The 144,179-nt window shown below is 39.4% G+C and overlaps 1 protein-coding gene across 1 annotated transcript; it reads left to right on the top strand.

Moving 5' to 3' along the window:
* Positions 1-37,720: 37,720 nt before the first annotated feature.
* On the top strand, positions 37,721-134,110 carry IMPG1 (interphotoreceptor matrix proteoglycan 1; the record flags this gene model as incomplete). The annotated part of the gene is made up of 15 exons (XM_083372897.1): positions 37,721-37,829; positions 56,563-56,796; positions 73,215-73,381; positions 73,569-73,597; positions 76,472-76,539; positions 77,439-77,485; positions 81,031-81,183; positions 87,648-87,706; positions 101,804-101,824; positions 105,737-105,969; positions 110,099-110,175; positions 115,521-115,725; positions 125,003-125,517; positions 126,983-127,202; positions 133,881-134,110. 15 exons carry the CDS (start codon positions 37,721-37,723, stop codon positions 134,108-134,110), a joined length of 2,367 nt encoding a protein of 788 aa, XP_083229023.1.
* Between the last annotated feature and the right edge of the window lie 10,069 nt (positions 134,111-144,179).

The following is a 144,179-nucleotide window of genomic DNA, read 5'->3' as shown; positions in this document are numbered from 1 at the left end:
GGAAACATTTATTCATTCATTCATTCATTCATTCATTCATTCATTCATTCATTCATTAGATATAAAAAGGATAGAATTACCTTACTGGCTGAGAAACATACCTCTGTGCAGAATGAATTGTGTCCTTTTTCATTTGCAGATTACGATTTTAACTTGTGGGAAAATATAAGACTCTAAAAGCTATTTGCAGGTTATAAGTTGCCACTATGTAGAAAAAAATTCAGGATGTGCCTGATGTGCTCATAATATTACATGCAAAGGAAGATTTTTCTAATAAAAAAACATGGAAAAAGTCCATCTACTTAAGGCCTCCTAAAATAGAATTCTACTCCCTCATAATAAACTGTGTTCATCTACTCCAGAATTCCAAAGAGATTCCTTTCCAGGATATATTTGAAACCTCAAAATCAAATATTGATCCCAGAGTCACTGGGAGTCAGGTGGCATGTACATTTAATAAACATTTTATGGATAATTAGGTACAACTGTACTATCATTCAGTGGTTAAGGCATCAGGCTAGAAATCAGAGGACGATGAGTTCTAGTCACAAGCCAACTAGGTGACCTTGGGCCACTCACTGTCTCTTAGCCCTAGGAAGAAGGCAATGGCAAACCAGTTCTGGAAAACTTCACAAGAAAACTGTAGGGACTTTTCCAAACACTCTCGAAGAATTGGAAAGTACTGAGCCCAAGAGGGGGGGAATCTACAATTAGGTTCAGAGTCAAAGACTGGTGAAAACTTAATAATTCAAATCCTAACCAAGAATGTAAGAATTATTAAGGTAGAGTTATTCTGATTGGTCCCACAGTTAGATAACTCATCATCATCATTGTAATGATGAAAATTTTAATTAACAGTGACTAAAGGCAGATGGCTTCAAATCTTGCCTCTCTTGTAGCAGTTTTCAGGAGTAGGAAGCCTATTACACACAGGCTCTACATTCATTTCAAAAATACAGGACTGACAAAGTAAAAACTTTGCTTGTCCAGGACCAGATTTTTCCAACATATCTTTGCTGCAGTAAATTCTATTAATACTACAGGATGAAATGCTCCTTACCTGTATATCAGGTAACTCTTTGGAGCATATGGGATGGGGAGAAGGAAAAGGAGAAGGCGAAAGAGAAGGAGGAGAAATAAATTTAATTGCATTAATAAAATGGTTGTTTAGTAAGTATGCAATTAATTGTCTTAGGCAACCAATTTTTTAAATTGCAAAGCAAGGTAAATCACAAAACTAAATTTGTGGAACATATATGTAATTATTTAATTTATACACTTATTCTTTTCTTGGCGTAGCTGAAAGTATTATAATTAATGCTATTTTGAGACAAAAATGGCTATTAATTCCTGATCACTTAGAAGGAAAAAAGACGTTATTTAAGAAGGAGGTGGTAATTGAAATAATTGAACTACATGTTCTAGTTCAATTTGCTTTCTACTTCTTCCTTTTAGCAGTCACGATACAATATAGAAGAAATTTTAAACTTCAGGTAACAGTATCTAATTTCACTCATTCTATGGCAGAGATAAAATGCCGAGAAAGTAGTTGGGTCTCTTAATTTCTTTCGTTCTTTTGACTCAATGCCTTTGTTCACTCTCCATACAAAGCCACAAATGATCCAACCGTATTTTATCCTGGTGTGTTCTGTGAATTGACCATTTGTGATTCAGTTTAGCTGCATATCATATCAACCAAAAAATATGGGTTAAAGCAGGCAAGTATATTGTGTTAATACTGTTATGGTTTGTCTTTGCACTTTTTTTCTAAAATAATTTCTGAGAAGAAGTTGAAAGAAAAAGTTTGTTTGTAAGATGCTTTTTTTCCTCTCTCTAGGGAAGGAAAGTCACCGAGGTAAGTAGATAAGAAGGAAGAGCCTTGGTGGAGCAGTGGGCTAATGCCTCCTTAAGTAACACCATCTGCCTGCAATTAGTGCAGGTTCGCATCCCACCAGGCTCAAGGTTGACTCAGCCTTCCATCCTTCCGACGTAGGTAAAATGAGGACCCAGATTGTTGGGGGCAATAAGCTGACTTTGTAAAAATGCCACGGGGGGCGCGCGAAAGCCCTAATAAGCAGGCATATACGTAGAATGAAGGCTATTGCTAAGCACATTGATTTGTGCTTCTTAGATTGTAAGCCGCCCTGAGTCTTCGGAGAAGGGCAGGATATAAATGGGATTTTTTTAAAAAAAAGTATGAGCAAACAGGAGGCAGCAAATGGAGTTATTTTAAGCATATTTCTGTCTCATGTCCTCTCAATCAAAGGTACCTTTATAAGGTTTTATGGGTGAAATTGGGTATTGTCAGGGGGGGGTCAAATATCCACCACTTCTTAAATCAACCTTCCTCAGTGAGACTCTGTCAGATACATTGTCTTTCAACTCCCAGAGAACACCATGTTTCTTGCATTTTTCTATTTTAAGGATAAAGCTACCCAGAGCCATTCTGGAGTTGGGTGGCTACTAAATCTCACAAAGGAAATAAAAAAAATTGAGCCACTGACCTAACAAATTGTCTTTGGTTCAGCCTTCACAAAAGGTCTCCTACCAAAGCAGATGAAGAGATTTCCAAGCTGCTATCCTTAGCCTTCCAGAAGCTGCCTCAATACAAATCCATAAGGAATTGATTTATGGTGTTCTCCAGTTTGAGTTTGGCAGAAGCCACCCATGTAATCATTTGATTGGTTGGTTGGTTGGTTGGTTGGTTGGTTGGTTGATTATATGCCATCAAGTCAGTATCAACTCTTAGTGACCACATAGACAGATTTTCTCTATGAAGATCTGCCTCTAACCTCTAACCTCTAACTCTTTCAGGTCCTCCAATGGTGCACAAATCCTGTGTCTGTCCACCTTTCTGCTGTTCGTCTTCCATTTTCCCAGCACTAGAGCCTTCTCCAGAAAGCAAATCAGATCTTCATATAATGTGCCCGAAGTAAGATAATTTGTGCCTGGTCATTTGTGCTTTGAGTGAACATTGGGTTGATTTATTCAACTATCCATTTGTTTTTTTTACTTGGTCATCAAAGATAATCGACACAGCTAATTCACCATCTTGAAGGCTTAGTGGGAGGAGACTCACTTAAACCACTGATTGCCCATTCTGGATACAGGCTGCAGTTTAAATCTGGTTCTTCTTTTCCCCAGCTTAATTGCCATGTTATTTTGCCAGAATTCCTACTAAGAATACTTTTGCTCAAGTAATTTGCACAGGATTGAGTTTTCTTGCACAGCACAATTGATGAGGCAACGTTTTTGGGGGGGGAACCTCTTATTTACTTTGATGTGAACCTGTAAAAGAGATATATTTGTAAAGTTGCACATAACTGAGAAGTCCCCTAGAAATACAATTGAACACTGTACAGTTGACATTTTACATTTTTGAGACTTCCCTAACTTTATTTCATAAGTGATCAATACAATTCATAGATGGCAAATCAAACCTTCAGTTTGGGGAGGACTCTTATAAAAGTACTATATATTGTAATCTTTATTTATTTTAATTAGATGGACAAATAGAATTTAAAATATGGGAAATTTATTTATTATTTATTTGCTTGTTAAATTTATTTACATGGCTTGCAGTACTAACCAATTAACCAAAATTATAATAGCAAAGAGTTTTGAAGGATGTACAGTTAAGTTAATTTTCTTCAAATGTGGTTGCCCATATATATTCTATTTGCTTGTTCCCCATGTTATTATTCTGTTTTGTTTTTACCCTTGTTCTTTTTATTTCAGAAAATACATTCAAAATTAAATTTCAGTTAATGAGAAGCATTATCTTGCACTATAATCTACCCCTACTCAATAATTCTCTCCTTCAACTGCTCATAAAAATGAAAGGACCTGCAGTACTATACAACTTTTTTTTTCCTTCACAGCCTTTCCAGTAGTATGGACTGGGGTAGACAATCTATGGCAGACATGTCAAACTCACAATGTCATATGCCATCACGTGAAGTATCGGAACTTTTTCCCCATTGCCGGCAATGGGGTGGGTGTGGTTTCCTCGTGACAGGTCCTGCCCATGGGCCAACAGTTTGACACCCCTGATCTATGGTATTTCAGTTGTTGCTCCCAGCCCCTGTCACATTATCTTGATTGGGTGACCTGCTGGGAATTACAATTCAACAACACCTTGTCTAATCCTATTTTGGGTTAAATAACAAATACATACAGCCATTTCCACCAAAAGAACCAGAGGGTAATTCTGTGAATGAGCAGAAATGTGTTGAGAACTGGGTATGAGCATGTATAAAATCATATGTATCACAGACATAGGAACTTATAGAGATTTTTAAAAAGAAAAAAAATTAACTTTTAAGGTAATCTTTGGATGTCTCTCTGTCCTTCTCTGTGAACTATATACTTATATTCCCCTAAATATTTGCAATACATAAACATGATATGAATGTATCTCTAAATAAAGTTGCACTTATGCACCTTAGGAGTGTAAGTTTATTATAATATAATGTAAAAAGTTATACAGTATTTCTCTATAGGATGGAACGAGTAAGTACCACAAATAAACCATTATTTACTTTTGTACTTGATGTAAAAAGCTAGAGTTATGGTCTTTTCTCCATTTTTTTCTTACAAAGCAAGGGGTTTTAATGTGTGTGTGTATTTTAAAGGAAAACATTTGCTGGTTGTCAGTGCCTCTAAGTGGGAAAGAAATACCTTCAGCCATCTGGCAAATCCATGTGTTCCTTTAATTGAAGGAGACAAGAGAGAATTCAGGACCTTGGAGAGCTGCTACAGGAATGTTTTGTAATTATTACTAAACTGAGGAAGGAAATTTAAATACCCTGCCTGGGGCCTAACAAGTTAGTTCACTCAGAAATGAATGAATGATCTAAAACAGTGGGCGGGCTCCTTGTTTAAACAGTCCTTAAAAAAACCTTGCCTGTTGATCAGATAGACTAACTATTATAGCACACAATATGCTTAATTTAAATGTAATTTTCTAAATTAACGCCTATGTATTGCCACCCAATAGGTTCTTTAGGTTTCAGACTAAAGTGAAATGCTTAAAGGGATTTTATTGAATAAATGTGAAAAGAGTTATAGAGAAATATTTATTCATTTACTTATTCATTTATTTATTTAACAAATTTATATAGCTGCTCAATTTACACAACAGGTGACTCCAGGAATCTTATTAAATTTTAAAAATCCATCATATAATTAAAAACCCATTAAAGAACTTCACCACCATAATTCCCATGGCTGCAACAAAGCAATCAAATCAGCCACTTATTGGCTCCATTTACATTTGTGGTGTCCAGGCTTGCTGACAAAAACACGTTTTAGTGCTTTTTAGAAAAGCAACAGGGAGGATGTTATCTTGGGAGGAATGTTCCATTAAGATTGGACCACTACTGAGAAGTCCCTTTTTTGTGGACCCACCAGGTCTACATCCCTAATCAATAGGACCCATAACATGCTCTGCCTTCCTGCCCTTCTAGGTAGATGTAATAGAATGTACCAGGTTACACCAATCCATGTTCCTTCAGGTTGCCAGAAATCACAAGAATGGCAATAAATGAACTCCCTGAGGCTAGCAGGTAGTTGTATAACACCCACACAGGAGGGTTAATGACAAGGTTCAAAGTGTCTGGTACGTTTGCCACACCTTTCTATACTTTTTTAATAGGACAGGGAGTATAAAACATAACACCTGGAAAGGCTTGGTAGCACCTCTTATCAACTTCACCCAGTTGACCCTCTGCCCAAGATTTCTTAAATAAGGTATTACCTCTAACAGAGAATTTCAGAGGATGATTTGATACAAAATCTTGTCAATAATTTGGGAATTTAAACAGTTGACTTTTTGCCAAGGACATTTTTATAGAAAATCTAATTTGTATTATGTCCCCAGCTGCATTCTGAGTACAGTCATCTAAATGTAGAGTTTAATTAATTTATTAAGAATTAAGGCCAACTGTTGCCCTAATTACAGACCAACAATTGTGTCCTTAATGGAAGTGAAACTTTCACACCACAAGACAGAAACAAATGTGACATCTGGTGGCACCTTGAAACATGTACATTTTGGTCATTCTCCATGCCAAAGAAAACATTTTTAATCATGCTGATTAAATTAAAATTGGCAGATAGGGACAACTACACAAAAATGAATAAAGTTGAACGTGGCAGTGAAAGAATTAAAGGCATGATCGCTAGTGGGGGGGGGAAACCAGTGATGCCCCCTTCTCTTAGTATCCTAAGCATGGGCTTATTTGCTTTATGATGATCCTAGACTCAGCACAGTTGTTATCTGGTGCTCAGTTAGACTCATATATCACTTTCTGGTCCTCTAATAAAGAGTTTACCACAAATTTCTTAGGAAAATACACCAAGTCTGCTGTTGTGTTCTTAAGCACAGATCTTCACCACTAGGCTAGCATCAGTAGAACTGAGAGTATCAACTGGTCGTACATTTTCTTCTATTGGGCCAAACTATACTTTGTTCTTGTAAGTCTGACATCTTAAATTCTTAGTGACAACTTTAAATATTGGACCTCTTTGAATTTTTATTAAACCAACTTTGCACACTTAGGTACAAACATGTAGTAGTAATGTTGAGACAGTAAATTAAAGATATTGATACCCAGTTAGATCTGGCATTTCCCCCCCCCCAGCACTCCCCAACTTATTCATTCTTTTTAAATCTGCTAGATCAGACATGTCAAACACAAGGCCCGGGGCCCAGATCCGGCCCGCGAAGTGGTTTAATGTGGCCCGCGAAGCCATCCTGGAAACTGAGGGAACGGCCCCCACTGCCTTGGCCCTGGCCCAGAGACCCTCCTTCTGCCAGAGACCCTCAGATCTGTCCCACTCCTGCCCAGGCCCCCATAGGCACCCTTGATGCGAACAATGTAGAGCTGGCCACACCCACCCAGTAGGCCATACACAGTCTAGCCACGCCCACCCAGTAGGCCACACCCACCCTGGCCATACCCACCCAGCCCCTTGAGGGCAACCGCAATGCTGATGCGGCCCTCAATGAAATTGAGTTTGACACCCCTGTGCTAGATACCCAAGTCATATTACAATATTACAAGAGGAGGGTGTTCTTCATGGCTGGATTTGATGTCCTTCCTCCTCCCAAAGTATTAGAAGGGAGAAACAAAGATATCCAGTATGGGCTAAAGTTTTGCCCATACAATGATGAACTTTTGCCCATGTCACAAATCTGTTAAATATTTGTACATTTTATCATATATCCTTTTTTCATGCTGGCACATAAGCCCACATTTAAACAAATTTCCTGGTCATTTTCATTCAGTTTATTTAAAATTCTTATTCCCTGATATTCATGATTCTGTTACTCTAAACACAGCTATTTTTTCTAGATCATATGCAAAATGCACAGCCAGCTGATTGATATGGAGTTATGTACTGGTCTTTGATCATAATTAAGATACTTGATGATTATGAAGTGGTTTTCCCCACTTCTTAGCAAATGTTAGATTGCGTTGCTCATATTGTCTTCATTATCTTAATTGTATCAAGCAGCAATACAGATAAAGGGTTCAAAGGTGAGAATGATTTATTGTACAGTACAATGATACAATGCACAAAGCTTGCTAAATAACTTGTTTATAAGCATGCGATGGGAAGGAATTTAGAGTGCAATATTTTCTCTGTTACATACAAGTTATCTAAGCTAGCTAAGTAAACTTTTCTACACAAGTAAGTCTTAATTGCAAATGTCCACACTCCTATTTCCTCATGAATTTTGTGTAAGGCCACCAAAATATAGCAATATAGCAAGTTTGGCAAGTTTGTGGGTCAGCGAATCAACCAACAGTCTTTCCTTTCCTTTCCTTTCCTTTCCTTTCCTTTCCTTTCCTTTCCTTTCCTTTCCTTTCCTTTCCTTTCCTTTCCTTTCCTTTCCTTTCCTTTCCTTTCCTTTCCTTTCCTTTCCTTTTTTAATTTATTTTCATGCTGACTTCCCAACTCACCCATGTTATTGCAGTCAAAGTCTTTGCACTTCCTTTAAACAGTACGTTTTAAAGCTAAAGTTCCACATTCACATTCCTGTTAGTAATTTCCACTGAATTCAGTGGAATTTACTTTTGAATAACAAGTATAAAATTTCACTAGGATGCTAAATATTGGTGAATCAGTCATAAAAATGTACAGATAACATGATAGATTGTTAATATATGTTCAAATTTATTTTTATTGTGACAAAAGAAACAATTTACTATATTTGCCACAACTAGAAATTTCCCATATAGATAAAATGGCCAATGAGAAGTGGAATATAAAACCAGAGATTAGAACTGAATGTATTACTACATAAGTGCTCATAAATACAGACTCCAATTCTGCATAACATGCACATACAGAGATATGCATGCACATTCAAACTCACACAATAATAAACTTTCTAGGTCACCCAAATGAAGTCCTACTCACTAATTTACTTGTGATAAACAATCTGCTGTTATCTATTATACAACAAAATTTTATATAGTAGTATGTACAGTAGACTTTGGAAACCGATAAGGGGACCTCATCTAAACTGGTAATCCATATTTTTTCTCTTTTCAGATGCAGTATATAATCTCCTATTGCTTTTATCTTTTCTCTGTTGAATTATGTATTATATTACTGTCCAAATGTTCAGTTGTTGTAGTCTAATTTATACTGCTGGCCTTTAGCAGTAATAAATAATTTATTCATTAATTCATCCAACCTGCCTATGGTGAATTTACAGTTGACAGTGAAGAAGTGATGGTAATATAGTACACAGTTTTTGTTTTTCAGGATCAAAAATAAAAATAGATAACATGATAGAAAAGTAAAGAAGAGATTAAGGAAGGAAGTGATAAACTTAGAGAAGATCTTCAAGGATAAGAACATTTCAATGTCAATATTGAAAGGATTGGAATTCTCACTCTGTGAAGTGGCATTGTGAAACATCATTGTACTTTGAGAAGTGTAGTGATATCTTTTGACTTCTCCTTCATTATACGAAGATTCTATAAGTTTAGAGTTCATTCTGAGTTAGGATCATGTTTGAGCTGCTTATTTTTCACTCTTGTTTGATAAATAAACAAAAGGGAAGAATCTTCACAATGCTGTAGAAAAATCTCAACATTATTTAGGTTGCAACTGGCTTGTCTGCTTATTTCCCAGATAATCAGATGCACCATCTAGTCAAGGTCAGGTCTTGCAATCTCATTACCATGAAAACAAGGGATTTTGATAATACCCTGCTATTGCCCTTTGCACTATGAGCTTTGACACAGGCTTAGTGCTGAGTGTTGATTAACCTGGCTGTTTTGGGATCTCTCTGCTGTTTTCCCACTGGATATTTGTTATCATCTTGCTTGTTATGTTATCCTTTTGCTTCTCTGTTTAAATCTGTCTTCTAAAGTTAATGATAAAGCTTAAATTCCCCTTACTTACTGGTGAGGTATTGTCTCTGGATCCTCAGAGAACCAATTGTCTGACACTTGGCCATTGCCTGTGTCAGAGCGTGCACAGTCTTATTGCGTGAGGAGTAAACACAGTAAACAGTGGTCTATATTAAATGGTGGTTTATCTTACACTATCTACAATATCATACACCAGGAACAATATACATACACATGCTAATACAGCAGGATCCAACACACCACAGTTACAGTAGGCTCTTAAAGGGACACAGACCCTGCTGAGTCATTCCCATCATTACATCATACATCTTACATTACATAAGTTGGTTAGCAGTTAAATCATGACCTCGACAGCCTGGCAATATACTACAGACATTTTTGTATTTACAAACAGGTTACATTCTGAGAGGATGTTCCTAAGTCCATTTGCTTTATAAATCCAAACAAGCATAAAAACCACTTGCAGTTCAGTTCTTATTTTACATAAGTGGCAGCATCATGATATAACCTTATGGCAATAGCATAGAATCATCCTCCAGAGATGAAACAACACATTTTTCCATCTTCCAGAAGAAACAACCCAGTGAACCTTGGGTGGTGGCCTTTCTTTTTTTCCTCATAGATGATGCTGCAGCAGTGAATTGCATCATGGACACCTGCAGACACCTCGGTGAAGTGCTCAATGTTAGGATCTTGCATCTTGAACAATGGCCACCCTTTCTTGATCAAGCTGAACTGCTCTTCCATCAGCTTGGTCTAAAACCTCTTCAGTAGTTCACTCACTTCCTCTTCCTCTTGTTTTCACTGGCTTTCCACCTCTGTGAGGTCTTCACTGTGCATATAGCAAGCAACTCATCAAAGTCCTCCTCTTCCAGCTTGAGCTGAAGCTCCTTGCTGAGAGCAACCAAGATGCTGATAATGCCCTGTGACTCTCTTTCCATTGCCTCAAACACTCAAAAGTCAAGAAAAAGCTGAGGACACAGATGTTTCCACACTCTGTCCATCTATGTAGGAGTAATCTCATGCTAGGTTGCATCAATGTTCTTGATAGTAGATCTTGTAGGACTTCCATAACTGGCACAAGGTCACCTGAGAGTCTACTGTGGTTGCCTGAACTGCCTGCCTAAACATACAGTGAAGATAGCATTTTGTCCAAGGTTGCTATCCTCTTGTCTACAGGCTGCAGGAGGGAGGTGGTGTTCTGAGGTGGTTATAGTTTCACGTTTGGAGATGGAAATTGCCCGGCTATGGTGGATAAATCAGGGTATTATCCAAAATGAGGAGAATCTCAAAGGCAATGTTCTTCTCGCTGCAATACCTGGGAAGAAATGGTTACAAATGGTAAAAGAACCAGTCTTCAAAGATGAGATGACCTGAATTTATTAGTCTTCTGCACAACAGGAAGCAAGTTCTTTGAGATGTTCTTGAGAACTTGAAGGTTCTTGGAATGGTAGAATAGCAGCAGTTTTAGGCTCAGGTCACAAGAGGCATTCACACCTAGCAACATAGTTAGCTTATCCTTCACAGCTTTGAAGTCTGGCATTGCCTTTTCCTTGCCAATGTAGGTTTTGTCCAGCATTTCCTTGTAATAAAGCATTTGTTTCATCCACATTAAATATTTACTGGGGCAAATAATCGTCCTCCCTTGGCTGCATTCTCATCTGCACTCACCATCTTGCTACAGACTTTCACTTTATACTAATTTATATGAGCCTTAAAATGGAAGAACCACCCGTGAATATGTCTCCAGTAGCACTTTCACCAGCCTTCTATTGTAAATCATGAAATAAGCTGTTCGCCTTCCCCTGGATTAGCATTAGGCTAAGCAGCATCCACATGCCACGCAGCTTCTCTGTTTTCCATTACTTTTCTTCTTCTCTTGCTTATTATTGTTGGCTACATAGGTAATAAACTTTTCATATGTTCCATGACCCCCTCTTTGTACTTAATTATGAAGGATCATCTCTCTCCCATTACATCCCCCCAGCCCACCAGGATGGGAATGCATGTTATAGGTTCCATCAATTCAGGTTTGTCATCTGGTGAGACTATGAAAAAGGCCTTTTTGGTGCTGGCCCACCATGTAGCTTTTCAAAATGGTCCTAAAATGGAGGTTTGCCTGCAGGCCTGAGGATCACAAATGATGGAACTAATAGAGATAGAAAATTAATTTGCTTGATTAGCGAAAGAGCAACAACTACATTTATCAGCGATGGGACTTATGGACTTACTGAAAAAGGAAAAAAACTGGTGTTTTATGGATTTGATGACTAGAAAAAGTAGATTATGGAAAGAAGGAAACTATGTCATAACCCTAACAAAAGAGTGGTTAAAATATAAATATATTTATACTGTAACTGCAGTTAAGAGCGGAAGCCATTTTTAATTACTTTTCTATTTCTGTGTCTTATTTGTTTTTCTTATTACTTTCCCCTATTCTTCTTCTCTTCACTTCAAAATTTGTATTGTTTTTATTTGGTTGAACACCTCTTTAATAAAAATTATTTTAAAAATAAATAGCACACCTGAGGCTCCTTTTTTATTACCGGCGATGTCAATTTTCCCATTTGCATTACATCTATAATCCTAAATTACTGCAATCTGTGAAAGATAAAAGTGGATAGAAGTTTAGAAAAATATCTCATACATGAAACAAATGCTTCACCTCAGATTTATTTCACAATAGCAAATGAGATGTCGTATGGTACAGCATTGCTTTTTTCTGTCTGCATACCTTTTAAATGATTTTTTTCTCCTATTGCATATTAAATTCACACAAATGTTTGCTATTCCTGAAACTCATATCCAGCTCCTAGCTTTAGTGAAAATCTGCAAATCACCTAACTGATACATGCGTTAAACATATGCTGTATCTGCCATACAAAGGTCTAACTTTCAAGAAAACCAATTAAAAAATGTGAGGATAAAGAATTGGGCATTCTGAATGTTGAAGATTACACCTAATATTGAATATGTAAACATCGTCTAAAATGATACTCCTCAAATATATTTAAAAGGCACTAAAAATGATAAACATCTTCTTATTCAGCCACATATATTTGATCTTGAAAAGCATTACATGTTTGAGAGGGTGCTTGTAACAATATCCAGACAGATAATAAAATGATAGCAAACAAGAATCAAAATACAGATTACAACCTTTTGTAAATTTACCCAGAAATCAGCCCAGCTGGGGAATTCTGGGAGTTGAAGAAGTTGAAGTTAAAGTTGAAGGTTTAAAGTTGCAAGGTTGGACACCCCTACTCTAAAACGTCCAAGCTGCTTTGTTTCAACTGCACCTAAGTGGAAAAGCAGAGATGGGCATTTCAGGCTACTTCAGAAGGCAGCCTGACTTGGCCCTTGGTTGGACCAATTCCAGGGACAGTGTTTCCTTGATTCCTTTTATCTTGTCTGTCTAAATTCCTTAATGAGGGCCCGGATCTTTTGTGGCTTTTCACAGGATATGAATTGCCTGATGGAGCCTTGACACTTGGTCAACCTTAATTGCTTCTGCTTCCACTGCCTTTTGAAACCTCAACAAAAACCTGAAATCTGATTAATGGCTTCATAAGGAAGCGTGATAGTAAGATGGACTTGATTTACAGCTCCTCTTTTCATTTTCTATGGGATTTCTCAGTGAGTTGTGAAAATGTCCTACATCCTTCTTCCTGTGACAGAGGATGAGGATCTTTTTTTACAACTTAATATTATTTATTTATGAATCAAATTTAAACACCATCTCACCAAAAGCCACTCTACAATCCTACAGTGGGGGACTGTACGGAAAGCCTAATCTTTACCTGTGTGATACACCACTGGCATAGATAAATATCCTTCCTGTTCAGCAGTCATAGAAAAGTTTTCCTTCTGTCCAAATGGGAGTTTTTAAACCTGGGGTTGTAGTACAGAATCCTGACTGGGAAGAAAAGGATTAGGCTCAATTTCATTCCGCTCTAAATTACTCCTGCCATAAAGACTTGAACTCTAAATTTTATTACTTAGCCTTTATGAAAAAAAGATTCCTCCAGGCCTTTAATTCATAACTGTTTTAGCCTTGGTTTTAACTTTGGTTTCTGTATTTTGTAGCTTCTATACTCTACATTTTGTAGTCTGTGTTGGCCAACTTAAATATTCCACATAAATATAAAAGTGGCATGTAAATCAAAGTAAGAAAACTGCTGAATCCAGAGAATGGAGAATTCAACCATTTCTGTCTTAAACCCTCAATTTTATGAAGGACCACATTTTAACATGGATTTATTTCATCCAATTCAGATTCTAGGCAAGCACATGTAAATACGTAAATATATAAAACTGGCATCAGATGTATATGTATCTTATATCAGGAAAGCTCCAGGATGTTATAGTCAAATGCTATTGAGGAGCACCAGGGGGGTTTGTCTTTAGCTGTATGTACCATCTCACCTTTCAAATTTTCCTTCCATTTTTCTTATCCCCACATTATTTTTTCTTCGTGAACTGTGATGATCTCCACTTTTAAAGATGCTCCTTTGCCTTTATGAAAATAAATTCTTTGTGGCTCTGAGGAAGGTCTTGTCTTATGAGATAATGCTGTTTCTAATCTGGTGGTAAAAAAGCAATTAGAAGATGACACCGCCAAGAGCCTCATTTGCTTTCGCGGACTAGCCTTCACTAAAATAAATCCTCTGAAAATTCCCAAAGTTGACTGGCCAATTAGGTCTGACGCATGGTATATGTTTCTTATTCCACCTGAATACTACTGTGATTTGTTTCTACTTTGCTGGTAAATGAATTGTGGATTGCTGGCTAGGAGATCAGAATGTTTAATGAAGCATCACTGCTATACAGGTTGTCCTCAACTTACAACAGTTCATTTAGTGACCATTTGAACTTACAACAGCACTGTAAAAAGTGACATGACCATTTTTCACACTTGTGACCATTGCAGCATCCACACAGATCAAAATTTGGACACTTGGCAACTTGCTCATGTTTATGACGGTTGCTGTGTCCCGGGGTCATGTGATCTCCTTCCGACAAGCAAAGTCAATGGGGAAGAGAGATTCACTGAGCAATTGTGTTAGTAGCTTAACTCCAGTGATTCTCTTAATAAGTGTTGGCAGGAAAGGTCATAAAGTGGGGCAGAATTTATTTAACAACTGTCTTGTTTAACAATGAAAATTTTGGGCTCCATTTTGGTTGTAAGTTGAGGACTACCTGTATTCCCTTTTCATTCTCTAGAGCTCTCCAAAGTACCTCATACACATTCTCTGTGTGAAAGAACTGGTGTTCCGTTAGACTGGCTCCTCCGGTAAACATTTAATCTATCATCCCTGGTTCAGCTGACAAAGCGAGGAGAACCTGAGGCTTAGAGGTTAATACAGCTGCCCAACATACAATCTGCCCAGGTTCGAATCTCAGAAGGGTATGGCTAGCTGATGAGAGCTAAATAGCTCAAAATAGCTATACTAGTCTCCCTTTAATTCTTTGTCAGTAAAATTTAAGACAGAAATAGTTTGTCGCAATAGTGAAGGCTCCTAGGTTGGGGCTGGAAAGGCAAAACAGCAATAGTAAATTGCTTTGTCCCATATTTGGGTAGACCGGGTGTTCCATTAGACCGGCTCCTCCAGTAAATATTTTATATATGGTTGCCCATCTTGCACATTATATATGGTTGCCCTTCTTGATTGTGGGCAACTTACACCATTGATGCAACTGGCACTTAGCAAAACGCTATAGCAGTGGCCTGTGAAACACAGCAAAACACCACTCTTTGAAACAGACTGCACATAAATAGGTGTGTGCTTGCATGGCTGAGACATGTTACGCTTTATTCGCATATTATACTCAAGCAGATCAGAAAGGATGGTCTCTCTCCTTTGAATAGAGTTTTCTGCAAAAACTTAACATGGTTTTTCTCTTTAACCTCCCCTCCCCAAACAAAAAATATCCAAATCTTTAATTCCTTCCCATCCCAGTGATATTTCTATTCATTGGCCACACCATTAAGTGGGCTTAATGGTGCTAAAAGCACTTTAATAAGTTACATATAGTAGACTCAAAAAAAATCTGCTTTCTTAAGGTTTTAAATGTGAAGGTATCTTTACACTTAAAGGTGAAGGTATTTGGAGGGAAAAAAATAGATGAAGACAAAGCTTGCTCAAAATCTCAGTGGATTTTTGCTACCGACTCTGCAGCCATGATTTCTGAAGTACTCTGGACTGATGGGACCCATCTAATGTTAGTGACACAAACAGAACCCAATGGGTTCCTTATTGGAAGAGGCGTCAGCAGATGTTTTAAGATATGCTAGGACTTCCGGATGGCAAGGCGTCGCCGGAGGCAGCCATTCTTAGGCTGTCAGCCCCGCAGCTCCGTAGAGCCGCTGAAAACAGCGCCGATCAGCTGTTTCGGTGGCTCGGAAGCCCCCTCCTCGGGAGAAGAGGAGGGGGCGAGCACCTAGGTAGGGGTAGAGCTCTCCAGGGCTGCCAGAACTTAAAGTTTTGGCAGATGAAGGATTGAGCCCCCCCCCCGAAGCCTGGGCATGCTCCGGACTGCGAGGCGCTTGTGCTCCGGGCTTTTTGGAGCAGAACAGGGCATCCGCAACCATCCCTGCTAGCAAGAAAGAACTTTGGAGAATGAGGATGCAGGCAGAGTGATACAGGAGATTCAGGTGAAAGTGGTCTTTTGATCTTTAACTCAATGGACTTTGCTGAGCTTATAAGTGGAAGTGCGTAGCAGACAATAGTGGGTGAAAATGGCGGCTACATCTCCTAAAGTTCCTGCTCTGGTGCAGCAGTCTTCGTTGCAAGCCTTATTGCCCCCTGGACCCGTATTTGCATCAGCCCTTACAGTTAAAGATTTGCAGAATGTGATGCAAGAGATTATGGAAAAGCAATTACAACAATTTGCTGAGATAATGGATAAAAAGCTGGAGGAGAAGTTAACAGAAAAACTAGCTGAGGTTATGGATGAAAAGATTACAGAGAAACTAACAGAAATAAGAGCAGACATCTTATCTGCATTTCAAGGCATGGCTATATGTATTGAGAATTTGGATGAAAGAGTGGAAGATCTCAGTCAAAATAATACTAGATTGGAAGTAAAAATGACAGAAACCAAAAATGTGGTGGAGAAAGCTGATTGTGATTTGACCTTGGTACAGTATCATCAGATGGAGTTTGCCGTGAGAATCAGAGGCTTAAAAGAAGATTCTAAAGAAAATTTGAAGAAAATAGTTTCTGAGGCTCTGGAAGGGGTGCTGGGGCGACCAGCAGATGAAATAATGGAAGATATAGATAAAATTTTCCATGTTAATTCGTGGATTGCAAGACAAAGGAAATTACCCAGAGATGTGGTGGTTTATTTTACAAAGAGAGTGATTAGAAATGAGGTTATTCAAGCCTCCTACAATACTGAATTTGTAATTACTGAGCAAGAAGTCTTGATTTTAAAAGAGATCCCTCCAAGAATTTTAAGTAGAAGGAAGGAATTTGCTTTTTTGGCACAAGAACTAAGACGACGTGATATCAAGTTTAGATGGGAGATACCAGTGGGTATGGTGGTGACCTATGAAGGTATGAGGCATCGTCTTACTATGGTGATTCAGGCACTTGATTTTTATAGTAATGTTTTAAAAGCAGCCCCCATACCACTTTTGGAATCTATAAAGAAGAAAGGTGAGAGAGAGTCTCAACGACACAGAGAGAATCTACAAGGTGCTGAAGGAACAATGCAGACAGATGAGAAAGTTACAGGAGTGGATCAAATTTCAGTGTCACTGGAGGAGGCCAGAAATTGGAGGAGGCGTGCTGCTTCTAGACGAATGAGATGAGCCTGAAGATTTAGTTGTAGAACTGAAGGAGATAATATTGCAATAAGGATCATAAAAGGTGGTTTTAGAAGAGTAAACGGGAATTGAAATTGTTAAAAGGGGATATATTTTTCACCCTCAAATGTAGAGTTATATAAAATAATTATGTTTTGTAATATTTTATGTTGTTTTAATTTTAAGATAATCATGAAAACTTAATTGGGAAGAATTGTAGTAGCGCTTACTGAAATTTTGAAGGTTATGATTTGCTATTTGGTTGGTATGTATATCTATTGTGTGATAAGAAGGTGGATAATGTGTTTAAGGTATATATTTTATGACATGCTCTGTTGCGAGTTTGGGAAAAAGTATAGATGAAAGTTAACTTGTAAGCTACTTTTATAGGTAATAATGAAAATATAAAAATGATGTGATTACATATAAAAAAAATTAAGTTTGGAAAGTAATGTATAGTACTTGAAGCTGTATAATACATTAAGAGAAGGAAAGATTGTATAAACTTGGTTTTAGTATGGAAAATTAAAGACCAGGTGGAAAGAAGAATAGAAAATTGGTTTTTTAATGATTGATGTAAATTTGTTTTGTCTGTAATTGTTTTTATTGGGTATTTTTATTGACATTATTGTTGTGGATATCAAGCGGATGTTGAATTTAACTACGGCAGTAAGACTTTTAGTAGGGCAATATTGGAAGAAGGAAGAACTGCCGATTATAGAAGAATGGACTGTAAAAGTTCCCAACTTGGAGGATATGGCAAAGACTTTAGTGTATTTGAAAGACTATTTGCAACAGAGAGATACTGTGGAGTAAATATGGGACTAAAAAGTATTATCCAGCATTTGAATAATTATTGATGTGATATTTATACTGTTTGGAGTTAATTTATATGAGTTAAAGTGCGATAGTTTTAATAGTTTATGATTGTTTGCATAAGGTAGATTATGATTGTTTGTATTCTTATACCCTGTACTTAGCTCTGGGAAGTCGGGGGGGGGAGGGGGAAGGGAGGGAGGGGTTGGGGAGGGTTGGGGAGTGGGAAGGGGGTGGGGTAGAGGGGAGGGGGTTGGGAGGGGTTTTGTTTTGTTTTGTTAAAGATAAAATGTACTGTAAAACTTTTCAATTAAAAAAAAAGATATGGTGAAGAAGATTGAATTATGTACATTGAACTTGCTTCTGGACTCAGTATATAATCATATTTGCCTAAAGACGTTGGAGCCAATAAATGAATAACAGAATAACAGAGTTGGAAGAGACTTTGGACTCTTTTAATCCATGAATTTAGAGGCTTAGTGAAGTTTTAGCCAGCCAAGATTGAGTTTAATGGATCTTTCCTAAGAAGGCTGATGTACAGTTGCCATTTTATACTGTGTATCTTTTTACACTTGGAAGGCCTGAAAAGTTAGGTTTTCTTGTTACGCAGCCATCTTCTAGGAATGCTTGCATGCAATTTTCATTATACTTTCAAATGAGGGGTTGTGTTTTCTTAACTCCTTTTTTCTGCCTCTAAAATTGTAGTTGTTTGTTTCGTATGAGATCTTCTGTTCAAACCAGTCTTGTTAAAACTCCAGACCTATCATAATGACAATGGAATGATCTCAGAGGTCATATTTTTATTTACTGTATTGTCGTGTTTATTTATTATTTTCATTTTTCTTGTTATTTATTTTGCTGTTTTTCCAGTGTTTTACTTATTACATTGTATACCTAAGAAACTACAGAGAGAGTCATTTGATGGTGGAGTGTAAAATTCAATAAATGAAATAAATTACGGATGATTATTTTTATTGAATTATTGACTCCTTTACATCTCTTTGCATTGTCTGACTCATCTTTTAAGAAATCTGGCCACCAGCTGTATTCAAAGTTCTATCTGTAATAATTTTACTACTAATAATAATAATAATAAAAATAATAAAACCTTTATTGTCAAAGTACAACATGTGTACATCGAGATTAGCTGAGCCTCCCCCCGTGCTCTCTCCCCCCAACACACAGTGACAACAAACCCTCCATCCCACCACACTATGTGAACCAACTACACCACACACCGGCCTCCCAAGTCAATTCTGCATAAGATTATGTCCCATTTAAAAGCCTAACAGCCCACGGATAAAAGCTATTTTTCAGCCTGTTGGTACGGCTGGCTATACTCCTATATCTCCTACCGGATGGTAGGAGAGTAAAGAGAATCTTCCTCACTCTTCCAAGGCAACGAGCCCTGGCGATGTCATCCAGTGGTGTCAGGGAACAGCCCACAATGTCTTGTGCTGTGCTCAACACCCTCTGTAATACTTTCCTATCCGCGGCTGTCAGACCAGCATACAAATAAGGGTAATACTAAGAAAAGATTCCAGAATTCAAAGCTGAATATTCAAGAATAGTACATCATTTTACAATCCAGCCAGTATGAGGCCCTACATAAAGTGGAGTTTGCCTCTGTGAGGGATTTTGCATTACAGTGATGATGTTATTTGCTCTTTAAGGTGCTTTAGTTCAATCTGGCTGATTGCTGTTCTGGAACATGCCGGAAGAAACTGAGAGTGTACTTTCTAAAAGCAAGAGTCCAGTTTTGAGGAGGTTCTTCTTTTGAAACATTGTCAAACCAAAGCAGCCCTTTCAAAGCTTGCCAAACCTCTGTATGTTCCTTTGATATTCCATGGTATACATTGTTCATCCCAGAAGCCCTACTGAACACAATCATCTTGAAGATGGCGGACGTGCTTGTTCGAGCTCCGTGAGCTCCGTGAGTTCCAGTTACGAGGCGTCCCTTTGGAGCCCCTCAGGAGCCTTTGGGCTGTCTGGGATGTGGATTGGGGGACGGGCAGCTAGTGGCTGACGAGAACGGGCGGAGAACAGCCGGTAGCCTGCGAGCCCTTCCATCTGTTCGCCTTTGTTGCCTTCTGCCTTCTGCCGCTTGCCGCTTGCCGCTTGCCGCTTGCCGCTTGCCTTTTTCGGGCCGCCCTCAGCTGTTCATGGCCGCCTTCTCCGGACCGCCCTCAGCTGTTCGTGGCTGCCTCCGGCGTTCCCTATTGTTTCCTGCTATCAGCTGTTCGTGGCTGCCTCCGGCGTTCCCTATTGTTTCCTGCTGTTCCGGACCGGTTGGACTGCTTGGTGCTTTCGGGCTGTTCCTGGTCGGCGAGGAGGACGAGGAGGACGCCTGCGGGTTCGTTTGGGTGGCGGTGATGGCGGCGGCGGCGTGGGCGGCGGCCTCGGCGCTGGCGGCAGTTTCTCGGGCCGCGCTCGGTGGTGGCGTTTTTTTGCTTCCCCGGGCCGTTTCGGGCCGCCTTTAACATCTTTGGGCTGCCTCTGGTTGCTGAGAGAGACGCCTGTGGGTCCGACTTGGCGGCGGCGATAGCGGCGGCAGTTTCTCGGGCCACGCTCGGTGGCGGCGTTTCTTGCTTCCCCGGGCCGTTTCGGGCTGCCTTTAACATCTTTGGGCTGCCTCTGGTTGCTGAGAGAGACGCCTGTGGGTCCGACTTGGTGGCGGCGATGGCGGTGGCGATGGCGGCGAAGGCGTGGGCGTTGGCGTTGCCGCTGGTAGCGGCGTCCCATGGGGCCGCATTCGACGGCGGAGATGGCCTGCATCCGGCGATGACGACGACGGCAGCAGTTGGCTCTGGCCGTTCTCAACGACCAGCACTAAGCGGTGGCATTCCTGGGGCCTCCAGGCCCGAGTGGCAACATTTGACCTGCTTTTGGACCACTTCGGCGGCATCAGCGTTTTCTGGCCTATTTGGGCCGCTTGTGGAGGCCAGTGATTGGCTGCGATGTTTTTCGGGCTCTTGGCCCCTCTCGCTGGCGGTGGTGTTTCCATCTTACCCCAGACTGCATCAGGCTGCTTTTAGTGACGCTATCGTCCTCGGGCCGTTTTGGCGGCGGAGAGGGCGACTGAGAGTTATCCTAGCGGCGATGATGTTTCCTGTGCTGCCTCGGACCGCTTGTGTAGGCAACGGCGTCTTTGGACCGCTTCAATGGAGCAACAGGCGGTCTTTACACCGCTTTTGGACCGTTTTAACGGCGGTGACGCTTTTAGACCATTTCGCCCATTTTGGCCCGTCTACTCTTCTGCCTGAATATATAACTTTGTCTGCCTCCCCCTCTCCCCTTTGGATTCGGTCGGTCCTGGGTACCAGCCATGGTGGGAGAGTGGCTGACTTTTACATCTGCAGCCCCATAGAGGTGGGAGCTCTATGGGGCATGCCTACCCAGAGTATATCTTTGACCATCCCCAGGTACAGAGTTACTACCTGCCGTGAGAGGGCGGGGGGGACCTGTTTACTGGGGCACCCAGCTAAGTGGCAGTGTAGCTGGGTGTGGATCCAGATATTTTCTTTTCTGGCCTTCGACCCTCCTATGGACATGATCATCTCCGGGACTACCTATTCTGGACTTGCTGGACTAATATGCGACAATATTCTAGCACGGGCTTGCTCGCCCTCAGGGGTGCCCCCTCTCCTGGGTGCGACCCGCCTCTTTAAATTCTAACCTCGATGAAGGGCCCGAGTTTTGGGTCTCTGAGAGATGGCTGGACAGGGGCAGGGGCCGTCAACATAAATGTAATAAGAGGCCCCTGATTATGTTTTTATCAAAAATTTTTACGGGGTTGGGGAGAGGGGTGGGAGATAGGGGTTGTTTGGCTTTGGGGGGCGGCCAATCAACCATAGTTCAGGCCAGACTTGGGTCTGACCGCGCGGGGGGAGAACGAGGGGTCGTTGTCTCCGGGGCTCATGAGCGGGTCGTGGGGTTACCAATTCCCACGACGGGGAATGGCAGCAGGCGGATAGACAGAGGGCCATATCGTTACCGGGAGCGCCGTCTCCGCTATTTGCAAGCGGTGGGGCGCTCCGACCCTCTGCTTCTTTCCCGAGGTTCCGGGAGCGAGGATGTGCAGCCTCCTGAGCTCAGGCTGGTGTACCTGAATGCCAGGTCCGTGGTTAACAAAGCTCCCCTTGTTAGGGATTTAGTTGAGGGTGAGCATGCGGACCTGGCTTGCATCACGGAGACTTGGTTGGGCCCAGAGGGCGGGGTCCCTTTGGTTGACCTTTGCCCACCAGGCTTCCGGGTGCTACACCAGCCTCGAGCTCAGGGTAGGGGTGGGGGTGTGGCGGTGATTGTTAGGGAGACCTTATGTCCCCGGGAGACCACCGTTCCTCAGATAGTCGGGTGTGAGTCTCTCTTTATGAGATTTGGCTCTGGGGCGCAGCTGGGCTTGCTGCTCGTGTACATTTCGCCTAGTCGCGTAGCGGCAGCCCTGCCCGAGCTGCTCGATATCCTCTCGGGGTTGGTGGTTGAGTTCCCCAAACTTATAGTTTTGGGAGACGTCAACCTACCATCCCTGGGAGGTTCATCTGAGCTTGCTCGGGAGTTCATGGCTTCCATGACGGCCATGGACCTGACGCAGGTAATTTCTGAGCCAACTCATGAGGGAGGCCACACCCTTGACCTGATTTTCTTATCTGGACGGTGGTTGGATGATCTTGGTGGGGGCTTTCCATTTATTACGCCCCTGTCATGGACCGATCATCACCTCCTGCGGCTGGTCTTCCATTTTGCCACCCCCCGCCGTGGGGGTACGGAGCCAACTAGATGGTACCGCCCCAGACGCCTAATGGATCCTGATAGATTCCAAGCGTCGCTGTGGTCCCCACCTGCCTCCATTGCTCACAGCTCGGCGGATGCCTTAGTGGAAGCCTGGGAAAGGGCAGCCACTGAGGCACTCGACCGGGTTGTACCCTTGCGGCCCCTGACCCGGCGCAGATCCCAGCGAGCTCCATGGTTCTCCGCGGAGCTCCGGGAGATGAAGCGTCGGAAACGGGGCCTAGAGAGCTGCTGGAGGTCCAGCCGATCTGAACCCGACCGATTGCGGTTAAGAACCTACATTAGGTCTTATCTCGCTGCGATGAGGGAGGCGAGGTGTAATTACTTCTCCACCCTCATCGCGTCCGCAGATAATCGCCCGGCCGCCTTGTTTAGGGTGACTCGCTCCCTTCTTAATCAGGAGGTGAGGGAGGATCCCTTGCAGGGTCGTGCCGAGGAGTTTAGTCAACATCTGTCGGATAAAATCGCTCGGATTCGGACCGGTTTGGACTCCAGCTGGGCAGAGTCTGGCGATCAGGACGCGGGCGGTCTTGTCAATGTTATCTGGGAGGAGTTTGATTCTGTGACCCCTGATGAAGTGGACAGGATTATGGGGAAGCTGAGTTCTACCACATGTTTATTGGACCCGTGCCCTTCTTGGCTGGTTTATGCAGCTAGGGAGAGGACACGAGGCTGGCTCCAGGCGGTTATATCTGCTTCTTTGAGCGAGGGTTATTTCCCCACCATCTTGAAGGAGGCGGTGGTGAGACCTCTCCTCAAGAAGCCTGCCTTGGACCCAGCTGTATTGAACAACTTTCGTCCAGTCTCCAACCTTCGCTTCCTTGCGAAGGTTGTTGAGAGTGTGGTGGCGCATCAGCTCCCCCTGGTCCTGGATGAAGCGGATTATCTGGACCCTTACCAATCGGGTTTCAGGTCCGGGCACAGCACGGAGACGGCATTGGTCGCTCTGGTGAATGATCTCTGGAGGGCTCGGGATAGGGGATATTCCTCTGTCCTAGTCCTATTAGACCTCTCGGCGGCTTTCGATACCATCGACCATGGTATCCTGCTGCAGCGTCTCAGGGGATTGGGAGTGGGAGGCACGGTTTTTCAGTGGTTCTCCTCCTATCTCCTGGGACGCTCGCAGTCGGTGTTGGCAGGGGGGCAGAGGTCGACCCCTAGGACTCTCACTTGCGGAGTTCCTCAGGGGTCGGTCCTCTCGCCTCTCCTGTTCAACATCTATATGAAACCGCTGGGTGAGATCATTCGTGGTTTTGGAGTTGGGTATCATCAATATGCTGATGATACCCAACTTTTTATTTTGACCCCAAACCACCCCAGTGATGCCCTCGCTGTGATGTCCCGTTGCCTGGAGGCGGTTCGGGTCTGGATGGGGAGGAACAGACTTCAACTCAACCCTGACAAGACTGAGTGGCTGTACATTCCGGCTTCCCGGGACACCTGGGATGTTCCACCTCTTTCTATGGGGGGTGAGCTTTTACCCCCTGTGGATAGGGCTCGCAACTTGGGAGTCCTCCTAGATTCATGACTCACTCTGGAGGATCACATAGTGGCCGTGACTAGGGGGGCTTTCGCCCAGGTTCGCCTGGTGCGCCAGTTGAGACCCTATCTGGACCGGGAGGCCTTATGTACGGTCACTCATGCGCTCGTGACCTCTCGCCTAGACTACTGTAACGCTCTCTACATGGGACTTCCCTTGAAGACTACTCGGAGGCTCCAACTGGTACAGAATGCGGCCGCGAGAGTTGTCTTGGGAGTTTCCCGGTACTCCCATGTTACACCTTTGCTCCGTGAGCTGCATTGGTTGCCAGTTGTCTTCCGGGTAAGGTTCAAGGTTTTGGTTATGATCTTTAAGTCCCTACATGGCATGGGTCCGCGATACCTCGAGGACCACCTGCTGCCGGTGTCGACTCCCCTCCGCCCTGTGCGCGCCCACAGAGAGGGCCTCCTCAGGGTGCCTCCTGTCAAGGAATGTCGACTGGTGGCCCCCAGGGGGAGGGCCTTCTCTGTGGGTGCTCCGGCGTTATGGAACCAACTGCCGGTAGAGCTCCGGATGGCATCAGACCTCCGATCCTTCCGTCGCGGGTTGAAGACCCATTTATTTGAACTAGCGGGTCTGGCCTGATGGGGTACATGGGTTTTTTATATAGGCTTGTTTTATTATTGGTTTTAACTTGGGCATTGATTTAATTGTTTTTTAATGTTTGTATTGTTATTTATATTTATGCCCTGTGAACCGCCCTGAGTCCCCTTGGGAGAAGGGCGGTATAAAAATCTCAATAAATTAAATTAAATTAATTAAATTAAACCCATTGACAAAACAATAAAAACACAGAAAACCAAACAGAAATCCCGCCTTATTTGCTTTCCCAGTTCAACATAATGCATTCATCTAATCAGATGAATCCTGGGGTTATGCTCAATTTTAGGATTTTTATTCATTCATTCATTCATTCATTCAATTTCTATAGCTGCCCACCTCACTTTTCCGTGACCCTAGGTGGCCTATTATGTCACAAAGAATCTTTTGCAAATGGTTTCCTCTTTAGTGTCATTTTTTCCCTCCTAGTTTATATTTCCTAAGGGATGTGGAAGGAGGATTAAAACTTAAACTACATATCTAACATCACTAAATTGCACCGAGTTGGATGATATATGCAATTTCCTTTGCATTCAGTGCTAGGTGACACTGGCATTATAGCCCAAGACTATTGTGTCGATCAGAAGGTCGGCAGTTTGGCGGGTCGAATCCCGAGTGCCGCGTAGCAGAGTGAGCGCCTGTTACTCGTCCCAGCTTCTGCCAACCTAGCAGTTCGAAAGCACATAAAAATGCAAGTAGAAAAATAGGGACCACTACGGTGGGAAGGTAACAGCGTTCCGTGCACCTTTGGTGTCCAGTCATGCCGGCCACATGACCATGGAGACGTCCTCGGACAAGCATTGGCTCTTCGGCTTTGAAACAGAGATGAGCACCGGCCCCTAGAGTCGGAAACGACTAGCATGCATGTGCGGGGGAACCTTTACCTTTACCTTATTGTGGTGCAGTGCTACTCTTTATATAAAAAGGGTAATTACTAATTTTCCAGTTGTTTCTCCTTTATCACTCCTACTTTAAATGCACATTTGTTCCCAGACTGTTTAAAATTTTTAAACTGTGTTACAATAATAGGAAATGTAAGTATAACTATATATAAAATTAATGTCTGAAGTGGAGAAATTTGTCTTACGTTATTTCATGCATTGCTTGGTTTCCAATGTAGGGCAACACTGCAAATGTGACCATCAGAAAACTCAGCCTAACTGGAAGGAAGCATCAAAAAAGTAGCTTTCATATGGATTGGCAGTGAGAATATCATGTTTTTGATGCAGAAAGAACTTTTATAGGACATGGTTTCAAGATTCCTCAAGATACCAGGAGCAGCAATAGGAAGGGATCGTAATCTTAGACACACTAGATTTAGGATGATCCCCAGGGTAACAAGTAACTACAATCCATTGTCTCCATTCTGCAAAGGTTAATGTGAATATTGTAGATTGAAATTTGGCAATTTCTGAAATCCAATAGTTTGAGAAACAATTAGGCCAACTATTTTAAGCATAATAACATAAACCTGTTTTGAAATTTAGATGTGGCTCTTTCTGTAACAGCTTTCAACAGCGTTTGTTTTTTTCAAAAATGGCATTGCTTATAACTTGCAAAAGTTTCCCTGTTGTTGCTAAAGAGAGAGGGGGGGAGAACAAAATGGCATAAATTGCACTGTTTGTTAGGCATTACAAATCTGCAACTATTCTTGTATTATCTTATTCTCCAATAATGACTATAAAAATTCTAGTATAAGGAAAGAAAATTAATATCAAGCTACCGAGATGGCTTCTTATCATGGCTACATCTTTGTACCTATTACGAACAGCTTTCACCATTACAAGAAATTGCGTAACAGATTTTTCCACTTGTAATAATAATAATACAGTGGGTAATAATTATGCCATCTCCCAATGTATTATGGGAAAAAATCTAATTACATGAGGAAAAAAATGCTTTTTATTATTATTTGTAAGTCCAACGCATGGCAATGAATTATTCTGAAGGGAAATTTTTACTTCACCACACAAGTAGTTGAAATCTAATTTTTTTTCTCATAGGCAGTGAGCACGTCCATTAGCAAGGGATGCTGAAACCTTTTTGGGAGAAAGGCAGAGAGATCGCATTTTTCATCATTATATTTTAGCTGTACCAATTTGTCGGACTCATCATGCTGTCAGTGACGGTGCTGTCAAGAGAAATATTACTTCCATACACTAACCCCTGTGAGATATGGAACTGAAATCACTACAGGGTGTCAAGCACTAAATGTGCACTAAAACCCAGCTTGCTTCATGAAATGTAGTCAATTCACATGCCCACCTGATCTTGTTGATTTTGCCTATAGGAGTAGCTGATTTCCTGCTAGATCACAATGTTTGCAAAGTTTATTAAGTTTCGGGGGGAGGAAATCTGTCCTACTTTTGGCACATGTACAGTATATTGGGGTAGTTCTCACTACCTAGGCAGAAAGAAATTGTTCATATGTTTTTTTATAACTCTTTTCTGCAAAATATATCTAGGTTCTTTCATAAAACTTGCCAATGGTATGTTGGAGATGTCTCAGCAACATATTTAGAGGACATAAATTCATATTACTTCCAGTTTGCTTAAACCAACCAATGTGGCCACTGTTGCATGCTTACCTGTTTCTCCACTGAAGTGGCATTTTCAGCTAGTGTGGAAGGAATAGAAAACTAAAGCTAAAACTGCATACAGTAAATGGTAAACAACTAATATATTAAGGTAATTCACTGGAGTGACACCAGTCTGCTGCCTATTTTCTATGGGGCACATTAAACAGGTTTGTGCGGGAAGGAAAGGGGATTTATTATTTATTTACTTGGCGTATGGCATATCATACATGAACTAGCACTATATATTAATATTTCACCTAGATTAGTAAAACACAATAGAATATAAATGTTAAAAAGATCTATGCAACAGCGTGAACTAAACGACCTAGCAACTGCTGACAGCCAGACTACTCTGTAGACTTTTCTGACTCAAAATACATGGTGATGAGGGGAAAGAAAAAAAAACCCAGACCTTTTCTGGCCCAAATGACAAGAAAGGGGGAAAACCCACATGATAGGGAGACTGCCTGAGAAAGGGGAGAGTAGGCCACCCACTTTGGGCTCAGGGTCAACCTAGGGCTGATTTCAACCACGCCCACTCTTGGCACTTCAATATAAGAATTCCTAAGACTGTGACTCTCAGTTTCTGCATCACTGTTTCAAAAGTCTTCTCATCTTGGCAGGGCTTAGATATTTATTACTGACCTAGACAGACCTTGATTCAGGAGGAGGTATTTCCATACAGCACGTTAGCAGTGGTCCACGTGTACAAATACAGATGGGCTTATATTTGACCAAATCTATGGCTTCGTTTACAGTGCATTCAGAAAGTACTCAGGCGCTCTTCACTTTTGACTAGCCACTCTGCCATAAAGCCCAGATCGACGGAGGGCTGCAGTGCTGGTTGTCCTTCTGGAACTGTGTCCCATCTCCACACAGGATCTCTGGAGCTCAGTCAGAGTGGCCATCGGGTTCTTGATCACCTCTTTTACTAAGGCCTTTCTCCTCTGATTGCTCAGTTTGACCAGGTGACCAGCTCTTGGAAGAGTCCTGGTTGTGCCAAACCTCTTCCATTTGAGAATGATGGAGGGCCCTGTGCTCTTAAGAATGTTCAGTGCAGCAGAAATGTTCTTGTAGCCTTGCAATAATCTGTGCCTTGCAATAATCCTGTCTCTGAGCTCTGCAGGCAGCTCCTTTACCTGCTTTTGCTCTGCTACAGCATGTATGCCAGGGGTGTTAAATTGCTGGCCTGCGGGCCGGACGCATCATCCGGAAGCCACGCCCACCCCATTGCTGGCAATGGCGGAACAGTCCTGATACATCTCACGATGTCACGTGACGTCGCAGGTTTGCCATGTCTGATGTATGCACTGTCAGCTGTGAGGCCTTCTATAGAGTGGTGTGCACCTTTCCAAATCATTTCCAATCAATTTAATTTACCACAGGTGGACTCCAGTCAAGGGGTAGAAACATGTCAGCAACGATCAAGAGAAATGGGAGGCACCTGAGCTCAATTTCAAGTCTTGTTGCCAAGGGCCTGAATACTTATGCCAATGTGATATTTTTTTTTCTTCCTAATAAATTTACAGACATTTCTAAAATTCTGTTTTCACATTGTCATTATGGGGTACCAAGTGTAGAGTAATGAGGGGGGGAAATGAATTTCAATCACTGTAGAATCAGGCTGCAGCATAACAAAATTGACAAAAGTGAAGGGGGGGTCTGAATACTTTCAGAATGCAGTGTATATGCTGGGCTAAGATCTGCCAGTCTGAGATTTGCTCTGCTTGCCTCTGCCTCACAATAACATAGGACTTCCCTGAGACTTGGGGAACAAATTAACTCTTTGATCAGCAGTTGCTTCAGAAGAAAAGTTGCTAAAACACTTTTTTAGTGTTCCCTTTAAAGCTGCTGGCCAAGTGGCTTCCAACTGGCAGAGAGTGCCACCTCATGCTGCCTCCTGGCATTTGTGCCTTGCCATCATCTCCTCATCCTCTACGTCTGTTCGGAGAGGCAACCATGCCATTTCCTTTGCAAAGTGGCTTGTCAAGATGTTGTTTTCCTCACCCTAAAGACAAGAGAACGCAAAAGACATGACAAGAGAAGGCAAAAGGTGAAGATGGGGCTGGCTGACATTTTGAGGGGGAGGGGCGGAGGCTGTGCTTCACCAGCAAAAGGAAACAATTCGTAGGCCACATGGGGAGATGGGATTAAGCAGTGGGGATAGTCCACTCCACAAAATAAGTTTCTTGCAGAGGGAAAAAAAATATGAAGACATTTTAAAACATACAAACCTGAGAGTTTTTTTGGATTCTACCAAATATCCTTCCATGATTTTGAATTTTAACTTAGCTCCAGAAGATAAATATGTGCAGAAATGCTGCAGCCTTCAGAAACTTTCCTATTTAGGGATGTGTGCAACTGTCTTTCATCTGCATTAAAGTTAATGACTTGTATAAAAGCTCCATTTTCATCCATCTGGAGATGGGGTTAGACTGTTTTTGTATGCGTTATTTGTACTTTGAAAAGCATTAACCACATGTAGCTACAGATACAATTCTTCAGAAAAAAGAGGAAACATAGCAGAGGATAAACACAATCTCAGTTTTGTTTATCTTCAGAGAATGTTTTCAAGAAAAGAGATTGGGAGCAAAAGGAGATATGACAAATAAAACATTATATTCATTTTTTTAAAGCGGCTAAGCATGTCCTTTAGAGAGTTTGTGTGAGCAGTGGGAATCACAGAACTTGTGGGAAAGATATATAAAGTGAGTAAATAAATGAAGAGGGGAAGGGGAATAGTTTTGCAGCCCAGCCTTCCGTTACATTTCATAATAATCCCATAATGTGTGCTGCTATTGTGGCGGGCCAAAGGACTGATGCACTATAAACGGATTGGATGCTGAATGTATTCCGCTTAACAGACTGTAATGCGACATTTCTGATTCTCTATGAATCACATTTGCCCTCTGTTATAGAAACAGATGTTGCAATCTCAAAACTCCATATTTTGAACAAGTTACAGTGCCACTGAGGTTATGAATTTGGAAGAGAAAAACTAATTAGACTGCAAAAATAAAGCATGAATTTGCCATTTATATTAGTAGAGCCATCCAGGAGGAAATTGAGGAACTAGTGAACAGAATGGTTGGCTTGATACAAATTACAGTCTTAAACTATTTCCCTGTGCATAACTGCATCCCTATATGTTCCTCCCAATCCATAATTGTATGTAATTATAGAGTATATGCTTGCTTGGAGCGCTGCAGATGCATTAGAATTATAGTTCTGAGAATGACCCCCCCAGTCACCCCAGCTGAAATGGCCATCTCAATTCACCACTTGCAAACATGATACATACACACACACATGTGGCATGCACAATTTTTCTTCCCTAGCTGTTTATGTAACAACTTCTCCAAGCATTGGTAGGCACCAAATCTGTGTGTTCAAAGGTTACACCAAATAAGTGTAATCTCATCTTTTCCTATCAATGACACACAGGCTGATTGTTCTATGCTTATTAACCAGCAATCTATTTGACAAAAATCATATGCGTCTTTAAATAAAGTGCCTAAAACAAATGACAGAAAAGGAAAAGACAGTCCCTACCAAGAGGCTCAAAATCTAATTAAAGGCAGAATATATTATACAAGAGGGGGGGAAGGCCCTGTGCTCAGCAATGTCAACAAGGAAAGGAACCACTGATCAACATGTCAACTGTAAAAGTTCAGCACCTGTTTTATTTGTTCACAGAAAGGAAAGGTGTCTAGTCATACAGTTTTTCTTTAATACTTTGGTTAATTACAAATTATTGTAGGGCGAGAGACAGTAGTCAGGTTTTGTATCTAAATAATAGGAATATCTTTACACATAGCAAATTTCAGACTTCTACCTTGTGTACGTTTGATAGAAGAAATGCAATTTTCATATCAGAAATGTGAACCACGTACTCTGAAAGACTGCAGTCTAATTTGCTAGGATACAAAGGCAGCGTCAATGCAAAACAGAGCTAAGGAGTCCTAGTTTTCTAGAAAGCAGGGTCTTCCATATCATTAACATTCTTCCTCCTGAATGTTCAGTGGGGAAAATGGATTTTAATTACAGCATTATGGACATAGAAGAATTAATTCCCATATGAGATTTTCAAGAACAATTTAAAAAATAATGATAAACCTATAATTTAGTGTTTAGAAATAGCTGTAGAAAATATTCAATTGCACAAGGGGCAATCAAGCTGAAGATAACTTACCCTTACAGTAATAAAACCCTATAGTTCAATGTATACCTATTTGAAAATTAACCTGACCAGCAACATCTAGGAATTTACCTCTGAGGGAACACCATTATAATTAATCTACAAATGGTATTTAGAAATAGCTACGGAGGCAACTACCAAATTTATAATCCTGATGAATAAAATTAATAATGTTATGCTTTTGTAATATCTGGATACATATTTGCATGTTATTTTTTAACAAATTCTGGTGGTATATTTTTTGTGTACTGCCTTAAAAACTTATTATTGCTTACTTTGTTATTGTTATTGTTAAAAGATAGCAAACGCTGAGGCGTTCCAGGCTTTATTGCCATGCAAAGTTGCATCACTGCACACAGAACAGCAGATGGTAGCCAAGAACAATGTCCAGCCGTAACTAGCAGGAGCTATGGTGAGCAAGGTCAGAAGATGGAAAATGACACCAAATGTTATATTATAAAAGAAAAATCCAACATATTGGGACAATGAAAAGGGAGGATCGTAGAACTGATTATGACCAGATTATGACCACTTATTTTGGGATGTTATGAAAACAATACTAAGGATAATTTCCTAGGAAGACAGTTCTGTGAAGCATGAACAATTCTGATGCATAAAAACTTCAGCACCCAACAGAGATTCTGGGCTGCATTTCAATAAACGTAGGTTAATTTTGATTCATACCAACTTTGGAATTCCCACGTTTCGTTTCCATTCCATTCCAGAAACTCTCTGATTTGTATCAGCAGATCAAATTTTACTCAGGCTGTTCTTTAAAAAAAATATCCCACGAATTTCTGTTTCTGAGGACCAAAGCAGATCAGAATATTTCTTTTTCCAGATTAGCTGGCAACCCCATATATATTACATTTCCCCCCCCCCCTTTTTTTTTTTTTTTTTTGCTTGCGTGACGTTTTTAATCAATCCATATGAGAATACTCGGAACTCTGCCTTGGGTGCTATAGTCTGTCCTATAAAATAAAGTGTAATTTGGGAAAAGCCAACATTTCTTGAAAGCTTATATAGCTCTTATATATTATTTTCCTGTAATATCTGTGATAGCTCAGTAGGTGCTCCATGGAAAAATGTCACTGATTGTCCAGTTGCCTAGAAATTGAGAATTTTGACTGGATAGAGGAAAATTTGGTTTTGCTTGGGTTTTGCTTTTTTTTTTTTTACTTTAAGCAGTTTTCTTGCTTCAATAGACTCAAGCTAAAAACCTATGCCTGTTTTGATTTCTCAGTAGTTTCAGAATAGCTTCCCATATGAATATGAGAGTTTGTGTGATTCACTTTCTGATTCTGAAATGAACCAAAACTTGAATAAACTTCCACAATACCTTCTATGTCCTTCACAATTCTTCATGGTCCAGCAGCATGGAGACAGGGATCAGCCTGAGTGTGGCTTTGATGGTTATCTCCAACCATCAAAGCCATCCCAGGTGTTAGATCAGACATGTCAAACACAAGGCCTGGGGGCCGGATCCAGCCCATGAAGTGGTTTCATGTGGCCCGCAAAGCCATCCTGGAAACAGTGAGGAAATGGCCCCCGCTGCCTTGGCCCTGGCCCAGAGACCCTCCTTCTGCCAGAGACCCTCAGATCTGTCCCACTCCTGCCCAGGCCCCCATAGGCACCCTTGATGCGAACGATGTAGAGCTGGCCATGCCCACCCAGTAGTCCATACGCACTCTAGCCAAGCCCACCCAGTAGGCCATGCCCACCCTGGCCATACCCACCTGGCCCCTTGAGGGCAACTGCAATGCTGATGCGGCCCTCAATGAAATTGAGTTTGACACCCCTGTGTTAGATGTCCATTAAGGATTTTCTTCATATATTCCCTGTAATAAATATCCCTGGAAATGGTGGAGGGAAGAAGGTCAATTGCTTAAAATCTTTAAGTTTATTTTCAAGCATCAGTCTAACAGGGTGTGGACAAGAAATAATGAAGATAAATACTTGTCAATTAACAGAAATTTGCCAGTAAGTTTGGCATCTTTCACACATGCAAGTGACATTTGGCTTCTCACATTTGCAATGGAGCCAACATATGCTAAAGATCAAACAGTACTAAATATTTAGTCCCTAAATATTGAATGGCAGGCATCCCTTCCAAAGTCTCACATCACCTCCAATTACAAACTCTGCTCAGATCTAATGAGACAAGTAGGACAGGGAGGAAATGCTTAGCAGACGCTTTCTGCTGCTCTTCAGCTTTCAGATCACAAGGACAAATTTCTGCAAACAGGAACAAGAGGCGATTACTGTGATGTAGGCAGATTTTGAAACCCCAAAGCAAATGCTTTGTGTGTGTGTGTCTGTGTGTGTGTGTGTGTGTGTGTGTGTGTGTGTGTGTGTTGCATTTTTTTTGACTTGCTTATATATTGATTTACAAAACTTGGATTATTTTTCAAATGGTGTGGTCTGTGTGTGTTTATATTGTGTGGCACTATCTCTCTACTCTTCTATCTGTCTTCTATCCATCTGCCTGTCCAAACTGTGACAACAAATGAATATGTCCACAATGATTCTACTCTCAACTGCACAGAGTTGGAAAGAGTTTGGAATGGGAACTAGAGAAGGAACAAAATTAATGGCCCAATAGTGGTCATCTAATTAGGTTGGATGTTTGAAAATTGAGGATAACACTAACAAGTAAGAACTTGACAGGCACATCTGCTTATGATTTTCCTCAACTTCCTATTCTACCAGGTATGGTAGGAAAATCCCATGAGCTAAAAGCAGGAGAGCCAAATTAGTCAATGTTCAAAATATCAGGAGAGGAAGAATAGCACTTAGATTTCTATACTTCCCCATAGTGCTTCACAGCACTCTCTGGGAGGTTTACAATGTCAGCATTATTTGCATATTATTTGCATATTTGCAACTAAATTTCATTTTTTATGTCTGCCATTGTGCCCACAGTAAAAATGACAATAAAGATTATCTTATCTTATATTGCCCACCGACAATCTGGGCCCTCATCTTACTGACCTCAGAAGGCTGGAAAGCTGAGTCAACCTTGAGCTCTGTCAGGATCAAACTCCAGGACATGGGCAAAGATTTCCTGCAATACTGCATTCTAACCACTGGGACACCAATGGCTCCACCACCAGTCAGTCGTGCTTTGTTCCATTTGCAGACATATCTTATATCAAAGAACTTACTGGATTCTTCATAGTAGCAAACGAAATACTCTGGTGCACATTCATGTATACACTTGAATGAAGGAGTCAAAGTCCTGCCTTTTTAAGCTTCACAAGCTATCAAATCTCAGGCCAATCAGTATTTGCCTTTTAAAAATGCATAATTATACTTGACATAATTATATAATTATATTTAAGATCTGTTATGATATATTAACATTAATCCATAATTAAACGTCATAGCAGTCACTTTAAAAGGCTACTGTCCCTTGGCAACATTGCTGAAGCTAAGTGCCTTGTTTGTTTCCACAGTGGCAGTTTATCTCATTTGGTTACTTGTTTATTTTTATTATTAAATGAAAGTGGTATTGCAAAATACATGAAGTTTACAGATTATTTTTGATGTACAAATCCCACCTGAAAAAGACATATGTACTGTCAGGGCTTTTTTTCTCATAGAACGCTCAGAACGGAGTTCCGGCACCTTTTTTGGATGGAACCTTGTAGGGTAGGCAAGGTGGGTTGTATGACGTGTGAGTTCCGGCACCTTTTTCTTTTACAAAAAAAGCACTGCGTACTGTCCAATCTTACCCATGACAGGGAAGCTGAGGTGAATTCTGTGGTCTTTATATCCAGGTTAATTTGCCAATTAGCCACACAACTTGACATTTCTTTAACTCATCATTATAACTATTTTTATTTTGTGTTCGCTTAGTTCAGATGACCTGTAACAACAGTGGAAAAGGTGGTATTTTTTCAATTAGAAAATATTGTGTTTTAATCATGAACATTAATGTTCACTATCTCTCTGTATGCTCTATCTATCATCCATCTACACAAACACACACACACACACACAAACACACACACATACAAAAATTTACTTTGGGTTCTTCTAGGCATTACTAAATTAGGGAGTCAAATCTTTTTGAGCTTTTCTATGATACTTTTTTTACGATAATATTTTTTCACTTTTTTCATTAAATTATCTTCTAATAATGGATGTCTTGGTGACAGAACAAGCATTTATCTTGAAAAAGGACATTTAGTGCTGCTAGAAAATCCATGCACTGTAGTTTCCGAGGTAACACTCCTTGACAGTTCCTATGTTATACAAAAGATCAGAAGCTGCAAAGAATATGTAACTTGGTCCATGTTTTTTCAGAGTGGGATCTGCATGTTTCATTGTAGTTGTCGAGCTTGACACAAAACAATACAAGTTCCCATAATTATAGTGCTAGTTTTACTCTCTAGTAGTCTCCAACCCCCCGTTCATGGACCTGTAACGGGCCACGGCATGCCAGCAACCGGTCCACACAAACAAGCAAAGCCCCATCCTCGAGATGCAGGCAGCACACAAAACCATGCACCCTCCGATCCATGGAAAAAACTTTCTCCACGGAACCGGTCCCTGGTGCCCAAAAGATTGGGGACCTCTGCTCTAGTGTGTACAAGTAAAAATAATCTACTTGTGTTGTTCAACATCATTCATTTGTTACTGTAAAGCAAAGTTCTTTATTTCCAGAACTGCAATGAAAATATTTACTTGGAAAGCTAAAATGGATATTCTTTGAGGTTATAAAAGGATAACATAAAATGAAAGGCGAATCGAAAGCTTTTCATTTTTGCTTCAAGTAACACTTCTTGTTTCCAGTAAATAATTTCAAACCACGAAGGCTAGTCAGAACAAGCCAAATGTGTAGGACATTGGAAACTCTACTTTTTTTTTTCTTTCTGATTTTCTGGAAGTGGTTCAATCCATTTTCAACCAAATAAAAATAACGGGCCTATCTGATCTGATCAGTTGGGTAGACATAATTGGAAAAAGAGAATCCCCCAAATAACCTGGCCCCAAGCCATAATAAGTGATAACTATCACCATAGATTGATCCTGAAAGCAAATTGGCAACCAATGCAGCATCCAAAAGAGAAGTAACAGGCAAATCTAGACTTGCATGAAACTATGCAGGCCATTTCATTTTAAACCAATTGAAGCTTCCAAATACTTTTCAAGGATAGCCCCATATAAAGTGCATTAGAGTGGTCAAGACAGAGATGACTAGGGTATGAGTGACTGTGAGCAGGGTATAACTGATGCATAACCTGTGTCAATCTCCCTTCTACTTCAATCACCATCCCATCTGTACTCCCCTCTCTAATTTGGCACCAAATGTTGATTGTTACACAGCTTTTCTGCAAGGAATGACATTTCTTGTTTGGACAATGCTAAGACAGCCTTTTCCTAGCTTTCAAATTGAAAAGCTACACACAGTGCCTTGCTGGAGGGATTTCATTAGCTATGAATCCTTCTCATGCAATAACACACTTTTCTGCCACTGTCATTTGACAAGGCTTCTCGGAGTAACATAAGCCACATAGCTTGAATGCCCAAAGGCAGGTAATCATCAATAGAAGAAGACTTTTATTGTTTACTGGGGTCTACTAAAAAAAAGGCTGACAGATGACACTCCAGAAGGTTAATAAGATGAAGATAGTTCTTTCAGCTGGACCATAAGAGGGATTATGTCTGAGTCGCAGATAAAGAGCTTATTCCCGAAACAGACACTGCTTTGTTGTTCTTGTTCAAACTTGGTCACTCTCTCAGAATTATTACTCTAGTCCCACTTCCATTCTCTTGGCTTAGAAATGTTGGCTTGAGAATTTGCTCAGTACTTAATATTCCACATCTATTATTATATAATGGACTAGAGGATACTGTAAAAAATATATATTTGGAGGCACATTTTCTAAAAAGTCAACTAGTAGGAGATTTGGGCATTTTACTCCCTTACTTTAAAGGGAAATCTCTTTTTAAGTCATTCCTAATTCATTTTTTTCTGCATGACTACTCATGAAAACTGTGAAGGATATCTTTTTAGGGGCGGGGAAGAGCATGTTTTTCAAAATTGGATTAATGTGTCTTATAATTTGTTTCACACTCCAAGTTCAAGGAAGCAAAGGTAAGTGTGAATTAAAGTGTACTTCAACCAGGTGATGGAGAGGGAACATTTTTAATGTAGAATTAGAAAGATATGACTGCAGCATATGTTTTGTTTAAAGCAAGACGTAGTTACAATAGAACTAGATTATTCCTATTTCCTGTTGTAATTCTTAATATAATCAATAATTGTTTTCATCCTTTTCATTTAAAAAATGTCCCAGGAAAGTTTTGAGTCTACAAAGTACAGAAAGGATTCCTTCATTTTAGAGTGCTAATTTTTAACATGCATAAAGGCAATTACTTTTGATAAAAATGACTTCAGTTAAGAACTTTCAATAAGAGACATTAATTTCAAAAACCAAAAGAGGTAATAAAGATTTTTTTGGGAAAAGCAAATATATATATATACAGGGCTTTTTTTCTCATAGAACACTCAGAACAGAGTTCCGGCACCTTTTTGGGATGGAATCTTGTAGGGTAGGCAAGGCGGGTTGTATGACATGTGTGAGTTCCGGCACCTTTTTCTTTTACAAAAAAAGCACTGTGTATATCTATCTATCCTGAAGATCAGTCAAATTTAGCTTTAACTAACTTTTTTGCTTAGGTTTCAATATTACATTTTGGAATCGCTGTATACATTTAGATGAAGCATTTCTGGTTAACAGAAGTTGTCATGCTCCAAATTAACACAGAGGATTTGAGAGGAAATAGCATACATAAATGCATACATTTATCAGAACCAAAGACATTTTTATTACAATACCAGTATCAAAGAGAAACATAAGGTCAATAGTAGCCATGTCTGATTTCCAGTTGGAATTTAGTATAATTTACTGACTTTTTTAATTCCTGTAATGAGTTTAATGATGTAATCAGTAAGTAAAAGATGTTTGTTGTGAGGAAAACATAAGTATCACAAATCTTAAATTGACTTCTTAAACTATTGTTTGTTGTTCTACCTTTCATTTCTCGATCAATATAATAGTTTAATAATATTCTAAAAGTACATTTTCGGGCATGGAAAAAAAATGAATGCTTCCGTAAAGCATTAAGCAAAATGTGGCTGTAGGTATCTGGCTTTTGCAGTGAAATTGGCATTTTACAAAAATTAAAATAAATTTACTCAACAGATTGTCCATACCAATTCAGTCACAAAGAGGCCCTTTTTCTTTTCTTAAAGGAGCTTTATTCTTGTTTGGATTTATCCAGACAGTCTGGACATTGGAATAATTACAGGGGTTTACAACTTTTTATTGTTCTACTTTCTGAACTAAAAATACAGTCTCACTTATCCCTCATCCCTTATTCCTAACTCAGACTAGGCTAAGTGGAGAACCATGCTTAGTGGAATGATCAATGCCATATTCTCTGTGATGGGTTCAAAGGACTATAGTTCCCATTCAGTTTTAGACTTTCTAACAGAATAACAGAGTTGGAAGGTACTTTGCAGGTCTTCTAGTCCAACCTTCTGATTGAGCAGGAAACCCTACACCATTTCAGACAAACACTTGTCCAATCTCTTCTTAAAAACCTCCAGCGTTGGAGCACCCACAACTTCTGGAGGCAAGTCGTTCCACTGATGAATTGTTCTAACTGTCAGGAAACTTCTCCTTAGTTCCAGGTTGATTAGTTTAGTTCTCTCCTTGATTAGTTTCCATCTATTGCTTCTTGTTTTGTGTTCACATGCTTTGGTAAATAGGTTGACCCCTTCATCTTTGTTGCTGCCCCTTAGATATTGGAACACTGTTATCATGTCACCCCTAATCCTTCTTTTTAAAAAACTAAGGTAAAGATAAAGGTTCCCCCGCCCATGTGTGCTAGTCGTTTCCAACTCTAGGGGCCGGTGCTCATCTCCGTTTCAAAGCCAAAGAGCCAGCACTTGTCCAAGGACGTCTCCGTGGTCATGTGACCGGCAAAGGTGCACAGAACACTGTTACCTTCCCACTGTAGTGGTCCCTATTTTTCTACTTACATTTTTTACATGCTTTCGAACTGCTAGGTTGGCAGAAGCTGGGACGAGTAACATGCGCTCACTCTGTTACGCGGTACTCAGGATTTGACCCGCCAAACTGCTGACCATTTGATCGACAAGCTCAACGTCCTAACCCACGGAGCCACCACGTCCCTTTTTTTTTAAACTAGACATACCCAATTCTTGCAACTGTTCTCCATATATTTTAAGCTCCAATTCCCTTTCTAACTAAGCTTCATGAGTCCTAGTTTAGTATTCTTCTTATACTTCAGATACTACTCTACTTCAGTATCATCACCTCATCCAATTCAGGTGAAATAATTCCATGTTTTGAGGCCCATCCCTTGTTCAGTTTTCTTAAATGTCTCCACTTTGGTATTTTTCTACACACTGCATAAACTGCAAAACAAACCCTTTTGCCTCAATGGCTTGCTTTGAAGTGGTCTCATGTACTTCAGTATCATTCATGATTGTTCATAACTTCTTAGATCTACAGAACACACACAAACACAGTGACATACATAGCTACAAATGAATATACAAATGATAAATACCAACACTAGTAGCACTATAGTTATAGCAATTAGGTTAATTTTATGTTAATCATTACAACTAATGAAGGAAGATTCTTGTCTGAGAACATATGGCAAACAGAGCATTATCTCATATTATTGCTAAGTATTTTCCTTCATCTGAAAACTAAAGTAAGTGTTTGTTTGGCATTCTGTAAAATAAATAAATATCTAAAGCTTCTTGACAGAATGGATGACTAATCTCCACAAAATGAAACAATAACAATTCTTCTTTAAATATTTGTTGAATAAGATGTTTTAGAAAAAAGCAGAAGTATAATCAAGTCGGGTGGGAAAAGAGAGGGATAACATTTTTAAACATCATTTTGTTCTTATTCTTTGCAAAGAGCCTTTGGTTGGCTGTATTTATAATTCTTGTGTTGCATATGTTTTAACACTGAGCAAAGTATATATCTATATCTTTACAGCCTATAAAAATATAACAAAGAGTGCTGAATTTTGTCAGTTTGTGTCACATCTTGTCTGGATTTTTGGGATAAGCTGGAAAAAAATATCATTCCCTCATTTTAAAAATATGATTTAAAACATTTGATGCTTGATAGTGCATGCACACATATAAATAATCCCTCTCACCCATATTCATAATCCCTAACACTGGAATATATTTGAATTTCAATAGTTTAACAGCAGTACTAGGTGTAGTTTCTCGGAAGCAAGTCTCACTGATTTTAATTTTAACAAACCTTTTTGAAGTATCTTTCCATAGAATAAAAGTTAAATGTGCTAATAGAGAATTTTCTTAGTCTGATCTGCCCATAAAAGAGTAAAATTATTGCAGAGATTTATTTAGAAAAAAGGTTCATATTTTCATCTAGTTATAACCTGGAAGTCAGACTGTAATTTTGAAGGTGATATTTTAAGATTTTGTCTACAGACAAGTTATATGGGAAAGAACTCATTTGTTGAATTTAAATTTATTAGATTAAAGTTAAAATGGTTATGCTGTTATCTGGTAATTTTTATTGGATCTTTATTGACTAGATTTGATTGATGAGGTTTGGGGAATTTGTTTATAGATAGAAAATAACATATAAATGTCAAAGGAAGAAATTCAGATGGGTTTATTAGATCAAGTTTATAATACGTATGTTGTTATTTCTGGTAACCCTTAATGGACTTTTGCTGATTAGGATGGATGATGAGGCTTTAAAGATTTATTAATAGAGAATGAGATGAGATGATATATGGGGTGAAGAGATTGTTGTATTTTAAGAGATGTAGATAAGTTGTTAAAGTCCTTTATACTTGTTAGGTTGAAGAAGAAAGTTCTTTCTTTCTCTTTTAAATTTTTTTCTTGTTTTTCTTTGCACTTTTTCTTTTTTTATAATTTGTATTAGTTCTATCTGTTTAATGTAATCTGAAATAAAATTATTACTAACAAGTTTTAAAAAGTAATGTGCAGGGAAGTTTCAGGAGACATCTTGATCATGACCTCTTCAGCTCTAGCGATATGCTGACCTTGGATGTGCAGATAAAATAAAATTGCTGTTGTTAGGTGTTGGTTATGTGCCATCAAATCAGTGTCAATTCTTAGAGTTCAGGAGTGTTCAACGTTGGCAATTTTAAAACCTGTGGACTTCAGCACCCAGAATTCCCTAGCCATCCATGCTGGCCAGCGAATTCTGAGAATTGCAGTCCACAAGTCTTTGAGTTGTCAAGATTGGACATCCCTAGATTCCATAAACAGAACTTCTGTTCCTAATGCGATTCTTCTAGTCCTCCAACTGTGCACTTTTCACACACTTCAGAAATAATGGAAGAATTAACCAGGTTTTTTAAAATACAAATTATATTCCAAAAGTAATTTTGATGAAGTTGCTATTACTAAACATATTAAAAGTCAGCTATTAAAAGTTACAATGTAGGCAAATGCTAAATGCAGGTATAATTCTCCACAAATTATATTCTTTATCCACAATGTAATTCTTCTAACAGGAGTTGTATCAGATTAATTGTATTCATCTAACGAGTTCTCTAACAAAGCACCTGTGAATGACCTTGAAATGTAATTAATGGAAAGGTTTCCATCCCTAGAACTATAACTTAGGATGTCTATTATATTCAGTAATTTACATAATTTCTTTCATTTGTATTTTTAAAATACTTCTACCTTCACATCTTGCAAAACAAAATCTTAAACAAAAATGAAACAAAACCTTTCAGAGAACAAGAGATGACACAAACCAAAGGTTCTTCACCCAGTAATGATCCAAATTAATAGGTTGCAGTGGAGTGATTGTGTCCTAAATTGTTCATTTAAGATGCTGCTATTGGTCATGCTCTTTGTATCTTTATTGTAGTAAGGGTGAGTACATGTGTTTTGGTTTTAAATCAGTCAATTTATAGTAGTTTCCAAGCAGTCTGAACAATATGAAAGGATGTGATAATGCTAAACATGATTGCCAGTTGTATTTTGCATTTTCAGGTAAATGTTGCAAAGAATTACAGGCTTCTGATGTGGTTTAATTTAAATTATACTTTGCAATGAACATACAGAAAAAACTGCAATTTGATGCCTAAATTATGTTAAGCATGTTCATTTTTCCCCCTGTCCCTCCTCCCTCCTGCAGTCGATCAATGCTATGTTCCCAAAAGCCTCTGAGGCGAATAGGAGAAAAAGACTTTTAAACCATGTAGGAAAAGGCACAAAGGAAATAATTCAGAAAAATGAGCTTGGTTCCTAAGATAAATCAGCTGAACTAAATTATCTAAGTATTTTTAATCCACTCCCTTACTTCCTATCCTAATGCATATTGATCAGATGGATCCCCAAAGCTCTAGTACAATTTTTGGAAGAAATAAATGATTTTCCATTCAGCAATTTGCTTATTCCCTAGCAATACAGAGAATGATGGATATTGCTTTCCAAGCATCTGAGCTCATATGTTCATATCATTTTATATGCGTTTATATCTGTGATCAGTTTAATGCTCTCTGCAACTCACTGGCAAACTTATATTCCCAATAAAATACATCTGCCACTGTCCTTGGCTTTTGCAGACATATCAGTGCTCTTTTACATGATGTGCAATTATTTCTTTGAGTGTCATATACATCACACATAACATTAATGTGATGCAATATGAGAGACTCCCAAGGTGAACCTTTTTTGCAACCTGTAATATGTTTTCAAAATATTCTGATTCTGAACTTTTTTTGCTGAGATTAATAGACAATTAGGAAAGAGAAATGGAAGACTATTTGTATACAGGTAATCCTCAACTTACAACTACAGCTCAGCTCAAAATTCATGTTGTTAAGTAAGACATTTGTTAAGTGAATTTTGCCCATTTTACAAATTTTCTTGCCACAGTTGTTAAGTGAATCATTGCAGTTGTTAAGTTAGTAACATGGTTGTTAAGTGAATCTGGCTTCCCCATTTACTTTGTTTGTTCATATGGTCACAAAAGGTGATCACACAACCCCAGGACACTGCAACCGTCATAAATATGAGTCAGTTGCCAAGTGTGTGATTTTTAATCACATGACTATGGGGATGCTGCAACAGTTGCAAGTGTAAAAAATGGTCATGAGTCAGTTTTTTCAGTACTGTTGTAACTTTGAATGGTCACTAAATGAACTGTTGTAAGTCAAGGACTACCTGTATACGATTACTGCTACAAAGGTATTATTTGCACCAAAATGACTTTGAAATGAGAATGGGACAACTTGCCAGAGAGAACTCACCGCAACCAAATCACCACAGCCAAATTGCCATAGGACAACTCACTGGGGAACATTTAACAATTCCACTTAATTATTTAAAATGAATAAAAATAAATAAATTTTTGTCATTCACATTTTATTCTGTCCCTCCTTTTTCATCCTTTATTTATGATTCTGTTCCATCATTTCTTTGATATTAGTGTAACTTTTGTCCCACAACAAGTTGTACTGTGGTGATTTGGCCATGGTGAGTTGGCCATGGAGATTTGGCTGCGGCAAATTGTCATAGACCCCTTTAAAATACCCACAATGGAGGAATGGTGGAAAAGATATTGGAAGTAGCAGAGATGGCAAAATGAACTTGTTTGTTTAGTGGATGTTGGAATACATGTTGGAATGTATTTTGTATTGCAACAACTACAGAAGTATTCCGTCAGTAGATGGCAGTGTTTGTAAGTATGCTAGGTATAATCCAGGATATATACCTATGTTTTGTTTTGTTTTTTGACCTTCTGAGGAGTGTTTCCTGTTACAGTTAAACCATTAAGCAGCAAGGCCCATGGTGGCTGTACACTTTATTTGATCTGTGGGGTTATAGGGATATACAATAAACAGAATTTCTAACAGTGAAAGATCAACTGTTACATTTATTAGTGAGTAGAAACCCCTTAAAGATTTTTTGCTGGAAAAAGAAAAAAAAATAAACCTGTGATTTTCAGATTTGAAGATTGGAAAAGATAACTCTGGAAAGAAAGAAATTATGATGGCTCCTTAGAGAGGGGATAAAATAATCTGTTAAGAAGACAGGAAGCCACTTCTTTGTAACTTTTTTCCTTTGTCTTTATTTTCTACTTCTCTCTTTTTATTTGTTTTTCACTTGTTCACTTTTACTGTTCTTTGTTCTTCTTACTTTCAACTTAAGGTTGGTATTGTTTTATTCTGTTGAAATCGTTTCCATAAAAATGATTTTTGAAAGAGAAAATATACCGATTCTATATTTGCAAATACCAGTAATCAGCCATTGTATGTCCTTCCTAGCAATTTAAGAGGGAATCCAACATTCAATAGAAACATATTTCCTTTTCTCAGGGAATATTAGGGTTTTTGATGTTCCCTGGGGTTTTTCATAGTAAGACCTGAAGCACACATTGCAACATCTGGTAGCAGCCTCTCAAATGTCATCTTAGATCAGGGATCTTCAAACTCGGCCCTTTTATGACTCATGGACTTCAACTCCCAGAATTCCTCAGCCAGGCATGCTGGCTGAGGAAATCTGGGAGTTGAAGTCCACGAGTCATAAAAGGGCCGAGTTTGAAGACCCCTGTCTTAGATCTTCAGTACCAACCTTTTTTTTACTTTCCCATTTTGTATAACAGCGTGCCTGATAAACAGTCTTAACAAATTCAAAAACATGAATGCTATTTTGTAATTTCTGAATAGATCTAATATGGAAATTAGAACTTGATTTTTTTTTTCTGCCCCATGTAGCAACCTTTCCTGTTTGATTAATTACAATTTATTTTTGTAATCTTAATCTTATTAAAAATTACAAAAAATTAAAAATTAATACAAACTGAAAAAAGAAAAATTGGAAAATTCAGGAAAAAATAAACTAGAAAATAAACAAAAAAAATAAGTACAGAGAGAGGAAAGAACGTCATAGAGAATGGTTTCCCACAAGTCTTGATTACAAGTATAAAAAGTTTGAGTAACTTATCATGTTCTCCTAAAATACAACAAATAATCTCTTCTTGATCACACCACCTCAGCCATTCTGACATAATCCTCTCCCCTTTGCTGATCCTTGAAGAAGTGCTGTGGCCTAAATTGAAGCCCTGTTGGCTAACTGTGTCTCCACCCACTCTAAGCATTGTACCTGACATGACGCATGTCCATTGGTTCACTGGCTCACAGTTAACTTGCTTAATGTTGATGGCTTCACCCACTCCAGTGTCTAAGATGGTTTCCAAGACTAGCCAGGACTTCAGGTACCACCATGCAATCTCTAAACAGCTCCTGTTGCCAGCAGTTCTGAGGCTGAGGATAAGGAGCAGTTTTGTTCAGGATTTCTGGAGGAAACCATTATTTCTTTCTGTAAATCAGTAATAGGCACCTCAATACCTTTCACACATTTTGCACTGCAATTTTCACCAGTTCTCCATGGCAGGGCTTTTCAACCTTTTCACCCATTGTACCACTTTTAGGATATGGCAATATCTGAGTACCACCAGTCACCTAACAAGGTGTCAAAAACTTGACCAAAAAAAGAGGAAAAAAGTGATAAAGTATGAAGTCATCAAGTTTTTGACACCTTGCTAGGAGAATGCTGGTACTCGTATATTTTAGGATATTGCCGTATCCTAAAAGTGGTACAAGTTACAATAGTTCGCTTAGTGACTGTTGTAAGCACCAGGATCAGTGCCAGGCTCCAGCTGATCAGAGATTCTGCGGGGATCAGCAGAAGTGCCAGGATCAGCAGGAGCCCGGCACTGATCCTGGCGCTTTTGCTGAACCCTGACAGCCCTGAAGTTCCAGCCATCTCTCACTCAGTCTTGTGTGGTGCTGCCACCCCTTCAGCTCATTCCCCTCCCCCGCTACCACTTCTCTAGGACAGTCATGTACCACCTGCCAGGTGCCAGTGTACCACCGGTGGTACGCATACCATTGGTTGAAAAGCCCTGCTCTATGGGATTATGATCACTGTGATCCAAACTATCTAGGGGAACCTGCAGGTTGCCCATGGTCCTGTCTGTGCAGGTAAAAGTCGAAAGATCTGAAATGTTTCATTATACCAGGAAGAAAATTGGAGAGGTGGTCAGGTACTTGTACGCTTTAATTTTAAATCTAATTTTAATTTCTCTCTGGTCTGTCTGGGGAAATATGAAGTTCTGATAGCTCCAAAGTTACGCTGAAAGCAGCCTATCATTCAAATTCAAAAGCCAATAAAATTATTCAGCAGCAGACAATGATAATAAGTTGGCATTTTTCTCCTGTTAATAAAATGCTAACACTGAGGGCTGTTGCTTCTTTCAATTTTACTGTAAAAAGAAAATAGGTGACCTTGATGTTAAGTCGGATAGTGCAAAGCATAATGCCTAAAAGGGGTACCTCTGGGAAACAGCGAACACTTCAGTATAGAAATATAAAGAAGAAAAAATGGATGTAAATGTTAAGTGATAATGAAATATCACTGGAGTATGACAGACGTCTGCCTATCTGCAGCTGAATTGTAATGACAATATACAATATTTCCACAGCTGTCTTCAATGGGTAGAAAATAGGACAAGTGCCTGTGCCAATTAACATAACTAAATAAAAGGGCAAAACTATTGTGATCAGTGAATATGTTATATGCAGATATAAGAAATGCAACAAAACCAGTATCTTAGTTTAGTTTATTAAATGTCAGAGATAAAGAGGTTGTGAATTAAGCATCTATCCTTCTGGAATTTTAAATGTTTATGCTGGGTGGAGAGGGTTGTGGAAGTGATTTACTATTGCCTTCTTCCAGGATATTTTTTTTTCAATTTCCCATTCTAGTTTATAACTATAATGATTTGTGAGAATATCCTCAAGAGACAGAAGGAGGAGGAGGAGGAATAGCAATAGCAACAGACTAGGCATGGGTCAGATGACAGAGGCAGCTTAGCTCACAGAAGGAATGGGGATGTGGCAAATGTGTCAAAAGCGACTCTCTAGTTTCTGGGCTGTAAAGATGAGGGGGAGAGAAATTGCAAGATTCTGTTAATATAACCTTACAATAAAGGTTGTGTTACCAGTCATGGCTGGTGCTTCTTGTCTGGATTACTTCAAAGGGCTGTCAATAGTTGGATGGTTTCTCACACAAGAACTAACAACTAACAACAAGAACTAACAACTAACTGTCTCTGGGTTAATTTGTACAGAGGTTAGAGAAATTGGTCTCACAACTGGCAAAATTACATACTATTAGGTATATAAGAACTGAAATATATAATGTTTCAGGATTCTGGCCAGAATTAAGCTTTGTTTACATATTGCACAATGGAACCTTCTGTTCTGTACCAGCCTACTACCGGCCCTGCAGCAAAAGCAGGGACAACCCCTTTACAAATGGCAAGAGGCTGGAATAAAGCCTGCCAAATTTATTAACATAAAACAGAGCAAGACAAGACACCAACCATGAAACAGGAACTATGAAACAGGAACTATCCAAGCGGTTGCCTTCAGCAAACCAGCCCTCCCATGCATTCCCCTTAAATACAGCTCAGGGCGTGGCCTCTCTCTGCCTCCTTCCGAGGTGCCCCATTGCCTTCCTCTGTTTACTCCTGATTGACTGCCTCCTGCATCGGGCATCCTTGAACAGGGCCAGCTGTGGGTCATCTTCATCCACGCTGTCAGGCTCACACAGCTGGGTCTCCGTCATGACCAGGTGGGAGGGGCCCGGCTGAGGGCTCTGCAGAGCCTCAAGGCCATCATCAGCAAGCTCTTCAATACCCCCCTCCTCCTCCTCTGAGTCGTCCGACCCAACTGCCGAACCCACCGGCTGACCCTGAATCACAACACCTTCTTACTAAGTCTTCAGGGGCGGGGGGGAGGAATACTCGGATGCACAACTGAATTATTCCATGGTCAAGGTATCAGTTACAGAAAGAGAACAGATGGAAGAGATTGACTTACTTTTCAACTCATGGGCAAATTCCATATGCCTCCCCACAGCTCCTGTTAGATGAAACGCCAGCTACTTTATTTAAACTGAAGAGGAAAAAAAGCTACCTTACTTCTGAGTGAATTCTCCAACCACTCAGTTGCCCAGTCTCTAAACAACCTATTCCCTTTCTTGGACCCACTTGGGGAAGCTCCCTCACTCCCCACTGATCACTAGAAGGGAGGGACGTTTTGTTTTGTTTTTTCTCTTTCTCACATTCAGCCCTAGTTTTAAAAACTTTGAATCAAGCTTCTTTGAAGGTCAGGCAGACAGCAAATGTTTTCTAGAAAGCCACACCAAATCCTTTTCAGCAATTCTACCCCCCTGCCTCCTGCCTATGAGTGTTTAAGGCCTGTTTGTATGTCACCATTGCCAATTCCAGTTGCTCTTTCCTTTAGTAAACTGAGCATAAAAAGCACCCTAGTATGATCTATGGGAAATTCCGCTGCCCATCCTGAGCAGTTCATATTGAATTGTGAAGTTCAGGGATTGGTCTTTGCCAAGGTTTTCTGGCAAGCTACCAACAAAATACCAGCTGTGCTGCAGGCTGATGCACTACTCTGGGTTGAGGCAAATACAATGCCAACTGTTGTGTTAGCTGCATCATGGCATTTTGTAAATTAATTATTTATATGTCCACAAGCTGATAGGATTGCAACAATGCCACACCAAGGTGCAGAGCAGATAGTGGTGTGCCCTGAGGACTGGAGGTCATCTCTACTAAGCAAAGTGAAATCTTTTGCCTCTTCAGATAGAGAGTATGAGAGTTGCAAGACTGATGTCAGCCTTACAAGGAAGACCAGACTAAGAAACCAGTAGGCCAGGATTACTTTTACTGCAACAGTTCTAGTAACAGGTTTTTCAAGTCTGAATGTGCTTCCACCTTCCCTCACCTTATTGTTGTTCAAACTAGGGAGTGGCTTGTCTGAGATGTTTCTTGGCCCAGGCTCAAGCCCTACTCACCGGACTGTTTCTTTGGCAACAGCTTTTCCTCCTATCCTTCACTGCCATTCCCTATGCCTACTACAGTTACTCACTTAGTGTCAGACTCAAAGTTCCAGTTCTCCTTGGGAAATGCATTTTTCCAAAAGGTTATGGCAACCTTGGGCAGAGAGGGAGAAAATCTTCCTTCTCTCTTGCCACCATTCTAGCAGTAGAGGTGGGAAATTATTCATTTTACTGGGAAGGTTAGAATGAGAAATCCTTTCTTCCATTATAATCAGAGGTTAGGAAAGCCCAAAGTTTGAACCCTCAAACTTTGACAATGATAAGCCCAATTAATTTCACAGGCATCTTGATCTTTGGGGTCTGTGTTTGGCCTTCCATCTGGGTGATACTATTGCTGAAAATACTGGCCTAAATAGTCAGACTCTGCATGGAAGGTCTTACAGTCTTTCAACCCCTTTCTTTGGACATGGGCACCCAACATAGCAACTCTGGTTGGTCTAATGCTCCTTCCTTGATGACCATCCTCAAGCTCCATGTACACCACTTATTTTTTTAAGGTCTACTGACCCTTAAAGAACTTAAAATGCATCCATTATTTGATAATCCTGAAGCATGCTTGCTGGTGGAAGAAATAAATGGAAACGCATATAAGAATAGCTATTCCTCATATTGTTAGAAGAAAAAACAGGTCCAGTTCCATGCCAGGAGAAAGACGCTGAAATAAAATGGAGGCAGGCTGCAGGAAAGAAGGTCTCTGTTTATTTGGTAGCCAGAATCTTCAGTGACAGCAGCATGTTTCTGGGGTGGCTGACAAAATGGGGTTGAGAGTAAGTTGATTTTTATACATTCCTTGGGGATTTGTGATTGAGATGCCTGTTCCTGTGCAAGAATATGCCCTTTAATATTTTAATGGCTGTTGCCAGATTCCTATAGGGTGATGTAGGGGTCATGGTCATGGCTGACTCTATAGGCAAGAGAAGAGATGCAAATCCTATGTGTTTTGTTTGAGCCAATCATGTCCATTTTGGCTCCTGGCCTTTTGTGTTGCTTATCTGGAGTTTCTGGCTGCTCTTTGTTTATGAATAGAGTGGTCCAGTCTTTCTGAATGGATACAAAATCTCCATGGCTAAAGACTGGCCTCATTATACTGGAGGCTTTTTTTCCTATAGTGGGAAGACTGGGGCTGCTTTTTGCCTTTAAGAAGTTGTTTCTTCTTTTCTCCTTTAGGGGAAATATTCTATCCTGCCTCTTTTAATATCCTGTAGAATATTTTTATTCTGTATGATTTTTGTCATTTGGAAAAATGTGACCTAAAATTAAACTGGTAGGATTAAGTTGAGTGAGGCTTTCCAGATGCGAAGGTTTGCCCAGATTTGAGTGAAATGTATGTTGCTCACAGTGTTGCAACAGAATGTCAGAATAAGCATTGGCTCTTCTACTGAGAACAGGCAACAAAAACCAACTAATTTTTATTTTAATGTAAAAGCATAGTAGAGTTTTATTTTAATGTAAAAGCATAGGAGTTTTCTATACTTTACATTTCTATACATTAACTTCTATGAGTACTTCAGATCCTGCCTTTGACTGTATATGCCTTGATAGAAATTTTGGACCCAACATTGATACGTGCATTTGTCCTGAGGTTGGATGTGGAAAGACAGAGTAAGGAAGCCAACCAGTGCTAGAACACTGAGAGCTACAACTCAGAAACATCATGTCTCTCTATATTTGTTCCAACTACAAAATACTGATGCAAAAAGCCAACTTCACTCTGGAATGCTGAATTAGAATAAATGATATGGGATTATTATGAGGTCTGCTTTCTCTGAAGTCCTAGTTCCAGACAGAGAACTTATGCTGTGCTTATAGATGGCAGGATATTGTTTCATGTTTGTTTTAATCATTGTGATGAATCAGATTTTAGAAATTTACCAAATAGTCCATTTTACTTTTTCCTCCATTTTTGCCCTACATATTCCATGGCTGTACTTCAAAACTCTTTCTGGTTTCCAGGTTTGGCAATACTTCTACATATGAACCTAAAAAGCTTGATTTAAAAAAAATAGACTACCAGATTTTTACTTTGTTGAAAATCATGATTTTGATAAGCATATCTGTATTGCCTAATTGCTCTATCACCAGAACAGGACCATAACTATTATTTGAATGCAAAAACAAAAATAGATCATGTCTGCTTTTTCTCACCCCTCTGCCGGTACAAATTTGATCCCTGGATGTATTTTCTTTCAGCAATTTGAAAAAAAGTCTTTTTCTATGATGTGGCATTTTGGATGGACTGTTTTGCTTCCTAACAGGCTCACCCCAGCAGTGCGTTGAAATGCTTTTCAGAGGAAGAAACACCCCTTCAGTGTAACCAAAAGTTATACTCACCTATTCTAAGTTCACCTGCCTGCTATCACTGCTCTTTAGAAGGCCAGATCCTGAAGCTGAAACTCAAATACTTTGGCCACCTAATGAGAAGGAAGGACTCACTGGAGAAGAGCCTAATGCTGGGAAAGGTTGAAGGCAAGAGAAGAAGGGGACGACAGAGAATGACGTGGCTGGATGGAATCACTGAAGCAGTAGGCGTGAGCTTAAATGGACTCCAGAAGATGGTAGAGGACAGGAAGGCCTGGAGGAACGTTGTCCATAGGGTCGCGATGGGTCGGACACGACTTCGCAGCTAACAACAACAACAATCACTGGCAAATATTGTGGGCTGTCCCCTGACACCACTGGATGACATCGCCAGGGCTCGCTGCCTTGGAAGAGTGAGGAAAATTCTCAGGGACGACTCACACCCTGGATGGTATTTCTTTACTCTCCTACCATCGGGTAGGAGATATAGGAGTATAGCCAGCCGTAACAACAGGCTGAAGAACAGCTTTTATCCATGGGCTGTTAGGCTCTTGAACGGGAAATAATTTTATAAACTTTATGCATAATTGACTTGTGAGGCCAGTGTGTTGTGCAATTAGCTCACATGGTGTAATAAGATGGAGGGTTTGTGTCACTGTAAGTTGGGGGTGGGGGCACGAAGGGAGGCTCAGCCAATCTCAATGTATACATGGTTGTACTTTGACAATAAAGGTTCATTAATTCATTCATTCAAATATTGCAGTGATTTTTAAAAAAAGCCACACAGCACATAAAGGGTTGCTGGTTCAAAACCTACAAGGCCCTTATTTTAATTAATACTTTCTTTTCCACTGGTAGCTGGTTGAAGGCTTGAAATAATATATATGTAAGGGCAAGATCTCACCATTTCAGCGTTTTTCCAGACAATTGAGGTAAAACAGTTTCACACAGTGTGAACCCCTTTTACCTTAAGGAACTGGAAAAACAGTGAAATGGTAACTACACTTACTGTACTTTAAAATACAAAAAAATCCCCCAAAAGCTTTCAGCTAGCCAGAGAAAATGAGCTAGATGCGAAATAGAAAATAGTAATTTTAAAAAAAGGTTTCAAACCAGCAACTTCTTACGTCTTGTGCAAAACTTCTACCTGATGTGGTGTTTTAGTACTAAGGTTAAGCAAAGTTTTATAAGTTCTTAATGTACAAAACATCTAATAAGAAAGGATTTTTAAAAAATAAAGGCGGTGTTGTCTCTGCATGTATATGCTGTATGTTCTGATGTTTTAATCTTCCAGTAGAAGAACTATTTTCTTGTATGTAACTCAGGTTGCCCTGTGAAGTACTTAGTGCTCTCTGAGCTTGGTTGTTTGCTTGCAGACGTTTCATTATCCAACTAGGTAACATTGTCAGTGCTGTGGGGTTTGCTCACTATTTATATACAGTAGTTTGCCTTGCCAATGTCAGTAGGGGTATGGTTTTCTCCTTGGTTATTCATTGATAAGGGTAGCGTTTTTTGCTTGATTGTTTGGTGTTAATCCCTGCTTATCTGGGTATTGGCTGCTGGAGAGGATGTATTCCACTCTTTTTCTTTCCCTCTTAGTTTTTTTATTATCTCTTTTAAGTGGGTGCAAATGTGATTAATCTCTATGTGTCTATTGATGGCTGATTTGTTCTAAATGCCAAGCATCCAGAAATTTCCTAGCATTTTTGGCTTTAGCATTTTTGGTCTAGAATGCTCACAGCTTCCCAGTTGAAACTAGAGTTGAATCCGTCCACGTGTTGTGAGGTTACATATGCAGTTTTTGGCTCAATTTTACAGCCATTTGTAACATCCCATAGTCACGTGACCTCACCTATCTTAGTGAGAGAGAGAGAGAGGGACAGAGAGAGACAGAGACAGAGAGACAGAGAGACCAAGAGAGGGATGGATGGATAGATACATATAAGATAGGGAGGGAGAGAGAGAGAGAGAGAGAGAGAGAGAGACAGAGAGACAGAGACAGAGACAGAGAGACAGAGACAGAGACAGAGACAGACAGACAGACAGACAGACAGACAGACAGACAGACAGACAGACCTACCTGCAGTCAGGATTAAATATCTTGCAAGCTGTTGTCAAAATGTCTCAGTCCAGACTTGTTTTTTCTTAAACTGATTTGAAATTAAGTTGCCATGAGTACAGGACAGGAAAGCTTAAATGACATATTGAAATGTCCCTTACATACTTTTTTTCACATTGCTTGAGTCTTGTAATGAAATTTAGGATGGAGTACAAAAACTAAGGTGATGAATTATCTCATTTTGAAAGACAACTTTTAATATATTCCCTTTTCTTTGTTGGCTAAAGTTCAATTCAGTTATTTCCATATTGTCAAGATGAAGCATCTTTCCCTTTTTATTTTCTTTTAATCTATCTAATATGAAGTGACACAATAATTAGTGTTTATGGCATGGCTAGAAGCTTAATTTTATAGAAGAAAAAACACTGGTGTAAGTTTGCAAAGCTCAACTAAATATTTAGCTCTTGATTTTCCTGATATTCTAATTCCCTTATATACTGTACTTGATCTTTAAACAAAATTGATTTTTTTCCCTTGATGAATCCAATTTTTGCCCATTATGGTTGTCATCTATAGTCAGATGTCAGCAATCAAATTTTACAAATACTGTTGGTTTCTTAGAATAATTATTTGTGCTTTAGAAAGCTTTACAAATACATTTCACCATTTCTTTTTCCTTTTAATCCTGGTTATTTGTGAAATTAGCGTATATGAGGAATAGATAGATAGATAGATAGATAGATAGATAGATAGATAGATAGATAGATAGATAGATAGATAGATGCCAGAGGAGAAAGGCATATTATTTCTGAGGAACCTTGACATTTAAAATCAATATTGTAATTCTGTTAAACATCAGCGAAAAACATTTAAAACATAAGTACTTAGCTGTTCTTTTATTATCTTCAGGAATCCAGAAAGATTTTTTCAATTCAGTGAAATATAAAACCTCCAGTATTCCTAGTCTTAGCTTAAGGAAAATAAATTAATTGCAATGTCCTGTAAAGTTATGTTAGGCATGGAATCTAGATTTGATAAATTTATTCACACTTATTTAATGCTGACTACATTTTGACAACTCCTGTATTTTCTGTAAGAGTAATTTTATCCCATTGTGGCTAGGTTTTATTATTTTATAAAACTATTTTTGGAAATAAAAGAGAAACAGAATAAGGAAATGTAACATATATATTTGGCTTTTAGAAATCCACTTGCAAGCTTCTCCCCGGCTCTCTCAGCATGCTAGAATCACAAGCAGTTTAAAAACATTTTAAAAAAATGTTGGAATCATAAAATCAATTCCAGTGGAATTTCCATGAATTGTAACCTAATTCATCCCACATCAACAACAAATTAAAGATACATTTCCCCAATGTACAAACTGGAGACTTTCTCTTGTTATTCCCATTATTTCATGCAAATGGACATTTTCACTCTGTTGCTTCATTTTCTCTTGTTCCCCCATCCCCTGACCTTTCCATTTCTGTTACCTTAGCAGACAGGAAACAAGAGCAGGTCAGCTAATTCTGTTGTAAAGCTACATTAACAGAATCTTGCAAGTCTAAAAGTACAATTTCCCACTGTCACCTTTACAGCCTAATAACTTAGGGAGGGTCCGTCTTTTGTCTCTTGCTCCATCCACTATGCAGCTAAGGACTATGTTCCCTATTATCTGACCATCCCTTAGAAAAAATATCTACACTTGGTCCCTCAAGGTCATTCCCACCTAGCATTACAGTTTGCCCCCCCTTCCTCTATATTGCTATATTGTAATACTTAGCTCTATTCCCTTTTACTGCTGCATTTTCTTGCCTGCTCTCAATAGTTCCAGGTATTTGCAGTAATCTTCTTTGATATTATTTTCACAAGACCCCTTCATTCCTTCAGTTTTCACTATTTTTTCCGCTGTTGATGATGAGGATGTCACATTTATCCAGACAAACCCTATTACAATATCTTGGCTCTCTATATAGACAGTGTTGAAAAGTGTTTCTATTTCAGATCATATTTTTCCATACAGCTGCTGAACAGCCATGTAAAGGAGGTGGGATAGCCTGGCAAATATGTTTGTTCTTTGATAGCCATGGCCCAAGTTATTCAGTATTGTTGACAGAGGAATCAGTGCAATAACAAATAATAGTGGTGAACATGAGTCTCCTTGAAAGATTCTTCTTTTGATATTAACCTCTTCCAGTCTCTCTCCACTGACCAGTGGAACACTTTACCTTCAGAAGCTGTGGGTGCTCCATCACTGAAGGCTTTTAGGAAGCTACTTGAACAGCCATTTGTCTTGAATGGTAGAGGGTCTCCTGCTTGTGCACATTGTTGGACTAGAAGACCTCCACAATCACTTCCAACTCTGTTATTCTGTGGATGAATGTTAATTGTTATTATTACAATATCTCTTATTGGCAGACAATAATTCTGCATTGTATTTTATGATGTGTTTTTGTGTCTTTCCTCTTACAGAACCCCCTAATAAAATTAATCATAATGAAGCCAAACATCTGGCAGATGATTCAGGCTCTGAAAAGTCAGAAAACTTGGCAAAGAGGTCCAAAGTGTCAACTATTCGGAGGATATTTGACATGGCCAAACATCGAACCAAGAGATCCTCTTTTATCTCAACTGGAGTGAAGATCTGCCCTCAAGAATCAGTGAAGCAAATTTTAGCAAGCCACCAAGCTTATTATAGGCTAAGAGGTAAGATTATACTTCTATTATTTCCTATCATCTTTTATTTATCCTGTATCCGTATCCATATCCATGCAACATTTATTTGCTAGTTCTTGCCAGAAATAAATTTAACAGTGGCTCTCCAGATAGTGGGTGGTCTTTGGCAAATCAGTGCAAAGTCTACTAATCAAGCTAAGAGGCCTATTTTTTATTACTTTTTTATCTTCATATCCACAAATCTTAGGAGCAAATGATTTGCAGGTCTGCCTGTTTCTGCACAGTCTTCTTTGTGCCTTTAGATCTTCAGTGTAGTCCCCTTTGCAGATTCCAGTATTAGCATTTGACAGCATGGGTAATTTGGCTTTTTCTGTGTAGATAGATCCCACATTATAGAGCAGTGTGCTCTGCGCTGACTTCCTGGTTGCTATTGTTTAGAAGAGGACATGCATCTTTTTATTCAGGGCTTCTAATTTAGATGGACTTTTTATTGTGGTTCTTAATACATCTTTTGTATTTTAAAATATTAATATATGGAGAAGATGCAAGGTGCAGGAGGCAAGGGGAAAAAGGAAAGGAAAAGGATAGGAAAAGGGAAGGGAAGGGAAGGGAAGGGAAGGTTTCAGGCCCAGTTATGGTACAGAAACAGTTGCACATCCATCCTTGTTCTTCTTGACCTCTCAGCAGCTTTTGATACCATCAGCCATGGTATCCTTTTGGGCTGGTTGTGGAGCTTGGAGCTGGGTGGCACAGTCTTGCAGCTGTTTGGATCCTTTGTGCAAGGCCAGTCCCAAATGGGGTTGACAGGGATTGAGAAGACCAAGTGGCTTTGGGTGAATGGAGCTTCCAGCTCCAGGTCTTTAACATCTTGAATTCTGGTTGTGGTTGCACTACCCCAAGCAAACCCAGTGCACAATCTGCGTGTTCTCCTGGACTCGTGTCTCCTATTTGTTGAGCAGGTGGAAATCCTGGTATATACAGCTTTGATCCTGTTGATTTTCAGGAAATCCTCAAAGATTTGGCTTTTTTCAACAGGCTGTAGTGATTTGTAATGTTCTTCTGTATATGTTGTTTTGCATTTTTATTTCTGTACATAAATGGCTATTTTCCTTGGTGGCTATGATGTGTCTGTTATAACTCTTACCTATGTACACCCCTAGAGTTGTTTCCATGAACTAGATGGCTGAATGAATAAATAAGTATACAGAGTTAAATGAAACGTATATACACATACAACATACAAATTTCAAATAAAATAAAAATCCTCTCATGTATTCTTCCATCAAGTTTTCTTGCAACCCTTGTATGACAATCAGAATATTTGAAACCTAGCAGAAATGTTGTTGTTGTTCATTTTTCTTTCCCTAAGTGACCTACATTTCCTTGGGCCATTTTAAAAAATGTCTTCTGGTGCATCATTCCATTTTTCCTCCCGGGGGGGGGAACAATTTTTTAAAAAAATCTGTGGAATTTTGAACCAGCGAACTCCTGCAAGTCCAGCATGGATTCCAACCCCTGTGACAAATTCAAGACCTTTAAAATAGATGCAATAGATCTTAAGAAAAAGCTAGGAATATGAGATAAGATGGTGCCTCTGTACAGTACAGATCCTATCTCCATACAGTAGACTGTTAAAATTCAGGGGTTGCTTACGAGACGCAATGCTGGCAAACCGAGCCTCAGTTTTAAGCCAGTAGAAGCCACCCAAAACTACTTTCAACTCAAAGCAGGCAGGGGCCACATGCACATCGGTAAAAGATGGGGTCATCTCTTCCTGCCCTCCAGGTAGGGAGGGTGGCCCACACTTAGAATGTGGCAATCTGACTCTAAAAATATACACCCATAAACTAAACCAGCCTTCCTCAGTTGGGCTTCTTTGGGATTTTTTTTTTGGGGGGGGGCTGTTGCCTAACCTTTGGGGGTTACATGGAAAAGTGATTTTTTAAAAAAAACACCTAAGCTTTCCAAACCTAAGTATTATAATACGCTTGACTCAACTGCAACATAATTCTTAGACTACAGAATACAGTGCACTGTAACATAATACTGCACTCCGGCTAAGGTGCACTCATCAGGCAGTTTGTTATAATACTGTCTATGAATCTATGGTATTCATTATTTAACAACCTCCTTTAATTCAGCCATAATAGTCTACTATCAGTTACTTAGTTAATTTAATTAAAATTCCTCATTTTATGAATGTATTTAAAATAAACACCAGACAGCCTTCAATACAGTACTGAAGTAATTCAATCATTACAAAAGCAAAACATGAAGCCACAAAACAACAATAATCAAAAGATAAAAATGACGCCACCTCTACAGAACTGGTAAAAGCAAATTATATAAAGCCACATTAAAAAGATTAGTTGTTATACTTTTTCCAGAAAGCACAGAGAATGCAAACTGAATGCAGTTCCATTATTAGGGTATTAAAATAATTTGGGAAGAATATGGACAGATTTCCTTTCTTGCCTGCTTCACAAGCAATCCTATAAATGGTTTCTACTGCAAGAGGGTCCTTCAACTTCATCAGCATGTGAAATACAAACTGGTTGTGATAAGATGCAGTAAGCAAGCAGTAGCCTCATTATGACATTTTGCAGAAAAGAAAACACAAATAATGTTCTTTGGTATTGAACCGTGATGGAATCAAAGCATCACTATCCACTGTCAACTAAGACAGATTCAACAACAGTTGCAGGTAGCCTGTTCAACATTGTTGACGCAATATGTCCTTGCTAGTGCTGCATAGCCTGCCTTGGATACCCAGGGATTGTAGAAGAGTTTCAACCTCTTATTCCTTCCTAAAGCCCTTGTGACCTAGGTCCTGAAAATCAATATCCTCTGCATGTTGTGGAATCACATCCTTTTCATATTTAAAACAAAGAAACTGTTTCTGCCAAGGATGAGGTCTCTTTCATTGTTGTCTCTGTATGTTACATAATAGGGATTCTGCCCAAAGGCAGTAGCCTATTCAGAAAATTCATATAGAAAGGCTTTTGCTGAGAATCCTGTCAACTTTGCCCTGATTTAAAAGGCCACCTTGGTTCCCTAGGAGATTTTAACTTGTTCCCTTAACACTGAACTTATTACTCCAAGATTTTTAATGGCATTAATGTCTCCTCTCTGCAAAGGCCATTAAGTACCCAGCTTACTATGACAATAAGGACACAACACCTGAGGGTCACTCTCTGTGACTTAACTGACTTGGAGAAGGCCATGTGGTGGAAAGGTGCCTGCATTGTCAAGCCTAAAGACCTGACATTATACATCTTGGTAATTTTGTGCATCTTGTTGGAAGCAGATCTCATGGTGGCTGATCTGATGGGGAAATTAAGCCCTATTGAGCTTTTGGAGCTGTTTTTAACTTCCTCTTTCAACCCTGAAGGGATCATCCCACTGTGGGCAATATTCAAGAGACAGAGACAGCCCTTCTAGGGTATTCTTTTCAATGTGAGGCTTTGCCGAAACATGAGAAGCTCTTAAAAATTGATTGCAAAAAGAAAAAGAGGAAAATTTGTTTCTGTTGTCCACCACGACATCAAGCATCACGTCCTGTTTCAGATTATCCAACTGCTTTGTTCTTTTTTACCTTATCGGTATGACAAGAGGAGAGAGATTTATTTCCCAACCTGCTTGTTGGTTTTCTGTAAATTATTCTGAGATTGGGTCAATCTCTTATTAAGGAAGCTTTACCCACACTTTCACTATCCATGTTAGTAGTGAGTCAGGCAAAATCTTGCCAGCAATGATATCCTGCCTGTCCTTGAAAGTAGGCCAGGTCAAGAAACAGACACCACAGTGATTCCAGGAATACCACTTTATTGTTGTAGAGTATACTATAGAATCGTGAAAGCATATCAGAATTTCTCTCTGCCCCATTTTGTATCAAACAAAATATTGACTTTCTTTCTTAGGACTAAAAATCGACATTTTCTTAATGCTTCATGTCTTCTTTCCCCAAGGTCATCTCTCCACGGTGGTCATTCTACTCTTATCAGATGTTTCCTAAAGCATTCAATGGGTTTTCAGTCATATGCAACACCTCACAGTTTCATAACACAATACCATTACTTGGGCATTGAAATGCCCATGATGTCTGAATTTATCTCCCATTTCTCATTGCTCTTTTTATAACTCTCAAATCTCACTGCAAACTCTAGTGATGCTGACCTGACTACTTGAAGCATTTGTGGTATTTTTTCCTGGGTCATGATGTACTACTGTAACTATGTTTGTTACACTGGCAATCTTTTGAGGTGCCTCTTCTTCCCAACTGTATCTACTGATATCATCAGATTAGGTAGGAGGGCCATCTTATGGGTCATATCTATTAAAAAGTTCCATCAGACAGGATTTAGGATATGGGTTTTTTCTGCTGCAGAACATCATTGGAACATCATTCCTGCTGAAGTGAGACTGACCCGACCTTATTAGCCTTCCAGAGATCTCCCAAAAATATGTGCCTTTTTCCAGCAATCCTGGAGAATCCTTAGAAACAAGGAGCCTGCGAGATGGTTTTATTAAGTATGAGGGATTTTATTTAAAAGATATCAGCTCTCCTGTGTTTTATTACATGTACGTGTTATTGTTTTTAATGATTATTTAAGAATCCTTGTTTATTGTTTCATTTTTAACTTATGCCATCCAGAGTCACTCTCAGATGGGGGCTATGTAAACTTTATAAATAAATGAAGAAATAAGTGAATAGATAGATAGATAAGATAGATAGATAATGATAGACATACAGATATAAATGATAGGTGATAGATTTGAGAGAGAGAGAGAGAGAGAGAGAGAGAGAGAGAGAGAGAGAGAGAGAGAGAGAGAGGGCTCTTGGAAAAACTTGTTATTGATTGCAGCATTGATTCTTAATCAATATTGCCTGCACAGTTTCCTAATGGTGAGGAGCAGGATCAGAGTCCTCTCTGTTCCTTAGAGAGTTTTTCTGAATATGGTGTGTTCTTCTTTTTTTTTTTATTGAAAAGTTTTAACATACAATTTTTCTTTAAAACCCCCCTCCCCCTCCCTTCTCCCTCCCCCTACCTCTCCCCCCTCCCCCCCTCCCCCCCCCGACTTCCCAGACCTAAATACAAGGTATATATAAAAAAACAATCATAAACAATCATATACTAACAACTATAAACTCTAAAATCCATCACTCTCTAGCTTATATAGGATAAGACAAGCCTTAGTAGTATTAAATATATATAAAAAAACAAAAAAACAAAAAACAACTAAAAGAAAAAAAGGAAAAAAAGGAAAGAAGACTTATTCAAATGCTACATGAAACTTCTTAACCCTATACTTGTTCTGGATAAACTCAATCCATTTTCTCCATTCCATAATATAACGTTCTTGCGAGTGATCTTTCAAATAGGCCGAAATCTTCGCCATCTCTGCCAGGTCGGAAACCTTTAATATCCACTCTTCTATGGTCGGCAGTTCCTCTTTCTTCCAATACTGACCTATCAAGAGTCTTGCTGCCGTAATTAAATTCAACATCAACTTGGTGTCCACAACTGTAGCATCTGTGATTATTCCCAACAGAAAAAGTTGCGGACAAAACTTTATCCTCTGTTTAAAAATCTTCTGCATGTTCCACCAGACTTTTATCCAAAAAGCCTTAACCTTCTTACATGTCCACCATATGTGAAAATATGTTGCATCTTCATCACCGCACCTCCAACATTTAGGCTGATAATTCGGATACATACTTGCAAGCTTTTTAGGATCTAAATGCCATCTATAAAACATTTTGTAAAAATTTTCTCTTAGATTTTGAGCTTGTGTAAATTTTACATTCCTCACCCAAATCTTTTCCCACGTGTCCATAGTGATAACTTCCTGGATGTTTTGGGCCCATTTTATCATACAATCCTTAACAAGTTCTGTTTCTGAATCAATCTCTATCAACGCAAGATATATCCGTTTAATATGTGCTGGTCCCTGATTTCTAATTTGCTTTATCAAATTTTCATCAGTCATTGTAAAACCATTTTTCTGGTCTTCTTTCCACCTGGCCCGTAACTGAGTATATTGAAACCAGTTTTGAACAACCTTCTCTTCTCGCAAGAGGCTATATGATTTCAAACACCAGACATTTCTTTCCAAACTTAGGATCTCCTTGTACGTAGTCACATCATGTTTGAAACCAGCATGTATATTTTCTATTGCGTGTTTTGGAATTGCCCACAGTGGTATCTTGCAATCTAACTTATGTCTGTACTTCTTCCAAACTCTCAGCAATGCCTGTCTTAAAATATGCACTCTAAACACATTGTCTACCTTCTTGTCATACAACAAATATGCATGCCAGCCAAACAACAAATCATGGCCCTCAAGATTTAATAATCTCTCTTGTGTCAAATTAATCCAATCACTTATTCCTACTAATGCAGCAGCTTCATAATATAGTTTAAAATTGGGCATTTTAAGACCACCTCTCTCACGAGTATCCTGCATAATCTTAAGTTTAACTCGTGGCTTTTTCCCTGCCCACACAAATTTATTGATACCTCGCTGCCATTCCTCCAGATTAGAATCTTTCTTAAGAATCGGTATCATTTGAAATAAAAATAAAAATTTAGGCAGGACATTCATTTTCACTGCTGCAATCCGTCCCAACAAAGACAATTGCAATTTTTCCCAACTCTCCAATTCTTTTTGAATTTTCCCCCATAGTTTTTCATAATTATTTTTATATAACTTTGTATTAGAGGGCGACAAAAGCACCCCCAAATATTTAACCCTTTTAACAATCTCAAATCCAGTTAGTCCTTCTAAGAGGGCCTTTTGCGAAACTGTCATATTTCTGGCCAAAATTTTGGTTTTCTGTGTATTAACTTTAAATCCAGAAACCTTCCCATATTGTGTTATTATCTCCATCAGGTCCACAACAGAGTTCTCTGGCTGGGTCACTGTAACAACCAGATCATCTGCGAATGCTCTCAATCTATAATCCTGATCTCTAATTTGTATCCCCTTAATTTTTTCCGAATTCCGTATTTTAACCAATAATATCTCTAATGTTAACACAAATAACAAGGGCGATAACGGACACCCTTGCCTTGTGCCCTTCTCAATATTACATACTTCTGTCAGGCTATTATTAACTATAATTCGGGCAGTTTGTTTTTGATATAATGCCCTAATCGGTTGCAAAAAAATTTCCCCAAAATCCATTTTGTCTAAAACTTTCAACAAAAATTGCCAATTCAATTGATCAAAAGCTTTTTCAGCATCTAAAAAAATTAGCGCCGCAGAGATCTGGTTGTTCCTTTCCAAAAACTCTAACACATCAACTATATGCCTCACATTATTTTTCATTTGCCTACCACTAATAAACCCTGTTTGATCCCCATGAATCACCTGTTGCAGAACCCTCATCAGTCTATTAGCCAAAACCTTAGCAAATATCTTGTAATCTGTATTTAAAAGCGATATCGGTCTGTAATTTTTAACTTGAGTAACATCTTGGTCTTCCTTTGGAATCAAGGAAATAAAAGCTGTTCTCCAAGACGGTGGCACCTTTCCCCCCCTCTGGATTGTCTGGAACAGTTCCTTTAACGGTTTTATCATCTCTAATTGTAAATTTTTGTAATAGGCCGCAGTCAAACCATCCGTACCTGGTGCTTTATCCACCTTCAGTTCCTTAATTGCTGTAAAAATTTCTTCTTCTGTAATCAATTGATTAATCCCCTCTTTTTGTACTTGCGTAAGAACCGGGATGCTAGCATTCTCCAAATATATATCAATGTCTTTTTCATTAATTTTCTCCTTAGCATATAATTTAGAATAAAAATCCACAAAAGCGTCCTTGATAAGGTCCTGTTGAAACACAACCCTTCCTTTATGCTCAATCTTATCTATATTAGAAGCCCTTTGTTTTTTCCTCAATCTATAAGCTAACCATCTACCTGGTTTATTAGCGTTACAAAAAGTATTATGCCTGGCAAACCGCAGATTGGTTGCCACTTGGTCAGCTATTAATTTATCAAATTGTCCTCTTAACAGTTTAATAGCCTCCTTAGTCTTCACATCTTCTGAGTTCAAAATCAAAGCCTTTTCTTTTTCCTTTATTTCATTCTCCAATTCTTTCCTTCTAGCTTCCACAGCACGTCTATGTTTATTATTCATATATATCAACACCCCTCTCATATAGGCCTTGCTAGCATCCCAAACCATATCCATAGAGGTACCCTTGTTCATATTAATTTCAAAAAAATCCTTCATCCGCTGTTTGCATTCTTCCACATTTCTCTGATTTCTAAACAAATTCTCATTTACGCGCCACGAGCGACTGTCTCTTTTCTCCTTATCAATCTCTAACCAAACTGGACTATGATCAGAGATAGTTCTTGCACAAATCTTCACCTTTTTAGTCCTCAGAAAAAAATCATTAGTCAACAAAATAAAATCAATCCTTGAAAAAGATTGATGTCTATCAGAATAAAAAGTGTAATCCTTTTCCTGCAAATGTCTCTCGCGCCAAATATCTCGCAGTTCCAAGTCATCCTTCATTTCAAAAAAAGATTTAGGCAGTCTAGCATGACTTGGAATGCGCTTAAAAGCTCCAGCCTTATCCATCTGTACATCCAAAACACCATTCCAATCCCCCATAAAAATAAAAGATTTATAATCCAACTGGGTAAGCTTTGTGTGAAGTAAACTAAAAAAGTCAGCTTGTTGTTGATTAGGTGCATATAATCCAACTAAAAGCGTCTTTTTACCTTCTAACAGCAGCTCTATCATAACATATCTTCCATGCTTATCTGTTTCAATTAAATCTGCTGTTAAGGCACTTTTAACATAAACAACCACTCCATTTTTCTTATTCATTGCAGAAGCAACAAATTGCGTACCCAACCTTGAGTTCGATAAATACTTTTGATCCAGAACTCTAATATGCATTTCTTGCAAACATATAACATCTATCTTGAATTGTTTTAAATATTGAAAAACTTTCTTCCTCTTCTGTGGTGAATTTAGTCCATTAACGTTCCAAGTTAAAAATTTAGTTGCCATGCATATCCTCCCAAAGCTCTTGGAGCACTGCTTTGATAGGACTATCTTCTTTAGGCCGTGCTCCTCCCACTGCTTGGCTGCAAGTACGTTGTGGAAGTTCCAAAGACTTTTGCTGGTCTTGTTCTTTTATTTTCTTTGCTCGTTTTAAAGCAGCACGCGTTACCCTTTGCTCTCTAGGATCATCCAAAGAAGTTATAGTTTGATCTCCTCCAGCACCATTTTCCTCTGCTTCAACCTCTTGATGTTCTTCTTCTCCAGATCCCTTTACAGCTTCCAGAAGTGTTAATGGGGATGCTTTTAAAACGTTATTGTAGAAATCACGCGCTTGCTTCACAGTAATCAGCTGGTACCTTTTACCTTCATGCATCACCATCAACCCATCTGGAATCTCCCATCTGAACCTTATATCTCGTTGCTTGAGCTCTTGCACAAGAAATGTAAAGTCCTTCCTTCTCCTTAAAATCTTTGGAGGAATTTCTTTTAAAACCAAGACTTCTTGATCAGCAATCACAACTTTAGCATCATAGGCAGCTTGTATAACTTCATCTCTAATTTCTCTTTTTGCAAAGTAAACCACCACATCTCTAGGCAACTTTCTCTGTCTAGCAATCCATGAATTCACACGGAACACCTTATCCATACCTTCTCTTATTTCAGATGCTGGCTGATTCAATACCACTTCGAGAGCCTCAGAAACCAGCTGCTTTAAATCTTCCTTAACATTCTCTTTTAAGCCTCTGATTCTAACAGCAAACTGCATCTGGTAATATTGAGCAAGACTTAATTCTCTTTCCATTTTGTCTCTTAAATCTTCATTCTCCCGTACTTTTGCTTCTAATATGGCATTCTTTTGAGTCAAATCATCCACTTTTTCATCCAAATCTTCCACACATTCCGGCACTTTATGCACTGAAGACAAAATGTCTACCTTCATCACGCTGAACTTCTGTTCCATCCTCTCTTCCATTCTCTCCTCCAATTTCTCCAATTTCTCCTCCATCTGTACAAATTTATCACCCATTGATTCCAAAATTACCTGGGCATGTTTTTCAAGAGCATCTCGTAAGTCCTTCGGTGTCAATACATCAGGAGGGTGCAACGCCTGTAATGATGATTGTTGCACCGGAGAAGATCCACCACTCCGAAGAGTTTTAGGGGGAGGTTTAGCCGCCATCTTTTACTTTCAATTGTGACGCACTTTCACTTAAAGTTTAAAAAGTCCATCAAGCTAGAGAGTAAAATAAAATAATCCTCTTCACCTTTTCCTCTTGTACCGCTCTGCCTGCTCCTTTTAATCCATAGTCCTTCCTTCAGGCAGGGGTGGTCGCAGACGCCTGGCTCTGCTCCAAGAAGTCCGGAGCAGAGACGCTGGCCAGCTGGGAGCAACCCAGGCTTCGGGGGAGTTCAATCCTTCAGCCGCCCAAGCTCCAAGCTCAGGCGGCCCCAGAGAACTCGACCCCTACCTGGGGCCTCACCCCCTCCTCTTCTCCCGAGGAGGGGGCTTCAAATTCGCCCGAACAGCTGATCGGCGCAGTTTCGGGCGAAAATCACTCAGCTGAGCCGCGGGCAGCCCGGGAAGGCTGTCTCCGGCGCCGCGCAGCCACCGGAAGCCATGGTGTGTTCTTCTTATATGGAAGTAAAGCAGGATTATTCTTCAACCTGGTTCAGGGTGGGTCTCTTTGGATATCTGTACCCCCACTCTTGTCTAGACAGCCAAAGATTTATAGACATAAGTGTGTTCTGAGTTTCCCATGGTTGCTGGCCAAATAAAAACATTATAGGTTGACTGTAATGATAAGGGTTGCTCTTGAAGGGTTGTTGATAGTCTTTACTATCCACCAAGCAAAAGTCAGACAGCTGCCAGGAAGCTCTTCTAAATTCAGAATGGTGGACCGAAAGGTGTTGAGCCTTATACTGAAGCTAATTGACACAGAAAGTGGGGACGTGGCTGAGCATTCAAAGTGTGGCAAGCCATGTTTATATGAAGTTTGTGGAAGAGGATGAGAGGGGATTGAGTATCTCTTTTTTATTGAATTTTTTTATTAAATGTACATTTAAAAACAAAAGTAGATATGATACAACTTCCCTGGCTACAACACTGCTATTAATATTACCTTATGTGACAGAAAGAAAAACAGAAAATTAAAATACATTCTATGACAGGACAGAGTGTAACAAAATGTACATATAACATCTGTAAATTTTCTGGTAAACCATCTTTTGGTCGTCAACGCTGTACTTAAATATCGTTCAATTGTGTCCTGATATAGGTGCTAGTAAGAAGTCTTTACATTATCAACTAATCAATCAATAGTCATCTCAGCGTTCCTCCTTATCTCTAACCAATCGTACAAATTTTTCCAAATTTCATAGTACTCTGTTTCAGTTTAATTTTTAATCTCTAGAGTTAACCTGTTCATTTCGGCGCCGGATAAAATTTTATTTATTATTTCTTCTTCAGTAGGAGTTTCCTTTCTTTTCCATTTTTGGGCGTAGGCCAAGCCATGTTTATATGAATTTTGTGGAAGAGGATGAGAGGGGATTGAGTATCTCAAAGGGTTTTTTCCCTCTTTTTTGTCCCTTCTCTCTCTGTTCTCTGCCCCCAAGATTTTCAGTCTGGTTTGATCATAATTGATAAGACTGTATGTATCAAGGATAAATGAAAGGCAAATCAGATATTTACAAAACAAGAAAATCCAAGGGTAACAAGAAAAAGAGAGCTTTTTATTTTGGGGGAAAATTAATGGGGCAATGAAAGGAATTGCAAAGTGAGATTTTTTTTTCTCATGTAATTTAAAGAAAAGGGCCAGGCATTATAAAAAAAATGAGTTTTATGTTTTCTTGTTTAGAATGTGATGTTTTCACCATCTGGTACTATTTTCCCCCTACTGTGCCCTCATTTGCCTCCATTTTGAGACTCTTGGTAATTCATTTTAATGTGCATTAATTAGGAAGCAAAAGATTCAGTTACTTTTTGCAGCAGGATGATTCAGTTGTAGCATTTCTCCATTCTTCCAGTCCTAGCTAGGTCCCTCTGCTTAGTGAATCTTTTTAGCAGTCTTTACACAGCACACATTAAAAAAGGTATAGAACTTTGATCTCATGCCTGTGGGCACTATCTCAACCTTTTTTTCCCATACCTCACCCCCACAGTCACCCCTGTGTTTAATTAATAAAACAACACTACAAGGAACACTGGCTTACATACAAATATTCTAGAGATCACTGATTCAACAGTAAGAGCTGGTAGTTTGGAAGAAATGGAACAAGGATACTCCAGGACTGTTATTCTGACTTTCTATGACTGAGTAAGCATCATTTCACTGAGACTGTCTGTCTTAACCAGGCCCCCTGGTGGTGCAGTGGTTAGAATGCTATATTGCAGGCTAACTCTGCCAACTGCCAGGAATTCGATCCTGACCGGCTCAAGGTTGACGCAGCCTTCCATCCTTCCAAGTTTGGTAAAATGAGGTCCCAGATTGTTGGGGGACAATAATGCTAACATTTGTAAACTGTTCAAAGCACTATGGAGCAGTATATAAGACTAAATGCTATTGCTATTAGTTGCTTCCTTGAGTTTCTGTAAACTCATGCTGATATCACCAGCATCTAGCCACTCTGCCTGCTGTCAGCTTTTTTAAAATTGTTTTGGACATAGATGTTGTTGTGATTCAGGGTCAGCCTGTGGGTTCGGTAGTTGGGTCGGACGATTCAGAGGAGGAGGAGGGGGTGTTGGAGAGCCTCCAGAGGATAGCCCTGAGGCTCCGCAGAGCCCTCAGCCAGGCCCCTCCCATCTGGTCACTACGCAGACCCAGCTGTGTGAGCCTGACAGCGTGGATGAAGATGACCCACAGCTGGCTCTGTTCAAGGATGCCCGACGCAGGAGGCAGTCAATCAGGAGTAAACAGAGGAAGCCAATGGGGCACCTCAGAAGGAGGCAGAGAGAAGCCACGCCTTGAACTGTTTAAAAGGGGAATGTGTGGGAGGGCTGGTTTGCTGAAGGCAACCGTTTTAATAGCTCCTGTTTCATGGTTCGTGTCTCTGTTTGCTCTGTTTTATGTTAATAAATTTGGCAGGCTTAGTTCCAGTCTCTTGCCGTTTTGTAAAGGGGTTGTCCCTGCTTTTTCTGCAGGGCCAGTAGTAGGCTGGTACAGAACAGATGTATCCAAAACATTAAAGTCTTAGTTTCATTATACAAGCCTGGCTTTTAAATTTGTTGGTGATAAGCAATACATTCCTTCTATCAATGGACACATAGAATAAGTATAACTTCTCCTGGCAACATAACTTCATTAAAAAGACCATGAGAATGCTTATAAAATCTAAACCACCCTGGGAAGGCCAAAAGCTTTTGATTGAAGGCACTATGAATATAATACTAATTTAGCATTTTACAATTTTATTTTGTTCAATGTCCTTTGCCGATGAGTTTTTTTGTTTTGGTTCATCTCCAGCATACATATTATCTGTAAGAAGTCTGCTCTCCTTTTCAACAAATTCAAGCTGGTTTGTGTGATGCAAGAAAAACGTATGGCTTTTATTTGTTAGGAACAGATTAATGGGCTTCTGTGACCTGACTTGCACACTTTCTGTTTTGAGCAGCAGGCTGTCAAATATTTGTGTGTACATTAGCCTTTCTTGCTGTGTTTGTTGTGTTAATTGCATAAGACTACTAACAAGAGTCCGTGGAGGAAACTGTTAGGCCTCTTCCTTACAGACCTGAGATTTTAGCCTGCTGTGTGCTGGTTCATAAGCCTCTTCCCAGCCTTATTAGCTTTGCGGATTTGCATGTGCTTGGTTCTATTTACCCAAATGAGAAGGCAGAAGCCAGCAGCTGTCCAGAACCATAAGGGATATTATGCCCCATCCTAGCTACTGCCTTGGTATTTTGTTTAGTTATTCATCCCCAGGAAAGATCACTTAAATTTTCAACCAATTAGTGCAAATAAACACAAGGGGAAAAGCTGTTTTCATGGGGATTCTGCTTAAAATCAAAGCAGCCTTTCTTGCTGTGGAAGACTGTCTTGGTGGAGCAGTGGGCTAATGCCTCCTTAAGTAACACCAGCTACCTGCAATTAGTGCAGGTTCGCGTCCCACCAGGCTCAAGGTTGACTCAGCCTTCCATCCTTCGGAGGTAGGTAAAATGAGGACCCAGATTGTTGGGGGCAATAAGCTGACTTTGTAATAATGCCGCTTGGGGGGGGGGAAAGCCCTAATAAGCAGGCATATACACAGAATGAAGGCTATTGCTAAGCACATTGATTTGTGCTTTAAATTGTAAGCCGCCCTGAGTCTTTGGAGAAGGGCGGGATATAAATGGGATTTAAAAAAATGTTTATTGAGAGAAATAAAAGAAGGAAACCATGCATGGAGAGCAAGAGTGGGCTCTTTTGGCATAACCTTTCTATTCACAGATGGCGCCAGGCCATGGTTTATAAATTATGCCTTGTTGAACAATCTAGAAACAAGGCAGAATCAGTCCTCTGGAGGAGCAAAATATGTATGGTTTATCCATTTTTAGTTTGTTTTCCCCCCTCCTTTTTAAAGCTCACCTAAACAGCAAATTAACCAGGGATTTACAAATCAACCATGTACCCTTGTTCACTGATCGTACTATGCAACAAATGTCCCAAAGGTGCTTTTTCACAAGGCAACTGGACTTCCTTTTTTTTTTAAAGAAAGTCCAGTTGCCTCGTGAAAAAGCACCTTTGGGACAACCATGACCAGGATGATTGAGAATCTCCATAGACGTTTATGCAAGTAATCCAATCAGTATGGCAACCACAAAGCATGGTTTCTAATAGTAGTTTTCTTCCCATTAGCAAATCGTAGCCAACTTTTCTACATGTCAGATTAAGAGAACAATAGTCAAATTGGGTGGGGGGATGGCCTGCCAATCTTGATATTTGTTTGTTTGTTTATGGCTTTAGCAAGGAATCTCCCTTTTCATACTCAGGAAGTGAGGCAAAGATTCCTCCAAGTTTCATTATTCTTCCATATCTATATCAGAGCTGCTTTAAAAGGATCTACTGTAAACTGCCTAGCCATGTTTTTAGAAACTAAAGCTTGGGAGTGGATTGGAAAGCAAGCTATGTTCATCCCTGCAACCACAATCCTAATTAGAAGCTCTTGGTCACATTTCACTGTCTAGCATTTCAATTACATTACAAAAATTAGTTAAATTTCAGTCATTCCATTACCATCAGCCATTTTGTTATTTGATATTAATATTTTCTTCTGCTATTTGGAAAATGTAGTTTACCAACACTAGCATAAAATGTTACTTTATCTGGGTAAATAATGAAGTGTTTCAATCAAAAGAAATAAGAATATTCCCTCCTCTGGTGTAATTATTACCCCAAACCCAAATGCGCGTGCACGCACACACACACATACACACAAACATTCTAGGCTAAAAATGAAGTGTGTGTTCAAAATTAAAATAAAATAAAATTTCTCCTCTTTGGGTGTACAAATGAAGCATTTCTTTAATCGGAATGAAGATGAAAATATTCTTCTGAGGTAATATTGAAAGATTTGATCAAAATGAAACCCAAAGTATTGATTATCTGGTGAAATAATGCCCATTTGATTTGGTGTTTGGTTAGAATGAAAGCAAGCAAACCCCTGCTTTGGACTGAGACGTCAGTCATGTCAAACCTGGAAAGGATTCTTCATTTTGTTGAAGTGTAAAAGCGCCCTTTCAAAAAGTTGTTTCAAGAAGCAAGCTATGTGTCACTTTCCCTTCTGACAGTAAAGCAAAGCAACCATCTTGCTTCACTAGGTTCTGCTTTGGTGCTCCTTCCAACATCTTTCCCCTGAATTTGCCAACACAATTCTCAACCAAAGGTTGGGAAACCACACTGGGTTGTCCATAGTGTGGGCTGAAACCAATCTGTCTGGAGCATCTTCTAGGTTGACCATCAGCATCTCCCAGGAACAATAGCTCTAGCACATGCTGCAAGCAATTTAGAGGTCAATGAATCTGACCCACTTTGGCCAGTGCTAAGGCCAAGAGAAGCCTTTTCTCTCAAACCTGGTCCAAAATAGTTTAAGGCCAACTGGACTGCTGCATTGAAACAATTTGGGTGGCTTCTTTCTTTCAGCAAAGTCCTACTGTCTCTGCAATGCAAACAACTCCACTGAAGCAAATCACTTTGTGCTTATCTATGATAAGTCCAGTTACTTGGGACAACAATAAATTATTTGTTGTGAATGAATGCAAAAAAAACCCCACAAAAACCTGATATATTCCATCAAGATGAAATGTAAAGTTGCTTTTCTTTCTGATAATGAAATAAAGCAAAAACTGATAATGTGACCTAAGGTAGATATCAAAGGGAACAACTGCATGACTATGATCAAATTTGGCAAAAGACTTTCTGTAAAGTCCTTGTATTCTTACTGTGTTCCTTCAGTTTGCCAGGAAGCAGTATGGGAGGCTTTCCAGATCTTTTTGGATCGGATTCCAGGTACAACCGAATATCAGAACTGGGTGACAGCTTGTCAGAGAGAAACTTTCTATATATTTGACATTGGGAAAAATTTTAGTAATTCCCAAGAACACCTGGAGATAATTCAAAGGGTAAGACTTAAAATGTGCTTTTAACCATGTAGAAGTATCTATATATAATAGCAATACATAGAAATATTAACAAACCAAGAAAATAATAATTAAATCTTGCCAGACATGATAATACATCATTGTCTTCTAATTGTTGGTTGATGAGCTCCCAAATAATCCTCTTCTTTCTTTAAAAATTTTCTTGCAGAGAGTAAAGCATAGGACATTCCAGGATAGGTAAGTAATCAAAACAGAGGACTTCATTAGAAGTTCTCATAAGAACTGCTGCTTTTTAGTAGAAAATATATAAAAATATATAAATTACATGGAGATGTATGAATGCTATGTATATATGTCAATATGTTTAAATCTGTTCTATGTCAGCCAAGAGGAACGAAGAAAATTATCATCGTCTCTCATGCATGAGTGATGTACCTGTCGAAGTATCAGGATCATTCATGAAGAATTTACTCTACAATCCTATCCAGTTTGCAAAAACATTTGAAGTAATCAATCTTATATCTGATCCACCTATGCAAAATTGTGCACCATGTTTTATGATACAAGCACTTAGAAAATTGTAGTAGCATAAGTGAGCCTATAAGGTGAAAGGCTGCAAGTCCTAAACCTCTTCTGCCCAAAACCCCTGAAGTCTACAACCTCATCTCTGTCTCCTGTCTTGATATAGTGACCCTGTTGCCATCCTTTGTCTTGCAACACAAGCTTCTAGGTGGAGATCTTCCCCTTAGTTGTTCGGTCTCTAAATCTTGTCCAACTCTTCGCAGCCCATGGAGCATAGCACACTAGGCCTCCCTGACCTCCACTATTGCCCGAAGTTTACTCAAATTCATGTTCATTGCATTGATGACTCTATCTAAGCCCTTAACCTCAGTGCATAAGAGAAATGGAAATGATCTTGGGAAACAGGGGAAGAGAATAAGGGAATGGTCAGATTAAAGACACCTTAGCCAGCAGCAAGATTGTGGGCAGGGCAAAAGAAAGTACAACGCCCTAGTTTCTTAGGCTATAAAGACAATAGGGGAGACTTTCAGACTTGCAAGATTGATGTCAGCCTTCCAAGCTAGACTGGATGGAAAGTATGACCAGATGAGCTAATTCTATTTTATTATAAGGTTACATTAACAGAATCTCACAAGTCTGAAAGGCTGTCATTTTCAAAGATAAAATATTTTGCTCTAATAGAAAAAGAATCTTTTAGGTGACCTGTCTTTATATAGAACCTATGCCATGCAGGATGAAGGATGAAGTTTCTGAAATAACATAGGAGAAGAGACATGTTACTGTATGGGGTAAAAAAATATATATCAGGAGTCTAGTAGCTCATTATTATGTAATAGCCCATATTGGACGATGGCACTGCATTTTTTCAGGCACTGGATGGCAGGCTAATACCTGTTAACATGGGAACCAGGTCCTGCAACAAATCTCTATCTCTACCTTGCCCCCACATCTTCCCCAAGAGCACCGCCATAAGCCCTAACATTTTACACACACAAGATTAGGTGTTCTTCTTCTAATGTGATATCCCACCATCTGCTACTAATGCCCCTCTGGATTATACATGGGATAAATGGGAGAAAATTTATTTTTAAAAAATAATGTTGACAAACATGACCACAAGACTCAAAACAAAGACAAATGTCAGGGTTTTTTTCAGTCTCCCATTATATTTTATAATAGAAGTCAGACTGACTATTTTCTGGGGGGGGGGTGAAATGGGACTTTAATATTACCAATGAGTGAGAAACTGCAGAAGTCGTATACTGTAAATTTTCAGGCAATCTCAATGAACACAACAGGTTTTTAACATGTTTTAATAGTTAGTTGATAAGGTATTTGTAATCTAGCTCACATGTAACCCTGCACCTGCATTTGTTTCCCTTCCTTACCCCAATTTAAATTCTAAACCAGTCTGGCTATTCTGTGCTTCTGATGAAGTGAGCTGCAGCTCATGAAAGCATGTGCCTTTTAATTGTCAGAAAAGGTGCTACATGTATAAGACTCCTTCTGATGCTTGAGATGAATGTAAATAATAATAATAATAATAATAATAATAATAATAATAATTATTAATAATAATAATAATAATAGATGATGATGATGATGATGATGATGATGATGATGATGATGATGATGATGATGATGATGATGTTGGAAGGGACCTTGGAGGTCATCTAGTCCAACCCCCTGCTCAGGCAGGAAACCCTATACCATTTCAGACAAATGGCTGTCCAGTCTCTTCTTAAAAACTTCCAGTGTTGGAGCATTCACCACTTCTGGAGGCAGGTTGTTCCACTAGTTAATTGTTCTATCTAGATTGCTATGTCTGGATACCCAAGGCTGCCATTTGTAAAAGAAGTCTGACTCTTCACCACCGAACTATTGAGTAGTTTACTAGTGTAAACTGAATCACTTTCATGATCCAAAATGGTTTATCCTTCTAATTAATCAATTAATGCAAAATAACTGAACTGTGTAAAATTAAGTTTTTTTGAATTATCACCTTCTGATTTCATATTCATTTTTGACAAATGATTTATTTAAATAGCATATTAAGTGATGTAACTTTCTGATTTTGTCTACATTTTCAAGATGTCCAATTAGTTTTCCTAGTACTAATTAGGCAATAGAAATCAGTGGATTCTATGGATTACAATATGATTAACAGAAGCAAATAGCCAGTACCCAAATAACTGAGGTATATAGTTTCTTTTTTGGGGAAAGCTCTCCTAATTTAGGGTTTACATTAAAGATGCACTGTCTGAACTTAATTTTCTTTATTGATAATGATAAGTACATTTTTGATGAATATTTGCTGCTCGTCTGATGAGAGCTGCCATAAGGATTTATGCGAAACAGCATTTCCTTGGCAGGTTTCATTTATCAGGAGCACCATGAGCATATTGGAGCGCTAAATTATGGAAAATACAATGAGCCCCTATTTTGCTGTGATTCTTTATTTTTAATTTGTAAAACCATATCTTTAGACAGAAGGTGGCTTTAATATCTAAACTGGAAAGAAATGAATGCCTGCTGCTCTCATTTTCATAGTCTAATATTTATAGTTTTGCTTATTACTTTTTTCCCCAGAAAAGAGGACATTTCTGCAGAAAAATCCAGTGGCAAAAAAACTGAAGAGCCACCTTCTGTCGCTACAGGTAAAATTAAGCATGCATACCTGTATGTGTCTACGAGTTTACATTACATAGTTCAAGCTTGTTATTGTTTGAACACATAGTTCAGAGTATGCAGATGCACTAAATAGTGCAACTGAAATATAATGCAAGGGAATAGGTTTTTATTGTAAAATTTGGTTTGAGAAATATTTTAACACTTACAACTACAACATTTTAATCATGTGACATTTATCATGCTTCCTTGGTGAAGAAAACCTATCGAAGCTATCAAAAAATAAATTTGCAACCAAGGAAATCCTTTTGCATAGAATTAAATAACAAGTTAATATAGGTTTGTTTTTATTAGTTGCTATAAAAGTGAAGGGCTGAATGGGTTGATTAAATATTCTTCCCCATACCCACAGCAAATGTATCTGAAATTATGACGCTACTGATGTAGAGAGTAACTGCATAAATATTTTTCCCAGAGGGTTTACTTCTGAGAATTGCTCATCTTTCTCTAGAATATGAGGAAGAGAAAAATTCCAGAGTTCAATAGAACTTTCCAGCACTAAGTCAGGAATTTTACACCTTCTTTGAACATACCCATTAAAAAAATTAGTTATATGAAAGGGATAACATACAGTTTAGCTCTTACTGTAGCATTTAATCCTAGGCACATTTAAGCAGTGATGTCTCATTAAATTCAGTGGGATCTGTATTTCTCCATAAGATTACAGCTTTCTCACAAATACAGGTACTAGAATTATATGTAGCACAAGACCTGAATTTATGTTTTGGTTTGTAACTTATGTTCAAAAGGAAACAACTCAGTTTGATCATTTTTGCTTTTAATTCTTATGATATTAACTAGAAAGCCACACACATTTATAGATTTCCTTAATCCTTTTTTTATTTCTGCTTCCCAATGATCTCTACAGATACCATTGTGAATGAGATTGTCAATGACAGCAAAACATCAGGAAAGGTGAGGAGTCAATAGCATTTTCTCTACTAAAGTGGTCGCACTTCGTTCTCCCAACCCAGCAATTCACAGGATGATCTAGCTCAGGGGTCTCCAAACTTAGTAACTTCAAGATTTGTGGACTTCAGTTTCCAGAATTCCTTAGCCACTTGGCTATGGAATTCTGGGAATTGAAGTCCACAAGTCTTAAAGTTACCAAGTTTGGAGACCTCTGATCTAGCTCATCACCAATACTTATTTTTCCTCTGCTTCCTTCAGTTAGAATGTACATATTGAATAGGGTCTCTCATGTTAGCTAATTGTGAATTAAACTTCTTGCCTATGCCTGAGGACCAGAAACAGACAATTGAAGGACTGCACCAATGTCCAAATAAAGCTTTTTTCATCATTATGTAAGTCACTTCTTTTCTATATAGTAGAAATGCAAGGTCTCAAATCTAATTCTACAAACCAACTAAGCATCTCCACAATCTCTCTTCTCTGACTTTAGCATTTTATTTCCTCCCCTACGGTATTTGTCTATCTTCTAAGCCTGCCTTATCTGCCTTTGCTGCCTGTAAAGCGAAAGCTACTCCTTTGATTAGCATTTCAGCTTTTATATTGCTCTCTCTACCCAGTCCCTTTAGAGATTTATTCCAAACAGATGTCACATGCTTGGAGCCATATTGCAGCTAGCACAAGCTCCAGAGATCCCCATGATATCAGAATTGTACCCATGTTTGAGTAATCCCTCTAACTCCAATAAGTGAATTACTTCAATCCCCTTGACGTTAAACAGGGTTTTGCTGGAGGCCTCTCTTGTGTTTGAGTCTCCCTGAGAGTAGGTTTTACGTATCAATTAGCAGTAACAGAAGGCATTTTCCTCCTTTTGGCTTTCTGCTATAATAAGAAATTAGTGGAGAACAAAAGTACCTGGAGAAAGCAAAAACTGCTGCCTGCGTTTTCCCAGTTTGGAATGAGGCAGCAGATCCAATGGCAGAGACAGCCTTATTATCATGCTCTCCTGAATCCATTCCCATTTGCTTTACTTTTAAACACTGGGTAAAAGGTTTGTTTTTCATTAGCTTAATAAAGAATGGGAAGACATGGGTAGAAAGAGAATACGTAGCTTCTATATATTCTGATGGGAATAACATCAGGAACACATCAGGAATTAAGCTGACTTTGTAATAATGCCGCTTGGGGTGTTTGTGTGAAAGCCCTAATAAGCAGGCATATACATAGAATGAAGGCTACTGCTAAGTTTGTAAGCCGCCCTGAGTCTTCGGAGAAGGGCGGGATATAAATGGAATTAAATAAATAAATAAATAAATAACACTATCAGTTGTGTATGTGTTGTTCCCCAGTTCGGGTCTGAGCCTGGTGCCAAAGCCAATGAAGAACGCCAGACATGAGATGCAGGTTTTGTTTTCTTTTATTAAAGCACTCCAAGAAAAGGGGTCCTGGCCAGAAAATGCCTAGGAACCTCAAACAATAGAATTAAGAAAGCTTTATACAATTTCACTAAGGCAGAAGGCAGGATATGGCAGGATATATAAGAAATATTATCTAATAAACATTTCAGTGATGATTTAACCATTGTCCTGTTGGGTTCTAGGCATCCCTATTCCTAAGCCTTGGCTAATGAATGCTCCAGGAGTTATATAATACACATTCTATTTGTTCCAGGCCATCCCCATTCCTAACTTCTAGCTGTGGTATGCAGGATGTCTAACTCTTTGTTACTGTTATCAGTTCTCTAAATTGATACAAGTTTTACACATGCATATTCTCTCTGAATAAGCAATCTTTGTCCTTGCCAGATAGGCTCCACAATTACAGGAGTCCCAGTTTTTTCTCAAGTGTATGCCATAGCCTTGCTTTGTTTCAGCAGACAGCCCATTATATGTAAGCAATTTGCCTACGAGGCTTACTTGTGAAGCTTACTTTGATACACTGTATTCTATATATTTACTATCAGCTTGAACATTGGGCACTATCTAACAAAATGAAATTCAATGGTGAAAAAAGTAAGTTTCTACTTTTAGGCAAGAAAAACCAAATGCACATGTATAGGTAGTATCTTGCTCAATAGTAGTAACTGTGAGAGGGATCTAGGACTCCTAGTTGACAATCACTTAAATGTAAGCCACAAGTGTGCTGCAGCTGCCAAAAAAGCCAACACAGTGCTAGGCTACATTAACAGAAGGATAGAATCAAGATCATGCGAAGTATTAATACTACTTTACAATGCCTTGGTAAGGCCACACTTGGAATACTGCATCCAGTTTTGGTCACCACAATGTAAAAAAGATGTTGAGATTCTAGAAAGAGTACAGAGAAGAGCAACAAAATTGATTAGGGACTGGAAACTAAATATATAAAGAATGGTTGCTGGGATTCAATATGTCTAGTTTAATGAAGAGAGGACTAGGGGTGACATGATAGCAGTGTTCAAATATCTCAGGGGCTACCACATAGAAGAGGGAGTCAAACTATTCTCCAAAACACCTGAAGGCAGGACAAGAAGCAATGCATGAAAACTAATCAAAGAGAGAAGCAACATAGAACTAAGGAGAAATTTCCTGACAGTTTGAACAATTAATCAGTGGAACAACCTGCCTCCAGAAGTTGTGAATGTTCCAACACTTGCCTGAGCAGGGGGTTGGACTAGAAGACCTCCAAGGTCCATTATTATTATTATTATTATTATTATTATTATTATTATTATTATTATTATTATTATTATTATTATTATTATTATTATTATTTTATTTATTTCCAAAACCTGGGTTGAGGCAGTATATAGTTTCATAAATAAACAAATTCATGACCCTGGTGAGGCAGTGGTTAAAGTGCAGTACTGCTGGCAAACTCTGTCCACAGTCTGGAGTTCAATCCTGATGGGGTTCAAGGTTGACTTGGCCATCCATCCTTCTGAGGTTAGTAAAATGAGGACCCAGATTGCTGGAGGCCAAATGCTGATATTGTAAACTGCTCAGAGAGTGCTCTAAAGTGCTATGGGGTAGTATATAAGTGTAAATGCTATCACTTGAATGTGTAGTAAAACTATGTACATCATAAGAGGTAACTTCCAAAATCCTAAAGCAGCTATCTGTATCTTAGTGCTTTGTAGATATCTGGGACTTTAATCACTATTTCCTTAAGGTGGTGCAATACAACATAATTACACACATAGTGTAAAGAAGTACACACAAAGAATTTACACACAAAGTAGCTACAGTGAAAATAGCACTAATAGAAGTGGCATGAAGAGCTTCTTCGTAAGATATGACCACCAAGCTATACCCTTTTTCAATATTTTTTGTTTAATTTCCCTGACTTCCTTGATTTTTTTTAATATACTGTACAATGTTTTGTTGCCTTTGCTTCTTTTCTTCCACCTTCCCTCCCTTCTGAACCTGAGGGTTCCTCAACCTAAAAGCTCCTTTGATTGTGTGGATCGTGCCTTAAGGCACTCAGAGGATGAGCTTCATATTAGTGTCAGGTGTATTCTGGGATTTCTGAAGTGGGCTGGAAACTGATTTCCTCTTTTGTTCTCTTGTGAGCTAAAGCCAGAAGTTCCAAACATCATTTCCAAGCTGCCTGTGGAGCAGACGGTGGAGTTCAGTGTCACTCTCAACAACCAGGAGTATACACCAGACCTGAATAACCCAGCTTCTCCTCTGTATCAGAAACTAGCAGCAAAATATCAGCTCCAGGTAAAGCACTCCTCAATAGTAATAGAAGCTATCTTTGAACAGTTGAAGTCTGTTCCTTTGATTATTATTTTTTTAGGAAAACTTCTTATACAGTACATGTTGTGGTTACTGAATACATAGAAAATATACCTCTGGTTTGCTAGGCCATAGTTAAATGCATAGGTAGTCCTTGTTTATTGGCTGCCTCATTCAATGATTGTTCAAAGTTACAATGGTGCTGAAAAAAGTAACTTTAGAACTAATGTCTGTGTTTATGACCTCTGCAGCATCCCACAGTTATGTGATCACTACAGTGAGTGTACATTGTCCTATGTTTAACCTCTTGTTTTTCCTCCACCCCCCCACCTTGAAGAAAGGAGAGAAAGGGATTACAAGAGAGTAAGCAGGCACACAATGGGAAATATACATTAGAAGGAATTCAGGGTAGCACTGGCAGCCCTAATGTATTGGGGGCTGGGAGCTGTAAGTGCACTACACAAACATCATAATTTATTCCCTATTGTGTGGTTGCTTATTGTCTTGGAATCTTTTCCTTTCCAATCTCTCCATTCTGTGACGGGGATGGAGCAAGTAATTTTTCTAGGCCAGACATGTCAAACTCGTGACGTCAAGTGACGTCACGCAACGTACTGGGACGGTTTTGCCATTGCCGGAAATGGGGTGGGCACGGCTTTCGGATGACATGTCCAGCCCACAGGCCAACAGTTTGACACCCCTGGTCTAGGCAATCTCTCCTGTGCCTGACCTGTTCCCCACCCCCAGAGTGGAGAGATTGGAGAGGAAGCAGTTAGAAGAGAGTAAGAAAGTACACAATGGAGAATACACCAAGCTATTTGCATAGTCACTTACAACTTCTGCTGCCACCACAAAGCTTTCAGTTGTATTCCACATTTTGTGCCTGCTTACTCTTTTGTTATCCCTCCCTTAATGTAAATATAAACATTAATTCTATTCTTGATTCCAGCAACTGGGTGAGCATTCCAAAGGGCCAGAGATTGATTAGGAGGCAAACAAAATCTGAAGATATGAAACTGATCAGTCTTATTAGTTTCAAGCCAACTATCCCTTTGCTGTCAGTAAGCATTCCAAAGTTCAGGGAAGAGGGAAAAGGGAAAACATAATTGAGATCATGTGATTTTTCTACATAGTCCACCACTTTGTTTAGCAGCAGAACTGCTGGTCTTAATTGTGGTAATTTAAATGAGGACTGCTGCATTTTATTGAGATAGAAAAGTGAAATTATATTTTAGACTTCAGTTCTCTTTACATTCCAAGCAACTCAGTACACTGTGTTATTTGGGAATTTAGGGCTATTATTTTTTGTCTTTTTTTAAAGAGGTGTATAATCTATTCACAGTTAAGCACTTTTAAATCTTGCTTATTAAATTTATGTGCTTAAATCTTACTGGAATAAGGAGAAGTAAACTTTGGTAAACTTTGACTCTCCCATCTGTTTAATCCTTCAAAATGACCCTTAAAACATCTAGTCACTGTCAGATTGTTACCATATGTAATGATCAATAAAGTGCCTTCATTTTACTGTCATATAAGCAAATGGTGATAGAATTTTATTTGTGCATTAGAATAAAGATATATCTGCACATAAGCAGATGCAGACTGTAGATTCATTTCCACTTAACATTGCCTGCTCATATATGTATTTGGATAGCAGATAATTTTCCACGTCTACCTCTGGACAGGCTAGTGTCACAAGGCTAATTTCAAGGGTGAGGCTACTTAACCCAACTTTGTCCTTGCTCACAAAATGGAGTTAGTCTCATATTTGTAGCACAAGGAAGGGCTAAGATTAGCAAGCTAATGGCTGGAGTAATACATTTTAACAATCAGGATCCTGTTCATTTCCCATATCATCTCAGGGCTATAAAACGGGCTCCATAAAAGTCTGTAGATTTTAAAAATTATGGTCAGTTCTAATTGTTCAGTGCTTGGATTGGAAATGTTCTCCCTGGCCAGAAAAAGGAGCCAAAATAATAAAGGAACATCATGCTGATTGTGTTGGCTTTAGAAAGTGGCTAGTAGCATTCTTGGAAGTAAGTCCTCATTTTGTGAATAAGCCTCTCCTAGCATTTTCTAAACTGTAAAAGTTAGTAATGCTTAAATTAAATATTAATTAAACATATGAACAGTAACTGTTATTATATGATTTTAATATTGTTATTGCAGTCTATTAAAAAAACTGAAAAGCAATTTGAAGAATAAAAGATACATCAATTCAAATATTGTGCATATTTCATTATTGCATAAACTGCTACAAGTACAGAGCACTTTATCCTGATGAAATAATTAGCATGTAATGTAAACACTTTATCCTGTTTTAAGTAATGGATAATATCAGTGAGTTACTGTACGCAAGGTAAATTACAACCATTTCACATTAAAATCTTCCATCAAAAATGTCAATAATAGCTGCTAGAAAAAATATAAAAAAGGTCTACTAGGTAGCCACTTGCCCTGCTTGTATTTAGAGCCAAGTATCAGAGATCGTCTCAGGGATGAGAGGGAATATCTTAAAAGATAATTTTTTTCTAACATTGTGGAGGGATTTATAAATTGACATAAGTATTTAGAACTGGACCCAGAAGCCAACCCTGGACTAGTGAAGGTGATAAAATATTAGGATAAAACCATAGAACAGATCAGCTCCAATCCTAGCCATCATATCTTGTACTAAAAGAAGTCACCAGACTTTATTCAAGGGAAATTCCATGTACAACCCTTTGTAGTTGCCTCCTTCAGAAACTTACTAAGGCAGGAATCCCTGAAGGCAGGCTATTTCTATACCAGCAGGATTTTAGTTTCTATTTTCCCTTTATTACCTGCTCTTTCCCGATTCCTCATTCAGGGAGGGAAACAAAATGAAATAAAGATCATTAACCACCTAGGGTGGACCAATACTGCATTCTGTTTTAGGATGAGAAGTTGTTCAGCTATGTCAGAATATCTGTCTCACTGATTAAACCATATGTTATGGACATCTGCACAGATGTGAATTGTTAAAGTAAAGGTAAAGGTTCCCCCGCACATGCGTGCTAGTCATTTCCGACTCTAGGGGCCGGTGCTCATCTCCGTTTCAAAGCCGAAGAGCCAGCGCTTGTCCGAGGACGTCTCCGTGGTCATGTGGCCAGCATGACTAGACACCAAAGGCGCACGGAACGCTGTTACCTTCCCACTGTTGTGGTCCCTATTTTTCTACTTGCATTTTTACGTGCTTTCGAACTGCTAGGTTGGCAGAAGCTGGGACGAGTAACAGGCGTTCACTCTGTTACGCGGCACTTGGGATTTGATCCATCAAACTGCCGATCTTCTGATCGACAAGCTCAGTGTCCTAACCCACTGAGCCACCGCGTCCCTTGTGAATTGTTACTGGACATGAAAGGAAGCAAGGAGAAGGCTAGGAAATTTGAATGCCCCATGGGGAAGAAATTATGTATCAATACAGATAATTTCCCATTGGTGTCCCAATGTAAGTTTAGTTAGATTAAGGTAATAAGAGATGTTACTGCATTATGCTGCAATATATTTTACTATGGGGGATTTTACCTGCTACATACGTCTTCAATAGAGATAGCTTTCATTAGAAATAAAAGGATATTGGTTTCACAGAAAATCTACCCAATCAAAACTAACATTAAGATCATGATATGTGAAAGCAATGCTTATTCCTTAAGCATTACTTGTTGCTTATTTATAATATTCCCATGGTAAAATCTCCCAACTGTGAAAAATATGCACATTTAAGATCTTTATATATATTGTGAGAAGATAACAGATCTATTGGAGGGGAAGGTGATGGAGAAATACACCACAAATCTCTACAGAAGGGTATTTACAAGATCTGCCAAAGAGACCCCTGAATGGATAGCTCAGGGGTCAGCAACCTGAAACAGGGAAAGAGCCACTCAGAACCGGTTCCCTCACAAAAGGAAAAACTGGGAGCCGCAAAAAATGTGTGTGCATGTGCGTTCATGTGCACATGTGCAGAACAAGGTTTGACTGAAGAGTGGAGCCAAGGTGAGATATGCAGCTACCCTGCATATTTGAATTGATTGGTTGAACTTTTTTAGTCCCACTTTTTTTTTTTTTTGGACTGCACATGGCAGAGGACTGGGAGCCGCAGGAGACGGCTGAAAGAGCCGCATTCGGCTCCACAGCCGCGGGTTGCAGACCTGTGGGATAGCTCCATTAATGGAATCCGTCTTCCTCTTGTCCAGAAAAATATCTGATAAAAGCAAGATCATGTTTGTGAGATATACTTTTTATTTTTAAAAAATGCATGTTTTGGTAAGTTGAATATGGAAAAAGATAGTTATATTACAAAATGGCTTATTTTGGGAAATATCTGTTTTAATTTTTCGCAACAAAATAAAATTTAATGACGTCAAAGAATGTTTATATAAAAAAAGGAGGATCTATGGGAAGTTGCTTGTGAAAGATCCATTTGGAAGTTGGAAAATGTGGAAGTTTGGAAATGAAAACAAATGCAGATTATTATTTTTTTAGCAGAATCTTAAACAGAAAAAAATCAGATTATAAACCTATCACTGCAGATAGTAACATACCATATTTCTGATTCTGCATGTTTCTATGAGAGGCCTGTATTACTGTCCTGCTCTCCATCTTTTTTAATATTTTCTTAGCTTGGCACAACATCTGTTTCTCCACCAAAATAAAACACTGCCAGTATCTCTACAACAGACTGCAGATCTAGCGAGTCAGCACAGCACGTTAGACCGACACACCATTAGGAAAAATTATTTGACCCCTAATCAGGAATTAATAGGACAATTCTCTACAATAATTGTATTGAAACAATAAACCTAATGATCAATTTAAGTACAGCTGTGGAATGCAATTAACCTCTGATGGGCCAAAAAACCCCAACATATGCATTTTCTCTGGTCATTCTCTGGCCATTTTTCTCCTTCCTCTGAGCTAGAGTGAAGATAACAAGTGTGTATCATTATCAAAGATTAACTGACGCTTCATTAAATCTTTGAGAGTCAGCAAGTAATGAATCAAAGCTTGCTTAGATGAACCCTAAGCAGAAATCAGTGTATAGCCCTGTGAAAAGAGTATTGGTGAGAGAAAGTTTGATGTGGTAGCTAAGGTGCTAGCCTAAAAACCAGGAGACTGTGAATTCTAGTCCCAGTTTAGGCATGAAAGCCAGCTGGGCCTTGAGCCAGACACTCTCTCTCAGACCAAGCTACCTCATGGGGTTGTTGTTGTAGTTGTTGTGGGAAAAATAGAAAGAAAGAGTATTATGAATGCTGCCTTGAGTGACTTATACAAAATAATAAACATCTAATAAATAAATTGGTAGATCATTCCTTGGGGTATTCTTTTTGCCTTTTGAATTCCCAGATCAGTTTCAAATGTAAGGCTCCTTTAAGCACCTTTGAAAGAACCTAACATTTCCTTCTGGAATATGTTTGTCTGAAAAGTGTACAGTAGAGATGATGATGATAAGTTGGAAGGGACCTTGGAGGTCATCTAGTCCAACCCTCTTCTCAGGCAGGAAACCCTGGCCTATATCAAGGGTAGGCAACCTCGGCTCTTTTATGACTCATGGACTTCAATTCCCAGAATTCCTGAGCCAGCTGGCTCAGGAATTCTGGGAGTTGAAGTCCATGAGTCATAAAAGAGTCGAGGTTGCCTACCCCTGGCCTATACCATTTCAGACAAATGGCTGTCCAGTCTCTTCTTAAAAACTTCCAGTGTTGGAGCATTCACCACTTCTGGAGGCAGGTGGTTCCACTGGTTAATTGTTCTTTTCTGGTTAATTGTAACTTTCCGTTATTTTGCTGCATACTAAGTTTCAGAGTTAATAATCTATTTGTCCATTATTATGTTATGGGTTAAATTACATTTCCATTTTAAAATGAGATTTCAGACAAATAAATAAATCTTTACAGTTTGAGCCTAAATCAATAAACAATTGGACCGAAATTAAATCTAATTTCCGTTTTCTTGCAAGTATTTCTGCAGACTGAAGCATTAATCAATGGAACGGGCACATGTAGATTTGTCCCTTATGCAGAGATTCCATGCACTCCTTCAGATAGAGATTCAAGGGCTGCTTTCTTCATGCTATCCTTGGGGAATAATTGAAGCTGTAGTACAGAACACCTTGGAGGATCTCAAGTTAGGAAGGCTGTTCTAGAAAATGCAATGGTATAAACTTTATTTATATGATTTATTTGTTTCCACATCTATGGTAAAAAGTCTCATATCTGGAATGTTTTATAGATATTGGCATCCTATTAATTATAGAACAGAAACAAGATCTGTAATGTTCTTTTTAAATTCCAGAGTTGTGTTTTACAAATATTAGAACAGGGTCTGCTGGGAGTGAATACTAAATAAACATTTTAGATGATATTTGTTAATTTCTCTGACTGAGGAATGGGCACATAATTACCTTCATTTTTCTCTCTCTCTAATAGATGCAAAAGATATTTGAAAAACTTGCAGGTTTCAAAGAAATTCGTGTTTTAGGATTTAGGTAAGTGTCACTGCTTTTTGCTTTTAAAGTAACGAGACTGATGTTATTATTCATTTGCTGTATTTATATCCTGCCTTTTCTTTGAGATCTCAAGGTGATGTATATTAGGATTTCCCCTCATTTTGTTTCTATAGCAATCCTAGGAAGTACTGTGGGGCTGAAAATTAATGAATGGTCCAAGTTCCTCAATGAATTCTGTGATTAAATGAAGACTTAATTAAGTAGAGCCCCTTGCTTACTTCATTACACTTTCTCACTTTCTGTAATTAGAAGAAGTCATCAGGAGTTGACTGAACAGCCTTTTTTTAAGCCTTTGAGGAACCTCTGATGATAATTGTTGTGAACTGGGTTCGTTGCACAGGAATGAAGATGAGGCGAGTGAGTTCAGCAAAGATCATGGTTTATTGCTTGCAGGATCTGAACTAGAGAACAGGGCTGCAGATGCAGCAATTTATACCCTGGCCCCTAGGCGGCGGCCAATAGGTTTGAAGCAACCTATTGCCGCCTAGGGGCAACCAATGGCAGCACTGGAGATGGGTTGTCTGAGATGCTGGGAGCCGTTAGCTAGCTCCCTGCTCCAGCAGCCTACCAGCCATTACCACGTGGTGTTAATAAGCAAGCCCAATACATTACACCCCTCCCACCTTAAAACAAACAACATTATAGCAACAATAGAAAGTAATTATAGCAATACACCTTACAAAGACTTAACACTGGTGTGAATAGGTTCCACTTACCAGTACAATAAAGTACTTACAACATTATAGCTCCATTGTCCATTACAATCTTGTAGGTCAGCATTAAATACAAGGGTACATACAACATTATAGCTTTATTATTTCAGAACAAAATCTTGCAGATAAGCAGGAGGTTAGTGTGGCCTTGTGGAATGCCTGGGGGACCCAGGCATGTCCTGGCCTACCAGCTTGCCCGCCGGGCTGGGTAGACCAGTGTCTCTTAGTTCAAGTGATTCAGAGTGGCTCGGTGCTCTCTGCCTGGCCTTTCCAGGTTGGCCCACCCCAGAGTCAGTTTGTTCAGCAAAGTTAGACAGCTGTAGCCATCAGGTGGGCTTTCTCTGTCAGGGGACCCATGTTGCACATCTGGGGGGCCCTCCTCTAAGGCCAACTCCTCGTTGCTTGGGCTGTGTGAGCCTTCAGAGTCTATGCATGGGCTGGCTTGGCTGCCAGTTTGTGGACCTTGGTAAGGACTTGTGATGAAGTCCTCACTTTGTGGCTGTTCTGGGAAATGCTTCCTAAGCTGATCGATGTGGCACTGGACAACTTGCCCGCCCTCCAGCCCCACTTCGTATGAGAGGGGGCCTGACGTTTTAGTAATTTTTCCAGGCACCCACAAATTCCCATGCCCATAGTTCCTCGCCCACACCCCATCGCCCACTTGCAGCCCCCTCAGGGGTTTTGGGTGCAAAGCTTCTGCTGCCACCTTATCTGGATGCAACCTGTCCAGTTTCGTGATCAGTCGCCTCCCCCAGCACAGCTCTGCTGAGCTTTTCCCTGTAGCCGTGCAGGGCGTGGAATGCTGGCAAAGTAAAAAATCTGCCAATCTGTGATGCCAGTCCCCAGTCACTATACGCTTCAGTGACTCTTTTGTGGTCCAGACCATGCATTTGGCTTGACCATTAGAAGAAGGGTGAAACAGGGCCGACATTGCATACCTCATGAGGTTTGCTGTGAGGAATGCCTGAAATTCTGCCACTGTAAATTGAGCTCCATTGTCGGATACTATGACATCTGGCAGCCCATGTGTGGCAAAGAGTTTCCTAAGCACCTGGATGGTCCTAGCAGTAGTCATGTTAGCAACTGGAATTACTTCAAGCCATTTAGAGTGGCTGTCGACCACTATAAGGAAGAGCTGTCCCTGAAAGGGCCCAGCAAAGTCTATGTGAATTCTAGACCAGGGAGTGTGAGTCTCCTCCCACCTGTCAACTGGAGTGTGTGGCATTTCAGGCCTACATTGTTGGCATGTGTAACATCCAGGCACCTGAGCTTCAATGGCCTTCTCTAAACCTGGCCACCATAAGTAGCTTCTAGCTAAAGCTTTCATAAGGACAATACCCGGATGACCTTCATGCAGTGATTGTAAGACCCTGTCTCTTAGTGAGGTGGGGACTATGACCCTGTTCCCCCATAGGATGCAACCCTTGTGAGCTGATAGCTTGTGTCTTCTAGTAAAATAACTCTGAAATTCAGGGCCTGGGCTTTTATCCAGCCACCCTGTGTGCACCCAAGAAAGCACTCTACTTAGTGTCTTATCAGCTGCTGTTTCTGCAGCTATGTCCCCAGCGTGGAGGGGAAACTCTGGCAAGTCCTGAATGGACAATATGCGGGCCGCTGGGGCTGGATCTGGTTCAATTTGTGGCAATGGAAGTCTACTCAGGCCGTCTGCATGGCCCATTTCTTTGCCGGGTTTGTGAATCAGCTTAAACGTGTACGCTGATTAAAAAAAATAGACCATCTCAGCATTCTAGGGGATAATGTTGGTGATTGAGTTCCCCAAAATCATGGTTTTGGGTGACTTCAATCTACCATCCCTGGGAGGATCATCCGAGTTAGCTCGGGAGTTCATGGCTTCCATGACGGCCATGGACCTGACGCAAGTAATTCATGGACCAACTCATGTTGGAGGTCACACCCTGGATTTGGTTTTTCTATCTGGATGGTGGTTAGAAGATCTTGGTGGGGGCTCCCCAATTGTTATGCCCCTGTCATGGACCGATCATCATCTCCTGTGGCTGGTCTTCCGTTTTGCCACTCCCCACCGTGGGTGTGTTGAGCCAACTAGATGGTTCCGCCCCAGGCGCTTAATGGACCCTGAGAGGTTCCAGGCAGCGCTGGGGTCCCCACCTGCCTCCTCTGCTCACAGCTCGGCAGATGCCTTAGTGGAAGCCTGGGAAAGGACGGCTATGGAGGCACTTGACCGAGTTGTACCCTTGCGGCCCCTGACCTGGCGCAGATCCCAGTGGGCTCCATGGTTCTCTGCGGAGCTCCGGGAGATAAAGCATTGGAGACGGGGCCTAGAGAGCGGTTGGAGGTCCAGCCGATCTGAATCCGACAGATTGGAACTAAGAACCCATATTAGGTCTTATCTCACAGCGATAAGGGTGGCGAGGTCTAATTACTTCGCTACCCTTATTGCGTCCGCAGATAATCGCCCGGCCGCCCTGTTTAGGGTGACCCGCTCCCTCCTTAATCAGGAGGTGAGTGAGGAACCCTTGCAGGGGCGTGCTGAGGAGTTTAGTCAACATCTGTTGGACAAAATCGCTCAGATTCGGACCGGTTTGGACTCCGACTGGGCAGAGTCTGACGATCAGGACACGGGTGGTCTTGTCAATGTTATCTGGGAGGAGTTCGATCCTGTGACTCTGGAGGAAGTGGACAGGATTATGGGGAGGCTGAGCTCCACCACATGTTTATTGGACCCGTGTCCTTCCTGGCTGGCTTATGCAGCCCGGGAAGGGACACAAGGCTGGTTCCAGGCGGTTATATCTGCCTCTTTGAGTGAGGGTAGTTTCCCCGCCACCTTGAAGGAGGCGGTAATGAGACCTCTCCTCAAGAAGCCTGCCTTGGACGAGGCTGTGTTAAATAACTTTCGTCCGGTCTCCAACCTTCGCTTTCTTGCGAAGGTTGTTGAGAGTATGGTGGCGCATCAGTTCCCTCTGGTTGTGGATGAAGCGGATTATCTAGACCCGTACCAATCGGGCTTCAGGCCCGGGTACAGCACGGAGACGGCATTGGTCGCTCTGGTGAATGATCTCTGGAGGGCTCGGGACAGGGGATATTCCTCTGTCCTAGTCCTATTAGACCTCTCAGCGGCTTTCGATACCATCGACCATGGTATCTTGCTGCGGCATCTCAGGGGATTGGGAGTGGGAGGCACGGTTCTTCAGTGGTTCTCCTCCTATCTCCTGGGACGTTCTCAGTCGGTGTTGGCAGGGGGCAGAGGTCGACCGCGAGACCTCTCGCTTGTGGAGTCCCTCAGGGGTCGGTCCTCTCGCCTCTCCTGTTCAACATCTATATGAAACCGCTGGGTGAGATCATTCGTGGTTTTGGAGTTGGGTATCATCAGTATGCTGATGATACCCAGCTTTTCATTTCGACCCCAAACAACCCCAGTGATGCCCTCGACGTGATGTCCCACTGCCTGGAGGCGGTTCGGGTCTGGATGGGGAGGAACAGGCTTTGACTCAACCCTGACAAGACTGAGTGGCTGTGCGTACCGGCATCTCGGGATATTCAGGATATCCCATCTCTTTCTATGGGGGTGAGTTATTACCCCCCATAGATAGGGCTCACAACTTGAGAGTCCTCCTAGACTCACAGTTTTCTTTAGAAGACCATATAGTAGCTGTGACTAGGGGGGCCTTCGCCCAGGTCCGCCTGGTGCGCCAGTTGTGGCCCTATTTAGACCGGGATGCCTTACGTACGGTCACTCACATGCTTGTGACCTCTCGTTTGGACTACTGCAACGCTCTCTACATGGGGGCTGCCCTTGGAGGCTCCAACTGGTACAGAATGCAGCCGCGAGAGTTGTGTTGGGAGTTTCCCGACACTCCCATGTTACACCTCTGCTCCATGAGCTGCATTGGCTTCCAGTTGTCTTCCGGGTGAGATTCAAGGTGTTGGTAATGACCTACAAAGCCCTACATGGCATGGGTCCGGAATACTTTGGGGAGCACCTGCGGCCGGCGTCAACTTCCCTCCGCCCAGTACGCTCCCACAGAGAGGGCCTCCTCAGGGTGCCACCGGTCAAAGAATGCCGACTGGTGGCCCCCAGGGGGAGGGTGTTCTCTGTGGGCGCGCCGGATTTATGGAACCATCTTCCAGTTGTGCTCCGGATGGCGCCTGACCTCCACTCCTTCCGGCGCGATCTAAAAACTTACCTCTTCGAACAAGCTGGCCTGGCCTGATGGGATGGGGTTGGGTTTTATTAATGTGTTTTAACCTACTTTTTTAATGTGTTTTAACTTATTGTAAGAGTTGTGGGCATTTTGTTTAATCTTTTTTAATTTTTGTATTTTGCCTTTTAACATGTACTGCCCTGTTCACCACCCTGCGTCCTTCGGGAGAAGGGCGGTATACAAATAAAATTAATAATAATAAATAATAATAATAATATATGAGGTGTCTGTTTGTCTGTGGTGAATAACCCCAGTAGCAGTTTGTGGTCTGTGAAGACTGTGAAGTCCCTGCCATATAAGTAGTCATGGAATTTTTTAACTCCAGCTACCATGGCCAATGCCTCTTTGTTAATTTGAGCATAGTTACACTCAGCAGAGGACAGTGTCCTCGAATAAAATGCAATGGGAACTTGGGTTCTCTCTTTCTCTAAGTGTCTCAAGACTGCACCCACCCCGTATGGGGATGCGTCACATGCTAAGCAGACTGGTTTAGAATCTCTGAAATGAGTGATAGTGGAACTGACCAACAGAAGTGACTTCAGGTCCTGAAAACTTTTTTCGTAAATGCTGGTCCACTTCCAAGAAGCTTTTTCATCTAAGAGCCTGTGAAGCGGCTCTGCCACTGCGGCCTTGTTAGGAAGGAACGTGTGGTAGAAGTTGAGGAGGCCCAAGAATGCTTGCAGCTCTCCTTTTGTTTTAGGGCTAGGTGCCATCTGAATGGCCTTCACTTTGGACTCAGCTGGGTGGATGCCATTAGCATCAATGTGAAACCCCAAAAATTCAGTTGAGGGAACCCCAATACTGCATTCGCTCTTTTTTAGTTTGAGGCCTGCTTCACGCAGCCTCTGCAGAACAGCTCTGAGCCTCCTTGCTAGCACCTCTGTGGATTCTCTGGCAATAAACACGTCGTCAAAATAGGGGCAAACCCCTGGAATGTCTTTGAGTGTGCGTTCCATGATTCCCTGAAAAATGCCCGGGGCTACACTGACTCCAAATTGCAAGCGCTTTACTCTGAAAGCCCCCTGTGGGTCACAATTGTCTGTGCTGCGGTTGTGGCCTCATCAACAGGTCATTGCTGATAGGCCTGTGCCAAATCTAATTTTGCAAAAGTGGTGCCACCCTGCAAAGATGCCAGGATGTGGCTCACCATGGGGAGTGGGTATGCGTGCTGTTTAAGGGCCCAGTTAATTGCGTATTTATAATCTGCGCATATTCTGACTTCCCCGTTGGCTTTAAGTGGTGTTACAATAGGAGTTTCCCAATCCCCACCATCTACTGGTTGCAAAATGCCCTGTTCCACAAGCTTGTTTAGTTCCGTGTCTATTTTGTGCTTGAGGGCAAAGGGGACCCTGCAAGGCTTTATCCTGATGGGAACCACGTTTGGGTCTAGTTTGAATGCTATTGGCGGGCCTGTGTAAGTTCCTAGGGCTGAATCAAATATATCTGCGAAGTCCTCGCAAAATGATGCTAGACTTGCAACTTGTGTCCAGTTGATACTGGTTACTTGGATGCCTAGTGCATCAAACCAATTGATCCCAATTAGGCTCGTTCTCTGCCCCCCTACGACAACAACATCCAGGAGCCCTGAAAACCCCTTAAATTTAATGGCCAAGGTGGCTTCACCCTTGACTGCGACTTTTGCGTTCTGAAAATCTGTTAAAAGTATGTCAGAGGGCCTCAGCTTGGCCCATCTTCTACTGCGACTGCACACAAAATTAAATGTGTCCAGAGAAATAATGGAAACACGGAGCCTGTGTCCAGCTCCATCTTACAGGGGACCCCTTGCAGCTCCACCTGAAGTCTATACTTGGGTTTAAGGGGGCGTCAGGCCCTGGTACGGCAGACACTTCTACGGCTTGAGCAAAACCTCATGTTGAATGGCCTCAGGGCCCCGGTACCTCTCCTGGTTGGATCTTCCAACTGCCGATTTGATGGCCGGTCCCTCTGGCAACCTCTGCAAACTGATGCGATGTGGCCGGCTTTTCCACAGGCCCGGCACGTGGCTGTCTGGAACCTGCAGTCTGAGCGTTGGTGGTGGCCACCACAACCTCGACATCTAGGCAAGAGATCTGCCTTGTAAGTAGTCTCTTGCTACTTGCTGCTGTGGAGCTGTTGGTCAGGTTGTCTGTGCAACTTGTCAACTTTGGTGTCTTCTTCTGAGTCCTCAGTGAGTTCTGTGTCCTCGTGGTGGATGGCTTCTTTGTGTTGCGTCATTTTGGTGGTCCAGATCATTTGAACAGCTCCACCAGCAGCTTCATCCACCATGACTTCGTTCTGGGCATCTGCGAACGACAGGACCTCTCTGGCAAAAAGTTTCTGCTGTAGCTTTTGGTTGTGGAGGCCGCAGAAAGCCGGTCTCGAAGTCGCTCTTCAACGTCTGAAAATCGACACAGGCTTGCGGCCTGCCTCAAGGCCACAATGTACTCAGATGTGGTCTCTCCCGGCTGCTGTATTCGTTGTTTGAAGGCATAGCGCCATGCAATCACCGACATCTTGGGTTGGAAATGTTCTCCGAGCTTCTTTTTTAGTTCGGCGTAGGAGACGGATTCCAACAGCATGGGTGCAAACAGGTTTTCGGCCAGATCGAATGTCGCTGGGCCGCACACACAGAGCAGTGTGGCAGCCTTCAGTCTGTCCTCTGCAACCTGGTTTGCCCGAAGGTAGTTCTCAACCTGGGACAGGTACGAGGGCTTGATGTCAAATTCTCATGGCCTTCCAACCTTGGGCATTCTGCTGGTCTTCGCGGCTGGATCTCAGCGTCTTCGAATCCTGTGTCTTCGAATCTCAGCCTCTTTGAATCTCCGTTGCCCAGGGACTGGTCCTCTGAGCACATGGTCGCTAGCGTGGCTTAGCTAGCTGACCTGGGGGGGGAATTTGCTTTTCCCGCCAGGTGTGCACTGCCTCTCCCCTAGTGACTTTCAGCTTCAACGGAGAAGCAGGATCCCACCTTCATCGCCAGTGTTGTGTACTGGGTTCATTGCGCAGGAATGAAGACGAGGCGAGTGAGTTCAGCAAAGATCATGGTTTATTGCTTGCAGGATATAAACTAGAGAACAGGGCTACAGATGCAGCAATTTATACCCTGGCCCCTAGGCGGCAGCCAATAGGTTTGAAGCAACCTATTGCCGCCTAGGGGCAACCAATGGCAGTGCTGGAGACGGGTTGTCTGAGATGCTGGGAGCCGTTAGCTAGCTTCCTGCTTCAGCAGCCTACCAGCCATTACCACGTGGTGTTAACAAGCAAGCCCAATACATTACAATATTATTATTGGTAGTCATAGTAGTTTAATTGAAAATATTTCTAAATTATGACTTTGCAGATTTTCAGTCTTTTTGACTGAAGAAATTGATAAGGTTCTAGGACCACAAGCTGGTTCAAAAGATGATACAACTGCAATTTAATTTAAAAGTCTGTATGCTTTTCTTCACCATTGTAGAATTGGTTATATAAATTGTTATTAATAAAACTTTCTTCATCGGCTTCCATTAATACTTGTAGGATGCTATGCAGCAAGTAGTTTGAAGTCAGTAATTTTGAAAGTGAAGTTAGCAAGTTTATCTTCAATCCCCAAATATCTATGAATATAATTCTTAATTTCTAAGGGATGAATAGCTATGATTGACTGGGGGGAAAGTGATACTGTTTAAAAGACAGGCTAGAAATACTTTAGAAAAAAGAACTAGTAGCAATGCCTTTTAAAGTAATGTATAATTTAAATGAAAAATGTGTGATTCCAGTGCAGAGAAAGTGTGAAGTGAAGTGAGCAGCAGAGGATAATGACCTGGAAAAATAACATGCCACCACAACAACTTTCCCTAAATTAACCTTTCCTCAACACTTTTCTAGGTTATCAGGCTGATGCTAACATGTAATGTTCATTGGCGGTCACTGATGTTCAAAAGTTACTGATGGATCTACCATGGTTGACGTCTTAACTGCCTCTTGCCATTATAGGAAGAATGGGGTTTCAGCTAGGATCTCCTTAATTAATTTTTGCAGGAACCACACAACTATAAACATCATCTTGAGATTGGCACCAATGCTCATCACACATTTTCCGTCTCAGAGTAAGCAATATTATGCAGAGCAAAGAAAAAGAGTAAGAAACAGTAAGCTACTAACAAAGTCACCGTCAAAGTAATGATAGCTACTAAAAACATGAGGATGAAAAATGAAATGAAATATAGTTAAATCTATTACACTAAATTCATTCATTATATGTCTCGATACCTTATATTCTTGCTAAACATTTTTGCTTCTACCCTGTACACGCACACACATTTCATATTTCCCTTTGGTTTTTAAACTTCTCACTTCTTTTCATTAATTTCCCTCAACAACGTTCTCCATTTTCTATTCTTTCGCAGTCCAGTCACTCTTCCATCATATATTTGCTTTGCTGTTTGGATGCAAAGCATCCCATTTGTTTCTTGGTCTTTGTTTCTGTATAGTCAAACCACTTCAGTACACCTCTTCCATCCTTATCATTCCTGTTTGACCAATTCCTGCATTATCCATTCATTCTTTACTTTGTGTCTTTTGGGTTAACACACACACTTCTTAAGTGTCCCATTCCCACATAAGTTTATTTTACGTTTCTCCTGACATGTACAATTCCTACTTTAATATAATAACATGTTTGCAGAAAACATTCCAAAATACAAATCTATTTATTTATCATATCCTTTCTTTGATTCAATAAAGAGTAAACTTTCTTTCTCACATTCATGTAGTTAGAAGATGTGGATGCTAACAGTAAGGGTAGTATATTATTTAAGCATATTTTGACCCATTTACCACAACTGCATCCAAAGCTGTTTTCTGCCAGGCATGTTCACACTATTCTATGTAAATTAGGATTTCTGAATTAGAGACTTTCCTACAAGCCAGAATAGATCTGCCTACATTCTGCCACTTAGACAGAATGTAGGTCTAGGCCAGGGATCCCCAACCCCTGGTCCGTGGACCAGTACCAGGCTGCAGCATGCCAGCAACCGGGCTGCACAAACAAGCAAAACCCCATCTGCAGGATGCAGGCAGCACACAAAACCACACTCCCTCCAGTCCGTGGAAAAACCTCTCTCCACGTAACCGGTCCCTGGTGCCCAAAAGGTTGGGGACCTCTACTCTATGCAATGTGCTGACACAACTCGATAAGTTATTCCTTCCTTCTAAATAAACAACAAATATTAATATTTCTTGGTTTTTCTCTTTGTCCAACAATGACTCTACATCAAATTGAGAGTGGTTAAAAATAAATCTGGAAGAAAAATGGTAATTACTGTAGCTAGACATGAATTCCATGCCTCATCCAATCACAGTTCAAGACATTAATTTCATCTTGTTGGCTGCAATTTGGATATAATGTATTAGGCTCCCTGCTGATTTTTGCATTCCACTGAAGGTAATAAGTGGTGTCACTTTTAGCTGGATGTTCCTTGCTCCAATTTCTCCCCCTTTTCCCAATCTCTGAGGGAGAGATAAGCAATTTGTTAATGTTTCTGAGATCTATATTTGTATGCTTTTGATTTCAAAACATGCACCCATGCATGCACACATACACACAATGTTCTGTTTAGGAGATATAAAATAATCTTAAACAAATGCCAGAAGATTATTTCCTTTCTAAATTTGAGAAAGGAAAGCTCTTTATCTCCTTCTTTTTATTTATTTCTGTTCTGGCATGTTGTTATTTAGCACTTTTTCCCAAACTCAAATAAGACGTGGTTAAAAAAATGGAAAGAACAATGACCCTAAATTCTGGATAAAATAAAACCAACATCCTAAGTCAGTATAAAGATTAGTGAACTAATGTGAATATTAGCCCAATAATGTCACAGTGACATGAGCCAGTGAAGTCTTTGATTATTGTAATGCTTACTCAAATCTTTAACTAATTTAATAAATGCTTAAAGATGTCTTCATTAGTATTCATTACATTTCTATAGTGTGAGAATGATAAGCTTCTTAAGATTCTGTTAAAAAGAAATCCTGGTCACTTTATCCATGATAGGTTTTGGCACATCTCTACTGTTCTCTCAGTTATGCTAATTATCCGAAACCCAGTTCCTCACCATTACAAAGGTATAACCATTATCAGGTTCATTACAGCTCACTGACTGTGCTGGAGTTGGAGGAGGAAGGAGGACAGTTCCCCCTGTTCCCTTCCTCCATAATCAATTTGTATCTGTTAATAGGAATTCAAATGTCGACCCTATTTTATATGTCAGAGTAGTAATGTTAATATGCCACAGGGCATGGGTCAAATTATTTTACCTGTCAGAGTAGTAATGTTAATATGTCATGGGACATGGGTCAAATTATTTTCCTCATGGATCTATTGTTCTGCTTTCTAACCTGCCTTTATAGCCCTGTATTTTTTACTCTATACAAAACATCTGAGAAACAGTCCAAGAATTCAGATATGAAAATAAGGCAGAATAGAAGGGAAAAGTTACAAAGTCAGGTGTCTAAGGCTCCAAGATTTCTCAGTGGTTGCTTCCACAATAAGGCCCTTTACAAAATTTCCCTTGTACGATTCTGAAGTGAGTCCTGTTATATTCAATGAAACTTTCTCTCAGGCAAAGAGATTAGAGTTTGTAGGTTTTGACTAATCAAAGTTGTGTGTATTAACTAGAATTGGAATATTATTTAACATAGTGCTGTTTTATCTGGCAGTGACTTGCCTTGTGGATAAGATCTTTGTACAATGTTATTGCAGGGAGTGTTTCATTTAGAGGAGCCATTTAACAAAGGACCCCTAACCTTTAAAATAAGCATTTTAATAATTGCGTTGTTTTATTTGGGATTTTTTATTACTAGTTTCCTTAGATTATTTTCCCCCTTTCTTTCCTTTTTTCTTTTTAAAATGTTGAAAATTACACACAAAAAAATAAATATACTCAAGGAAAATATTAATGAAAATACCTCAGTACTGGGAAGATCAGAATTAGAATATAATTCATTGTGATTCTATCCTTCTCATCTTTTCATCTTTCTCTCATCCCATCTTTCCTACTATCTTCTCCTATTGGTATATTATGATTTATCAACTGTTGTATCTTATGATTTATGACCTATGACAGTGATGGCAAACCTTTTAGAGACCGAGTGTTCAAAAACTGCACCGCCCCACCAGCTGCCCCCAACCCCCCACTATGCCCCTGCCCTCCAGTCCACAGGGCCACCCACTGCCTCCATGGCCCACTGCAGCACAGCACCCAGGCAGCCCTGCAGTGGCCACACCCTCTGCCAACGCCCTGCAGCATCATCTGCTTGTGACGGGGTATGAGGGCAGAGTCTTGTCCCCACTGCCTGGCTGCCATGTCCTTGGCTGCGCTGCTCCACACAGGCCATGTTCGGGGGCGACTCTCCTCCAGGGAGGGCTGCTGGTGAGGAGGGAGCCATGGGGGGGAGGCAGGGCTGGGGCAATGGCACACATGCCCACAGAGAGGGTTCTGAGTGCCGCCTATGGCACGTGTGCCATAGGTTCGCCACCACTAACCTATGACGTATCAGTTTGTTGTTTGCATGAGAGCTTATGCACTGGAGTCAAATTCTTTGTGTGTCCAATGACACTTAGTCAATAAAGAATTCTATTCTATTCTATTCTATTCTATTCTATTCTATTCTATTCTATTCTATTCTATTCTATTCTATTCTATTCTATTCTATTCTATTCTACAAAACTGCATTTCTGCCCATCAGCCCTCAAAAATATCAAGCTAAACAAGTTAGTACTATAATTTTATTTTGAATGTTAAACTTTCAAAACAGAAAGAAAACATAGCATACATGAAATTCAAGAAAGCATCAGTAGCATAATCTAGATTATCTAGTAAAGAAACAAATTAACAAAATAATTTCAATTTTAAAAGCTGGTTTTCAAGAATGCAGTAAACTAGATATTCGCATTCTTTGCCCTGAAGCAGAATCTGAGAGAGGAGAAACATGAGAAAGCCACTTCTTTTCTTTGTCACTTGGGAAACAATAGAGGTACTGATATTTAGTGTTTTATTCTGTACCGACATTCTGATTATACTTTAACTCACAATTGAGTACCTGAGCGTTTGCAGGACACTGCCAATAGAAATAGCAGGCAGAAGAGGATAAAGACATCTTAGTATATTGTTTCTGCCTAGTGTTCTAATTCTAGGTGAAAATAAACCTTAATTGCCTCTCTCGGAAAATTAATACATGAATGCAGGCAGTCCTCAACTTACAACCGTTCATTTAGTGACCATTCAAACTTACAACAGCACTGAAAATGAGTTATGACCATTTTTTACACTTACAACCACTGGACATTGCCATGGTCACGTGACAAAAATTCAGATGCTTGGCAACTGACTCATATTTATGATGGTTGCAGTGTCCCGGTGTCATATAATCACCTTTTGCAACCTCCTGATAAGCAGTCAATGGGGAAGCCAGATTCACTTAACAACCATGTCACTAAGTGCAGTGATTCACTAAACCACTGTGGCAGGAAAGGTCATAAAAATTGACTTAACAAATGTCTCGCTTAGCAAAATAATTTTGGGCTCTATTGTGGTCATAAGACGAGGATGACCTGCATAAGGAAACTGTAAATTAAGAATTGCTGTATTAAGGTTACATGTCTCCTATAATTGTTAGAAACTGAGTCCTAGAATGCTGATAGCTAAAGAAAAAAGGGGGGAGGTCTTTCTTTTGGTACCTTCTTACTAAATTCAAAAGGACGGCTCTGACAGCACCTTCAAAGCCCTAACCTTTTCACACGCCTTGCATGTGCAACACATATTGCACAATCACACCCATCATCTTGATTTTTTTGACAACCTACCCCAAAGACTCCTGCCTTTTACACATATCCTTTGTTAGCAGAAAGAAAGGTTTTCTGGAAGACATCGGAAAATGTTGTGTAAATGATGACTCGAGGGAGAAAGAATTGTGGGGGGGGAGAATGTGAAGAAGTTACAACCTTTTGCTATCAGAATGGAAAAAGTAATGGTAGTGAATTAAACAACTGCAATGGTAACAACCAGGTGTTTCCTCTCCTCCTACATCATTTCAGTGTGAAAAATGCAGAACATAGCATAAATAAGAGGTATATGCCTGCAATCAGTTTAATGGTCTGACTTTTTTTTTGTCCTTTTTCTTTTTAAATGTTTCCATCTATCCTGTCATATGCTGAACTGAAGACAGAAGAAGGAAAAAGATGGGTAACTTTCCTGCAGATTTTTTTAATAGGTGATATATAATTAGTTATAGCAGTAATGTTAAATAAATCGCTGTGTTTTCTTTCAAATAAAAGAAGAAAATATTTTCTTGATATGACATTGTACAGTCTGGGCAAAATAAAATCGGGTAGATAGCAAAAGTCATGGCTATCTCCCAAGACCTAGTTAGTACATAATATGGATAAAGATCTGTGAAAGAAAGCAGAAAGTTGGGTTTCCATATTTCCACATTCCTATGTAATTGGCAACAGGCCTTAACCAGCAAGTACTTTGCTTTTCCCCTAATGCTTGACTTATTGTTGCACGTATTTCAGGAGCCATGGATCCTCAGAGCTATCCTCTCTAGGAATTTGGACTTCAAAATTCTCCCATTAGCTCTATGAACGCTGAGACTGTTGAGAATTGAAGGTCACGCAGCTGGAGAGCAGCCAGCTTGAGGATAGTTTACTAAAGGCTTTGCTAGACAAAAGCCTTGCTAGACCAAGGCTTAATATTATATGATTTGTTGCTGGTTTGTTCAGCAATCGATGGCAGTTAAAACAAAAACAAAAAACCTTTAAACTCCACATGTAAAGCAAGATCAGGTCCCAATCTTTTTTTTCCTTCAGGCTAGAGAAAAAGTAGAGAGATGGGGGGGCGGGGGAATGCCAAGCCTGTGACTTTGCTCGTATTTATTGAAACCTACTCAAACAACCCAAATTGTTTCCTTTCCTCCTGAGGTAGCCATCACTCAGAAATCATAACCTTCACGTTCTTTCCAGAACAAGAACAAAATAAATACATTTATATGTCTCCTTGGGAAAACACTGTGTAAAAAAGAAAACTGCTTCCTGAGCTCCTTTTATAAAACTTTGAAATAGGTCCGTTCTCATTTGACTCACAGAATGAAACTGTCCAAGGTGTAGATGTTTTTAGATCTCGTGGGGCCTACTCAGGTACTACTGAATTTTCAGTCAAACCTGAAAGCTTTTTTGAAGTCTTTGTGCTTCAGGGTTTCAAGTATTTTTGCAATGGAAAGCAAAATATATGCCACTTTCCAGTGTTTCCTTTTCCCTTCCATGATTTGCCACTGCAGAGGTCTTTTTTTTTTAATCGTTCAAAACTACTATTTTTTTCTTTGCTGTTTTAGAAGAATGTAATTTGTATTAAAATAATTGCATGTATAGAATGGTCATTCCACTGGAGCATGGCACGAGGACACTGATAATACATTACTAAAATGTTGTTGTTGTTAGTTGCGAAGTCGTGTCCAACCCATCGCGATCCCATGGACAACGTTCCTCTAGGTCTTCCTGTCCTCTACCATCTTCTGGAGTCCATTTAGGCTCACGCCTACTGCTTCTGTGACTCCATCCAGCCACCTCATTCTCTGTCGTCACCTTCTTCTCTTGCCCTCGACCTTTCCCAGCATGAGGCTCTTCTCCACTGAGTCCTTCCTTCTCATTAGGTGGCCAAAGTATTTGAGTTTTAGCTTCAGGATCTGGCATTCTAAAGAGCAGTCAGGATTGATCTCCTCTAGGACTGACCGGTTTGATCGCCTTGCAGTCCAAGGGACTCGCAGGAGTCTTCTCCAGCACCATAGTTCAAAGGCCTCAATTCTTTGGCGCTCAGCCTTTCTTATGGTCCAGCTTTCACTGCCATACATTGCAACTGGGAAGACCATAGCCTTGACTATACGCACTTTTGTTGGCAGGGTGATGTCTCTGCTTTTTAGTGTGCTGTCTAGATTTGCCATGGCTTTCCTCCCCAGGAGCAAGCGTCTTTTAATTTCTTGGCTGCAGTCCCCATCTGCGGTGATCTTGGAGCCCAGAAAAATAAAATCTCTATTACTAAAATAGATGTGGAAATCCCTAATTCTTAAAATAAAGAGTCTTTTGGAAATTTATATAGTATCGTGCCCAGTTTTCATAGGCTGGATATTTCTAAGAATAAAAAGAAATATTTATTTCTTATTATGTAATGAGGATTAAATAATTTATTATTTATTATTACTGAGACTTCCCTTTATTTGTCTATTTGTTTCGTATCATGCGTTTATTATTTTTATAAATAAGTCAAGGCAGCGAACATACCTAATACTCCTTCCTCCTCCTATTTTCTCCGCAACAGCAACCCTGTGAGTTGAGTGGGGCTGAGAAAACTGACAGGCCCAAAGTCACCCAGCTGGTTTTCGTGCCTAAGGCGGGACTGGAACTCACAGCGCCTTTATCACGACATTGAAGTGGCTCTAATATAAATCCCAATAGAGAACAAGTCTCACGTCCTACCGATCTGTCCCTTGCTTCTTTCTACTCATGAATTGCTGGCACAAATAGGACAGAACTGTGGTCATTTACATTTTACTGTTCTGCTCCCAAGGGTTTATTTCATTAGTGTTCCCCGCTCATTAGTGCTATGCTTAGTTCAGCAACACAAAATCCTCCCTCCTGATGTTGGATGAGGGAGAATTTCTGTGTATTGCTGGAACTGAAATACCAAACCATTGGAGCTCTGGAGCATCCAGAATTCCTAATGGCATCTGTGTCCTTTTTAACTGGTAAATAAGCACTTTGTGCAGTTGAGAGAGGTTAAAAAGAGAAAACTCCACTTCTAAAGGGATAGTATTGTTTCAAGTGAGCACTTCTGGATGCCCACCTCACGCCAGCATCAATCTCGGAAGCCAAACATCTTGGATCGTTGACAAGCCTGGGAAGTTTGGGAATAAAACTCCATAAAACAGAAGACCAGTTCAATTTAAAGGTTGATCAGAAGAGAAATATGAAGTAAAAAAAAAATCGTTAAATCAGATAAATAAATGGCTCAAAGAATAGCAATGTGTGAGATCACACATACATACACACGCACACACACACACACAGTATCAGATTTTGCTACAAGTAATTGACGCTCATTGCATGTCTTTAACTGATTCAGGGAGTTAAGAGAAAAATAATAATAATAAATGTTTACCATCCTAATGTCTTTTCTTTACAAGGATGATACCAATAGCAATAGCATTTGCAGTGTATAACACTTCATAGTGCTTTACAGCACTCACTTAGCAGTTTACAATGTCAGCCTATTGCCCCCAACAATCTGGGTTCTCATTTAACCGACCTCAGAAGGATGGAAGGCTACATCAACCCTGAGCCAGTGAAAATCAAACTGCTGGCAGTCGGCAGAATTAGCCTGCAATACTGCATTCTAACATCTGCACTACCACCATGGCTCTTGATATCTGAGGAATGGCTATATTAATCAGAGACTGAGAGGATATTTCACTATCTCTTGAGAAATTTATTTTCGCCAATGCTATTTTTGTTTTCACAAAGACCCATAAGCCTCAGGAGAGGTGTAACTTGAAAAAATATTTTTATTTATTTTATACATTTTAAATTGTATTTCTGCGTAAATGAGATGCACTTCCATCTTGCTGAAATACTGATATGTTAGAGTAGGTCTTTCAATAATATAGTCAAGGCATCCAAGGGTGGAGTGGGGGTCCAAAATATCAGGATGGCAGCCACAACCATGTGATTAAAGCCTGCCTCTTTTTATTTCTGAGGCCATGTCATATAAAAGGTTTCAAATCTTCAAACACATGATTTTGCCCATGACCGTGACTTTATTTAACTCTCCACTCCATTGGACAATCTGAGTAATGTCAAGCTGATGTTTGTAAACTGATATGAATTATTATATTACAAAATGAATTGATAGTCAATGGCATTTTATTTATGCCTGTTTCCATAAGCTCTGCAATTAAATTTAAATCAGAAATTAGCTGGAATATATTACTTGTTGATGATAGTTTAATTCAGCACACCAGCTGTAAAATCAATCCTGCAATAATATACCATGTTCCCACTTCCTTCAACATCAACAAACCAATATTCCTTTCTTCCTACACCACAGGACAAGCAGCACTGTGGCACAATATATTGTCAATTTTGAAAGAGATGGTTCAGAATTACCTGCGGATGGTACAGACACCAAAAAAATTGAAAGCGAGAAGAGAACTCTTGGTGAAGAGAGGGAGATGCCTACATTTGTACCGAAAATAACAGACCTCCAGCAGATGGTTACCATCCTCCTACAAGAAGATAAATCATTATTTGTGGACTTTGAAACACTCCAGTTTAAAGATGGTCAGTAATTTACAAATGCTTAGTGAAAACTATTTAACATTAATTAATGTTACTCTGACCATCTCAAAGTAATTGGATAGTCCCCTGGCTTACAGATGCTTTGTAAGTACTGGTTCGGGCAGATCTGTTCCTGTTGCAATAAAGCTATGCTATGACGCTGTGTCGCTCCTTGCCTGTCGAAGCAACTCACTACATAAAAAGCTTCCTTCCTGGGTTTTCTTCCTAAATCATTCCATCTCTCTGTTTTGGTGCAAGTATCTGATTTCTTATTTTGAGGGCAAGCTTTGTTCTCTACCTTCTCAGATAAGTCCAAGCGATTTTGGCTACTGAATACTGTTCCTTCTCTTTGTTGTTCTCCTCCATTAGGTTGACTTATAATTAATTTATGAAGAAGCCTATTTTAGCAGGCAATAAAAAGAAAAGAGCAGCAAATTAGAAATAAAGATATGTCAACAAGATGGTCACGTTTGCTTGACTTGCTGTGAGACATGCCATTTTTTTATCTCTTACTCTCCACATACTGCTCTTTTTTTCCCAGCTAGTTAACATTATTAGCATTCTATATAGTTGCAATGTTTTTGTGTGTCTGCAAAAGAGGCAGTATGGACCCTACGGTGCATATCTCCAATACCAAACTTGGCTTTCTGTTTGGAGTTCAGTGGGAGGGGAAGGAAACATTTTCTATCAACAGTGGACACAAAGAGTGCCTTTTACACTAAAATTTGGTGAACATTTCAGATAAGGTTTCGGCCTTATTCGATAATCTCCTGCTTCATTGATTGAAATGCACTTTATCTTGGGCTGGTTCTGAAGGTCATCAGAAGCTTCCTCTAGTGCAAATACAGAATTCAACCTCTTGGCGAGAGGAGGCTGAGAAGCACATAATCCCAGGCTTGGTTTGGCTGCTGGGAACCAGCTCTGTCTGAATTATGCAGGCCTTGAAAGTTCAAATTCCACATTCTGAATTAGGCTTGGAAGCAAATACAGAAGCACAGCAGCCAAACCAAGCCTGGGATTATGTGCTTCTCAGCCTCCTCTTGCCAGAGGTTGAATTCTGTATTTGCACTAGTGGAAGCTACTGATGACCTTCAGAACCAGCCCAAGATAAAGTGCATTTCAGTCACTGAAGCAGATTATTGAGTAAGAAAAGGCAGTCTTTGTGTCCACTGTTGATAGAAAATGCCATAAGACAGCAGGGTCAAAAAAAAACCCAAGTCTCCTTCAATAGTTTTCATGCGGTAGTCAGTTAATCTTCAGATAACAGAAGTATTTAGTATAAATACTAGGGTAGAACAGATTTGAGGTGCTTATTTTAATTAGTAAGCATTCAGTAGCATTAGTGGTATTAGTGGGATGGAACGTATATGAAAATAGAAATGGTGTGATCTCCAGGAAGCAGGCAGCAACAACTGACCATATTTAATTTATATAATTTAATACATAAAGTGTTTGATAATACAGCTAAATAAATAGATGTGCAAAACAGCTTTACTGAGTGATCAGGTCTGCTATATAGTAACTAATTACAAAAGGCAGGAATATTTTCACTATTGCTGCCATATAGCTTCACTTCAGAAGTTAATTATATTTTGCATAATTTGTTGTCTACCAGACAAAGAACTAACCATTTCGTTATCATTCAAAAATTCTGTATTTCCATTCACTGAGATCCTAAATTTGGAAAAAGTGTCTCCATTTTATTCAGCCCTTTGTTGTTCCCTGATCCTTCCAGAAATGTTTTTCTGTAGGAAATTAAAGTCTTCCTAAACCAGACATAAAAGGAATAGGACTGAAAGAGGAAATTGCTAGAAATATAGCAACATGCATCCCTTGTGCCTTCTATTAATACAACTTCTGATCTACCGTATTAATGAGTCAGCTGTGTGGTGTTTTGCCATGTTCTATTATGAATTGTTCTGAGTGTAACAGATAAGGCAAAGCAATAAACTAGTTAGAATTAACTATTTAGAACTGAGCTGAAAGTTCTTATAAATTGTTTTTTCTGAGGGATTTTTTTTTTGCCATCCTTTCCAACTAGTAGGAACGCCCCTTTGCAGAATTTTTGATCAAATATTCTCCATCTCTGTTTTTTGATGCCATTACATTCTCTCTGCAATGGTTTGGAACAATGAAAGATACAGATCCCTGTGGAAGAGATGTGTTGTTGCTGCTCCTTCTCTTTTTAATTGCTATAGCATAAACTTTAAAAAGTAATTAAAGGATAAGGCAGTCCTCATTTTTTAAGTATAGGTAGCTTCACAGTACAGCCGCTGTCATCTCTCTGGAATATGCTATTGCACTCTTGGCTATACACCTAAAGAATGCTAAGGAGTTACTGTATATATGAAGCAGCAGCAGGAGTGGTAGTTGCCAAGAATCAGGCAAATATGGCTGATATCCCACTTCTATAATTTTGGAAATAGCATAGGATGATGCTTAGGTTGCCATTTAAATAAAATTCTCCATTTTGAATGCGGAAAACTGGAGTAGGAATATGTGTACTTCATATAGATTGAGCCTAGGTGACAGGTACTTTTAGATGAGTTTGCACTCAGTAGAAAACTGAAATTGCTTTGATATGTACATAATGGCCCCTCCAAGATAAAATCTTTAACAGTACTTTCCTGCTTGGGGAACCTAAAACCTTCCTAAAACCAGCTACTGGTTTCACTACCCTCTCAATGCAATGGACACTTTAGGTCTGCCACATAAGGGCTAGTAACTATCCTTACCATCTCCTCCTTCTTCTAGGCATCATCTAGCAAGCTGGAGGGGAGGTTGTCAAGATGAAATAACTGTGGAATCTGCAACTGAAGTGCGGGAAGGAGTTAAGAGACTGGCTAGACTGAAATCATTGCAGGGGAGAAGTGGCAGAAAGTAGATGCTCCCTAAAACTTGGAGTGTTTATCTAGTTGCTCTGTAGTGAGTCTGGCAAGATTCTTGTATGAGGGCAATTCGGAAATAAGCCTCCATTTAGTTATCAATGATAGACACTTGCAGATACAGAACTTTTATTATACACATTAGAAAACTACAACATTGCATTACTTTTTGACGTAATCACCATTCAAATTGAGGCACATCATAACGTCTTGCAAGGTTTGAAATTCCTTAGTAGTAGTCGCTTGGTGCCAAATCTGGGCTATTGGGGGTGTGTGTGATCAAAAACATCCCAATGGAACTGCTTCAAAGATTCTTGGGTGCATCTAGCGGTGTGCGGGCAAGCATTATCATGAAGCAACAGCACACCGGAAGTGGTGCCATAGAAAATCCCACCAAATGTGAAGATGCCAAAGGAGTACTGCTAGTGAAGTTCATGGAGCATGGTTCGATCATCAGTTCAGAAGTCTACTGTGAAACGTTACAAAAACTGACGAGCCATCCATAAAAAGCGTCGGGGCCTGCTGACTTCCGGTGTGGTGTTGGTTCACAATAGTGCCTCAATTTGAATGGTGATTAAGTCAAAAAGTAATGTAATCTTATAGTTTTCTAATGTGTATAATAAAAGTTCTGTATCTGCATGTGTCTGTCATTGATAACCAAACAGAGGTCTATTTCCGAATTGTCCTCGTAAATAAAATACTACTCTTTATCAACTCCAGTATTGTTCAGGTTCTTTGTGCCTGATGTTAACCTCACCATACTCCTCCCCCAATTCAGCTACAGATTCCTGGTGTTCTGGGAAATAGCTGTGCTCTGAGTCCCTTCTGTTTCTGTCAGAGAATCATAGTGGAGGACAGAGAATCCCAAGAAACAGTTTTTTGAGGGAAGAAGGGATCTTGAAGATATTCCTGCCTTCATTTCCACTGAAAGAGGAGTCCAAATTGACTGACTTATTGTTAGGAGATAATCAGATAGTCAGAAGCTCCAGGATGTCATGGTGAAATGCAAAGATGCCGATATCTCTGATCAGAGCCTTAAAAAGGTTTTAGTTACACAAATTAAGAAGCATCTCTTTACAGATTCAGCTAATACCGAAAACAAAGGGGAAAACAGCCATTTTACTATAATACTGTGTTTATAACACAGAATCCTATATAATAATTGAAACACTTTGGTCAGTTTTGGTAGGTCATAGTTAGGTAAATTTGACAAAAAATATGACCATTTAATTTGTCTCATTTTGCAGAAATCATCAGGCCGTCTAGTGATATAAATAATGATATGCAGCCAATGGTAACAGATGCTGGAGCTGGAGCTGAGTTGGTGAGTAACTTTTATTGTGTTTGTTCCAAAACAAAACTTTATTTTTTTCCCAACTTTTTTATTAATTTTCCAATATTACATTTACATATTTGAAAAGTAATATGGCGGCTGGGTACAATAATTCCATTACATTTAAATATCATCAATACAAATCTCAAAGTATTACAACCACTAATTCCCTCTCTTTCCCCCGTAATATATACTGTCTCATATTTGAACCAACACAGTTCTTATTTTATCAATGAAACAACAAAAAAATAACTTTCTAGCATTCATCAATAATCTTCAGTTTATACATATCTTAATTAATTTGACAATCCATCTTTTAGACAATCCATAACCTAACAAATTTTTCTTAACTTTAATTTCCCATTGATATTTTGAATTTAACATTTAATCTTTATCATTTCCAAATTTTAAATGACCCCAATTTCTATCATGATTCCCCCACAGTCCGTATACATCTCTTATCTATACATGATTCTCACCATCTGCATCAACCAATTGATAACACAAAGTAATATTGTTATTTTTCTAGTAATTCTCAAATATCTTAGAACCTGAAATTTAATAGCCAACATTTCTTTTATTTCCACACTTAGTATTTCCTCTTTTTTTTCCTCTTTATGTCTCCTATCTCATATTTGAGGCTAGTATTTTTTTTTTAAACTATTAGCATTTATACCACAAACCAATATACAAATTTAATTATTAGTGTTTATACTTCTAAGTTTTACTTATCCTTTATCTCAACTCATAACAATATCTTGAATTCAAATCTTAATTATTTTAAACATTCAAACTTTTAGCCAATCAGTGACCTAATAATTAATTTTCTCTTAATGTTTTAATTTAATGTTTAATATTTTTCCAAATTTTTAATTAACCACAATTCCTTTATTACAATTCCTCACACAATCTAATATTTAAAATACACACCTTATATATAGATTCTTACCATCTACCTTAACAAACTAGTAAAACAATATAATATTCTTATTTCAATATTTATGCTTCTAGATTTTATATAACCAAAATTTTCTTTGTCTCAAGTCATTACAATATCTTATATTCAGAATACATGTTCTATCTATTTGGATATAGTCTATTTTAAATCTTATGTGTAAGTCAAAACCCCAATCCTTTTCAGTCTTATTCTAGCTTTTTTAATTTGCCAGATCACCTTTCGTGTCTTTGCTTTTAAATCATCAAATAGATCTCCTTGTGTTGTTGTGGCTATTGTTTGGTGTTGAAAAGACCATCCAGTTGTTCTTTTCTTAAGAGGACTAGCTGCTCTAGCAGGTCATCTCCTTGTTTTTCCATTTCAATGTGGTTGTCCTGAAGTGTTTATCTTCTCTGTCATCTGTTTTTCTTTTTGTTCTTCAGATTCCTTCTGGTTTATAAGAAAAGTCCTTTCCTTGTTCTCTATTATCAATTTCTTTTCTGTATTTTCCATTATCTGTATTTGTTGAGTAGCTAAGTCTTCTATCATAGCATTTGATTGTTCTACTTTCTCTGTAGAATTCTGTATAGATGTTTCTTTAGTTAAAGTCATAATTTGAGTTTGCATATCCAGGCTGTTTTCTTGTTTTTTCCTGCTGCTTCTTATATCATCCCCAATTGTAAGGAGAGTTTGGACAATCACTTTTAACATACAAAGAGTTTGTTCCTGTTCTTCCTCTGTAGGAAAAATCCATTCCTGTTCTTCTTCCATTATAGTACTGTATATTAAACTTAAAGCTTACAGTCAGAGAGTCCACTAAGTGAAGAGCTGAGCTGAGTTCCTTGCAGCTGATGTTTCAAGGTTGCTTATATATTATCTATTTTCAAAGCTGTCAACAAGTCTCTCTTAAAGGATAGCAGGTTACAATCTCAGGTTTAGCCACCAGATGTCACCCCAGAGTTATTTGGATCTTTTCAGGTTTTTTCCCTTCTATTTTAAAAGAAAAAACACAGATCTTCAATAAAAATAAGGAGTAAAAATCAGAGAAAAATAAAGAGTAGAAAATTACAAATCTTATAATCCACCAGTTTTAGGAAGTAGAGCTCCAATTAGGATCCCAGTATTTTTCCAATGTTTTAAGCTCCCCTGGGTAATCAATCACCACTGTTTCTGGAGGGAGGGCTAAAATCTCCCTTCCTGAACCACAGGGGGGAAAGTACTTTAGTAGCTTATGCAGGTAAATAAATAATTAGGATGTAAGAGAGGTAGATCTCACCCAGTCTCTTCCACACTGCTTTAGAGTTGCCAGATGGTAAATGCGACTTTGGCTGTTAGCAGCCTAGGAACGAGCCATATTTCTTTGGCCAGTCAACATCCACTGGTTTGGAGGGATTTGCCAGCTCTAACGGGAGAGTTGCCACTCTCCTGCAATCCAGTGAGAGCCCCCTCCTTGCTGGTCGCCTCTACAGGGTGACTTTTAACCCTTTTCAGGATCCCTCAGCGATGCAAAATTGGATGGGGAAGACAAAAGTCCTCTTTCACATGTCCATGGCAGCCGCGCAGCAAACCGGAAGTCTCCACAACAAAACCTTAATGGTAAATAACATTAGCAACCTTTCAAGTCTCAATTCAGCACAGACATAAATACAGGGCAGTTAAGAAAAGTACTTGGCAGTAATTTGTTTGCTAGGTTATCAACCAGCCAAAGTACATACCCTAGTCATTTTCTTACTGTACACTGAGGCCGAGGCTGAAGGACGGAAGAATAGCTTTAGGTAGACTTAGAAATCTACCAAAACCCGGTACCAAAAAATATGATTTTGGTGTTTTGAGGAGGGTGAACACAATAAAACAAAAGAGCATCACTAGGATGATAGGGTGGTAAGAAAAGAAGGGGTGATCCAAGGCCAGCATCTGAAGTTCTGACACCTTGGAGTTTCATTGTCAAGGTTGGAAGTGGAGAAGATGAGATATCGCTCTTTGACTACTAGATCTCCAATACCTTAAAACCAATCCATTCAACAGGGCTTCTGGAAGTACAATTTGAAAGAGCCAGAATCTTCCATTGCCAAAAAAGTAATGGCGGTGGAAAACTCCAGCTACAGATTTTAAGTGAAAGAGCATATCTGCAGCAGCCTAAAATGGCCAAAAGGAGCCAGGCCAATTCCTGCTTTAGCAATCAAAACTTCACAGTTGTATCCTTGGGAAGAAATGTGTTGAGACAAGAAGGGGAAAATCAATGAAAGGGAAGCTGCTAAACTTTAAGCTACCTCCACTATTGACTGGAGATAAGATGACTGGACTACCTTGAGATGTGAGATTTAACAATGGTTGCACCAAGGCCTTCTTCTTTTTTCTTTTGTTTTGAATTTTTTTTTATTAAATGTACAATTAAAAACAAAAGTGGACATGATTCAACTTCCCTGGCTACGGCACTGCTACTAGTATTACCTTTTGTGACAAAAAGAAAAACAGAAAATTAACATATATTCTATGACAGGAAAAAGTATAACAAAATGTACATATAACATCTGTAAATTTTCTGGTAAACTATCTTTCAGTCGTCTACGTTGTACTTAAATATCTTTCAATTGTGTCCTGATATAGGTGATAGTAAGAAGTCTTTATGTTATCAACTAATCAATCAATAGTCATCTCAGCGTTCCTCCTTATCTCTAACCAATCGTACAAATTTTTCCAAATTTCATAATACTCAGTAGGGGTTTCCTTTCTTTTTCATTTTTGGGCGTAGGCCAACCTTGCTGTGGTTAAAATATGCAATAGTAAGTAAAAAGATGCTTTGCTGAGTTTATCATTAATAATCCCTAATAAGAAGGTTTCTGGTTTTAAATCATTTTTTGTAATAATATTTCTTCCAACCAATTTTTTATCCGGTGCCAAAAATTTTGCACTTTTGGACATTCCCACCACATGTAGCTTTCTGCATTCCCATCATGTCAGTGAGATTTTTTAAATCTATTTTTGCTAGCCTTGTTGGGGGAAGATGCCATCTATAAAACATCTTGTATAAATTTTCTTTATAGGAGGTGGCTAGCGTTAACCTCCTGTTTCTATCCCATAGTGACTGACGATTATCTTGGTCTATACTGTAACCGAAATTTTTGCTCCAGGTTAACATTGTATCTTTTACCTGTTCTTCTAACATATCTTGTTCTAATAAATATTGGTATATCTTTTTTATCACTTGGTCTTCTGTTCCTAGAAGGATTTTATCTAATTGTGTATGCTCTAATTTTATCCCTGGTTCTTTTTTGTCTTTTCTGTATCATGATTGTATTTCAGACATGTCAAACACAAGGCCCGGGGGCCAGATCTGGCCCGCGAAGTGGTTTCATGCGGCCCGCGAAGCCATCCTGGAAACAGTGAGGGAACGGCCCCCACTGCCTTGGCCCTGGCCCAGAGACCCTCCTTCTGCCAGAGACCCTCAGATCTGTCCCACTCCTGCCCAGGCCCCCATAGGCACCCTTGATGCCAACGATGTAGAGCTGGCCACGCCCACCCAGTAGGCCATACACACTTTAGCCACGCCCACCCAGTAGGCCACGCCCACCCAGGCCACACCCACCCGGCCCCCTGAGGGGAACCGCAATGCTGATGCGTCCCTCAATGAAATTGAGTTTGACACCCCTGCTGTATTTGTAAGTAAGCCCACCATTCCAGCTCTATACTGTCTTCTAATAGTCTTTTCCTTGTTTTCAAGTCTCCATTCTTGTCTAAGATATCTTTATATGTGATTACTCTTCCTATGTTTATGAATTTGGGGTGCATGAATATCTCTAATATGGATAGCCAATTGGGGATTTCTATATAATTATTATTTTTTATTATTTTTATCCACACGTCTAATAGTGCCCGTCTAATATGATGATTCTGGAAGTACTGATGAGCCTTATATTTCCCGTCCCACATTATGGCATGCCACCCTATTTGCATGTCATGGCCTTCTAATGCTAGTAGTCTTCTGTTCCTTAAGTGTATCCAATCCTTTATCCATACCGATATTGCCGCCTGATAATATTTTCCCCAATTCAGGAGGCTGAGCCCTCCTCTTTCCTTTGCATCCTGTAATAATTTTAATTTAATTCTCAGTTTTCTACCTTGTACACAAGGCCTTCTTGTGCCATAGCCAAAAGGTCTTGGTTGAGTTCTAAGAATTTCACACATTTATACTCCTTGGTTTATTTATAACAACAGCAAATCAGGATAGATTTATGATCCTTTAGAAATATTCATGGATAGACTCATAGCCTGATATTTACTTTTTAGGAGAGTATTTTAAAAATTGTAGCATATAATTAAAGTAGAAATAAAACTTACTGTACTTTTGGCCACAGTAAAGTATAAATGAAGATTGCCACTATTTTTCTCCTCTTTTTTATAGACCTCTGAAATGCCTTTCATTTATGCAAATGTAGCAACAGTGACAAAATCCTTTATTGAAGTAGATTACCCAGTCTCCACCATGTCTTCTACTGTCTTGGATACCACAGGGATTCTCTTTCCTTCAACACTTAAAGAAATCACTAGTCAGAGGATGGAAGACGAAATGACAAAAAATCCAATTTCCGGCATCCTCCCTGAGCAAGGTAAGTTGTTAGATTCTTAGCTGAGTAACAGATCCCTTTATTTTACCTGTACCAGCAGAAATGAGAACTCTCTTAAGTGTCCATTTACTTGTGTGAAAATGTCTTCTTTTTCCCTTCAGCCAATTATGGATTGTCACATTCAAAATTTATGTATTATTCTGTTATTTCTGAAATAATTTAGAACACATTTTAGTTTGAACAGCTCACTTCCATTTTATGTTTTGAATGTTTTAGACTGGCAATGGCTCTTCCACAATGCAGTTACTTCAGAAACAGTTTGCAGAAAGGACCTTTTTTTTCCTTCTTCTCATTTTTTTAAATTATGTCCAATTTTATTTCTGTTCAGTTCAATTATGTTATTCAAAGAAATAAATAAGGATAAAATGACATTCAAATGAAAATAATTGCCTAAAGAGACTCTCTTATGAGCCCAAGATCAGTCACAAACAATACTTAATTTCCTTTTTGGACATTATTTTAAACAATGGTGAGTGGTTTCTAATCCCAAATTTAAAACATTTACTTAAGTAGCTTAAATACTATTATTTAGAATGATGAGAATATGGTGGAAGGAGAGGGAAATAAGAAAAATATGAGGTACCTTAAAATAAAGAAAACAGTAATTTCTTGGCAATATTTTTATTAGCTGAACAAGTATGGAGAAATATCAGCTATTTTTGGTTGACTAAAATGAAGGTGTATTTTTTAAAATTTAAAATATTTTTATTTTAATAAATTTTGCTATGATTCATGAGAATTTATTCTAATTCATTTTTCAACAGGCTTAGGTAAAGTTTAAACACATTCTTTTGGAATAATTCTCCTAAAAATAAACATTTAATATTGGTTTAGTTAATGTTTGTCCTTGTTGTCATTACATAAATGATACATAAATTTCTTTTATTAATCTCTGCAAATGTATTTATTTTTCTAAGATATAGCTGCCTTATGAACAGCTTCTTCCCCTGATATAAGGATGGCTCCATCCCTTTTAGTCTTTAGTCTTTTAGTCTGTAAAACCTTGAAGATCTGGTTTTCCCCTAAAACACTGGAGCCAGGGGGGCAGTGGAACCTGCCCTGTATAGAATTTTGATAATGAGATAGATTTATTTTGGTGGCTTTTCCACATTTCTAAAAAATATATAATAAGTTATGCTGGGTTTTATGTTGTGGGTTTTTTTGTCACAAGGCACCTATAATTGCAAGGATGAAATTGGCATTTAAATAAATTCTACGAATGAATGAATGAATGAATGAATGAATGAATGAATGAATGAATGAATGAGTCTCTGTGTGAAGGCATACCTGATAACACTGCTAAGAAACAAAACATACAAATAAGAGCCTTTCCTTCCCTGTGCGAATTACACCCCTCCATAATCTCCAAAATCAGTGACAGCTGTGCGTATTTAGAACTTTGCATTGGAGATTTAAATGCTTGTGCTTTCTCTGGAATGTCTATCTAGTCAATTCATATGTTTGGCATATTCCAAACATCTAGACAGACTGATATTGACTTCCAGAAATCAATACGTTTTGAGTTGTAAGAACATTTGACACATATTCACCCTGGCCAGTGGCAGTAATGGCACATAAATTGAAAGTGCATCAAGATGTGTCATTGATTCCTCCTCTGATTAGAAATTGTGCAATTGACTCTTGACATGTCCATGATGAGAACAATGTCAGTTGTTTACTGGGCAGAGAGTTTCCCATTCTGTGAATATGCTGGTTTCACATGTCAAGATCATACAGCATACATTAGCCTACCAGCAACAACCTAGACGATAATGAAATTTCTGTTTGGAAATTTGTTTTGGAAGAAAGTGTGGCTCTGAGTATCTAATCCTGAATAATCTGAAGGTATCTTTGAAAAATATTTTGGATGTACAAGGTAGGGTACAAGGTAGGGCAGGCCATTTTCACAAGTTGATAATCACTCTTACTGTTTCTATTGCAAGTATTGTTCACTGCCTGCAAATATTGTTTCTTGCTACAGGTGTGTTAAAAATGTCATGAAGTCAGTACATTAAACATAAAAACATAAGTCCACTTATGACTTTCCTTTGATTAGTATTTTATATTTTGATGATATGAAACTTGATATTAGACTAATGCATATAGTCAGTCTATATGTTCTGCACTTTGGTTTAACATGTACTTATGTTAAACCAATAGGACTTTTAAAATTAGTGGTCTATTCTGGATTTCTCTGGGAAGTTTTCAAATTCACAGTGACTTTTTCCAGCAAAAACATTTTTATGCTAATTACATTTAGATTTTCAGTCCTGGGAATGGACATTACAAACTAATCTTCAACATATGGAAAGATTTTTAAAAATGTAGTCAGTATTGCACAGCAAGATTCTATTTTTTATATATTTTAATATATTAAAATGTACTCAAGCCAATTAGAGTATGCCATAGCTGGTGGTTCTGCATACATTGAAAGGAATACATATTAGATAAACATTAGAGAAAACAACCATTGCACTCAAACCAGTTGGGTTAATGCTTTTTTAAAAAGTAATAATTCTTTGCTACCTTTGTTCTTTGTTTTTGTAGGAATCTTGATTTATTCTTCCTTGTCACTTCTGTACGGGTTAAACTTTGTTAGTTTTCGTAAGCCTTATACTACAGAGTCTAAATTACTCAGTATTAAATTAGCTAATCAAAGGCTTGGTCCATCCAGTCAATCACATAACACAGTGCCCACAACAACAGAAATCCATGTTTTAAGCTTTCTTTTTTAAGCTTTAATATGGACTCTTACTTCCCCCATTACAGATAAACCATATTGTTAAATATTGAGCTCCTAAAACGTAATTTTAAAAGGCTGCCAATTACTATTCTCACTCACAAATATACATGTAATCTCAATATTTCAAAAGCTTTGGAGGTAAATCCTTCTATTTCCTCTGAGGACAAATAGCTTATCACACAAAATGACAACTACATCTGCTATTCAGAATTGCATTAGCAATGTATATAGTTTGAAAGCCAAGGATGTGCAAGGTATTCTTTAAAGTTTCAGCTTGTTAAAAGGTATTCACAGAGCATAAAATTTGCCCTTCAGTATATATTTCTCTGTTGCTCAGTTCTAAGTTGTCTTAGCTCTCTTTGACCTCTGTGCAGCTAAGCCAAAGGCTTCCAGAAGTGACGTGAGTGGGTCAGAGCCAGGCCACAAAGTGTGTTCATCTTTCTCTTCAAAGAATCCAAAGGACAGTTAAAACCATACAGCAAAATGTTAAGGTTTTTTTTTTCTCGCCCTCTACGCAGATACCTAAGGACAGATTTGTACTCTTTGCTTGGCCCATCACCACTGCACGCCATCCACTACTTCTTGAGTCCTATTCCTTTAGTGCAAAGGGAGCAATTTAATGGATGTGTATTTATACACAACCATCCATTTGTATAAAAAATCTCATATGTAAAATACAGCTATGGGAAACCTGATCAGTCTAAAGAGTAATGGAAGCTAAAGGAGAAGGCTGCCAAAAAACCCCACTTCTCAGGAGTTATTTTGTTTTGTGCTTCAAAAAAAAAGTTCCTAATGGTACTGATGGACAGTTCCCTTTAGCTATTAACTTCTGAAAGAAGTTTCTGGTCAAGAACATGGCAGGGAAGGGAACTTCACCTCCTTTTTTCCTGTGCCCCAAATCTAGTTGATGATTAGCTCATGTTTTCCATCTCCACTTACTATTTATATAATAAAAATATGCATGTTCTCTGCATTCCAGTAATCAACAATTTATTTAGTTTGACATGTAATCGGTTTTTAAATGGAGTTGAATTTTGATGATTACCAATTTATGCATTTTTTTGTAAAAAGTTGACTTAGATATTAGAATTTAACACAGGCTGAAATCTTAAGCCTTGGTGGAGCAGTGGGCTAATGCCTCCTTAAGTAACACCAGCTGCCTGCAATTAGTGCAGGTTCGAGTCCCACCAGGCTCAAGGTTGACTCAGCCTTCCATCCTTCTGAGGTAGGTAAAATGAGGACCCAGATTGTTGGGGGCAATAAGCTGACTTTGTAATAATGCCGCTTTGGGGGTGTGTGTGAAAGCCCTAACAAGCAGGCATATACATAGAATGAAGGCTACTGCTAAGCTTGTAAGCCGCCCTGAGTCTTCGGAGAAGGGCGGGATATAAATGGAATTAAAATAAATAAATAAATAAATAAAATAAGCATAAATTGAACCTCTCAGTAAAAATGCTCAAGAAATGGCAAGTTGGTAGTACAAGTAGATACCAATGGACTGAGTTGTACATGCTAAAGAGCAGAAACTGCACCCCAAAAGCCAGGGGAAAAAGATATTTAAAGACAGTAAGGAATATTCTTCCTTACTACTTAGGATTCCAGCAAAATAATTTGTGAATTATTGAAAATTTGCCTACATATCCCAAATGAAATATAGCTGTGCTGCTTTTGGGCCCACCAAAAAAGCTAGAATCTAGCATAGTATATTTACCATCATAACCTGATAAAGCCCAATTTAGATATAAGTCCATTGAGTTTGGTGGGGCTTATTCCTAAATAATGTAGAAAATCAGCTTTAATTCAAAAAAATAATAAAAAAAATTTAAAAAAAGAAAGAAAATCAGCTTTAATTCTATGTTGGATTGCAGTCTATAGATTTTTTTGTTATTAAGCAGCATTCAGCATAAGTGAATTTACATATGGATTTAGAATTTGATAAACAGAAAACTCAACCTGTTTCATTTAACTACAGCAGACTGACTTGCTGTAATTGCCCTCATTTTTTTGTAGCTATCTAATTAGACTCACATTGTGTTGGTGCTTCTATAGACTTCAGTGAGACTGCTCTTACTTTATAATCCTCATTAGGAAACATTAATTCCATAAGCTGCCTAAAATACAAGCACACCGAAATACCCTGTACTTCTGTCACCAAAGCTTAGAAATACAGCTTCAACAAAGGAAAATCACCTCATCCTTTGTCTCTTCTATGATTTCTCCAATATAATTGTGAACTGGAAATGCCACTACTATTTAAAGAAATTTGGCTGTTTTGTTTTACATAGTATCTTCTGATTTCAGATTAGAATCTTCACTTACAGCACAAATTTGCTTTGCTGATGGCAGCGGTGTATTATGGCCCTGAGGAGATTGTTTGGGAAGATATAATCAGGAACGAGTTGTATGGGTGGACTCTGTATAAATGATCTTCCCAACCTCACCTAGAGCTCAACCCATTTCTCTTCACAGCAGTACAGTCTGGATTATGTCAAGATTAAGAAGTCTCCATTTACCAGAAAAAATGGAATTAATACATTAATCATTAAATATGCCTTCCCCCAGAAAGATTAAAGAAGTCTGTAATATTGCTTATCCTGTGCAGCATAAGATATCAGATGACAAAGCTGGATAAAGGTGAATGTGTTGTAACAGAGGAAGATGTCAACAAATTGGAAGTAAAATTCCTGAATACGTGACATTTTAATAAAGAAAATAGTAATTCGTAGTATATTGATGACAAGTGATTATAAAGGAAGTTTTTTATATCAGAATAGGTTATTATGATTGCAGCAAGATAGAAGCATAATTAATAAGCAAATATAAATTTAGGAGAAAATTATTTCTGAATAAACACAAGACATTGAATTCCATATTGATATTGAATTCCATAGAGAAGAGATTTCAGAAGCTCAACACAGAAAGGAGATTATGAAAATTACTTGAGGTTAAAAACAGCTGGTATATAAGAAAATAGAAGGTAGATTGTGTACATTATCGTGCATTGGCAGCAAAATTCAACTCTTCAATAATCACATTTAAGATATAATCCTATACCAGTAATTAAATAATAATATTATAAATCTTGGGACTTCCGGCTTTGTGCAGTAGCAACCGGTTGTCGGCTTGCAGATTCTCTGCACCCTCGCATCTAATTTCGCCCTGCCTGGGGACCCTAAATGAGTCTAAGTCACCCCAGAGAGGTGATGAAGAAAGAAGGGTGTTCCAGTGATTCTGGAATGGTGGCAGCCATTCCATTTGACTTGGGGAAAGCCTTCTAACCCAACAGGAGAAAGGCTAGCCGTATTGCATCGACCAGCCCAAGCTACTAGCAACCGAAGTCCAAAAGCACTATCCAGCACAACTGTGAACAGCGTGCTTGAAACTGGGTGAGGAATTCAATCTTCTCTTTTCTATTCTACATTTAATTTCCTGGAAAAGATCCCCAAGAAGCAAAATGCCTCTGAAAGGGAAGGAGGGGATTTCTGCCTCACCCTTATACTAATGGAAGCGGTGAATTAATCTTTTTATGGAGGATCAAAATATATGAAATTGAAAAACAAATAGTAGCTGACACCTAGTGGTGGATGAAGACTATGATAGCTATGACTTTAATATAAGACTTGGCAAAACCTGAGAAAAGCTAATCTGTGTTTGTGACCTTCAAAGTTTTAACAACAAAGAACAGCTGTGACAAAAAAGACAAAAATCTGGGCTGTAGACAAAGAGAGAATTATAAATTTCAGGAAAAAAAATCTTTTTTGAACTATTGGATTATAAATATCTATTTAATTGGGACTGTAAAGCTATTTGCAGAGAAAAGAAAGGAAGAGAAAAACTCAAATTCTTGGCCATCATGGGTCAGAGACATGTAGAAAGAATATATCAAGAAAGCATAAATATTTCACAGGAGGAGATATATAGTATACTGCAATTAATTCAAACAGCAATGACTTTAAACCACAAAGAAATCCAAAATAACTTTAAAAATATAAATCAATCTATTTCTAAGTTAACTCTACAACAAAAATATTCCCAAAAAAACAACAACAGAGAAGGAGCAGATAAAACAGATAAATGGATATAGAATTAAGAATAGAGATTTAAGGATGGAACTTAACAAAACAAGGAAACATGATTTAACCCTAGTGGGGAAAAATTCACAAGAATTGAAAAAACCAACTTATCCGGCTTAAGACTACAAAATAAATCTGAGAACAAGAAAACAGATTGGATAAAATGGATTGTAGAGATGCCAGGAACATCGGCGAGAAAGGAAATGATAAGAGAAGCAGAGAGAAAGAAAAAGAAAAAGATTTTCAACAAATGTTAAAAGGCAGAAGCCACGTACAAAGACACTTCACTTGATTTACTTTTTATATCTACAGCAACATTTACGAACATACAGGAAAACTTTTTGATTCAGCAAAATACATTGATTAAGAAAGATACTGGGCAAAGGAAAAAGACTAAAGTGGAAACCAAGAAAATAGATGATGGACTTACCAGAGAGAATACTTAAAAAGAAACATTTGTTTGAATATGGTTAAAGAAATAGAAAAGTAGAAATATATATGTCATTCTAAGAGGGATGAATTCCCTAAATAATATAGTATGCTTTTTTCCCTTTTTTTGTTCTTTCTTGTTATGAGTAATATAAAAAAGTTGAAATGACTTAGATAAAGGAAATGTTTTAGATACTTAAATGTGATTGAATTTAAGAAAATTATAATGGATAAAAAAAGGTTTTGAATAAGAGTTAAAGGACTAGATGACTAGATTTATTAAATGGAGTGTTTAAAGATTAAACATATTTTAATTATGGTTAAAAAGAATAAGAAATTTAGGAAATAAATATATATTAGCTCAGGAGGGATTTATATTTTAAGTAGTATGTTATTTTTTATGTTTCTTTACTCTTGCTCTCCTTTCTTTTTTTCCCCATTGTTTTATCTATTCCTTAAGAAATATAAAAGTGTGAGATGGTTCATATGGAAAAATAGAGTTAAATTTTTAAATGTAATTAATTTTTGAGAAAATCTTAACTGGTAAGAATACCTAGAATTTGGTGGGAGAAACAAATTAAAATAAGGACTATAGCAGGATCTATGATAAGGCAATCAGAATAATTGGATAGAAAAGAAAAATTATATTGATGTGATTATTATTTTTAGGAATATAGGGAAAAAATATATATTTAATCGTTATCTATCAAAACAATAAGAATTGTATTAACTCAATGTTTGCAAAAGAGGATATTTTGGGAAAGGAAAAAATCAACTAAAACCTTTATGTGGATTATGGATTATAGAAATCAATTGTTAATGATTGTTTTACAAATGGAAGGAGTCAGTGGTGAATCTTGTGTATTTCCTTAATCTAAACAATCTTTGAGTACAAAAACCAGTTTCCAACATGATTTTATGTAGTATTACAAATCCCAGGAGGTGTTACCACAGACAGGAAGAAAAAGGACTTAGGAGAGGAATGGGAAGTAGACTAATTGGAGAATTGAGTGTAGGTAATTCTCAACTTATAACCACAATGTAGCCCAAAATTTCTATTACTAAGCAAGACAGTTGCTACATTGTACCCCATTTTACATCCTTTTTTGCCACAGTTGTTAAATGAATGACTGCAGTTGTTAAATGAATCATGGTGGTTAGATGAATATGGCTTCTCCTGTTGATTTTGCTTGTTGGAAACCAACTGGGAAAGTTATAAATAATGATCATATGACCCTGGGACAGTGCAACAATCAGAACTACATGCCAATTGCTAAGCACCCAAATTTTGATCATGTGACCATGGGGGATGCGTCATGTCACTTTTTTCAGTTTGAACAGTCACTAAATGAACGGGTGTAACTCATGGACTACCTGTACAATAGCTCAAAACACTATGTATAAAAGAGTTTTATACATTTTTACAGCTTATTTTCGTATCTGTATTAAAGATCTCCTAAGGACACAAATCCAGGAACCCAAAATGATACCTCTTTCAAACTCTAGGTTGTGTACCAATGCACATGCATACGGTTAGCAGGATTTTAAACTAAACATGTTGTGTAAACTCAGCTCAAATGAAATTATTTGGTTTTCATTCTGAGAGAGCAACAATTGCCCCACTTCAGCTACTTTTACTCTCCCTCCTTCTCTTTGGGCTATTACCTCCAATTGTTCTGCCTCTTATGAGCTTATTGCCCATTTATATGACTCCATTAATATATTTTTGCATTGCTTCCAAATCAGTCTGAAAGGGTTTGTATCCGGTCAGGTAGGAAACAAATCACTTACTTTAAAAAAAAATCACATCTAGTTTATTTCCTGACCGTGAGAACCATTAACCAGTGGATGGATTGCCTTCAGAGGTTGTGGGTGCTCCAATATTGGAGGTTTTCAAGAAGAGACTGGACAGCCTTTATCTGAAATTGTATAGAGTCTCCTGCTAGAGCAGGAGGTTGGACTAGAAGACCTCCAAGATCCTTCCAACTCTGTTATTCTGTTACTTCCTTTTTAGAGGAAAAGACTACAGAACAACTGGAATCTTCGGGGGAGGAGGATTCGCTGCCCTTGACCACAATATCTGTCATTCAGTCCACCGTTCTTCCAAGAAATTATATTTTACAGCCTACAGATCAATTGATTTCATTGCCAGCAGATACCTCCAGTGGCCCTTCCACTGACATGGACCAATTTTTTGAAGCAACAAGCGCCATGTGGGCAACCTCAATTGGTTTTGAAATGGGAGTACAGGACCTTACCACTGACTTGGTTATCACTGACATGATGGGCCCAGTGGCGGAACAGGAGGAGGAGGAGGGAAGTGGCTACCATACATTGCCAGAAACGCCAGGTATGACTCCAGCACCTTCCCTGAAGTATATAACCACAAGCTCCATGACAGCTGCAATCCAAGGCCAAGAGCTGGTGGTATTCTTCAGCTTGAGGGTGACCAACATGCGCTTTTCCAATGACCTCTTCAATCAGAGTTCGCCTGAGTACAAAGCACTTGAACAACAGTTCCTACAGCTGGTAGGTGACAAAGGATGGTATTGAACTTGTGGATAATCCCCCACCCCACACTTAAGGGAAATCTTAAAACATTAGGCCTCACATTAAAATCAGAAAGAACAAATAAAAACAAATTGAATTGATAGGGGAAAATGCTTTCAGAAGAAAACTAGGGTTCCTTCTCCTTACAATCTCAACCTTCATGTATTATTTCCTCACTTCTATGTACTGCTCCTAAAAGATAAGTCCTCCTCAGGTTCATCTTGGCTCCTAGTGACAATATGGATATGTTTCTGTTTTCTTGGCAACAGTACAGCAGTGGTTAATCCTTGCTCCTTATTTACCCTTCCTTCCTTCCTTCCTTCCTTCCTTCCTTCCTTCCTTCCTTCCTTCCTTCCTTCCTTCCTCCCTCCCTCCCTCCCTCCCTCCCTCCCTCCCTGCTTCCCAGAAGGAAGGGAGGGAGGGAGGAAGGAAGGAACTAAACAGGATTAGTTTAAAGCCATGGGATTGCCTTATGGTTTCCCTTCCCCGCCTCCACAATATTAACTTGCTTAGATTTTTTAGATTTTTTTTTAAAAAATGCTACTTTCGGATGCATTTTCCAACTTCTTGGATCCCTACCATTAAAGCCAATTTTATTTCCAGTTCTGATGCCAAAATTCACTAGGAAGAGAGAAAATCTGGAAAGTGATAGAAGATGAATTTATTGCTTTTTTCAAGTGTGAGAATACAAGTTAATGCAAAGAAATATGTGTTTGAGGTTATAGTATCTATTTTGACCTGAAAACACTAACAGTCAATATTGTGTTTGTTTTACTGTACTTATAGTTCAGTAAAGTACATACATTTCAAAGAGCATAATAATTTACAGATGACTATTAATTTAGTCCTGTGCCAAAATACATTCTTCATATTATGTTCTAATGCAAATAAGAACCCAGGTAAAATTGAATGTTCATTAGTTCATTGTCCTGAAGGTACATGTGAATAACATTTTATATAATATAGAAACTCAACCATTGTGGAATGACAAACAGAATTATATAGAAATGTAAGAATTGTCTCTATTAGATCAGATAAAGTCTTATTCAGTTCAATATTTTTTTGCTTATGCATTTCACAAAGCTAGAGGTCATTCTTTCTACCTGTATAATTTACTGTGGGAAAAATCCATATGAAATTAAAGGAAACACTCATATAACTATAATTTATATTTAAGTACACTTAAATGTCATTAATTTCTTTTTAACTGTATTGCATTGTGTGCATGAAATTTGCATCAAAAGAGCACTCTATCTGTCTTGCTTGATTATTTTAAAAGATCTATCCTGAGAGCTGCCACTGAAAGGCTAATTCAGACATTTGACTTGGTATTAGATGTAAAGTCAGCTAATAGCATCAGTAAGACAGAGTAAATTTGTATTTCTCAAAATAAATAGTGAACATATGTGACATTAATAGAATAATTTTCTTTCATTTTTTCCAGCTGGTTCCATACCTACAATCCAATCTTACAGGATTTAAACAGTTGGAAATACTGAATTTCCGCAATGGAAGTGTGATTGTGAATAGCAAAATGAGGTTTATGGAGTCAGTGCCATACAACATCACAGAGGCTGTTCACTGTGTGTTGGAAGACTTCTGCGATGCAGCAGCTCGGCGTCTTAACCTGGAAATTGACAGCTCTTCCCTTGAAATAGAGCCAGGTAGTATAAAAAGTGAAGAGAAAGCAGAAGCATATTGCTTTCCTATAAGCCCTATACATTGTTCTTCATAGATAAATAAATAGTAAAACCACATGGAATACAGTATATTTTGAGGAAGCTTGTAAAATAACATGATGCCAAAGAGATATTTTATTGTTGGTAGAGTTACTCAGTCTTTGTTGTTATCTCCACTGTCTGGTCAGATACCTTATGGAACATTAGAAAACATTTGTGGGAAGTGTAGTTTTCAGAAACATATCTAGAAGTACCTTGAAAAGTTTCCATTTTCTTGTGATGCAATAGAAACATCACTGGTTGTTCTCAACACTCAGGACGTTGCTGCATCCTAATCTGTACTGTGTTCAGCTGCTTTTGTTCTATAGGATCCTGTCTTTGATAGTAAGTAAATCTTAACAAGCATGTAATTTTTTTCCCTCAGAATTATAGCACTGAGAAACATTTATTTATTCATTCATATCTCCAAATCAAACCAGCCCTAGCAGTACACAATGCCATTATAACCCGAATGATGGAAATATCCAATTCATAATAACAAGCAATACTCCATTAACAAGCAATAATAGCTATACAATATGATGATAAAATGTTAATGATGATACTAACCTAGTCAACAACTTATAACTCAGATATATGTTCAGATGTTACCGTCTGTTCCATTGATCAATTCACTGAGCCTGCAATACTTTCTTCCTTGACCTTCACTTCAGATATATGATGTTATGAGCTAGCAGACTGCTATACAATGAGTCATATTAAATACAGTTTATCTGCTTGGGCTGAATAGGAAGTTGTATATATGTATACACTGCCCATTTTAATTAGGGAAAATAGGTTGCAGTTTGAGAAAGTGGAAGAACAAAGCAAAGGAACATGATTGTGCAAACAGAACATATAGATTGATGGTACAGTGAAGCTTCTAGAGATGGTATAAAAAACAGGCAATAATTAGACTTAACCAAAGATGTTGGTGTGCTCACACAGAGATGTATGCCAGGGATTGTAGGAATTCTGTTTTTTCAATCCCTTGTATTTTTTTTATCATAAAAATATAGCATACATCTTGCCATGAGCTTCTGTTCTCATCCTTTCAGAGATCAAAAGCACTTGTACACCATGTTTATGTTCAGTTGAAGAAAATTGTCAGTGATATGTTGACATAGCAGTGTCATGATTCTACTGATATTGCCAACATTTTGACTGAAAGTTTGTTTTGATGACATTGCTGGAATCTCCTTCATTTGGCAAACTCTAAATTAGAATATGGATGCTATAAGGAAGTGCAGGACAGGTTTTAAAAGGTATTCCCTTTCTAACTGGAGGATTCAAGGTTAGAGCATTCATTTTAATGTGTCAAGACAAGCAGTAATCAAACTATACAAATATAAACAAATAGGTTGGAATTAATTTCGTTTGCATGGATGCCAGATTGATAGGTTCTATGGGTAGTCCTCAGCTTGTTGTTGTTAGCTGCGAAGTCGTGTCCGACCCATCGCGACCCTATGGACAACGTTCCTCCAGGCCTTCCTGTCCTCTACCATCTTCTGGAGTCCATTTAAGCTCACGCCTACTGCTTCAGTGACTCCATCCAGCCACCTCATTCTTAATGTTAAGTTTCAAGCCAACTTTTGCACTCTCCTTCTTCACCCGCAACAAGAGGCTCTTTAGTTCTTCTTCACTTTCTGCCATTAGAGTGGTATCATCTGCATATCTTAGGTTGTTGATATTTCTCCCAGCAATCTTAATTCCAACTTTTGATTCATCTAGCCCTGCATTTCTCATGATGTGCTCTGCATATAAGTTAAATAGGCATGGCAACAATATACACCCTTCCCGGACTCCTTTCCCAATTTTAAACCAATCAGTGGTTCCGTGTCCAGTTCTCACTGTTGCTTCTTGACCTGCATACAGGTTTCTCAAGAGACAAATAAGATGGTCTGGTACGCCCATCTCTTTAAGAACTTGCCACAATTTGTTGTGATCCGCACAATCAAAGGCTTTAGCATAGTCAATGAAGCAGAAGTAGATGTTTTTCTGGAACTCCCTAGCTTTCTCCATGATCCAGCGTACGTTGGCAATTTGATCTCTAGTTCCTCTGCCTCTTCGAAATCCTGCCTGTACTTCTGGTAGTTCTCGATCCACATACTGCTGGAATCTAGCTTGTAGGATTTTAAGCATAACTTTACTAGCATGTGAAATGAGTGCAATGGTGCGATAGTTTGAACATTCTTTGGCACTGCCTTTCTTTGGAATTGGAATGTAAACTGATCTTTTCCAATCCTGTGGCCACTCTTGAGTTTTCCAAATTTGCTGACAAATTGAGTGTACCACTTTTACTGCATTGTCTTTTAAGATTTTGAATAGCTCAGCTGGAATACTGTCACCCCCACTAGTTTTGTTGCTCAGCTTTCCTAAGGCCCACTTCACTTCATATTTCTAGGATATCTGGCTCGAGGTCAGTGACCACCTCATCGTGGTGATCAGGGACGTTAAGCTCGTTCTTGTATAGTTCTTCTGTGTAATTTTGCCACCTCCTCTTAATCTCTTCTGCCTCTGTTAGGTCCCTGCCATTTTGGTCCTTTATCATGCCCATTTTTGCATGAAACATTCAGTTCATCTCTCCAATTTTCTTAAAGAGATCTCTGGTCCTCCCTAGTCTATTGTTTTCTTCTATTTCTTTGCACTGTTCATTTAAGAAGGCATTCCTATCTCTTCTAGCTATTCTCTGGAATTCTGCATTAAATTGGGTGTATCTTTCTTTTTCTCCTTTGCCTTTTGCTTCCCTCCTTTCCTCAGCTATTTGCAAAGCTTCCTCAGACAGCCATTTTGCTTTCTTGCATTTCTTTTTCTTTGGGATGGTTTTGGTTGCTACCTGTTGTACAATGTTGCGAACCTCTGTCCATAGTTCTTCAGGCACTCTGTCTATCAGATCTATTTCCTTAAATCTATTTGTCACCTCTACTGTGTATTCAACAGGGATATGATTTAATTCATACTTGAGTGGCCTAGTGCTTTTCCCTACTTTCTTCAGTTTAAGCCTAAACTTTGCAACGAGAAGCTCATGGTCTGAGCCACAGTCAACTCTGGTCTTGTTTTTACTGACTGTATAGAGCAGACATGTCAAACTCAAGGCCCGGGGGCCGGATCCGGCCCACGAAGTGGTTTCATGCGGCCCGCGAAGGCATCCTGGAAAGAGTGAGGGAACGGCCCCCGCTGCCTTGGCCCTGGCCCAGAGACCCTCCTTCTGCCAGAGACCCTAAGATCTGTCCCACTCCTGCCCAGGCCCCCATAGGCACCCTTGATGCGAACGATGTAGTGCTGGCCATGCCCACCCAGTAGGCCATATGCACTGTAGCCACGCCCACCCAGCAGGCCATGCCCACCCTGTCCATACCCACCTGGCCCCCTGAGGCCAACCGCAATGCTGATGCGGCCCTCAGTGAAATTGAGTTTGACACCCCTGGTATAGAGCTTCTCCATCTTTGGCTGCAGAGTACATAGTCAATCTGATTTCTGTGTTGACCATCTGGTGATATCCATGTGTAGAACCATCTCTTGGGTTGTTGGAAAAGAATGTTTGCTATGACCATCGTATTCTCTTGACAAAATTCTGTCAGCCTGTGCCCTGCTTCATTTTGTACTCCAAGGCCAAACGTGCCTGTTATTCTGATTATCTTTTGGCTTCCTACTTTAGCTTTCCAATCCCACATGATGATAAGGACATCATTTTTTGGTGTTAGTTCTATAAGGTGCTGTAGGGCTTCACAGAACCAGTCAATTTCATCCTCTTCAGCACTGGTGGTTGGGGCATAGACTTGGAATACTGTGATATTGAATGGTCTTCCTTGGATTCGAACTGAGATCATTCTGTCATTTTGGGGATTGTATCCCAGTATTGCTTTTCCTACTCTTTTATTGACTATGAAGGCTACTCCATTTCTTCTGAGGGATTCTTACCTGCACTAGTATACCTGATGGTCATCTGAATTAAATTCACCCATTCCTGTCCATTTTAGTTCGCTGATTCCTAAGATGTTGATGTTCAGTCTTGTCATCTCTTGTTTGACCACGTAAAGCTTTCCTTGATTCATGGATCTTACATTCCAGGTTCCTATGGAGAAAAAATCTTTACAGCATTGGACTTTCCTTTCACCACCAGATACATCCACAGCTGAGTGTCCTTTTGGCTTTGGCCCAGTCACTTCATTCTTTCTGGCGCTACTAGTACTAGCCCTCTGCTCTTCCCCAGTAGCATATTGGACACCTTCCGACCTGAGGGCCTCATCTTCCAGTGTCATATCGTTTTGCCTTTTGGTACTGTCCATAGGGTTTTCATGGCAAAGATACTGGAGTGGGTTGCCATTTCCTTCTCCAGTGGATCACGTTTTGTCAGAACTCTCTGCTATGACCTGTCCATCTTGGGTGGCCCTGCACAACATAGCTCATAGCTTCATTGAATTACACAAGCCCCTTCGCCACGACAAGGTAGTAATCCATGAAGGTCCTCAGCTTAGGTCCATTCAAAGATATGGTGACACTGAATAAAATGGATGTGCAATCAGTTCTCAAAATTCTGGCCATTGAAGGGCCTCTGTGATTGTTTAGCAAAATCAGGCAAGATTGTAAAGCAGAAGAGGCAAGGAAAAGAAGTTATGCTGCTGAAATCATGAAATCTGCATGTAGTCACAGTCTGAAATGAAACAAGAGAGGAGTGAGCAGACCTTTAAATTAGGGCTACTGTGATGGTTTTAAGTCAGAATTATTCCTAAGAATAAACAAATAGTTTCCCTGTTTTTAAGAATATAAAACCCAGTTGACGATTGAAGATGTCTCCAGTCTTCAGATTCTTTACTAGGTGAAAAACCGAAAATGCAGAAAAAGTGGTGGGAGATACGTTTGAAGTAGGTTCTCTTTACCTTCTACCATCTCTGTTCTGGACATGATCTCTTTTGGTAGGGTAGACCCATGAAGGCTTGCAGACATCTTCTTCTGGAATGAGATTAGAAGTCTGTATTGTGCCTTCATTGTTTAATTAACTGAATTGCAAGGATCTCCCTTCCCTTGCCAGGAAAAATGAAAAAGGTACAGCTCAACCAAAGCTGAAACCAAGGGGAAATAAAATTACTTCTTCTATAGCACGTTCTGATTTAGTGCACATATTCCTAAGTGGGAGAAGAACTGAAAACCGAAGATCTGCTTCTATTGACATGAGGCACCACCCAAGACTTACAGTATAAATCAGGTCAGGCTGTTGACCTCCCTTTTTCCTGATATGCTGCCTTGTTGTCTTGTAGATGTTATGCTGCTGCCAGTGAATTAAGTAAGGACTCTTCAAGGTTCCTTATTATTTGACACTCTCGAGAGCTCTGTTCCTCATTCCACTTTTTCTCTTTCTTCCATTGTGGTGCCCAGGATGGAAAATAATTCCAGGGAGCATTTGCCAGAACAAAAGCAATTCTAAGATTGCTTGATGAGTTTTGGAAGACAGTTTTAAAATGACCCTGAGCTCTTAAGATTGCTCTTTTCAATTTCATGATCCAGGGGAACACAAGGAGTGCTGTGTCAAATTATTCTACCTTCCTCCCTGTCCCACTGCACAAAACATTGCTTTCGTCTATAAGTTTAGATTTCTACTAATAGCTTACTTGTTGGGCTTGTTGCATTAATGTAAACAAATGGCCCATAGTTCCATGAAAAGGAAATTGTCCGGAAACACAGTAGGATGAAATTGAACTATTGTTAGAAAAGTTCGCCTATTACAGAATACGATGCGCCACTTAGACAAAAGAGTGAATTTATTGCAACCCTCCAATAGCCTTTCAGTTTATCAGATTTCTAAACCAGCCTTGCAACTTTTTATCCCTCCATAGCCTTTCATATAGTTATTAATGCCATTTTAATTGGATGGTCACAGTATATAGGCAGCATTAACATGAATGCATTCATTCAAGAATTTAATTACTAGGCAACAGATGACAAGAATATGAAATTGAAACAGCTAGGGGGTTATTTTCTTTTTATTTATTACTGCAACAAAAGCGGCAAATTCTTGTTGCATGCCGAACGAATGAATACCTATCATATTAGTTATAGAGAGACAATAATTTCAGCACAATTAGGGTGGACCTTACATATTACAAAACAAAGCCTACCATGGCCAACAGCATCTGTGTTCCACATTTCTTTGCAATGGCACATGTTGTGTACTTTACACCCTGATGAGTTTATCAAGGGGGCTTTAGGTTGGTTGCATTGTGGGTCTACTAGAATGGCCCAGCTGGGAAACCATTTTGGCTGATGGTCCAGAAGGGTAAAGTGACTGCAGTGCTTACCATACAAGGATATGCTTTCCAAAGGTTTTCTGAAGCAGGCACTGCTCACCTCCTCTTCACAAGAAGGCATTTGCTGTGAAATATGGCTGATAACTATTTAAAACAAATATAAAGGCAATACAGTATCAAATTACTGAAGAAAAGCATCACTGCCACTTGTGAAAGCCAAAAAGAAGGCATTCCATTCTATTGCTCCTCAGTCACATATTAGCACCGGTAGGTAGCTGTGATGAACAAATGTTTTCTCTGGCAACCATACCATTTTACCAGGTCCACGTGACCCTGTATCAATGAAAACATTTCAAAAGATTTTTCTCTTCTGTTCCAGCGGATCAAGCGGACCCTTGCAAGTTCTTGGCATGTGATGAATTCTCACAGTGCCTAAAGAATGACTGGACAAAGCAGGCAATTTGTCTTTGTAAACCTGGTTATGTAAGAAAAGATGGCCCACTTTGCCGTAGTATATGTGAGACGGAGGCCCACCTTTGTGCTAACAGTGGCAAATGTGAAGTGGTTCCAGGAAGAGGTGCAGTGTGTAGGTATGTCCCTTTAATGTAAGGTTGATAAGGAATATTGATGGTACAGTGGTCATGGATAAGTACAGTGGCAATTATTTTGCAATTGTCAAATGGCATTAATGATTTTTTGGGGGGGATTGTCGGTATGAGAAGAGAACATTCTGCATGCAGATTTTGTGCTCTGTTGTTAAGCAGAACTTCCCATTCAAACTCTCCAGTGAAAAGCTTTCTGGGAACTGGAATGGAAAGGCTTTATCTGAAGCTCTGGTGATATACTGCTGGTCAAAATATGTATGCTGACTTGACTCAGATGCATTTATGTGAAATTATAATCAAATTCAATTTGTTTTATTTTACATCATAGTGCTAAATCACCTCAGGCACAGAATATTTGTCAAAAGCCAGAATCTACCTAATGAAATCTGCAGAATAAAGCAGGAGAAGCTTTAGCAACCATTTTTAATGATCTCCTACATCTATATGATCCAATAACATAAAGTGTTTGATGCTTGGCTTAATGTCCCTTATTCTTTGTCAGTTTATTGATCAAATTGCAACAAAAATGCAAAATGAAGACTAAGTGGGGATAAGCAGATCTACCCTTCGTATGTTCCCTCATCTCAGTGGCCTTTTATACTATAGCTGTCTTACCACTAGCCAGCATGTTCTACATTTCTGAGATCCTCCTTCACCTGTCAGTCACTACGGTACAGATAATTCTAGTCGATTTCATCCTGCTTTCTATCATGACGATCCCATCAATAATTTTTGCAGTGGACCATATAGTATAAGTTTTTATGACTAACTTTACAAAATAAGCAAAGCACAGAATACAATGCTAAAATAGATGCACATATTATCATTCATCTTCAAAATTAAATAAAATAAAATATGCTTTTCTGAGTTTCACCATTGGCCTTAGTAGCCCTCAACCATCTGCTGACTGTGTTTCAATGTTCTATGATTAAAAAATCTTAACCCAGCTACTGTAATAACGTTTGACACACCTCACTGGAGCAGCTTCATACCAGGACATTCTCAGTAGTGAAATTATTTGATAATACTTCTGACATTGTGTCTCTTGAGGGTCTTGAGTTTAATGGCTTGTTAATTGTAAACATTTAATTCACAATCTTTGTTTTCTTCATAGGCCCCAGGATACAAAACAAAAAATAACAAGTTAGCATCTGAAAGTCTGAATCCCAGAGACCATGAAGGTTTGTGATTTTTAAAACAAAAAACAAAAAAAACCTGTCAAATGCATTTTTAGTAATGTCTGGATATATTTGATACTTTTATGTCACTCCTTAAAACTTAGAATCAGTCCTTCGTGTGAGGTTTATTTGACTTTGCTAATTTAAAATACATCATTTAAAATATAGGCAAATTTTCTGCAGTGATATACAAGCTTACAGTATGGTGTGTGCCATGGCCTATGCTTTTTGTTGATTATTATGTGCCATCATGTTGGTTTCAACTCTTAGCAACCACCTAGATATTGTATATCTTCTTTAGGGTGATCTGTCCCCAACATAGTCTTTCAGATACAACAGTGCAACAATTGTTCACATACAACAATCGCTGCTATTACTGAGCTTTCATTCCCAATCCACCTCTTCTTGTATTTTGCTATTCTTAAAGCTTGTCTTGGGGGTCCTGCATCCTATGGAGCCGACTGAATTTCTGCAGGGAAGAAACAGAATTACACCCCTAATATATTTCACTCATAGAAGTACACCACTCAATTCCACTTTAAGTAACCTTACATTTCTTTCATGAACGTTGTTTCTACAGGTGCTTTAGGAACAGGACCTCTTCTAACATGGAAGCTCAGTGGAATCTTTGAGGAAGGAGGAAAACCAGAAAATCCATCTTTTTCTTCCCCAGAAAAATATGGAAAATTTTAACTGAAGTTTATCTCTGCCATTTTTTAAAAAATAGGCAGAAGCTGCAATTAATTTCCTCAAAACTGTTTAACTTCATAGCATCCCTATCAACATGAATGCAATGCTAAATGTAACGTATTATGTAGATACTCAGATACTCAGTGTGATAAATATTTTTGTTGCTTAGTTGTAAGTCAACTCCATGTATTACAAGTTCAAATGTAATGTATTTATTTATTTATTTATTTTATTAATGGGACTTATATCCCGCCCTATCTCCCGAGGTACTCAGGGCGGCTAACAACAACAAAAATTAAAGGTCTCTGTACAGTAGATTAAAACTAGAAATTGAAATAAATTAAAGATTAGAGTTAAAATTGTAAACATAATTAAAATCCCTGTCAGTCCAGGTCAGCCAGGTGGAAAAGGAGTGTTTTGAGGCCGCGGCGAAAGGACTGGAGAACTTGGGCCATCCGAAGCTCAGGGGGGAGCTGGTTCCACAGGGCTGGTGCTCCCACAGAGAAGGCTCTTCCCCTGGGGGTCGCAAGCCGACATTGTCTAGCCGAAGGTACCCTGAGGAGGCCTTCTCTGTGTGAGGGTACTGGGCGATGGGAATTTGTTCCCGGCAGCAGATGGTCCTGCAAGTATCCCGGGCCTAAGCCATGTAGGGCTTTAAAGGTAAGTACCAGCACCTTAAATCTCACCCGGAGGGCAACCGGTAGCCGATGCAGCTCACGCAGGAGGGGTGTAATATGGGAGTATCGGGGTGCTCCCATCACTACCCGTGCAGCTGCACTCTGCACCAGTTGAAGCTTCCGGGTGGTCTTCAAGGGCAGCCCCATGTAGAGAGCATTGCAGTAGTCTATACGGGAGGTAACGAGTGCGTGGGTGACTGTACGTAGGGCATCTCGGTCCAGAAAGGGGCGCAACTGGTATACCAGGCGAATCTGGGCAAATGCCCCCCCTAGCCACGACTCCAATATGATCTTCAAAACTGAGTCGTGAATCCAGGAGGACGCCCAGGTTGTGTGCTTTATCAACAGGAGGTAACATCTCTCCTCCTATACTCAAAGATGGAACCTCTTGGACTAAACGAGATGTCGGTACGTAAAGCCACTCAGTCTTGGCCGGGTTGAGCCGGAGCCTGTTCTTTCCCATCCAAATCTGTACCACTTCCAGGCAACGGGACATCACATCGAGGGCATCACTGGGTTGGTTCGGGGTGGAGATGAAAAGCTGGGTATCATCAGCATATTGATGATACTTCACCCCGAAGCCACGGATTATCTCTCCCAGCGGCTTCATATAGAAGTTGAACAGGAGGGGCGAGAGCACCGATCCCTGAGGCACCCCACAACTAAGGGGCCTAGGGGTTGACCTCTGCCGCCCTGCCAACACCATCTGCGAACGGCCCGAGAGGTAGGAGGAGAACCATCGTAGAACAGTGCCTCTCACTCCCAACCCCTCAAGACGACGCAGCAAGATACCGTGGTCGATGGTATCAAAAGCCGCTGAGAGATCTAATAGGACCAGGACAGAGGAGTAACCCTTATCTCGGGCCCACCAGAGATCATTCACCAGCATGACCAATGCCGTCTCCGTGCTATACCCGGGCCTGAAACCCGATTGGTACGGATCCAGATACTCAGTTTCCTCCAGGACCAAAAGGAGCTGCCGTGACACCACGCTCTCAACGACTTTCGCAAGAAAGCGAAGGTTGGAGAAAGGATGAAAGTTGTTTAAAATAGCTGGATCCAATGCAGGTTTCTTAAGGAGGGGCCTTACTACCGCCTCTTTCAAGGTGGCAGGGAAGTACCCTTCACTCAGTGAGGCATTGATAACTGCTAGGAGCCAGCCTCGTGTAACCTCCCGAGACGCATAGACCAGCCACGAGGGACACGGGTCCAACAAACACGTGGTGGCACTTAATTTCCCCATGATCCTGTCCACTTCATCCGGAGTCACAGGATCAAACTCTTCCCAAATGTTCTCGGCCAAACTCCTCTCGTCAGATACTGCCCAGTCAGAGTCCAGACCAGCCCGAATCTGAGCAATTTTGTCCACCAGATATTTACTAAATTCCTCGGCCCGTCCTCGTAAGGGGTCCTCTCCTGTCCCTTGATTTAAAAGGGAGCGGATATTGTTCAAATGTAATATATTAAATGTAATGTATTTCATGTAATGTATTACATGTTCAAATGTGGCAAATGTTCAAAGTTCCAACAGCAGTGACATATGATGCACTTACAACAGTTGTAACATCCTACAGTCATGTGTTTGCCATTTGCAATCTTCCCAGCCATCATCTAACCAGCAAAGTCAATGGGGAAGCCAGCAGGAGGTGGCAAATGTCATACAAAGCATAATAACTATTCGAATTTAAATATTTTTTTTAAAGAATCTTGACTGTAAATATCAAGCTGCCTTTAGGAAGAAATATGGTTGTTGTTATCTTTAAATATATCAGTTCCATAGAATAGAGACACTGAAACACAAATATAATTGTCAGTTCTGTATATCTTCCTATCTATGGGAGCATTTAGGTTTAAACTAAATAACTGCACAATCAAAATTAAGCTTCAAAATACTTTATACATTTGATGCAAGTTGGCAGTAATGCATGTGTGCCGAGTCAGAAGACATAACCGGCTGCAACGGAAAGCCATGCCTTATATCAGACATGTCAAACACAAGGCCCGGGGGCCAGATCCGGCCCACGAAGTGGTTTCATGTGGCCCGCAAAGCCATCCTGGAAACAGTGAGGGAATGGCCCCCACTGCCTTGGCCTGGCCCAGAGACCCTCCTTCTGCCAGAGACCCTCAGATCTGTCCCACTCCTGCCCAGGCCCCCATAGGCACCCTCGATGTGAACGATGTAGAGCTGGCCACGCCCACCCAGTAGGCCATATGCACTCTAGCCACGCCCACCCAGTAGGCCACGCCCACCCAGGCCACACCCACCCGGCCCCTTGAGGGCAACTGCAATGCTGATACGGCCCTCAATGAAATTGAGTTTGACACCCCTGCCTTAGATGATCAGCATCAGTTTCACCACTTTTGAAGAAGCTCAGGTCTAATAAAATGGACCTTCTCCCTTAACTACACAATTGGCATGACCAAGGTCACAATTACCTTCAAATAGAGGAACATGGAACGAGAGCTATAAGTGGCAGGGTTTTACAATGGTTTAGCATTGCCTTCTTCATGCTCTGGCAGATGGTCTCCTTCAATGCTCAAGTGTATTTCTGCTCTGGGTATAATCTATGTACTCTGAACCATCTTCTTTTCTATGCACAATTAGGCATTACAGCTTGTCTAAGCAGTAAAATGGCAATTGCTTTCTAAAGATGTTTACTTCTCAAAGCCTATCTCTCTAAAAGGTAAACTTCACTGGATATTCTCTAATTTCCAGAAAAAAAATTATCCTTGCATTATTTGTATATGCTGTTGCTACATTTGGGGTTACATTAAGAAGATATTGATACCCCTTTGCTGCATTTTAGTGGTTGCCTTGATTTAGTAGCTCTAGTTTGCTGCATGAGTAAGAAGTTGAGCTTGGTGTGTTCCCACTGCAGATGTAAAATACTCTCTTATGGGACACATTTAGAGGTACAGTATCCTGCTTCATATATATCAAGCACCCATGGTGGCTATGTACTTACAATTCCTTATTAATGTTCATTTTTGGTTGGCTGGTTGGTTTCAGAGCTATTTTTTGTGTGTTTATACATACCAGTTTCTACTCAAATGGCAGAAGTAATGTTTACATTTTAAACATGAATTAATTGTTCCTGAGTATACTTTATCATAGGCCAGTATTAATCATAGAATATTTGGAGAAGAATATTTTGTATTTCAATAAAATCATTAAATATGTTTGTGTATCTCTAGTTAAATATTTTTTCTATATCATCTGACAAAGATGTCTTCAATTATTCCATCTGACATGGTTATTTAGAAGAATGTATGTTTTTTAGATATCATAGCAATATGGAAATATTTTAGAACTTAAATATGATGTTGGCTTTATTTTTTTTCGAATCACATTTCTCAATATAGCTAAGTAAGTAACTACTAAATTCATTCGTTAAATATTGTTTGCATCATAACCAACCTCAGTGGCATTGTAGGAAAAGTGCATTAGAACTTGAGAAAAAAATTCTAAAAGAAAAACGTCAATCCTTCCATAATTCCAATTTTCATTGTCTTTAATATTTTAAAGATTTGAAACAGTTTTTCAAAGCCATATTACTTTACTGGCAAACATTTTCTACTTATTTGCTATAATTGGTATATCATTCTGGGGGGAAAAAGCAAATCTAACTGTCAAAATTTCCCAAGGAGTCCCATTCTTTTTAAAATAAATATTGCAGAAAGATCAACAGAGTGAATTTATTTTGTTATAATTTGCAGTAGACAATCAAAGTTATTTGACAAAGTACTTGGAACAGTTTAGTAGGAAATAAGCCAGAGATGAAAGAGATACAATTAAAGATGAGGAGAACATTTCCAAAGTAATATTAAGAATCTTGTGCTGTTCAGGGAACTGCTAGTTGTATGCAGACTTACAGTATAATTGCATGCAATGTTTAGGTGCTGGTCGACATATGTTTCAATGAATCCATAAGGGAATAGAAGCTGACACAATCTCTACATTGTACAAAATTAACCATGACATATTTTTGCATATTTGAATGTATACCTAAGTATTCTGTGCCATTTACCAAATGAAAATAAGAAAACTGTTAATATGGAAGATGCAGAAATTTGGGCATTCTTCTGATTCAGTGCTACTTTTTAAAAAACTGTAAAGTCGTTGAGACAACCAGAAGGTGGTTAACTTGTCAGGTGTATTGTACATTGAGCCAGGAGACACCGATTCCACAGGTGAAAGTATTCTGACTTTTCTAGCCAGTTGGGTTATTTATTTATTTAGTTAGTTAGTTAGTTAGTTTTCTATACTGCCCTATTCCCGAAGGACTCAGGGCGGTTTACAGGGCAATATTTAGAAGACAATATAAATTAAGATAAAAATAGAATTAAAAAGAATTAAATTAATAATAGCCCAACAATAAAACAATGTTAAAACTTAAAACTAAAAATCCCCTCAGTCCAGGCCAGATAGATCGAAAAGCCAGGTTTTCAGGTCCCGGCGAAATGAGCGCAGGTCGGGGGCAGTCCGGAGTTCCACAGGTAAACCATCCCAAAGGGCAGGCGCGCCCACAGAGAATGCCCTCCCTCTGGGGATCACCCGCCGGCATTCCCTGACCAGTGGCACCCTAAGGAGGCCCTCCCTATGGGAGCGCACAGGACGATGGGAAGTTGATGCCGGCAGCAGGTGTGCCCTTAGATAGTCCGGACCCAAGGCATTTAGGGCTTTATAGGTCATCACCAGCACCTTGAATCTCACCTGGAGGGCAACTGGAAGCCAATGCAGCTCGCGGAGAAGAGGTGTTACACGGGAGTATCGGGAGACTCCCATCACAACTCACACGGCCGCATTCTGCACCAGCTGTTATATATATATATATATATTTACCAACTAAGGGCTCTAAGCAGGGATCTGAGTATGTGCAAATGAAGATAATTCACATTACAACCAAGAGGAAGATTATACCAAAATCTCTAAGTGCTTCCAGATAATGATTCTCAGCTAAAAACAGTTCAGATACAGAAGTTATAGGAAATTGTTGATGTCATGGTGAGAACTGATAGCCCAAGCAAAATTTCTGCCAGAGCTATCTGAAAATTGTTCAGATCTGCACTGAACCCACAATCACAGGAAATAACTTACTTAAGAATTATTTCAGAATTCATTTTGTACATACACAATTAGCAAAAAATAATCTTTAATCTTAAAATTAAAAAATATATAGAAAAGAGCCAAACCCAAACTAGGAAAAGAAAGGGGAAAAAAAAGAAAGTCTACAGTATGTTATACTTATCAACAGTCACTGGTTTATTAATACCTGCTGAAAGGTTTAGCTGTCTCAGGAATAGCTACCTACATAACGGCGTCAGAAGGAAGACCTTTTTACAAAAGCCACCATCTCACAAACCAAAAGAAAACCTTGTTAAGCCTAAGGTATTTTGAAATAAAATGCTTTGAACTGATGAATACATAACTAGTCAGCCATAACAACATGGGATGGATTTGGACAAAGATGGTGAAGCATTTGAAGAAAAGAACACATTGTTGACACAGGAATGGCTCTATTATTTTTTGGAGTTGTGTGGCAGGTGGAAAGAAAAAATGGATTTGGGTAAATGTCAAAGAATTTTTAAAGCTAATATCCTGCAGTCAGTTAGATATTTCAGCATGGTAATTGCTTAAAATTATCTCCAAATCAGGCATGATCTCTTGAAGGGGAAAAAAGGAGAGATGGTCCCCAGAACCGAATGATATTGACAATCAATCATGTAACACACAAGAAATAAAGAGTAGGAAAAAGACTAAAAAAAAAAGACTTGACAAACTTAGCTATTTGGAAGCTATTCCGACAAAGGTGATGCTACAATTACTGATTAAAAAGATGGTCCAAGCTTTTCCTTATTTTGACTTGATAAACCTTTGCACATACTGTAAATATTTAATTTCTACAAATTGAATTTTGTAGAAATTACAAAGTGTTTAATTTTGTACTATGTAGAAGTTAGGTCAGCTTCTGTTCATGTAGTCCACTGAAATATTAAATTTAATGAGTGGTACCTAAACTTTTGCATGATACTCTGTGTAGTTGGTCACGGAACTAGGATTGCTATTTTCTGAGATGTAGAGTGGATTGATGTATGTATATGCCTCATTTAGCAAATGCACGCAGATATGATGGCCAGCAGAGGTAGAATAGCCATCACCCAAGACTCACTGTACTTTGAAACCACATCATAGCTGCACAAATAAATGTATTATCTGGAGGTGTACCTACTTTTGTATCTTAGGGCTTTCAAGTGAAAAAGGTCACAAATATGCAGGAAGCAACAAGTCTCTTTTTTCTGTTGAGGAACTGGCATTTTCATTCATCTTTATACTGAAATCTCTGGCCAGATGTTTGGGGCACAAAAGAGATGCTGTATACATCTGTCAAACTGGTTAATACAGGGTGTATTTGAAGGAATTCCAACCAGGTCAATTGGAGGTAATGACAGCAGTTAAATAAATATTATATAAAAATAATGTCATCTCTTTTTAAATTCAATTAATGGGAATTTAGAAAATTTGCATCAAGGTGCCAACTTTTTGCCAACTGTTATCCCACTATGCTAACCAAGTGATACAGTAAATGCAGACACATCTAGGACAACCAAATTAATCCAAAATATTAAAGAAATGTTGTTTTAAAATGTGATCATCTGTTTTAGCCTTAGCTATGATTAAGGCAAAAGCGACGCAGTGGCTCAGTGGGTTAGGACGCTGAGCTTGTCAAGCAGAAGATCAGCAGTTTGGTGGGTCGAATCCCGAGTGCCGCGTAACAGAGTGAGCGCCTGTTACTTGTCCCAGCTTCTGCCAACCTAGCAGTTCGAAAGCACGTAAAAAATGCAAGTAGAAAAATAGGGACCACTACGGTGGGAAGGTAACAGCGTTCCGTGCGCCTTTGGCATCTAGTCATGCCGGCCACATGACCACGGAGACGTCCTCGGACAAGCGCTGGCTCTTCAGCTTTGAAACGGAGATGAGCACCGGCTCCAAGAGTTGGAAACGACTAGCACGCATGTGCGGGGGAACCTTTACCTTTGCCTTATGATTAAGGCACTCTATGCAGTCTATTGTTTTACAAGACAGTACAACTGTAGAGGACTCTGGGTTGGGCTACAGCAGAAACACTAAGCAGCTTTTCCTTATTATGTGTCTCTTTGAAAACGTCTTTTCCAATCAATATTTCTCCATGCTGCAGTTCCATGCCTAAAGGATATTGTCATTCTTAATTAGAAGCAAAACAGTTGGGGACTGGCAATGGAGACATAGTATCCATGCAAGAAGTGAAACAACTTCTTCTCTTAATTTGCTATTCTGAAAAATACCTCACCCTCACATTTCAGCATAAAACACTATTGATGTCCTGCAATGCGTTTAACCTCCCACTGAAACCAAAGGAACAAATGAACCAAAGCAAGAAGCTAGTTTGATCGGTGATGAATATATCATATATAAGTAAGTCCTTCAAGTCCAGCTCAGCTTCTGGTGATAGCATGTAATTTTTGTAGCAGCAATATGGAAGTTTTTTTG

Source organism: Vipera ursinii (genome assembly GCF_947247035.1).
Source record: "Vipera ursinii genome assembly, chromosome: 1".
NCBI classification, from domain to species: Eukaryota; Metazoa; Chordata; class Lepidosauria; order Squamata; family Viperidae; genus Vipera; species Vipera ursinii.
Note: the sequence above shows the minus strand (reverse complement) of the source record. Positions and strands in the feature narration are given on the sequence as shown.